The 144,179-nt window shown below is 38.3% G+C and overlaps 1 protein-coding gene across 1 annotated transcript; it reads right to left on the reverse strand.

The window, feature by feature from the left end:
* Positions 1–14,431: 14,431 nt before the first annotated feature.
* HUNK (hormonally up-regulated Neu-associated kinase) lies at positions 14,432–71,360 on the reverse strand. Its single transcript, XM_053705974.1, has 10 exons — positions 70,800–71,360; positions 47,351–47,643; positions 31,801–31,856; positions 31,154–31,289; positions 28,469–28,596; positions 27,463–27,598; positions 23,572–23,740; positions 22,821–22,904; positions 21,211–21,376; positions 14,432–18,738 (listed from the first exon to the last, which is right to left on the reverse strand). Exons 1-10 carry the CDS (start codon positions 71,037–71,039, stop codon positions 18,056–18,058), a joined length of 2,091 nt encoding a protein of 696 aa, XP_053561949.1. The 5' UTR covers positions 71,040–71,360; the 3' UTR covers positions 14,432–18,055.
* Positions 71,361–144,179: the final 72,819 nt, after the last annotated feature.

Genomic DNA, 144,179 nt, shown 5'->3' on the forward strand with positions numbered 1-144,179 from the left:
AAACGGACCTTGAGACAGAAGGTCCGGCCTTAATGGAAGTGGCCAAGGTTGGCAACTGGACATCCGAACAAGATCCACATAACAAAACCTGTGAGGCCATGCTGGAGCTACCAGCAACACAAACGATTGTTCCATGATGATTTTGGAGATCACTCTTGGAAGAAGAACTAGAGGCGGGAAAATATAAGCAGGTTTGTAACACCAAGGAAGTGTCAACGCATCCACTGCTTCCGCCTGAAGATCCCTGGACCTGGACAGGTACCTGGGAAGTTTCTTGTTTAGATGAGAAGCCAACAGATCTATTTCTGGAAGACCCCACATCTGAACAATCTGAAAAAACACATCTGGATGGAGGGACCACTCCCCCGGATGTAAAGTCTGACGGCTGAGATAATCCGCTTCCCAATTGTCTACACCTGGGATATGTACCACAGAAATTAGACAAGAGCTGGATTCCGCCCAAGAAAGTATCCGAGATACTTCTTTCATAGCTGATGATTGACATATGCCACAGTTGTGATATTGTCTGTCTGAAAACAAATCTGAAGAGCCCTGAAAATCGCACGGAGTTCCAAAATATTGATTGGTAATCTCGCCTCTTGAGATTTCCAAACTCCTTGTGCTGTCAGAGATCCCCAAACAGCTCCCCAACCTGAAAGACTTGCATCTGTTGTGACCACAGTCCAGGTTGGACGAACAAAAGAGGCCCCTAGAACTATACAATGGTGATCTAACCCCCAAGTCAGAGATAGTCGAACATTGGGATTTAAGGATATTAATTGTGATATCCTTGTATAATGCCTGCTCCATTGGTTCAGCATACAAAGCTAGAGAGGTCTCATATGAAAACGAGCAAAGGGGATCACGTCCGATGCTGCAGTCATGAGACCTTAAACTTCCATGCACATAGCTACTGAAGGGAATGATTGAGACTGAAGGTTCCGACAAGCTGAAACCAATTTTAATCGTCTCTTGTCTGTTAGAGACAGAGTCATGGACACTGAATATATCTGAAAACCTAAAAAGGTGACCCTTGTCTGAGGAATCAAGGAACTTTTTGGTAAATTGATCCTCCAACCATGTCTTTGAAAAAACAACACTAGTTGATATGTGTGAGATTCTGCAGAATGTAAAGACTGAGCTAGTACCAAGATATTGTCCAAATAAGGAAACACCGCAATACCCCGTTCTCTGATTACAGAGAGTAGGGCACCGAGAACCTTTGAAAAGATTCTGTGAGCTGTCGCTAGGCCAAAAGGAAGAGTGACAAATTGGTAATGCTTGTCTAGAAAAGAGAATCTCAGAAACTGATAATGATCTGGATGAATCATAATATGAATATATGCATCCTGTAAGTCTATTGTGGACATATAATGCCCTTGCTGACCAAAAGGCAGAATAGTCCTTATAGTCACCATTTTGAAAGTTGGTACTCTCACATAACTATTCAAAATTTTCAGATCCAGAACTGGTCTGAATGAATTTTCTTTCTTTGGGACAATAAAAAGATTTGAATTAAACCCCAGACCCTGTTCCTGAAATGGAACTGGCATGATTACCCCTGAAAGCTCGAGGTCTGAAACACACTTCAGGAAAGCCTGAGCCTTTACTGGATTTGCTGGGATGCGTGAGAGAAAATAACTTCTCACAGGAGGTCTTACTCTGAATCCTATTCGATACCCCTGAGATACAATACTCAGAAACCATTGATTTTGAACAGAATTTGTCCAAACATCCTTGAAAAATCTTAATCTGCCCCCTACCAGCTGAGCTGGAATCAGGGCCACACCTTCATGCGGATTTGGGGGCTGACTGGTTTCTTAAAGGCTTGGATTTATTCCGATTTAATTTGTCGAAAGGAACGAAAACGGTTAGAAGCTTTAGATTTGCCCTTGGGTCTTTTTATCCTGAGGCAAAAAAACTCCCTTCCCCCCAGTGACAGTTGAAATAATCGAATCCAACTGAGAACCAAATAACTTATTACCTTGGAAAGAAAGAGATAGCAATCTAGACTTAGAAGTCATGTCAGCATTCCAAGATTTAAGCCACAAAGCTCTTCTAGCTAAAATAGCTAAAGACATAGATTTAACATCAATTTTGATGATATCAAAAATGGCATCACAAATAAAATGATTACCATGTTGAAGCAAGCTAACAATGCTAGACAAATCAGAATCCATTTCTTGTTGCGCTAAATTTTCCAACCAAAATGTTGATGCAGCTGCAACATCAGCCAAAGAAATTGCAGGCCTGAGAAGATGACCATAATATAAATAGGCTTTCCTTAGATAAGATTCAAGTTTCCTATCTAAAGGATCTTTAAAGGAAGTACTGTCTTCCATAGGAATAGTAGTATGTTTAGCAAGAGTAGAGATAGCCCCATCAACTTTGCAATCTTTTCCCAAAACTCCAATGTAACTGCTGGCAAAGGATACAATTTTTTAAACCTTGAAGAAGGAATAAAAGAAGTACCAGGCCTATTCCATTCCTTAGAAATCATATCAGAAATAGCATCAGAAACTGGAAAAACCTCTGGAGTAACCACAGGAGGTTTATAAACAGAATTTAAATGTTTACTAGTTTTAATAACAAGAGGACTAGTTTCCTCAATATCCAATTTAATCAACACTTCTTTTAACAAAGAACGAATATACTCCATTTTAAATAAATAAGTAGATTTGTCAGTGTCAATATCTGAGGAAGGATCTTCTGAATCAGATAGATCCTCATCAGGGGAGGATAATTCAGTATGTTGTCGGTCATTTGAAATTTCATCAACTTTATGATAAGTTTTAAAAGACCTTTTACGTTTATTAGAAGGCGGGATGGCAGACAAAGCCTTCTGAATAGAATCGGCAATAAAATCTTTTAAATTCACAGGTATATCTTGTACATTAGATGTTGAAGGATCAGCAACAGGCAATGTACTATTACTGATGGACACATTCTCTGCATGTAAAAGCTTATCATGACAACTATTACAAACCACAGCTGGAGAGAAAATCTCCACAAGTTTACAACAAATGCACTTAGCTTTGGTAGAACTGTTATCTGGCAGCAGGGTTCCAACAGTGAATTCTGAGACAAGATTAGATTGAGAAATCTTGCAAAATGTAAGAGAAAAAACGAAGACGCCGGAAATGACGAATTTGCGTCATCAAATGTAACTTTGCGTCAAAAATTATGCAATATACTTTGGCATTTCATGCTCTCGCAAGCCTAATTCTGCCCGCGAATTAAAAAGATCAATTGAAAAAAAACTATACCCCAGGTAAGATTTTTTTTTCCCTAAAATGCATTTCCCAGATATGAAACTGACAGTCTGCAAAAGGAAATATACTTAAACCGGACTCATGGCAAATATAAGTACAATACATATATTTAGAACTTTATATAAATACATAAAGTGCCAAACCATAGCTGAGAGTGTCTTAAGTAATGAAAACATACTTACCAAAAGACACCCATCCACATATAGCAGATAGCCAAACCAGTATTGAAACGGTTATCAGTAGAGGTAATGGAATATGAGAGCATATCGTCGATCTGAAGGGAGGTAGGAGATGAATCTCTACGACCGATAACAGAGAACCTATAAAATAGATCTCCCGTGAGGAAAACCATTGCATTCAATAGGTGATACTCCCTTCACATCCCTCTGACATTCACTGTATTCTGAGAGGAATTGGGCTTTAAAATGCTGAGAAGCGCATTTCAACGGAGAAATTTTTAGCACAAACATACTTCACCACCTCCATAGGAGGCAAAGTTTGTAAAACTGAATTGTGGGTGTGGTGAGGGGTGTATTTATAGGCATTTTGAGGTTTGGGAAACTTTGCCCCTCCTGGTGGGATTGTATATCCCATACGTCACTAGCTGGTGGACTCTTGTCAATTACATGAAAGAAATCTAAACAGCACCTTACACCCCCAATGGCTGGGGCACTCACAACCTCCAGAGAACCAGACACCAGCGGACTAGCATTTCTCTGTCGCAACGCGGTCAGGAATGCGGAAATGGAGTCACAAGGTAAACCGTGCAGTCCATGCAAAAGCGCGGCCGACCGTAAAGGCTGCGTCACTAGACATAGGCCGTTATGTTCCAAAATAGCCATGAGCCGAAGCAACACTACACAGAAGCAGACAATCACATAACAAACATGATTATAAACCCCCCTGTTCAATAACCCCCCTCAGGAGATATTAAGCCTTGATTCCTAGATACAAAAAGGAGCCTCACTGAGACCCTATGTTAACGTTATCCCCGAAAGGTTGTAGCCCCTCTCGGATAAACAGTTGTAATTACAATACATCCATGATTAAAGTAAAATGAAACGATCTTACCGGAATCTACGCCGTGTGAAAGATAGCGTCGCTTCTGCCATGGACTTGAGAGAAAAAAGCAGGCAACAAAACTCGTCAACGCCGATTGCTTGTGGAGCTGTTAATATGAGTCGGGATGGTTTTGCAGAAAGACTCTCCCTGCATCTCTGGACTCTAACTTTCACCCATGCTCTAACTGAGAGGCTGACAGGATTTCTTAAAACTCCAGTCCCATGCCGAAGAGTACTACCCTCCATAAGAGACTATCGAAAACTTTTGACACTTCTCGGCCAACCTCCTGGGACGGAAGGCAAAGAATGACTGGGGGATAAGGGAAGTGGGGGAGGTATTTAAGCCTTTTGGCTGGGGTGTCTTGGCCTCCTCCTGATGTCCAGGTTCTGAATTCACAAAAGTAATGAATGCAGTTGTGGACTCTTTCCATTTATGAAGAAAAACCTGGCCTGTTTGGGGTACTTGAGGACCTCGTCTGTGAAACACTGCTCTAAGCAGATGGTGCGCTAAGCTGATGGTGCACAAGTAGAGGTTTTCATGTACTTATGTACAATACGATTAAGTCACATTCATTTGTGAACTTCAGGAGGAAACTAATGTAGAATACGGTGGTCACAAGCCACATTCAGCAATTTTCGGAGTCGGGATTATTCATGTGAAAGTGCACCACACTAAGGTCTGTGCAAAGCCTATGAATACACATGATTAATAATAATGGTTTACACAACACGTAATTCACCACCACAAGTGCAATGAATGTTATAATAGTGCTCCACGCAATATCAATCAAACGTATGGAGTGGGCTAAAAAAAGTTTTGGCCATAATAAGATGTTTGTGTTAACATATTTACCTATTAACTTATAGTAACATAGTAGATGAGGTTGAAAAAAGACCGAAGGCCATCGAGTTCAAACTATACAAATCTAATATACTTACAAAAAAGCTCCAGTTGAACTTAAATTAATCCCACTAAAAGGTGACACAAGCAATCATATCCATGAATTTTGTTTCTAGCCAGAAATGTATCCAACCCATTTTTAAATGTATCTAGGGTATTGTCATTCACTACCTCCTTTGGTAATGAGTTACACAATTTTATTGCTCTTACAGTGAAAAAATGTTTCCGTTGCTGGAGATTAAAGGGACAGTCTAGTCCGAAAAAAACTTTAATATTTCAAATAGAGCATGTAATTTTAAACAACTTTCCAATTTACTTTTATTATCACCAATTTTGCTTTATTCTCTTGGTATTCTTAGTTGAAAGCTAAACCTAGGAAGGCTCATATGGTAATTTCGAAGCCCTTGAAGGCCGTCTCTTATCACATGCATTTTATTTGCTTTTCACAACAGGGGAGAGCTAGTTCATGTGAGCCATATAGATACCATGTGATCACGCCAGTGGCTTGTGGCAGACAATGCACTAATTGGCTAAAATGAAAGTCAAAAGATAATAAATAAAATGTCATGTGATCAGGGGGTTGTCAGAAGATGCTTAGATACAAGTAAATCACAGAGGTAAAAAGTATATTAATATAACAGAGTTGGTTATGCAAACCTGGGAAAAGGGTAATAAAGGGATTATCTATCTTTTTAAACAACAAAAATTCTGGGATTGACTGTCCCTTTAAATCTCCTTTCCTCCAACCTTAAATTCTGACCTCTTGTCACAAATTATTTTCTTGGAATAAACAGAGCTTCTGTCATATCTGTATATGAGCCTTGAATATATTTATATAAAGTAATCATGTCACCTCTGAAGCACCTTTTTTCTAGAGAAAACAGAACCAGTTTGGCTAGCCTCTCCTCGTATCTTAAATTCTCCATTCCCCTTATTAGCTTTGTGGCCCTTCTCTGAACTTTTTCTAATTCTGCAATGTCTTTTTTTTTTTTTAGATCTGTCCCCAGAACTGCACTCCATACTCAAGGTAAGGTCAGACTCGCCAGAAACAGCAGTTATGAAGCAGCGGTCACAAAGACCGCTGCTCCATAACCCTGTCCACCTGTTCTGAGCAGGCGCACAGGAATCGCCAGAAATTAACCCGATCAAGTACGATCGGGTTGATTGACACCCCCCTGCTGGCGGCCAATTGGCCGCAAGTCTGCAGGGGGCGGCGTTGCACCAGCAGCTCTTTTGAGCTGCTGGTGCAATGCGGAATACGGAGAGCGTATTGCTCTCCGCATTCAGCAAGGTCTTGCGGTGTCGGATCAGGTCCGCAAGACCTTTCTTAAATAGGGGCCAAAGCCTCTTTTAATACCTTAGAATCTTATTAGCCTCTGAAGTCGCTGTCCTGCATTGTGCACCCATCTTTAGCTTGTTCTCTATTACTACTCCCAAATCCCTTTCCTCCTCTGTTTGGCTAAGTCTTGTCCCATTTAAATAATACATTGCCTGCTTGTTTTTACTTCCAAAATATAGAACCTTGCATTTTACCGTAATAAATATTTTCCATTTTCCTGCCCATACTTTTAATTTATGTAGATCCCTTTGTAACAAAAGATTATCATGCTCTGACCTAATGACCTTACTTAACTTAATATCATCTGCAAAGATAGAGATGTCGCTATTTAATCCTTGCTTCAAGTCATTAATAAAAATATTAAAACGAACAGGGCCCAGTACTGATCCCTGGGGGACTCCATTGATTACCTTTGTCCAATCTGAGTATGATCCATTTACTACTACTCGTTGCTCCCTATCTTTTATCCAGTTATTTATCCATGAGCTAACATTTTCAACTATACCCAGTCCCTTAATTTTGTGCATTAATCTCTCATGTGGCACTGTATCAAATGCCTTTGAAAAATCTAAGTATATAACATCAAATGATTTCCCCTTTATCTATATTTTTTTTTTTACTTACTTCCTCGTAGAATCTAATTAGATTAGTTTGACATGATCTATTTCTCATAAAACCATGCCGATTTGAACTTGTTTATACGAATATGCTCATCAATATAATCCTTTATAATCCCTTCAAATATCTTCCCCACTATTGATGTCAGACTAACTGGTCTATAGCTTCCTGCATCCCTGCTTCCCTTTTAGAAAAGTGGCACCACATCAGTTTTACGCCAATCCTGGGGTACTATGCCTGAGGATAATGAGTCTTAAAAAATTAGGAATAGAAGTTTGTCTATAACATTGCTAAGTTCCCGTAAAACCCTTGGGTGTATTCCATCTGGGCCTCGAGTTGCATTTACCTTAATATTATCCAGTTTTTTTTCCTGATATTCTCTAGATCTAACTAAGTTAATGGTATGGGCTGGCATGTTCTAGTGTGTTCCAAAGTATCCTCCATTGGTTCCTCTCGTGTATACTGAAGAAAAAAAAAAACTGGTTTAGTTATCAGCCATCTCCCGGTCACTGATGCTACCCTCCACACATTTAATGTACCTATATTGTCCTTAGATTATTTGCTATTTATGTACTTAAATAACCTTTTAGGGTTAGTCTTAGAACCCTTTGAAATAAACCAGTCATTTTCTATTTTGGCTAATTTGATTGCTTTGTTACATTCCTTATAAATATGGTATGTTGAGTCTGTACTATTATCTTTGAATAATTTAAATGCCCTACGTTTTTTCCTAATTTCTCTTAACACATTTTTATTTAGCCACATTGGCTTGAATTTTTTATTTTTATAACAATATGGTATTTGTATATATATATTTAACAAAGTTTTAAATGTTATCCATTTATCCGGTGTATTTTTATTAGAGAATACTTTGTTCCAGATTATGTTATTTAATGATTTAGTTAAATCATTGAATTTTGTTTTGTTAAAATTAAAAGTTTTAGTTAAACCTTTAAGACACTGCTTATAAAAAGAGATTTCAAATGTGACCATGTTATGATCACTGTTACCCAAATGTTCTTTGACTTCTAGGTTTGATAATATAATACTAGATAGCACGTTATTCTTTGCTTTAGGTCATGTAAAAGATAATGCACCATGGGCTATTGATTGAGCTTCACTTGTAATCTAGCCCATAATCTGTTTACTTCTACCAATAAATGGTTATAGCTGTACTGGTAAAACCATGTGTACGTTTTAGCAGCTATGAAAGTTTGCCAACTTTTTATTTTAAAAAACAAAATTTATGCTTACCTGATAAATTTCTTTCTTTTGCGATGTACCGAGTCCACGGTTTCATCCTTACTTGTGGGATATTATCCTTCCTAACAGGAAGTGGCAAAGAGAGCGCCCACAGCAGAGCTGTCTATATAGCTCCCCCCTTAACTCCACCCCCCATTCATTCGACTGAAGGCTTAGGAAGAAAAAGGAGAAACTATAAAGGTGCAGAGGTGACTGAAGTTTTCAAAAAAAAAAAATACTATCTGTCTTGAATAGACAGGGCGGGCCGTGGACTCGGTACATCGCAAAAGAAAGAAATTTATCAGGTAAGCATAAATTTTGTTTTCTTTTGCAAGATGTACGAGTCCACGGTTTCATCCTTACTTGTGGGATACCAATACCAAAGCTTTAGGACACGGATGAAGGGAGGGACAAGACAGGAACCTAAACGGAAGGCACCACTGCTTGCAGAACCTTTCTCCCAAAAATAGCCTCCGAAGAAGCAAAAGTATCAAATTTGGAAAATTTGGAAAAGGTATGAAGCGAAGACCAAGTCGCAGCCTTACAAATTTGTTCAACAGAAGCATCAATTTTAAAAGCCCATGTGGAAGCCACCGCTCTAGTAGAATGAGCTGTAATTCTTTCAGGAGGCTGCTATCCAGCAGTCTCATAAGCCAAACGAATGATGCTTTTCAGCCAAAAGGAAAGAGAGGAAGCCGTAGCCTTTAGACCTCTACACCTTCCAGGATAGACAACAAACAAAGAAGATGTTTGACGAAAATCTTTGATTGCTTGCAAATAAAACTTCAAAGCACGAACCACGTCCAAGTTGTGCAACAGACGTTCCTTCTTAGAAGAAGGATTAGGACACAGAGAAGGAACAACAATTTCCTGATTCATATTCCTGTTAGTAACAACCTTAGGTTGGAATCCAGGTTTGGTATGCAAAACAAGATAAGGCGAGTCACATTGTAATGCAGATAGTTCAGAAACTCTTCGAGCTGAAGAGATAGAAACTAGAAACCGAACTTTCCAAGATAGAAGCTTAATATCTAAGGAATGCATGGGTTCAAATGGAACCCCTTGAAGAACTTTAAGAACTAAATTCAAACTCAATGGCAGAGCAACAGGTTTAAACACAGGCTTGATTCTAACTAAAGCCTGACAGAAAGCCTGAACGTCTGTGACATCTGCCAGACGCTTGTGCAATAGAATAGGCAAAGCAGAAATCTGCCCCTTTAAGGAACTAGCTGACAATCCCTTCTCCAATCCCTCTTGGAGAAAGGACAAAATCCTAGGAATCCTGATCTTACTCCATGAGTAACCTTTGGATTCGCACCAAAAAAGATATTTACGCCATATCTTATGATAGATTTTCCTGGTGACAGGCTTTCGAGCCTGAATCAAGTTATCTATGACCGACTCAGAGAAACCCCGCTTTGATAAAATCAAGCGTTCAATCTCCAAGCAGTCAGTTGCATAGAAATTAGATTTGGATGCTTGAACGGACCTTGATTCAAAAGGTCTTGTCTCAGAGGCAGAGACCATGGTGGCAGAGATGACATGTCCACCAGGTCTGCATACCAAGTCCTGCATGGCCACGCAGGTGCTATCAAAATCACTGAAGCTCTCTCCTGTTTGATTCTGGCAATCAGACGTGGAAGGAGAGGGAATGGTGGAAACACATAAGCCATCTATCAGTACTGCCTGAGGATCCCTTGACCTGGACCCGTAACAAGGAAGTTTGGCGTTCTGACGAGACGCCATCAGATCCAATTCTGGTGTGCCCCATAGCTGAACCAGTTGAGCAAACACCTCCGGATGGAGTTCCCACTCCCCCGGATGAAAAGTCTGACGACTTAGAAAATCCGCCTCCCAGTTCTCTACCCCTGGGATATAGATTGCTGATAGATGGCAAGAGTGAGTCTCTGCCCATCGGATTATTCTGGAAACTTCTATCATCGCTAAGGAACTCCTTGTTCCCCCCTGATGATTGATATAAGCCACAGTTGTGATGTTGTCCGACTGAAATCTGATGAATCTAGCCGAAGCCAGCTGAGGCCACGCCTGAAGAGCATTTAATATCGCTCTTAATTCTAGAATGTTTATCGGTAGGAGGGCCTCCTCCTGAGTCCACAAACCCTGTGCTTTCAGGGAATTCCAGACTGCACCCCAGCCCAGTAGGCTGGCGTCCGTCGTCACTATAACCCACGCTGGCCTGCGGAAACACATTCCCTGGGACAGGTGATCCTGTGACAACCACCAAAGAAGAGAATCTCTGGTCTCCTGATCCAGATTTATCTGAGGAGATAAATCTGCATAATCCCCATTCCACTGTCTGAGCATGCATAGTTGCAGAGGTCTGAGATGTAAGCGAGCAAACGGAACTATGCCCATTGCCGCTACCATTAGTCCGATTACCTCCATACACTGAGCCACTAATGGCCGAGGAAAGGAATGAAGAGCTCGGCAGGTGGCTAAAATCTTTGATTTCCTGACCTCCGTCAGAAATATTTTCATGTCTACCGAGTCTATCAGAGTCCCTAGGAATGAAACTCTTGTGAGAGGGGAAAGAGAACTCTTTTTTTACGTTCACCTTCCACCCATGAGATCTTAGAAAGGCCAACACGATGTCCGTGTGAGACTTGGCTAGTTGGGAAGTTGACGCTTGAATTATGATGTCGTCTAGATAAGGCGCCACTGCTATGCCCCACAGCCTTAGAACCACCAGAAGGGACCCTAGCACCTTTGTGAAAATTCTGGGAGCCATGGCCAACCCGAAGGGAAGAGCCAAAAACTGGAAATGCTTGTCCAGAAAGGCAAACCTGAGGAACTGGTGATGATCTTTGTGGATAGGAATGTGTAGATACGCATCCTTTAAGTCCACGGTGGTCATATATTGACCCTCCTAGATCATTGGTAAAATAGTCCGAATGGTCTCCATCTTGAAGGCTGGGACTCTGAGGAATTGGTTTAGGATCTTGAGATCTAGGATTGGTCTGAAGGTTCCCTCTTTTTTGGAAACCACAGATTGGAGTAGAACCCCTGTCCCTGTTCTGTTTTCGGAACTCGGCAGATCACTCCCATGGTAAATAGGTCTTCTACACAGCGTAAGAACGCCTCTCTTTTTGTCTGGTTTACAGACAATTGAGAAAGATGGAATCTCCCCCTTGGAGGAGAATCTTTGAAGTCTAGAAGATACCCCTGGGTTACGATTTCTAAAGCCCAGGAGTCCTGAACGTCTCTTGCCCAAGCCTGAGCAAAGAGAGAAAGTCTGCCCCCTACTAGATCCGCTCCCAGATCGGGGGCTACCCCTTCATGCTGTCTTAGTGGCAGCAGCAGGCTTCTTGGCCTGTTTACCTTTGTTCCAAGCCTGGTTAGGTCTCCAGGCTGACTTGGATTGAGCAACGTTGCCCTTTTGCCTTGCAGCAGGGGAAGAGGAAGCGGGACCACCTTTGAAGTTTTGAAAGGAACGAAAATTATTTTGTTTGGTCCTCATCTTATTTGACTTATCCTGAGGGAGGGAATGACCTTTCCCTCCAGTGATATCTGAAATGATCTCTTTCAGTTCAGGCCCGAATAGGGTCTTACCCTTGAAAGGGATGGTCAAAAGCTTAGATTTTGATGACACAGCCGACCAGGACTTAAGCCATAACGCTCTGCGCGCTAAAATGGCAAAACCTGAATTCTTTGCCGCTAATTTAGCCAGTTGAAAAGCGGTATCTGTAATGAAAGAATTAGCTATCTTAAGAGCCCTAATTCTATCCAGAATATCATCTAATGGGGTCTCCACCTGAAGAGCCTCTTCCAGAGCCTCGAACCAAAAGGCAGCTGCAGTGGTTACAGGAACAATGCACGCTATAGGTTGGAGAAGAAAACCCTGATGAACAAAAATTTTCTTTAGGAGACCCTCTAATTTTTTACCCATAGGATCTTTGAAAGCACAACTGTCCTCAATAGGTATAGTTGTACGCTTAGCTAGAGTAGAAATAGCTCCCTCCACCTTAGGGACCGTCTGCCACGAGTCCCGCATGGTGTCGGATATGGGAAACATCTTCTTAAAAGTAGGAGGGGGAGCAAACGGAATACCTGGTCTATCCCACTCCTTAGTAACAATGTCCGAAATCCTCTTAGGGACCGAAAAAACATCAGTGTAGACAGGAACCTCTAAATATTTGTCCATTTTACACAATTTCACTGGAACTACAATAGGGTCACAATCATCCAGAGTCGCTAAAACCTCCCTGAGCAATAAGCGGAGGTGTTCTAGCTTAAATTTAAAGGCCGTCATATCTGAGTCTGAGGGAACATCTTTCCTGAATCAGAAATCTCTCCCTCAGACAGCAAATCCCTCACCCCTACTTCTGGACATTGTGAGGGTACATCGGATACAGCTACTAAAGCGTCAGAAGGCTCAGCATCTGTTCTTAACCCAGAGCTACTGCGCTTCCCTTGCAACCCAGGCAGTTTAGATAAAACCTCTGTGAGGGTAGAATTCATAACTGTGGCCATATCTTGCAAGGTGAAAGGATTAGACGCACTAGAGGTACTTGGCGTCACTTGTGCGGGTGTTACTGGTTGTGACACTTGGGGAGAACTAGATGGCATAACCTGATTTTCTTCTGTCTGAGAATCATCCAGCGCCAAACTCATATAAGTCAAAATATGCTGTTTGCAATTTATAGACATATCAGTACATGTGGGACACATTCTAAGAGGGGGTACCACAATGGCTTCTAAACATATTGAGCAAGGAGTTTCCTCAATGTCAGACATGTTGAACAGGCTAGTAATGAGACAAGCAAGCTTGGAAAACACTTTATTCAGTGAAAAAACAACAACATTTAAAAAACGGTACTGCGCCTTTAAGAGAAAAAAAAGGCATATACAATCTGCAAAACTGCTTACAAATGCATCAAACTTTTCAAATGTTTTACAGCAGATTCAATAAGCTTTAGTAAGATTGCACCACAAGCAAATGAAACATTTAACCCCTAAATATGGAAACCGGATTGACAAAGTGCCAAAAACCGGAAAACAAAACCTGTCAGCACCTTGCCACAGCTCTGCTGTGGCGCCTACCTGCCCTTAGGGATTGGAAATGTGGGGATAAAGCTTCGTTTTGGCCCCAAAAGTTCACCAGGACCCTCCGGTGTTGTAGCTTGCTGCTTGTCAGGAGAAAACAACTGCGCAACTGAGGCGCAAAATTAGGCCCCGCCCATCTCACTTGATGTGTCTAAGGCCTCCCAAAAACACACCAAGCGTTTTTTCCAGCCATGTGGGTTCTAAAACACCAAAAAGCTAAGTGTACCCTCAATACAGTTGTCCCTCAAAAGTTTATAAACAGCACTCCCAGTACACGCCACCGTTTGTTAATATTCAAACTGAGTGTCAACCATAATTTCAATTAGCCCTTTATGCAAGCCCAGTAATGCCACTATAAGTCTAGGATTACTGCTTACCCTTACCCTCATGGGGATACTGTCAGCCTTTCTGAAATATCACAGTCTCTCCAGAAAAAATGACTGAACATACCTCATTGCTGTATAGCATGAAACCGTTCCTCACACTGAAGTTTCCTGTACTCCTCAGCCTCTGTGGGAACAGCAGTGGATCTTAGTTACAAATACTAAGATCATCCTCTAGGCAGAAATCTTTATCCATCTCCTGCCGGAGAGTAAATAGTACACACCGGTACCATTTTAAAATAAACTCTTGCTTGAAGAAAAATAAAAACTAACCGTTTATCACCTCTTTCACTTTACCTTTCCTGCTTAGAGCCGGCAAAGAGAATGACTGGGGGGTGGAGTTAAGGGGAGAGCTATATAGACAGCTCTGCTGTGGGTGCTCTCTTTGCCACTTCCTGTTAGGAAGGATAATATCCCACAAGTAAGGATGAAATCGTGGACTCGGTACATCTTGCAAAAGAAAGGATTGTTTTATAAAAAAAATCCTCAATGTGGAACAGTCTTGGACCCCCTTATTGGCATATAAGATTTTAAAGCAGAACACACACAAGTTTTTGTAAAGAAAATGTGATTTTATGAAAACAGCTCAATTACAGTCAAAAAACCTCTTGTGAATTAAATAATCAGAGGGTCAAACAGCTTAAATGCTGTATAAACATACATATTACAGAAGGAAACAGGCAATGTAAGGATAGCAAATTTATCAAAGAAATTGTATTTTTGCTACATCCTCAGCAAAAGTTTGAAAATGTTATACAATAAGAAATAAGTTTAGATTTACGTAACAGGTTCACATTCTAAGTTACTGACAATTTTCTACAACATTCTTTGGTTCAGAGTAAGAAATAAGGTTCCTCATTTCACAAAAACAGCTGACAGTTCTGTCCTAAAAGAGTAAGAATGCCTTACTGATTGCGCATGTAAGAGATGCATAACAGAGTATTATTAGTATCCCAAACACTCAGCATAATATATTCCAGCTGCTTTCCCTGCAATGTGCTAAAAGGTGTGTGTTCTGAATGCTTGAATGATAAGACTTTTGTTTATAAGATTTACATATTGACTAGGTACTCCCTACTTTAACTTCATTGCCAGAGTGAAGCAAAGCGCCATAATGCTCAAATAATGACGCATCTCATGTTGCAAAATGTGCTACAATCTTTTTAATTGCATATTGCTTATATGCATTTCTTTACAGCTTATATGCAGATTGAATGTTAGGGTAAAAAGAGTACCTTTCAATATAGATTAGTCTGGGTGCCTGTGTATTATCTCACATTAAACAGCAGTTAGATATTGAAATACATACAATTTATGTCCATGCAAACAGAAAATGATGAGTTCAGACCAAACCTAGGGTTAGCAGTCCCATGACATATCTGGAGAGGAGATTCAGAGAGCTGTGCATATGGATAATAACACAAGTGACACACAGTATTATTTAAAATAAAAAAAGCAAACCTTTCACAAAGCCATAATTCTTGTTGAACTACAGCAATATATAAAAAAGAAAATGTAGTAATTCTCACTGACCTGTGTAACATAAAATGTGAACAAACATTAATGAGGTCTTTTTCTGTGTCACAGAGCCTCCCCTCCATTTCATTGAAAAAAAAAAAAAAAAAAAAAGAAAGAAAAAAAAAAAAACATGCTCACAAGACAGGAAAAAAAAACCTAGCACTAACACGGTATAAAAAATATACACTGTAAGCTGCCTTGAAATGCTACAATTTTAATCAAAACCTTGTTTAAAACTGTAAGCAAATAATTTCAAATATATACAGCTTAAAAAAAAAAGGAAACGTAAAAAATATAAAAAGCATGAATAATAAAAAAAAAAATCAATTTCTTCAATTATATTTGTGTGTGGGGGGGTTTATTTAGTTTAATTTAGTTCAAAAACATTGTTTAAAGGGACATTAAGATTTTTAAAAAATTTTGTTGAATCTGAAGGAGCACTTTAAAAAAAAAATGTAAAAAAAATATATGCAGCTCTCCTGCAGAAACAAAGTGTTTACATGCATGTGGAGGTTCGTCTCTGTTCACCATCAGAGGTTTGGGAGTTGTCCTGATCTCCCGGTGAACAATGTGCCCCCTAAGGACAGATTCAACACAAACATAAATTTCCTGTTAAGTTCAAAATCAGTTTAAACAGCTTCAACATAACTTTTTTTTGTGTAATAATATTTTACCTTTTGAAGCAGTGCTCATTTTGAAGCATGAGTTTATCTTAGGTTAATATCTCTAACGTTTACCACATATTTTTATTTCAGCTCTTTATGGGTGCAATTACATCTCTCAATTAATAGCAGCAATATATAAGATTTGTTTGTTTGCTGCCTTTAACTGGTCTGCAAAACAAAGATTTGTTTAAAAAATAAATAAATAAAAACTGGTATGATCGATTCTATAAGCTTCAAGTTGTAACTCTTAAAGGGACATAATACTCATATGCTAAATCACTTGAAACTGATGCAGTATAACTCCGATAGGAAAATATCACCTGAGCATCTCTATGTAAAAAAGGAAGATATTTTACCTCACGATTTCCTCAGCTCACCAGAGTAAGATCTGTGTAAAAAGTTATACTCAGCTGCAGCCCAGCTGCAGGTAGAAAAAAAAATAAAAATGAAAAAATGAACAGCAGTCAATCAGCATCAACAGTGCTGAGGTCATGAACTCTTATACTGTGATCTCATGAGATTTAACTTAAAGGGACAGTCTACACCAGAATTTGTATTGTTTTAAAAGATAGATAATCCCTTTATTACCCATTTCCCAGTTTTGCATAACCAACACAGTTATAATAATATACTTTTAACCTCTGTGATTATCTTGTATCTAAGCCTCTGCAAACTGCCCCTTTTTTCAGTTCTTTTGACAGACTTGCAGTCTAGCCAATCAGTGTCTGCTCCCAGATAACTTCTCGTGCACAAGCACAGGGTTATCTATATGAAATACGTGAACTAACACCCTCTAGTGGTGAAAAACTGTTAAAATGCAATCTGAAAGAGGAGGGCTTCAAGGTCTAAGAAATTAGCATATGAACCTCCTAGGTTAACTTTCAACTAAGAATACCAAGAGAACAAAGCAAAATTGGTGATAAAAGTAAATTGGAAAATTGTTTAAAATTACATGCTCTATCTGAATCATGAAAGTTTATTTTGGCCTAGACTGTCCCTTTAACTCTCATGAGATTTCATTGTAAACTTCCTTAAGCTGAATAGGGAAATAAGATGAGAGTGCACAAAAGCTCGCTCCTTCCGCTGTCCCAAGACAGACATACAGATTTGTTGCTTAGAAGCCCTTTACAATGGGATGTGGATACTGAGGAACTTTTGAGGTAAAATATCTTTCTTTTTTTTACATAGAGATGTTCAGGTGATAGTTTCTAGTCAGCTTTTTACAGCTATACTGCATCACTTACAAGTGTTTAAACATTTGGGTATTATGGCCCTTTAAAGAGAGTTATATAAACTAATGAGTTATTTAACAAATAAAAATATTGGTAGTTTACCCCTAGAACTGTATATGTGACACAGGCATTAAAGAGTGTATTTTGCAATTCAACACTCAGACATAGCTTTATGTGAGCCTAACATAAGATGTTCGTAAACATCATTTAAAACAAGACCTTTGCCCCCAAAACCACGTGGTCAAGTGTGACGATTTACTGGTCTTGTCGCATAGCAGCTTTTAAAATAACAGTTTTCAACATGTAAAAGTACAGTACTTAATAAAAAAAAAAAATAATATTACTGCTTATTTTCATTTTGCAATGACACACATAACATTTACACACTGTTCCCAGGGCATTCCTAGTTCCTTTTTCTAAATATTCGTTGAGATCAGTGAAGCAAGACTGCAAAGTCTTAGGGTCCTCAGGTTATGATTCCTTATATTCTCATTGTTTACTTAAATTTCTTCAAAAAGTTCACAGTCTACAATATCCCTACTGTAACTTAATAAGAATACCAGAAAGTCATGTGATTTTCTCCAGTCAATTAGTGGAGAATAAGTGCAATTCTGCTGCAGTGTTGCAAGAGGATTTTACATACTGCTGGCTTATCACGTCTCCCATAACCAAAAACTCATTATAGTAACACTGCAGCCCTTTTTTAGTTAGCCCTCAGAAAAATGCCACTGTTAAAAAGCATAGTTTCAAGATCATCAAGTTAACAAAACCCATTAATCTCAGTAGAGTTAAAGCTGGCATATCCCGGGCTCATTTGGTGCAACTGGGGCATTCGAGCTTCTAATAATTTCTCCATTTTGGGTGATACTACTTGGCTTCTTTTCCGCAACATCTGTCCGATTCCCATCATGGGGAATCTACCTCGGCTTCTAACACAGTTGGGGCTACCTAAATTCTCTGAAGTATTATTGTTACAAGATGGGGAATGAGGAGATGTGGGTGACATAGATTCAGAACTAGATGGGCTGCTTTTGTCTTCGTATGTGAAGGATGCTTGTGTGGAATGACTAAGACCCTTCACAGGATTTGCGTTGTCAAACTGAAATATTGGTGACAGAATTCTTTCACTTGAATGTCTGGGAGAGAAAGATATGGGAGATCCCAAAACTCTGTACTGATGAGAGGGGGATAAAGATTCAATTTGGTCTTCTCGGTTGACAGAATCAAAGGAACGAACAACATTGTGGTGTGTGTCCCTTAAGCGGCTTCCAGCATTCATGTTTACATTCACAGTTTCTTGAGAGTGGGAATCTTGTCGTCGCATAATCTTTGGGGTCCTTGGATCTGGGCTCTGCATTTCCAGATACTCCAGTGAACAAGAAGTTACACATCCTGTTTTGGCTAGCCTGGGTTCATGGAAAGGGCTTAACCCTCCAACTGATTCTGTAAATATAAAATTATATCCATATGTAAAACTTTATAGTAACAAAAGACAAAAACAAAAGTTTTTGGGTTTTTTTTTACCGTAAATCTAAATGAAGCAGTACTATGGGGAAAAAAATGCACTTTAATACTTAACTCATCTATGGGTGATAAAATTAGGAAGAAAAAAAAAATCTTGAAAGAACAGAACTACAGTTCCAACATGTATATGTATATGTATATATATATATATATATATATATATATATATATATATATATATATATATATATATATATATATATATATCACATGGAACATAAGGAGGTTTATACCTTAAATGGTCAAAATCTATACTTTTCCCACAAAAATGGTTACCATATTTTATACTCTGAATTTACTTTGAAAATGTAATTGTTTCTCAGAACAGCTTTGTGAAAAATATACTGAAATTTTGTCACACCCCTACTTTAGTTCTATATTTGTTCAGCCATGAATTATTAATTTTTTCATAGTTTAAGATTATTAATCTAATAGATTTAAAAAAATGTTAATTGTTATAACTACTGTAATTATATTAGCTAATAGTAACTAAGACAATCATTTTCTGTATGTCACATAAAAAGATGGTTACACCCAAGATAGTGTGGCACTTAAGTGTCCTCTGGAAACCATACAAAGAAAAACGTACCAGCCCATTCAGTAATATTTTTATTAGCCACAGACACACAAGGAGAAATACTCTGAAAACGTAGATAATGGAAGTTTCATTTGAAGGGACATAATACACTCATTTTTTCTTTGCATAAATGTTTTGTAGATGATCTATTTATATAGCCCATAAAGTTTTTTTTGTTAAATGTATAGTTTTGCTTATTTTTAAATAACATTGCTCTGATTTTCAGACTCCTAACCAAGCCCCAAAGCTTTAGGAAAATACTGACATATACCTACTCCAGCTTGCTCCTGTTTATGTAAAGGGTCTTTTCATATGCAAAAAAAAAAGGGGGGGGAGTGTCTTATTTCCCACTTGCAGTGGGCTTTCCAGCTACCTTTTCAACAGAGCTAAACTGAGAGCTTCGAAATAAGTTTTTAAACAGTTTTATACTGGATTTTTATATCCGTATCTGTGCATATTATTCTTTATAGTAGTGTCTATTAAATGCAGTTATATGAAAAGTGGTGTATACTGTCCCTTTAAGAGCTATTTTATTATTTCATCCAGTAAAAGTTTCATTTAAAAGGGAAATTAAACAATATGCGATTGAAATATAAAATGATTAATTATAAGTTGTTAAAAACTTTGACATATACTTTTATTTTGTCCCATTTACCTGTAATTTAACTAAAAATTGTTGGTTTTCTAAATTCCACTGAGTGTCTATAAAGTAATTGATGGCACCATGTATTAACTTAACATTCCTCTTATCTATCCTTCCTGCTGAGGGCAATTAGGCTATGTGGAACATAGAATTATCCGAAAGGGTAGACTTGTCTGCACAAACAGAGATAAATATAAAACTAGTTCATACATGGTAGCACTCTTTGCTTTATAGAAGCTAAACATTTACAATTATACTTTCAATATTTAAACAACTAATAACTGTAAAAAAAATACATCAACATATTCTTCTAAGGCTAATCTTTTCTTTGAGATACATCAATATGTCAAGCATGTATTTACTATTAAATCAGCTGCATTTTAAAGTTTTAACGCATTTATTAATTTGAAATATAATGTCACTGGGACAAATTCAATAAAGCTTGTTTGGTCTGTGAAATCCGTGAGGGCTAAGATGTCCTGAGGTAACAAATTATGCTGTACACAGCCATGTAGTTTTTTTAAGTGTCATTCACTACAGTTGTTCAAATAAAAGAATAATGTACTACATTGTTCGCAGAATGTGAGATTTATTCATTTTGCATTTTAGCCACGATTCTTCAGTAAACATTCAACTTTTTTGAAAAATTAAGATTTTTTTCACTTTATTGAATATAAATTGTTTCTATCCCAGCATGCCTTATTGTTTTTAATACTGTACCCTCTTGTATGCACTGCAGAATCCTTAGGCGCATAATAACAACAACAACAACAACATTTGACTGTAGACTTCAAAGTAAGTCTAGGAAATATATATTTTAATGTAATATTAAAATGTTAACATTTAATATTGAATGCTACCATTCAAATAGCCTAATGCATTTAAAGGGTGACATTCATTGTGCAATTTGAAAGTCACAACATCAATATTTTACCAGCCATACAATTCAGCTATAGGGTAGCGGGCAGACTGACGGCATAACTATATCGCCTATGTATTTATTGTACAAACTGAGTCTTTTATATATGTTCTGCAGCTTGTGTCCACAATAAAGGTTGGCCATTATGTGCTAGTAAAATAAAAAAGAATATTAAAAACTATTCTTACCATTAAACTAGATTGTAAAGTATATTAAAGCACTCTATTTGATATAACTGGTTTTGATATTTACCCCGCTCAGACTTTGATGATCTTCTTTCTTTAGAAGGAAGTTTAGAGTTGTGGACTTGTGTCATGGGGCAGACAACCTGCCGGTGAGAAGGTGAGCACTTGTCCGTCTTTTTCTGAGATGCGCGCTGGTGAAACGCTCTCTTTTCGGGATCTTTAGCTCTTCTTTCCTGATAGAATGCAAAAACAAATATGTATTAAAGAAAATGCCACGTGAACTAGTGGAAACATTACATAAAAAAACCCAAAAACAAACAAGTGTGGTAATTACACTTAAAACATATTATAATATATATAATTTCTCCCCATGATCTATTTAGTGGGTGCACCACTAGGCTGGTTTTACGGACCACCCAGCTAAAATGTAAGCCAATAGTAAGCTTAAGTTGGGTACTTTTTTTAAAAAAAGGTTTGCATAATTTATTAAATTATCAATAAATCATTTTTTATTTTTTTTAAATACAGGAACAAAAAACACAAGGGAAAACACTGCATTTCATAATGCCCCATATTCTATTCAACAAAGAAAGAAATATCCTTTTAGCCAACAGTGGACAAACTCAACAGTTTCCCTATCATTAGAGAGATGAGGGAGTGGTGGTAAGGAAAACACTTCCTTGTATCTCCTGAAGCAGGCACTTCCTCGACTTTCATTCATTTAGAAAGTGCCATTCATGTCTTCCCCTCTCTTCTTCACTTTTCAATGGGCAGGAAGTTACCTCCCTTGACCGGACATTGACAAACGATTTATCCAGCTTGCTCTAGCAGCCTTTCATCACTTCACTATTGTATTACATCCTGAGCGAGTTAAACTAATGAACCACGTCTTGTTATAGGCTTGTATTATGTAAATAATAAGCTGTATTGCTGAGAACACACTTATTTATAGAACAAAATAAAAAAACATTTTATCTATATCAAGGTTAACAAATTAAATGATTATATTTATACATAAATGTGGTATGGAAAATAATAAGAGAATTCACAGCAGATGTATAAAGCTATCCTGAGGATTAATTAAGTAAACAATTCATATATTAAAAGGGACAAAAACACCTCTTGTTTTTGTGGGGAAAAAATGTTCTCACACCCCCTTAAAAAAAAAAAAAAAAAAAAAAAAAAATCTGTAACCAAGGTTTTGAAATGCTGCAAATTGCCTACACCACTTATTTGATTAGAGCTTATGCAGGTTACAGAGTTTACTTTCTGGCCTTTCTAGAGAGTACACAATCTTTATTTAAATGTAAGATGTGTTTAATGTTATTATAATATGGTTGTACTATGTTTTTATTGTGTCAATTGTCATCTTCCACTGGAGGAGGAACTTATTATGCTTAGGCAACGTTTGTGATATTTAGTACAGAAAAATCCATAGTCTGGCTTTGCTTGGGATTGTTCAAATTCATTGTTGTTATCTTGATACTCAGATATAGACAGATATTTCTTCAATGTGGAGAGGCAGTTTACGTATTTATTTGCACTTTGTTACAGAACCTCTTTATTTAAGAATAGTCTGTATATAAAGGGCCACACACGTTTTAGTTGTTGCTATAATCAGACATTGCATTTCACTAATCTGAACAGAAACCACATACTAGCAGACAGGTGTCTTACCTCATACGAGTTCTTGTTCATCTTGTATTTTTCCATTTGGTGCAGCTGGTTCTTGTGGCAAACATTATCATTTATGTCAGGTTTCTGGCATGAAATTAAACAGGTGTTAAATACAGTCCAAGGCAAATTTGCAACTACCATATTAACTCTTTTATTGTCATAATAATTACTTTCAACTAATCACTGTTTTGCAAAATACACTTAAACCCCTTAAAGTGCCATAAAACATGTTGAGATCTGTGCATCTCCTAATAAGGGCTAATTAAGTAAAAAAACACTTTGCATAAAAAAATGTTTAAAGTATTTTAAAATAATTTTCAAAAATAAGCAAAATTAGTTAAATAGCCATGCTGTCTGGAGTAGTCTGATCCCCCCCCCCACCTTATCAGTGTTTAGCATCCGAAACACAGGCATTGTATTTAAACTGAGTTCACAGCTGCTTATTTGCTTCTAGGCATGCTCCAGCAGATAATGAGTGTTAAAGTCTTGCATTCTACCTTATCAAAGGTGGCTATAGATATAGCTATAGAAGGAATTGTGTGGTGGGGGGGTTAGAGATGTACAATTTGGAAACTTAAAAGAAAGGGTTAAAGGCGAGGCACTGCAGTATAAAATTTGCAGGTAAAGTAATTAAAGTAAATTTTTTTTTGCCTCTATCCCAACTTGTTTTATGTCCCTTTAAATAGTATATACCAAACTTTTAATACATGAATAAATAAATAAAAAGATCTGGACAAGAAAGTAAACCTACTCGCATTGTGATTAAATATCTCTCCAGTTTTCTGTTAAACAGGAAGTAGACAGCCAGTGTGTGACAAGCTCGATTGGAGAGAATTACATTAAGTACATCGCTGTGTTTATATCCCAGTTTTTCTGACATGTGGAGAACCACACTTTGACTAAGATCTTCAAGATGAATCCTTTTAAAAAAAAAATAAAAAAAAATTAAGGTACAAATAAAAACAACAACAACATTTCCTGCAACATTAGAAATCACTGTTAAAAACGGGACACAGACAGTACTGGTTTTATTTCTATTCAATCTTTTAAATGTATGTTCACAAACTGAATAAACCAACTTTTTCTTGCAAGGCTTGTCAATGTCAACCAATACCCAGTGTAGACGTTAATCCCATCAGCTAGTGAGCAATGGATATCATTTGTTTCTCTTTAACCCCTTAAGGACCAGCGACGTACCCTGTATGTCACTGGCCTTTTTTTGGGACTTGATTGTTTTATAGCGCGGTCTTGCCACCAGCGTTGAGACTGCTCTATTTCACAAAGCCTGCTGGAGGGAGGGTATTAATAGCGTCTTCTTGCTAGACTTGTGCTATTATGTCCTGAAAAAACCCTTAACGACCAGTGACATACAGGGTACATTGTGGTCATTAAGGGGTTAATATGAATTTTTGCCACAATGCCCTCTTTAAAGCAAAGTAGAACATATGCATGGGAGTTATTTATTGGCTGACAAATGATCTCTAAGGATACTGAAAAAAAAAAAGATCAATTTATTCTGTAAAAGGGTGACTATTTTCACTAAAAGTAATTCCAATATGAAATATATGTAAAAATATAGATTAAAACAACTATATTACAATTTTAAAAAGTACAGCATACATCAATATTATAAGACATTTTATTAAAAAAAAACATAATTTATGTAAGAACTTACCTGATAAATTCATTTCTTTCATATTAGCAAGAGTCCATGAGCTAGTGACGTATGGGATATACATTCCTACCAGGAGGGGCAAAGTTTCCCAAACCTCAAAATGCCTATAAATACACCCCTCACCACACCCACAATTCAGTTTAACGAATAGCCAAGAAGTGGGGTGATAAAGTGCGAAAGCATATAAAATAAGGAATTGGAATAATTGTGCTTTATACAAAATCATAACCACCACAAAAAAAGGGCGGGCCTCATGGACTCTTGCTAATATGAAAGAAATGAATTTATCAGGTAAGTTCTTACATAAATTATGTTTTCTTTCATGTAATTAGCAAGAGTCCATGAGCTAGTGACGTATGGGATAATGATTACCCAAGATGTGGATCTTTCCACACAAGAGTCACTAGAGAGGGAGGGATAAAATAAAGACAGCCAATTCCTGCTGAAAATAATCCACACCCAAAATAAAGTTTAATGAAAAACATAAGCAGAAGATTCAAACTGAAACCGCTACCTGAAGTACTTTTCTACCAAAAACTGCTTCAGAAGAAGAAAATACATCAAAATGGTAGAATTTAGTAAAAGTATGCAAAGAGGACCAAGTTGCTGCTTTGCAAATCTGATCAACCGAAGCTTCATTCCTAAACGCCCAGGAAGTAGAAACTGACCTAGTAGAATGAGCTGTAATCCTCTGAGGCGGAGTTTTACCCGACTCAACATAGGCAAGATGAATTAAAGATTTCAACCAAGATGCCAAAGAAATGGCAGAAGCTTTCTGGCCTTTTCTAGAACCGGAAAAGATAATAGACTAGAAGTCTTTCGGAAAGATTTAGTAGCTTCAACATAATATTTCAAAGCTCTAACAACATCCAAAGAATGCAACGATTTCTCCTTAGAATTCTTAGGATTAGGACATAATGAAGGAACCACAATTTCTCTACTAATGTTGTTGGAATTCACAACTTTAGGTAAAAATTCAAAAGAAGTTCGCAACACCGCCTTATCCCGATTAAAAATCAGAAAAGGAGACTCACAAGAAAGAGCAGATAATTCAGAAACTCTTCTGGCAGAAGAGAAGGCCAAAAGGAACAAAACTTTCCAAGAAAGTAATTTAATGTCCAATGAATGCATAGGTTCAAATGGAGGAGCTTGAAGAGCCCCCAGAACCAAATTCAAACTCCAAGGAGGAGAAATTGACTTAATGACAGGCTTTATACGAACCAAAGCTTGTACAAAACAATGAATATCAGGAAGAATAGCAATCTTTCTGTGAAAAAGAACAGAAAGAGCAGAGATTTGTCCTTTCAAGGAACTTGCGGACAAACCCTTATCTAAACCATCCTGAAGAAACTGTAATATTCTCGGTATTCTAAAAGAATGCCAAGAAAAATGATGAGAAAGACACCAAGAAATATAAGTCTTCCAGACTCTATAATATATCTCTCTAGATACAGATTTACGAGCCTGTAACATAGTATTAATCACAGAGTCAGAGAAACCTCTTTGACCAAGAATCAAGCGTTCAATCTCCATACCTTTAAATTTAAGGATTTCAGATCCTGCTGGAAAAAAGGACCTTGAGACAGAAGGTCTGGTCTTAACGGAAGAGTCCACGGTTGGCAAGAGGCCATCCGGACAAGATCCGCATACCAAAACCTGTGAGGCCATGCCGGAGCTACCAGCAGAACAAACGAGCATTCCTTCAGAATCTTGGAGATTACTCTTGGAAGAAGAACTAGAGGCGGAAAGATATAGGCAGGATTATACTTCCAAGGAAGTGATAATGCATCCACTGCCTCCGCCTGAGGATCCCGGGATCTGGAAGTTTCTTGTTTAGATGAGACGCCATCAGATCTATTTCTGGAAGTTCCCACATTTGAACAATCTGAAGAAATACCTCTGGGTGAAGAGACCATTCGCCCGGATGCAACGTTTGGCGAATAAATGTTTGAATACATATATTTAGAACTTTATAAACAAAGTGCCCAACCATAGCTTAGAGTGTCACAGAAAATAAGATTTACTTACCCCAGGACACTCATCTACATGTTTGTAGAAAGCCAAACCAGTACTGAAACGAGAATCAGCAGAGGTAATGGTATATATAAGAGTATATCGTCGATCTGAAAAGGGAGGTAAGAGATGAATCTCTACGACCGATAACAGAGAACCTATGAAATAGACCCCGTAGAAGGAGATCACTGCATTCAAATAGGCAATACTCTCCTCACATCCCTCTGACATTCACTGCACGCTGAGAGGAAAACCGGGCTCCAACTTGCTGCGGAGCGCATATCAACGTAGAATCTAGCACAAACTTACTTCACCACCTCCATCGGAGGCAAAGTTTGTAAAAACTGAATTGTGGGTGTGGTGAGGGGTGTATTTATAGGCATTTTGAGGTTTGGGAAACTTTGCCCCTCCTGGTAGGAATGTATATCCCATACGTCACTAGCTCATGGACTCTTGCTAATTACATGAAAGAAATAAAGTTATGGCCAACCCCTATCCAAAATATAATATTACGAACTATAAAATTAGTTTTTTTCTCATCCACAACAAAAGTTTTAAGTACCCAGAAAAAGAAAACAAAAAGTGTGTATTTTTTTTAAAGGGCAAATAAAAGAAAAAGAATAAGAAATGTTTGGATAGCAGCAAACAGTAACAAGCGTTTCTTCCTGTGAAAGATAGATAATGTATCTTGAGCAATATCTCAAGACAAATAAAATCTAGATCCTAAATAAACTTAGGTTCAGCCCAAAGTCCAAAAAACATAAAACGAGAAACAATGGTAAAGAGAGAATTTTCCAAAAGTGTTAAAAAATACTCCTACATGTATATATTGTAGAGCAGGTTTACTTGTCCATCTTTGCAACTAATAACATTTGTGATCAGCATAAAATACAGATTGCAAATAGTAAGACTGAAATTGGTGTTAATGCCTGTGGAGCCTAGTTATTAATTTACCTGTTGGGGTATGTGAAAGTGTGAAGTCCTTTTCCATGATAATTATCATTAAGCCAACGATTTGCTAGAGCTTGCTGAATGTTTGGCCGCTTTAAGGGATCTGGCTCCAGTAGACATCGGAGAAAATTTATGGCAGCTAAAAATATAAATATGTATGTGAGAAAACCTTGTTGTTTGGTACTAAAATCAATTTGTTCATGACAACAAGTTGAAAATATAAAAAGAAAAAAGTAACAGGAAATCTTGATGCATGTATGATTTGTTTAAAGGGATGGAGCATGGTTAAATAGAAGAATTACACTATTTACTCAGAATTCAATGGTGCAAAGCACAGTGGCAGTTATATTGGGGTGCTGGGTTTATGGCCAGAAATGTGTAAGGTTGGACCTTTACCCTAACCAGGGAGAGCAGAGATGTAAATAAGGGGAAAGAAGTCTTTAAATGTAAATCATAAACATCTGGTACAAAATGATCACTGCACCCCACATCAGGACTCCAGATTAGATATGCAACTATGTGGCAACCTTTGGTAGCACCCATAATGTAATGTCTGGAATGACCCCCCCCCCAGGTAACCTCTCAATTGTTGGTGAGAATCCTCTTGTAATATTGTTTTAAAATAAATCTATCACCTTGCTGTATATATCTGGAGACTACGTGACATGCCTACTTTAGGATTTAGTTTTAGTAATACAGTGAAAATTACACAGAAAAAACACAATCATCCTAACAGCATTATTTAATCCTTTCCTTAAAAAGCAGTGATCAAAGAAACCCTGTTTTGCAAACACAAAACAATGCTGGTACTTCACACAAAACAGACTATGCGGGAGGCTTAATTCTCCTTTAAAATCCAAACTTGAAGAGAAATACTGACATTAAGAAAGGTTTGTTCAGCTAGCTTGTGTAACATGCGCGCTTTATAGCCATTCAGAAACATGTCGTTCCATGTGATTCTTCCAGCTGCTAGCATATGAATGGGTTCAGAGGTGTGACGCCCACTTACCAGGTGATAGGTGGGAGGGTAGAGGGTTCATGTCTTTGTCTACCATCTTCTGGTACAAAGCTCGCAGGCTGAATGGCTCCACGGTGAACGGCAGTGTGCCAGTCAACATAGCGTACATATTAACACCACTTGAAAAAAAAGAGCAAATACATTGTTAGGACTTTGCAGAAAAGAGAGATAGAGCAAGTCATTCATATAAAGATAGATTATTTCCCTCTCCTCAGCAGCTCTTTTGAATCGGGGCATTTGTAAAGAAAGCGGACACATTTCCTGAAATGCAGAGAAAGGGCGAATGCAGCAGACCGTTGCCATACAATTGTACAAGGGCAATCATGAGCTGCAGAGTCAGTTCTTTATACTTTGTATCCTTAAAATAATAGTACATTTCTACAGGTGACGTAAATAGTGGAAGTTAAAATGTCATTTCTATTATATAATTTGCTCAACAGAAGCAGTCATTTTACAAAGGCCAGCTTGCTTTATCCTTATATAAAATGTAATAACAGGAAGGCACAATATGGTAGCTTTCATATCACTACCATATAGGATATATTGTATCTGAATGTATCTGGGAGTATAGTTATGCAGTGCCGCTAACCCACAAGATGTGCTTAGTAACAATACAGAACCATCCAGACCATCTACTCCAGGGATCAGCATAATCCAATTTAAATAGGTCAAATAAATGTACCTATTTAACATAATTTATTTTTACATAAAATGCCAAATTAAAATATATTTTAGTTCTAAAATAAATCATTCCACAGCAAGCGTAACCCTATATTTAAACTCTTAAACTGGTACTGTCCTTGTGTTCCCAGCGCTGATTTCAAAGCATATAGAGAAACTGACAGCACACCACAGACCTCATCCGATTGGCTGCCTCTCATTTTTTAAATTAAAGGGACAGTCCACTCAATAAAAATTCTGGTTTAAAAAGATAGATAATCTTTTTATTATCCATTCCCAAGTTTTGCACAACCAACACAGTTCTATTAATATACTTTTTACCTCAGACTCCGATTACCTTGTATTTAAGTTTCTGCAGACCGCCCCCTTATTTCAGTTCTTTTGACAGATTTGCATTTCTGACTCCACAGGAGTGAGCACAATGTTATCTATGTGGCACACATGAACTAGCACTGTGTAGCTGTGAAAAACTGTCAAAATGCTGAGATAAGAGGCGGCCTTCAAGGGCTTAGAAATTAGTATGAGCCTACCTAGGTTTACCTTTTTAACAAAGAATACCAAGAAAACAAAGCAAATTTAAAGGATATAAAAGATCCTTACATTCTCCCCTCCCCCTGTATTATATGACAGCCACCAGCCATCACAAAATCCATAAATGTATATACTATGAACTCTTACACAGAAAGTGTGCATATAAAAAGATTGTGTACATTTTGATACTGGGAGTAAATTGGAAAGATTTTCGTTTTTTTAAATGAAATGCTTTATCTCAATTTTGAAATCTTAATTTTGATTTTAGTGCCCCTTTAAAGCAGAAGTTACTTATTCAGTTATATACAGACTAATTGAAAACATTAGGAGCTAGGTGTAAAATGAAAGGCTCTGGGGTTTGCTTGCTCGCAAAATTAGCAAACCACAAATCAACGCATTGTAAGTATTCTACTTCTTTGCATGGTTTAGGGCGGATTTTGCAACATGTCACAACAATAGGGCAATACACAAATTTAGGTTATCTTTTTCAAGACATGACCATCCCATGGGAGTATGAGATAGCAGGCTGACATGGTAAACATGTAGTCATCAGCACAAGCACCAGAGCCCTTGCTGAGCGCTAAGTGAAGGACATCTGTGCATGGAAAAGGTCAAAGGGTGGGTAGATCACTTTATCTACATTCCATTCTGTGTACTGAGTGTGTAGTGCTTTAGTAGAGTAAAATCTAAACACCTAAATGCACTCTTATCTGGCCCAAGCTAGAGCAGAACATAACTAAAACAATTCCTCAAGCTTACATTATGAATAAAATACAGCAGGAGGCCGCTTACTCCACCTGTCATTTTTTCAGCACTCTATTTTTTTAACTCTGATAATTGTGTTTCTTTCTTGAATTTCTATAGAGGCTGGGTGCCTCCTGCAGAGTAAAACATTCTATACAGTGACTACTTGATCAGCACAGGAGCTCATGTATATCCGTCTGTAATTGGCCCCAGTAGAAGATATGATACACATAATGATACCCTTCAAATGTGTATGTATGTACACACACATACTATACATTTAATTGTGTGTATATATATATATATATACACACACACACATATACACACACACACATACTATACATTTAATTGTGTATATATATATATATATATATATATATATATATATATATATATATACACACACACATATGCACACACACACACACACACACACATACTATACATTTAATTGTGTGTGTGTGTATACACATATACATATACACACACACACACACACAACACATATATTTAATAAAAATTGACATCCTAGAGTAGTGTAAACATTCTTGTGCTGGAGGGCTATTACATGCACATTCTTTAAAATATTCTGTTTTTGAAATTACTCCTTAACCTGCTACTCTCTAACTTAATATGCCAGCCCCTTTTTCTGTTTATAGCAGTGTAACAGTCTTGCGCACTAGCCATCCATTTAAACCGACGCTGGTTGGTACTTACATAGACCAAACATCCACTTTAGGGCCATATTTCTTTCTTGCGAGAAGCTCGGGTGCTGCATACGCAGGACTCCCACACTGTGTGCTGAATGGATCAGTATAACCCAGGATACTGGCACAGTTGCTTAATCCAAAATCTACAAACCAAATCAGTTGGAGCAAGTTTAGAAAGAAAGAAAGAAAGAAAGAAAGAAAGAAAGAAAGAAAGAAAGAAAGAAAGAAAGAAAGAAAGAAAGAAAGACAGACAACCTGTTCTGGTGTTGAGTGTATTGAATAAGTTGTAATAATATGTATAATACATGAAGGACTAATGTGGCAGCTAAGGGGATACGACAATAATAGCCTTAAAAGTGCTTGAAGAAATATTAAAATAAAAACTATTTTTCTTACATTTTGAGAATGACAATGTTAGTAAATAAGTTTGGATTTGGGAATTTGTACCGGTATATAAATGTGTAATGCATTTGGAGGTGTTTAACCTAAATCCAAACATCAATGTCAGATGCACAGTAAGCAGCAAGAGAAAACAAAAGACACTAATTCTATTTAAGCCGAACAATAATGTTAAATGTTATAGCTGCTTGGCCGTATCATGTGTGCAGCGAGGGCTACAATGCTAATGAGAGAGCCATTAAATCATTTGCATACCGATGAGCTTGATGTTGTTGTTCTCATCCAGTAACAGATTTTCAATCTTCAAATCTCTGCGGGAAAGACAACAATTAATGGTTGTACACAAGTGTGGGAAGCAATGTGGTTAGATTAGTTAATGAGAGGGGAAAGACAAAAGCATTACTAAAGCAGCATTTCCACTCAGCAATAATGTAACTGGATTTCACTTTTAGATCACAAAACTATTACAATAAACAACATTTAAGAACTAGGGTTAGTTACACCAATAGATGGTGAGCTCTTCCATAAAAAGATAATCTATTTCCAAGAATAGAATGATGCTGGCATCAAACCAATTTATCATCTTCAAATCTCTACAACATATAAACATCTTTATAGACATTTCTCTTAAAATGTAGAGTTTTCAGATGTGTTTAACCCTTTCATGACTGTACTTATTTGTCTACATTGGAACAAAGCTCCGATGTAAACCAATAAGTATAAAATAAAAACATGCGATCGTGTGATTTAAATGATGGGATTGTGTCGGGGGGAGCGGCTATGACGCTAGGCACCCCCTCTAGCCTGTGATCCCATTCAGGAAGCGCCTATGGCTTCAGTACAGCCAAATGGCTAGGATGTTCCATGCCGTCCTAATGGCACTAATGCCCAGCGCAGTTAGGACAGCATGGAACGTCCTAACGGCAGGAAGGGGTTAATACAAAACACGTATTGTGCTAAAGGTGCATTTCAAAATGAAATTGTCATAGTTGAGCTAGAGCATGCAATTTTAAGATACTTTTCAATTTACTTCTATGCTCAGAAGTAGCAATGCTCTACTGGGAGCTAGCTGCAGATTATGATGCTGTCATTGGCTCACCAGATATGTTCAGTTAGATCCCATCAGTGCCTTGCAACCCTATAGTTTAACACATGAATTACAAAAGGATGTTTAAATGACTCATAGTAAATAATAAGAAACAATACAAGAGCCTTTTCAATGGTTTGTCCCTGGACTACAAAAACACGACAACATGCATTTATAAAAAAAACTTTATTGTTCCATTAAAATAATTCACACTCTGACAATGCACATACAACATAGCATCCAATGCCCTTTATGCATTTGGCACAGTGAATTGTATGGTACATGGCTTTACCACATTAACTGTAAATATCTAAAGAAGAGCACATAAGCTAGGGAATACAGAGAACATTTGCCTTTAATAAAATGTTAAACCGTTTTCAGTACAGTAAATGAGCCATGTAATCACCTCTGTAGCGCACATGACAAATCTAATGATTAAATTATACTGTAATAAAACCGAAGAGCTTTCTTACTAATGGGACTCAAGCGGCTTCACAATTAAAATATAAAGAAGCCTTTTTAGTCTACAAAAGAAATATATACAGTTTAATTTATAGATTATACGATGTAAACCACAGTAGCAAATATCTATAAATATATTAATGAGATTTAGCATGGGAAAATCTGTAAAGTATTTAGCTGGTATGCAATTGCTTACATGAGAGGATTATTAAAGTCACAACATACTATTCAGAAAATACAAAAAGTGACAAAAACGAAGCTGTATATTGTTGCAAGAAACCACAGGCACTTCCATTGAGTGAGGTTACCATTTAAAAAAACAGTGAGATTAGTAAAGCATGCTTGCTGCTAATACCCCATTAAAAAAAAAATCACGACAGTGGGGCACACATGGAAAGAACAAAAAAATGGCACCAATTCTTCATCTGAACCACTCTTCAACAATTCCACATAACTGAAGCATAAATAGGTGCAATCTCATGTGATTTATGAACAAATATACAATTAAATGTTATGGTTTTATAGCAAACATTTTAGAGATTGCTTAATTTTTGCGTGTAGCGCCAAGTTTTCTGTTGGCGCAATATGCATCCATTTATGTTAATTATGGGACCCATATTCTATTGGATATATTGTTTTAAATAAGCATGAAACCATGGGAGTGGCTAGTACAAGTGTATGTAAGCTTGTAAATGTGTCATTTTTAATCTAAACTATAGCATAGGATCAATGGATGATGTCAAAGTGAAAGAAAAGTATGCAGAAAATCCCAAGAGACTAAACGCCCTAGAATATTTATCTTATCTTTTTAAAAAGCATTCCCTGCTAAGCTCTAATTATATTAAGCTTATGCACAAATTTAGCCGCCTACTTAAAGTGAATGTAAACTTTCATGAATCAGTGCCCGGTTTTTAAAAATACAATTAAAAACAGGGGCACTTTCATTCATAAAACTTTACATTGCAGTGTTTGTTTGTTTTTAGATAGATACTTAACTTTTTCTGCAGCCAAGCCAGACCAGCGATCCCCCGCCTGCTTCTCATGCTGTACTTAGCACAGCAATGATGAAACCGGTTTCCTCCAATCATGGCGTGGCCTCTGGAGTGCATGCCATGATTGGAGGAAGCCGGTTTCGTCATTGCTGACGTAAGTACAGAGGAGCTGAGGGCGGGGGATCGCTGGTCCGGCTTGGCTGAAGAAAAAAGGTATTTTTAAAAAAACGCTGCAATGTAAAGTTTCATGAATGAAAGTGCCCCTGTTTTTAATAGTATTTTTAAAAACTGGGCACTCATTCATAAAAGTTTACATTCACTTTAAGGTTAAATATCTTTAGCCCACCCTATGCTTAAAAGGGACATTGAAAGGGGCATGAAAATTAAAAGTTTTTCTTTCATGATAAAGATAGAACTAGCAAAATTAAAATATCTTTCCAATTTACTTCTTTTAGCAAATATGCTTCATTCTCTTTGGTGAAACAGCAATGCACTACCGGGAGCTGGCTGAACACAGCAGACGAGTCAATGACAAGAGGCATGTGTGCAGCCACCAATCAGCAATGCACTGCTGCGCCTACCTAGGAATGCTTTTCAACAAAGGATACCAAGCAACTTACATAATAGATGTCAAATGGAAAGTTGTTTAAAATTCTATGCTCTGACACGTTTAACTCTTACTGTCCTTTTAAAATATTTTATATATATATATATATATATATATATATATATATATATATATATATATATATATATATAAACATATATAAGCAGTTAAGCACTGTGGTCTGGCTATTTTCAAAAATGCAGCAAATTGATGCTTAGACTTGGCTGATATGTTATTCTATAGCAAGACAACATAATGGTATTGCACTTGCAACGTGTTTACTTTCCCTTTAAAGGCCACTCTAGAGCAGCAATGCCTAACAATGACCTAGTGGTGAGAAAATGACAAAAGGCGTTTGTGTAGCCACCAATCACCAGCTAACTCCCAGAAGTGCACTGCTGCTCCTTAGACTACCTAGGTATGCTTTTCAACAAAGAATACCAAGATAATGTAGCAAATTTGCTAACAGAAGTAAATTGGATATTTATTTATAATTGCATGCAGAATCTAAATCATGAACGTTTGTTTACTTTTGTGTACCTTTAAAAAGGGACATGAAACCCAAATGTTTTCTTTCCCGATTTAGACAAAGCATGCGATTTTAAGCATTTGTCCCTTTAAAAAGGGACATTGTATGCTAGATTTTTCTTTGCATAAATGTTTTGTAGATGATCCATTTATATAGCCCATCTGGTAGTGTTTTTATAAAAATGAATAGTTTTTTTTTTTTTTTTTTATGAACATTGTGCTGATTTTTAGACTCCTAACCAAGCCCCACAGTGTCAGATGTATACACGCGTTTACAGACTCCTGCTGGCTCCTGTTTATGGTATCTGTCTTTTCATATGCAGGGGGGGGGGGGGGGGGGGGGGGGGAGTGTCTGCTCTTTTTGTTTACCCAGCCCATTTAGTGGATGTCTCAGAGTTAGAAACTGTGACCTTCTAAGTAAGGTTTTATACTGGATTTTTAGATCAGTATCTGTGCATATTCTTCTTTATAGTAGTACAAATTGGTGTATACTGTCCCTTTAAATAATATAATTGCATGCAGTATATAAAACATGGATGTTTATTTTGTACTTTTTTGTACCTTTAAGTAATACGCGTCTTTTTGGTATTTAGCACCTTTACAATAAAAGATGTACAACAGATAAAGGCTTGTGAAATTGTACTTTTTTACAGCAGCCAACCGGAATCATTGATGTCACTTATAGAAGATAACATTCTACATGTTCAAAAATAAACCTCTTCAAATCTCAATACTCCTATTATTGAAGCCTTTATAGAAGTAATTTCAATTCACTGGGTTTGAAGGATCTGTTTAATGGAGAGATAGGCAGAACAGTGAAACATAGATATGTGAATGTAACATTGGTGCACGATTCAGCTGCCTGAAATCATGACAGTAATTGCATTGAAAAGGATGCAACTGTCAACTTCTATCAAGCTGAAGGTTTCCCGTGGGCTGTTGCAGATCACATGGGTTTGAACACCGAGAATATTAGCTTTTTCTTTTAAAAATGTACAAAGGGTAGGAAAAAGAATCTAATGGAATCAAACGCTACAATGAAAGCAAAACATCCATTTGAATTTTTGTTTTTCAGAGTATAAAGTAGCTTAAAAATATATTTTTAAACAGAATTATATAAGCTTTTGTTGTCATTTTTTATAAATACTTGTACTCTCAACACAATTGAAAAAAAAAAAATCAAATTAAAAATCGCTGGATATTATACAGCCATGTTCACATTTTATGGCTGATCTAGTGAAATGTGAGCGACTCTCACAAAACGAATAAGACTTTTGGGTAGTAGTTGAGTGAGAAAATCTTCTGAATATATTAAAGGGACATGAAAATCGATTTTTTTTTTTTCCTTTCATGATTTAGACAGAGCAAACGTATTTGAAAAAAGTTTTCCAATATTTTTCTATTATCAAACTTGCTTCATTCTCATGTTATTCTTTGTTGAAGAGATATTTAGAAAGGTAGCGTGCACATGTCTGGAGCACATGACAGGAAATAGTGCTGCCATCTAGTGTTCTTGCTGATGTATAACATTAGAAAGTTGTTTAAAATGGTATGTTCCATCTGAATCATGGGTTATGTCCCTTTAACACCTTGATTATTGCAATTGGTTTTCAATAACCAAACCTTGCCCACCACTTGCCTTATCTGGATGTGCCAGTCCAGACTGAAATAACAAGGCTTGGCACTGTCATTTTGTTACAACAACTTGCATTATTTTGCAGTCTCTTATCTTATTGCCTCCAAAGCTAATGGAGGACGGGGGTTTGGCAGGGTTAGGTATGTTAAGATCTTTGCAGTACATTGTTGCTCCGTTTTTTTTTAAACTATTTGTTAACCCTGTTGCATGGTACTAAACACAACGTTGTCTGCCATTACGTCTCTTTAACATCTATATTTAGGATCACATTCCCTTATCGAATAAAAATTTACCTTAGAGCAAGTTCAAACCATGACTGACACATTTGTCTAATACTTTAATTTCTTAGTAGAACAGGCAAAGTTTCTTTTTAAGATTGCAAGAAATCATTTCTGGGAGCGAACTCAATATGTAACCAGTGCACAAAAATGAATTTAATTAATGAAAAGAAAAACATTTTATATAAAGATTTATTTTGCTTGGTTTTCTTGCGCTGAAAATGCTTGTTCCCTGCATCCTAAAGAGTCGAAAGCTAAAATTCAGTAATCTAAATATGCTGCAACTTTCCTGACATGGCTACATATTATATAGCGATTGCTTATGGCAGTGCGCAAACGTATGTATAGCCAGACCTAACTAGCCGCAGGTGATACCATAAACATGCTCAAAGTCAAAATTAAACGGTCATGATTAAGATAGAGCATGCAGTTTTAAGATACTTAACAATTTACTACTACTAGTATCAAATTGTGCAGTCTTTATACGTACACGTTCTCAGGCATGTAAACTATTCTGTGATTGGTTGATGGCTGTCACATGGGGTACAAATTGTAAGCAAGTTTTATTGGCTTGTCTTTTAATTGTGCACTTGTTAATTATGCTATTCTACTGTATTTCGTAGTCCTTTAAGGGGTTTATTACGGATATAAATTCTTCTTCATTAGAGGAATTACCCTGCAGGATTCGAAAGTGATTGCTAGAATTCATTTTTATGTCTATTTTTGTGCCAAAATAAAGAGAAAGGGTGTTTCGCTGGTTTGCAAAAACATAATTTATGCTTACCTGATAAATTCCTTTCTCCTGTAGTGTGTTCAGTCCACGGGTCATCCATTACTTATGGGATTATATCTCCTCCCTAACAGGAAGTGCAAGAGGATCACCCAAGCAGAGCTGCTATATAGCTCCTCCCCTCTACGTCATATCCAGTCATTCGACCGAAACCAAACGAGAAAGGAGAAACTATAGGGTGCAGTGGTGACTGGAGTTTAATTTAAAATTTTGACCTGCCGTAAACAACAGGGCGGGGGGGCGTGGCTAAGAAGAGGCCATGATCGGTCGCTTTTCATGAAGCTCCTGGGTTACTTTACACAATTTTCAAGTTGTATAAGACTTATAGCTCCTGATTTATTTGGAAACTACAACAACCTACTACTACTTCTCTTGAGATACTGAGCTGAGCCGAGATGGGCTTATAGCAATTCCCAGGAACTGAACTAGCCAGCATTAATTTTCGGCCGTCACCCGCACTTGACTCTGCACGATCTCTATCAGATTCTTCAAGTTTAGCAGATCCCTTATTAGTATTCCATGTATAGGAGAGGCTGATGCCCTCTATCTGAGACATATATTTGATCAGCTCCCACAACTTGGACTCCTACTCTCCGCACCGAGTCGAGTGGGGAGACGGCCTGCAATTTTCCTATCTAACCCCCCCCCCGGTTTCCCGGGTATCACGGGCCAATCTAAACACTGTTGTACAGGATGGAGGATTTCCGACTAGACATAGAAGCATTGTTCCTTGATCTGGGTCGGCAGATGGATGCACAATTTGCTGAGCTCAAAGATTGCATCCTAGAGGCCTGTATAAAAGATGGCGCCCGTCACCCACGCGGGGTGTCTGCTAATACTGACTCAGATGAACCTCACCTCTTAGCAGCGCAGACCTTAATTGACCGATCAGAAGTGAATTTATTGACACCGGATGACAACACGGCAGTAAACAGGGTGCACAGCTCAGAGACACCTACTCCAGCTTACCTATGGCGCTCCTCTATCACCTCACAGGAATCCCGAAGATCGAGTGTCACTTTACCTCCAGATACAGCGCAACCGAATCACTCCCAACAGTCCCTCTTCACTTCAGCCCTAATCGGGAAAATAACACCCTCCCTCTCATCTCCGTTGTTCTGGTCGGGGGATGCGGCCGGCTCCCGGACGGGGCATCCGGAACTGTTTCAGTTATACATTGCCCTAGAGTTGCCATACGAGAGGGAAGGAACCCTAACAGCTGTCTCTCTGGTCCGGTTCACGGCTGAGTTGCCCCGGGCACTTCTAGTGTATATTAGCACTGTTACTTGCAAAGAGCAGGACTGGTATCGCAGTGACTCAATTCAGACTCGTGCTGGAGTAGGTTAAACTCGGAGAAATTTTAACAAAGTACAATAAGACTAGATGTGACTATCTAGACGCTGATATCTCCGCTTGTTTATATAATAATATGTGTTATCTGTTGACTGACTGTAGAATTAGCATTTATCAGTTGTGTGGGGGGCTAATAGTTTGATACCTTAAATGTATATGTCATTTGTCACTAGAGATCTGTATGTGGGAAAGTCTTTTGCACAGATTATTTGCAGAGTTAATCGTTTTACTTGTAGGCATATTTATACTTTGATTAAGCCCATAAACAGTCTGCTTAGATCCCATCACACTTATACTATATTTCTATATTATGCCACTTCATCAGGTATAATATATAGAGGTACCCTTGGATACTTGGATTCTACGGGAGCTGCTGTGGTTTGTTATCACATGGTTTACACTACAAGTTAAGGTATTTCATGCATTGGCCATAGGACATTAGAGATACTAGAAACAGGTTCCATATACATACATATACATATTTATGCCCTACGCTCCTTATCTTTCTTATGTCCCTTATAGCTAATATTAGCTAGGATTAAGGTTTGCACTTGCTTTAGAGTTATGATATGTAAGTTTAATATGTTACCCATATAGAGTTCTGTAAGTTTGAATTATGGTTTGGGCAAGGTTGCTCCCTAAGAGTTGCTATACTTATGCTCCTATATGAAATCCCTCTTGCTTAGAACTATGTCTGACCTCATATATTCTCCCATAATTGTCAGACCCCACTACCTGATTGAGAAATACTATAGCCCAATACTTAATCTGATGTATCTTGAGTGGATACCTACCTGTTCTGATCTAACTCCCAATAGTAACTTCCAGTAGCCTATACACCATGTCATTTTTCACATTTCATAAACCTAGAGTACCCCTCCTTGCTGGTCAATTTATGTCAACTTTGTTAATACACACTGCCAGAATTATTCTCCCATCGCACCTCATTTCTTACTAAAATTGCCATACCTTTAGTATTATCCTTTCGTAGTGTAAATAGTATATGAGCAACCTAGAGGTTCAAGACGCCTATTTATTGCAACACGTTGTGATATTGTTATTTTTAAGGATTCTAAGATTTGTTACTTATGCCTTAATCCTGTTCTATATAATGCAGAATTCCACAGACAGGTCCTACCTCTCTGAGAGATATGCTAGTCTATCTACTTTCCTCTTCCATTGCCTTCCCTTTTAAGCTTGCCTACTGACAACCTAACTAGCCATGGACATCAATGCACATGTATCCTCTATTATGGATCCCCCCTGGAAAGTACTCCATCCTATTTCTGAAGCATAAATTTATAAAGGCCCAGTTCCCCTCCTTATTGTCTTACTGAGCAGCTCTTGCCTGCTGATTTCCCCCCCCCCCTCCCACCCACAAATATTCAGGTCCATGAGTGGCCATTCCAAAAGCCAACTTCCTCATTATAGTTTGAATCAGTTTTCACAGGTCCAAAAGTGACCTCTAATGCTAAAGAGGAATCATCAGTAGATATAATATAAAATAGAGGTTTCAATTGCTAACTCATGATAATCTGAGATGCTTTGGGTTTGCTAGTAACTAATTGTAAGTTTTATTATCTCTTGTATTTCTATGATTTATGATGTTCCATCTGACTATGTATAATGCACATAACCTCAATAAAAAATTATTAAATAAAAAAAAAAAAACAACAGGGCGGGCCGTGGACTGACTACACTACAGGAGAAATGAATTTATCAGGTAAGCATAAATTATATTTTCTCCTGTTAAGTGTAGTCAGTCCACGGGTCATCCATTACTTATGGGATACCAATACCAAAGCTAAAAGTACACGGATGACGGGAGGGAAAGGCAGGATCTTTACACGGAAGGAACCACTGCCTGTAGAACCTCTCTCCCAAAAACAGCCTCCGAAGAAGCAAAAGTGTCAAATTTGTAAAATTTTGAAAAAGTATGAAGTGAAGACCAAGTTGCAGCCTTGCAAATCTGTTCAACAGAAGCCTCATTCTTAAAGGCCCAAGTGGAAGCCACAGCTCTAGTAGAATGAGCTGTAATCCTTTCAGGAGGCTGCTGTCCAGCAGTCTCATATGCTAAACGTATTATGCTACGAAGCCAAAAAGAGAGAGAGGTAGCCGAAGCTTTTTGACCTCTCCTCTGTCCAGAATAAACGACAAACAGGGAAGAAGTTTGACGAAAATCCTTAGTTGCCTGCAAATAAAATTTCAGGGCATGGACGACGTCCAGATTGTGCAGAAGTCGTTCCTTCTTTGAAGAAGGGTTAGGGCACAATGATGGAACAACAATCTCTTGATTGATATTCCTGTTAGTGACTACCTTAGGTAAGAACCCAGGTTTAGTACGCAGAACTACCTTGTCTGAATGAAAAATCAGATAAGGAGAATCACAATGTAAGGCAGATAACTCAGAGACTCTTCGAGCCGAGGAAATAGCCATTAAAAACAGAACTTTCCAAGATAACAGCTTGATATCAATGGAATGAAGGGGTTCAAACGGAACACCTTGCAGAACGTTAAGAACTAAGTTTAAGCTCCACGGCGGAGCAACAGTCTTAAACACAGGCTTAATCCTAGCCAAAGCCTGACAAAAAGCCTGAACGTCTGGAACTTCTGACAGACGTTTGTGTAAAAGGATAGACAGAGCTGAGATCTGTCCCTTTAACGAACTAGCAGATAAACCCTTTTCTAAACCTTCTTGTAGAAAAGACAATATCCTAGGAATCCTAACCTTACTCCATGAGTAACTCTTGGATTCGCACCAATATAAGTATTTACGCCATATTTTATGGTAAATTTTCCTGGTAACAGGTTTCCTAGCCTGTATTAAGGTATCAATCACTGACTCCGAGAATCCCCGCTTTGATAGAATCAAGCGTTCAATCTCCATGCAGTCAGCCTCAGAGAAATTAGATTTGGATGTTTGAAAGGACCCTGAATCAGAAGGTCCTGTCTCAGAGGCAGAGACCAAGGTGGACAGGACGACATGTCCACTAGATCTGCATACCAGGCGCTATTAGAATCATCGATGCTCTCTCCTGTTTGATCCTGGCAATCAATCGAGGAAGCATCGGGAAGGGTGGAAACACATAAGCCATGTTGAAAACCCAAGGTGCTGTCAGAGCATCTATCAGTACCGCTCCCGGGTCCCTGGACCTGGATCCGTAACAAGGAAGCTTGGCGTTCTGGCGAGACGCCATGAGATCCAGATCTGGTTTGCCCCAATGCTGAAGCAGTTGGGCAAACACCTCCGGATGAAGTTCCCACTCCCCCGGATGAAAAGTCTGGCGACTTAGGAAATCCGCCTCCCAGTTCTCCACGCCTGGGATGTGGATCGCTGACAGGTGGCAAGAGTGAGACTCTGCCCAGCGAATTATCTTTGAGACTTCCATCATCGCTAGGGAACTCCTTGTCCCTCCCTGATGGTTGATGTAAGCCACAGTCGTGATGTTGTCCGACTGAAACCTGATGAACCTCAGAGTTGCTAACTGAGGCCAAGCCAGAAGGGCATTGAAAACTGCTCTTAATTCCAGAATGTTTATTGGAAGGAGTCTCTCCTCCTGAGTCCATGATCCCTGAGCCTTCAGGGAATTCCAGACAGCGCCCCAACCTAGCAGGCTGGCGTCTGTTACAATCGTCCAATCTGGCCTGCTGAAGGGCATCCCCCTGGACAGATGTGGCCAAGAAAGCCACCATAGAAGAGAATCTCTGGTCTCTTGATCCAGATTTATCATAGGGGACAAATCTGAGTAATCCCCATTTCACTGACTTAGCATGCACAATTGCAGCGATCTGAGATGCAGGCGTGCAAAAGGTACTATGTCCATTGCCGCTACCATTAAGCCGATTACCTCCATGCATTGAGCCACTGACGGGTGTTGAATGGAATGAAGGACACGGCAAGCATTTAGAAGTTTTGATAACCTGTCCTCTGTCAGGTAAATTTTCATTTCTACAGAATCTATAAGAGTCCCCAGGAAGGGAACTCTTGTGAGTGGCAATAGAGAACTCTTTTCTACGTTCACCTTCCACCCATGCAACCTTAAAAATGCCAGAACTAACTCTGTATGAGACTTGGCAGTTTGGAAATTTGACGCTTGTATCAGAATGTCGTCTAGGTACGGAGCTACCGCTATTCCTCGCGGTCTTAGTACCGCCAGCAGAGAGCCCAGAACCTTTGTAAAGATTCTTGGAGCTGTAGCTAACCCGAAGGGAAGAGCTACAAACTGGTAATGCCTGTTTAGGAAGGCAAACCTTAGATACCGGTAATGATCTCCTCTCACACGTCCTATCTATTAGTTAGGTGCAAGAGAATGACTGGGTATGACGTAGAGGGGAGGAGCTATATAGCAGCTCTGCTTGGGTGATCCTCTTGCACTTCCTGTTAGGGAGGAGATATAATCCCATAAGTAATGGATGACCCGTGGACTGACTACACTTAACAGGAGAAACAATACTTATTTTGATAACAATACTATACTTATGTATGGTTACTACTTATTAAGACGTTTATACTGTTTGCCAATCTTTGTAGTGCTTAAAGGGCCATTATAGTCTAAAAATGACATGCTCATTTTTTAAAGCACGTAATTTTAAAACTAGTGACCCTGTGATGCAACAGCTCTCAGTAGCTCCTGGGCCACATTTTAGCTATGTATTTAAACCCTTCGCATTACAGTGTCCCTAGTTTTAAATTTACATGTGCTATAGAATAAGAACATGTTATTTTTCAACTTTAATGTCCCTTTAACATACCTCTCAATATTTCTATACCACTATGAAGCTACTTTCAAACAGATGAAAAACTATTGCACAGAATTGTTTAATATAACTCAATTACTCAAATGATAATTTCCAAAATTATTCTCAACAGAAAAAGAAAAAAAAAAAAAAAGCTCCAAGCACATTTATATTGAAAAAGCTAAAGTTTTTTGTGTCACCAATATATCGTTTACATATAGTGCCATTAATTATTTTATTTTTAGATAGGACCCCAGAGAATCATTGTCTGTCGTGACTTATCTTGCTTTGTATTTATAGAGGCTCTTTCATGGCATAGAGAATCATTCTGGAATAGAAATTCATTTCACACAAGTTTTGATCTTTCTCCTTACGAGGATGACTCATTCATTGACAGAATTCTTCTATGCTAAGAAACAGCGGTAGGAAAAGAAATTTAGAAACCTTAAATGACTAGTTTTATTTAGAATTGTTTAAACACAAATGTCACAGATCAGTCTGCTTTTTTTAGGACCTGCATTATTTCTTCAAAGAAAGCAGAATACAGAACCTGATGATTCAGAATTCTATTTTTCTTTTAGCAGAAGAGAAGAATTATATGGATCAGTGAAAATTAACTTTACTTCGGTCTTAAACGTACAAATTACACCGATTATGGACGTTTACAAATTAAAGGGACAGTTTAATCAAAAAATGCCCCCCCCCTTTAATTTGTTTCCAATTATCCACTTTACCTGCTGGAGTGTATTAAATTGTTTACTAGTGTTTTCATTACCCTTATATTGGCATTTGAAATAGTTTATTTAGCCTGTGGTTTCCCCACCCATCCTGAAAGTTTTGGGCCTCAAGGCCAAGCTGTGTTAACACAGCCAATAGAAGAAATTACACTCCCAGTGGGGTATAGAGAGAACAATGGAAAATTAACATTACTTTATCACTAAATATTGTTGATTGGTTTATGGAAAGATACAAGATAAAGAAGCGGGTATATGTACACAATGTGATAAAGTAATGAGATCTTAATGTATCTACAAGCTCAGCCCATTTTATTAGGTTGTGGCTTCAAAACACAAAATCAGATCATTCATATACACAAATAAACCTTAAAAAATAAAATTCTCGTACATTTTACACAGCTGGTAAAAAAAAGTAATTGGAAACACAAGGGAAAAACGATTTTATAGTATACTGTCCCTTTAATGTGGTTACAAAGGACTTGTTATATCAGCTGCAGAGTTAAAAAACTATAAGAAATTTCGCCTAAAGGTCGATTTTTTATATATGAAATGGCGATCTCTGCTAATGGAAACCACAGCCCAATCAAATGGGTTGTTTGCAGGGAGTGCTTCTTTAGGTTCTCTCTATATATTTACACAAAATCCTTGTTAGCTTTTCTCATACTGTATACACAGTAACACCAATAGAAAAATGAACATTTTTATTTTCTCTTTGTCCCACAGCCAACTGGGAGCGCGATTTCTTATAAACTTTCTTGTTTTACACAGCTTTTCTAAAACCAATACTTAAAGGGACAGTATACCGTAAAAATGTTTTTCCCTTAATGTGTTTCCAATTACTTTTTTTTACCAGCTGCAGAGTATAAAATGTATGAGATTTGCTTTTTAAGACTTATTTGTGTATATGAATTAGCTGATTTTGTGTTTTGAAGCCACAACCTAAAAAAAATGGGTTGAGCTTGTAGGTATAATCAGATCTCATTACTGTATCACATTGTGTAAATATACATGTGTCTTTATTTTATATCTGTCCATAAACCAATCACCAATACTTGGAGAGAACAATGGAAAATTAACATTTTATTACCTTATCTCTTCTATAACCCACTGGGAGTGTCATTTCTTCTACTGGCTGTGTTTACACAGCTTGGCCTTGAGGCCAAAAACTTTCAGGATGGGTGGGGATACCACAGGCTAAATCAACTATTTCAAATGCCAATATAAGGGTAATGGAAACAATTTAATACACTCCAGCAGGTAAAGTAGATCATTGGGAACAAATTAAAGGGGAGACAATTTTTTAGTAAACTGTCCCTTTAAGGATATAAATTTACCATATAGGTGGGATACAACAGGCAAAATAAACTATTCCTAATCACAATAGTAAATGAGCAACGTTGGGAACACGTTAAAAGAGATATAAAAAAAAAAAAAAAAAAAAAAAAAACCACAGTACACTGTTTCTTTAATTTTTAAAGGGATGGTTAACACTGTGATTGTAATAAATGCATCCTATGCATAGTAAAACAATATTTATATTGCCCCCTTTTCCTGTAATTAAAATCTGAAAGTTGTGGTTTTCCCAATACTCAAAACTGAAAGAGCCCATGGCAGACTTTACAAACCTAACCTTGCCACATCTATTTGCTCCTCCAAATAAAGAAAGTGATGGTGTGGTGTTTGACCGTTGAAAAACAATTACAGTAAGCAAGATGTTGATCTGCTCTTATAACGCCCAATCTATTGGAAGTGTAATGAGGTGTTTATAGTTCCTTTAAAAAGGGACAGTATACACCAATTGTAATATAACTGCATGTAACAGACACTAGTAATAAAGAATAAATACTGATCTAAAAATCCAGTATAAAACCTTTTAAAAACTTACTTAGAAGCTCCCAGTTTAGCACTGTTGATGAGTAGTCTGGGACACACAGTAAAAGGGGCTGGGAAAGCAGAAAGAGCAGACACCCCCTCCCCCTGCATATGGAAAGACCCAATACACAAACAGGAGCAAGCAGGAATCTATAGACCTGGGTCTACATCTGATACGTTGGGGCTTGGTTAGGAGTCTAAAAATCAGCAGAATGTTATTAAAAAAGCAAAACTTTACATTGTTACAATAACAAAAAAACTCCCAGATGGGCTACATAAAAGGATAATCTACAAAACATTTATACAAAGAAAAGTGTACAATGTCCCTTCACCCAGAAAGTGAAATGGAATCCATAATATCAAATAATAATTTTTAAATTTACTGATTTTCTTAATATCTTTATCAACCGAAATGTGTTTTCTATTGAAAAGAAAAATGAAAACTAGAGCAGTTGATATGCAGCAAGATGAAGACTATTATTGTCGCCACAGCTCTACCTATCCCTAACCTAAAAAGGAAAATATTTTAAATGTCATCAACATGACGTCATCTTTTCAAACCTCACAACATTAAACTACAGGAACCTCTTTGTATGTTTGTTGGTGTACGTGCTTCGCTTTAGGAACATCAGAAAAACAATAAAATAGCTTTAAACAGTCTTCCATAGTGATATGTTTTTTGAGAATCAGAGACTTTATAAAGTACAATATAATTCTGCTACTCACCGGTGCACAACTCCAGCTCGATGAAGGTGTTCCACTGCCAAAATTAGCTGCCTGATGTATTTCCGGGCCTCGTGCTCCTCTAGTCGTTTCTGCTCATATATTTTGTGCATGAGATTACCACCAGAGCAAAGCTCCATTACTAAGTAGTAGCTGTTCTCAGTTTCCAGAATATCCAGAAGTTGGGTAATGTTGGGGTGCCTAATCATTTGCTGGATCTGGCCCTCTCTACGAAGGTTCTTTGTCACATACGTATCCTTTTTAGCTTTCTTTTTATCAATAACTTTAACAGCCACCTGTCAAAAGACACAATATTTTGAGTTATGGATGTATTTTTTTAAACAATGTTAAAAGAATTAATTTAAAAAAATACTGATAATAGTTAAAATTGTGTTCTGGCAAAATGATAGTCTTTCTTTATAAGCCATGGAAAGGCAGTGTTCTTCCCAGTACCTATTTAATGGGCACATCATGCAGCTTATTTGACAGATCATCCAGGTAAAATTTAAGACAATTTAAAGCTACAATTAGCTAATATTTAATTCCCCAATGTTTGTTGCACAGGATGTAATTAAATCAATTTATGTTAACTTATGCACTTAATTGGTGCTTTAGATAACTGAAGTAACATTTTTAAATAACAGAAAATGCTGCTATATAATCCCACCAAGTTGCCAAAAGAACACTGATATGTAGTGATCTGTACACACAAATCTAACACTAGAAGCTTGCAAAATTATATTCTCATTTACTAATGGAATGTGCTTGCTAGTACTATTTCTAAAATCACTTAAGTATTGTGTTCATGTAGTTCTATATCAATGACCGTGGCTTTGGGTATGAACATTTGTGTAAGTGTAAAGCTACCATATCCCTCACTGAGCATGTGCCCAAATAGGATTTGTATTGGGTCACTCGTGTATTCTAAGGAAAAGAGTCACTATGCAGTGCAGAAAAACAAACAGCAGGTGCCAGGTCACAACACCAAAACATGTGGCATTAGTTAAAGGGAAGTAGAAGTGGAAAAAAAGAAAATGCTCAAATGGTGAGGAGTCTAATTATTGCACTATTCCTTGTACATAACTATGTGTTTATCTCTGCTGCAAAAGAGAACAGAAGTATATTGAAATGATTTTTTTAAATGGCATACTATTTCTGAACCATCAAAAAAAATAACTAATAAATCTTCAGGAATGAAAGTGGTTAATCATCTAGCCTTAGAAAAACTGGGCACAAAAAAAGTGACATTTTTCACATTTGTCAGCCTTCTAGTAAGAGTGAGCCCTCCCAAAGGCTATAATCTTAAGTAGCAAGTCAAGGCTGATCTCGAACAAGATGGGTGAAAACATAACCGGAGCCAAACACAACCTGTTTGAGAGCCCCAGGCTTCAAAGTGAGAATTAGGTCTTCATGAAAAGCAAACATCAAGTCACGAATAGAATGAACCCTACAGGGGGTAACTGCTCCTTAGGCAACATCTAGCACTGTCACACTCAGCAACAAAGAGTAAAAGGCCTTATGCACACGTCGTCGATCAGCTGTCACTGTGTATTGCCCAAACTAGTCAAATTCTCAACATAAGTAGTTTTTCATGCTTCAAAAGCATTTTGGACCCTGCTATCATCAAGGAGAAAAGATAGATATATATATATATATATATATATATATATATATATATATATATATATATATATATATATATATATATATATATATATATATATATATATATATATATATATATATATATATATATATATATATATATATATATATATATACACATACACATACATACATACATATATACACACACACACACCCTCTAGCACATAATTTTCAGTTTGTTCATCTCATTTTTTGCTAGTTATGGGCATTCTGCTAATAGTTACTGGGTTGTGATAACTACATACAAGACAATGTTTTATTATCTATTATTCACATCTGGATCCCTTATTTTAAACTCTTTGTATTATTATGGGATGTATTGGATTACTATGAGATGTATAGCACTGACACGGTATACACTGCTGGGTCACACACGTTCTTTTATTAGGCATTAAACAGACTACAGTTCTACTCACACATTTGGATACTTTGTATTTAAAGGGACACTGAACCCAAATTTTTTATTTCGTGTTTCAGATAGAGTATGCAATTTTAAGCAACTTTCTAATTTACTCCTATTATCAAATGTTCATCATTCTCTTGGTATCTTTATTTGAAAAGCAAGAATGTAAGTTTAGATGCTGGCCCATTTTTGGTGAACCTGGGTTGTTCTTGCTGATTTGTGGATAAATTCACCCACCAATAAACAAGTGCTGTGCTGTCTGGCTCCTCTAACACAATGGAATTGAATTCTTAGATGTAAAATTTAGAAAATCCTTAATTATCAAAAAATGGTTAAAATACAGAAGCCATAAAAGCAATGTAAATCCAAATTCACCCACCAATCAACAAGTGCTGTCCAGGGTCCTGAACCAAAAAATGGCTGGCTCCTTAGCTTAGATGCCTTCTTTTTCAAATAAAGATAGCAAGAAAACAAAGAAAACGTCATAATAGGAGTAGAGTTTCGCTCTCTCTCTGATGTAAAATGTAGAAAATCCTTTGTCGAAATATGGTTAAAGGGACAATGAACCCACATTTTTTTTTCTTTCATAATTCAGATAGAGCATGAAATTTTTAGCAACTTTCTAATTTACTCCTATTATCAAAATTTTCTTCATTATCTTGGTATCTTTATTTGAAATGCAAGAATGCAAGTTTAGATGCCGGCCCATTTTTGGTGAACAACCCGAGTTGTTCTTGCTGATTGGTAGATAAATTCATACATCAATAAAAAAGTGCTTTCCAGAGTTCTCAACAACAACAAAAAAGCTTAGATGCCTTCTTTTTCAAATAAAGATAGCAAGAGAACAAAGAAAAATTAATAGGAGTAAATTAGAAGGTTGCTTAAAATGTCATGCTCTATCTGAATCACGAAAGAAAACATTTGGGTTCAGTGTCCCTTTAAAATACAGAAGCCATAAAAGCAATGCAATTCCAAACATCTGGAAAAAGTTCAAGTGATATAGAGATGGATAGATATATAGATATATAAAAAAAAAAAATCAGAGATGAGTGTTGTAGTTTGAAATGACTCCAATGTTTTAATCAATCTATAGTCAAAAGATTGAAATAGCTGGCATATTAGTAAGTAAATATTTATAAAATGTTCATTCAAACAGAAAAGATGAGTCATTGGCAACAAGATAATATGGCTTACTACATATACAGTTGTTCTATGATAAAATAACAGCTATGTTATAGTGATGTACATACCAACTGGAAAATAGTGTAATACACATTAGCTTCCACTGACAAAGATGGAAATGTAAACGTCATGCACAACTGTACATAGTTTTAGGTTTATACATCGGAATATGAAGCATTAGGGTTTTATTAATAATTTACCAGATTTGTTAAGTGGATCATGTTGTTCAATGTTATGAATACTGGAGAGGTTTTAACTCCAACATAACATTATTTTGAATAATTTAACAGTATCTGCTGCTAACTGCTAAGTGACCTGAACCAAAACATTCAACAAATTGCAGAACACAAGGAAAGCATAAATATATTTTCTTTTTCAGCATATTGAAGAAGAAAAACGGCCACATTGTCCCTTGTGACACAAGTGGCAGCATCAGTGTCACCTGTGCCTCAATCTTAGTGATGTCATTTACATTTAACCCACTTGAAGCCAGTGAGGAGATACTGCTCCCCCCCCCCCCCACACAACAATGTCACATGTCATCAAGATGGGTGATCAGTGACATTTTTGAAGACAGATGTCATGGTCATTGAGATTTTAGTATGGACAAGATTTTTGCCCATGAAGCTGACACTTTGGTCAGGATATGATAGTGATCAGTATTCAGCCTTAAACAATAGCAAATGAAACCCACATAAGTCACAATGCACACACATCCATCCTTCTTTCCCAAAGAAAAAGCAAAAGGGGAAAGAGAAAGGAAACTGTATACAGCTTTATGCCTTTTGCTATTTCCTACACAGACAAAGCCAGCACGTTCACAGAAAACAAACCTTATGCACACTCTATTCAGTCTTCACTCTTACATTCTACTTCCTAATGATTACAAAAATAAATAGCACTTATTTCCCAGGATAAGGGGACAATATAGATAGGTAGGTGACTGGAGAAATACATGGCAGGAAATAGTGCTGCCCTTGCAAATGCATTTGTGCAAAACTGCTGCCATATAATAATCCAGGCACGTGCACGCTCCTGAGCTTATGTCCCTGTTTTTACCACAACATATCAAAAAAAAAAAAAAAAAGAGGCAAATTGATATTAGAAGTTAGAATGCTGTTTAAAATTGCATGCTCTATCTAAACAGTGAAAGAAAGATTTTGGGTTTCATGTCCCTTTAAGGGAGGAGGCTAACATTACTTTTTATAGATATAACCCACTGAACAGAAAAGCATTACTTTCAGTGAACAGAGACAGCAATACACAAAAGGTTGTTAGATTTATGGTTTATATGGACTATTGTACGGCATGTCTTAAACAATGCGCATGCTAAATTAGCTTAATGAATCACTTTCCTTTTTTATTCTAACACAACTAATTGCACACTATAAATAAATATGGTACTCTTATTTATTTTATCTGATTTCTCTGCAATTTAACTCTGAACACTGAGAGGCTGGAGTGTATCCTGCAGGATTCCAAAGTCTCACCCGGAACATTATGCGCAGTGATTGTTTAACACACACACACACACACATATACATATATACACACATACATACATATACATACACACAGTATGTGTGTGTCCTCAACTGACTCCTGCAAAGGGTAATTAAACATTGCTAACAAAAATGACTGTTTAATGCCTTTAAGTGCAATATACAATGAAATTGCTTATGACAGGGCTCGTCAAACCCATGAGCCAGGGAGCCACTGGCTCCTTAAAATTAGGTCTTGGAGACCTGGTTTAGAGTGCACAAAACACCCATGGGTGCCCACCACCTTCCCAGTCAGCCACACCTAAAATGTAGCTACACAGTCAGGCTGGATTGGCTCCCCCAAACAAGGCAAGTAGTAGGGTGGAGTTTGGCCATTGAAATCCCAATTTGAGCAAACAAGGTTTTAAATTTGTTTTAAAAATGTTAACACTTGGCTGATATATTATTCTATACCAAGATAACAAACGCCCCCTTGTTTAAAAAAGTGGAGAGAAAACACAACCTTTAAAAAAAAAAAAAAAGTAGATCTTTAAAGCTTTGAAATATCTATGCTATAGCAAAACAATGCTTATTATGCTGATACTAAGCATTCACATTCACACAGACAAATAACATGTATTGACTTCAACCTGTCTGCAAATAATCAGCTTATAAGGCTGATACAGCTAACGGAATAAATTTTTATCTTGAAAAGAAGTATTCAGTCCATGTTGAGACCTCTAAAACAGAATCTGAGGAACAGCTTGTTACAGGAGCTGATAAACAGTAGCTGTGGCTGCGTGTCACAGGCAATATTACAATTCGGTCATCTAGGAAGAGGCAAAGCTAAGGCTCTTGTTCATTTCCATCATATCTCATTATCAGGTGAGAAGCAAGAAGTAGGTTAGTTGTCTAAAAGCGTTACTTCTTGCTATGCCTGCAGGTGCTGTACACTTCATATATACAGGAACAGACAAAGGCAGATTTGATTAAAAAGGAAAGTCACAAGTTTTAATGTAGGACATTTAAAAGACAGATTTTAAAAACGGAGGAATGTGTTTTTGTGAGTTCACAATAGGCTACTGCATAACGCAAAGAAATGTGCAAAATTCTTTGGACATTTTGGATGTTTCATGCCAAGTAGACTCACGTTATTATAAATTGTGTCACAAACAAGAAATATCCAATAAGTCATTTAGCTGGATAACATTTCAACAATCATTAAATGGACATTCTAATGCAAAAATGGCATGCTCTAATTCATTTAAAAACACAATGTTTGTATTAGAGACTCAAACTAGCTATGTGGTTAAAGGGATCAAAAGGTCAAAAATGAAATGTTCATGGGTGCATTTCAATTTGAAATAGAAGCATTTGTGCAATATATTTTCATTAGCAAAAATGCTTCTAATAAAAGTTATTACTGGTTTTTGTAGCATACGCAGATATCCTGTGAGGGCCTGTGAACTAGTATTCAAACACCACACCTATTCAAAGAGTCAGCAGTGGCTTGTAAGACACAAATTACGTCTTCAGAAGCAATACACATCATCGCCAGCTCTCTGAGCAGTAATGGTGCACGGGCTCTCGTAGGATATGTGCGTATGCTGCTGAAAAACAGTAATAACTTATTAAAAGCATTTTTGCTAATGGAAGTATATTGTAAAAATGCTTATATTTCAAATTGAAATGCACATTTCATTTTGACCTTTCTACCCCTTTAACTCCTGTAAATGGGTTAAACACAGAGGTAAAGCCCTGAAGTTCTTAAAGGGACAGTCAACACCAGAATTTTTGTATTTTAAAAAGAAAGATAATCCCTTTATTACCCATCCCAGTTTTGCACAACCAACGCTGTTATAGAAATACACTTTTTACCTCTGTGATTACCTTGTATCTAAGCCTCTGCAAACTGCCAACTTGTTTCAGTTGTTTTGACAAACTTGCATTTTAGCCAATCAGTGCTCACTTCTCGGTAACTTCACGTGCATGAACTAAATGTTATCTATATGAAACACATGAACTAATGCCCTCTAGTGGTCAAAATGCATTCAGATTAGAGGCAGTCTTAAAGGTCTAAGAAATTAGCATATGAACTTCCTAGGTTTAGCTTTCAACTAAGGATACCAAGAGAATAAAGCAAATTAGGTGATAAAAGTAAATTGGAAAGTTGTTTCATGATTTAAATAGGGAATGTAATTTTAAAGTTTGTTTGGGACTTGACTGTCCCTTTAAACACAACATAGCAATTGGCAGTGTTGTGGTTGGCTAACTAGCTACATCCTCCTCTGGAGTTGTAAAGGCTTCTCCTCCTCTTTAGTAACCAATATCATATCCTTTGCAGGAATTAAATGAATTATAAAGAATGTACCAATGCGCGTTTGTCATTTTTTTCTCTCTGATGACATATGCTTTGAATCACTTTTCTAAGATTTGCCTCAATTAAAAAATATATAATAATATTAACAATTTTGAAAACTCAAGAAAAATATTTAGTTTTAATGCTCCTCCTATAAGCTTAAAACAGTAATGAACGGTGTCGCAGTTCTTCAGTCCCTTGACCAAATGGCTTGAAGGCTTCACCTCTAGATTCTGCAACTAATATATATGAAATACTATAATGGCTTTTCTAGGCTACATTTCATAATTCAGAGATAAACAGAAAAGCAGTTACACTTTACAAGTGTAACTTCCTCTGTAGTAGAACAGTATTTCCCTGCTGCATAGCACTAGCGCACACACACACATAAAACACACACCACACACACACATATATATACATATAAAACGCACCACACACACACATATAAAACGCATCACACACACACACACATATAAAACGCACCACACACACACACATATATATAAAACGCACCACACACACACACATATATATATATAAAACGCACCACACACACACACACACATATATATATAAAACGCACCACACACACATATATATATAAAACGCATCACACACACACATATAAAACGCATCACACACACACATATATAAAACGCATCACACACACACATATATAAAACGCACCACACACACACACATATAAAACGCACCACACACATATATATAAAACGCACCACACACACATATATATATAAAACGCACCACACACACATATATATATATAAAACGCACCACACACACACATATATATAAAACGCACCACACACACACATATAAAACGCACCACACACACACAAAACGCACCACACACACACAAAACGCACCAGACACACACATAAAACGCACCAGACACACACATAAAACGCACCACACACACACACATAAAACGCACCGCACCACACACACATATAACGCACCACACACACATATAACGCACCACACACACATATAACGCACCACACACACATATAACGCACCACACACACATATAACGCACCACACACACATATAACGCACCACACACACACACACACATATAAAACGCACCACACACATATAAAACGCACCACACACATATAAAACGCACCACACACATATAAAACGCACCACACACATATAAAACGCACCACACACACACACATATAAAACGCACCACACACACACACATATAAAACGCACCACACACACACACATATAAAACGCACCACACACACACACATATAAAACGCACCACACACACACACATATAAAACGCACCACACACACACATATAAAACGCACCACACACACATATAAAACGCACCACACACACACAGAATATTTTTTTATTTTATTTTTTTAAATAAAAACTGATAAGAAAAATGACTGGTGTAAGCAATATACCCTGAAGGGAATTCAGACCATAAAAATACCATAAAGACCATAAAATAAATCTCTCTCACCTCCCACCAGTTATGTCTGGTTATGGGTTACATATTAAAATGGTCCCCGTTTTACATTTGGGGTACAAACTGCTTAAGCAGGCAAAGCTCCTGCAGGGATGGTTCCAATAACAGTGAGGACAAATGCTGAGCTACCCATTACACATATGGGACTGGATTATTACTGTGGCTTGGATGACAGAGCCCTGAAACTAGATCTATACTGTATGTGCCTCCTTACCATGAATATGAAAACGTTTGCACTATGGTTATCTGCTGCTTATGTCTGCATAATAGAACCATGGTACAACTTTTGTCTTGATGAATTATATAAAACCATGTTGCATTACTTTTAATGTTAAGTGTTCCTCATTAAAATTGTATGAATGTAATGCCCCTAAAGAAAATAGAAAACTCTTTAAAAAAAATGTCTAGAATCTATTAACATAAAATATTTTCCATATAGGTCACTGCAGAAGATAAAGACTATTACAACATCAATGCTTAAAAAAAAAAAAAAAATATTTTGTGGTGAAATAAGCAGCAATTTGATAGCTCCCTGCAATAAGGGGTCTTCTGCTACGTGAGAAACTCAATCCTCAAGGAAAACAAACCACAGTGAGCTTTCACAGTTATTTCCTTCTGTTAGCAATTTGGTAAAAAAATGGCCTCTCCACACACTGAAATATATTTCCACAGCAAATCAGCAGATGGCTTGTTATTTTAATCCATAGGGCCAAATTATTTTATAATGCAAAGTATAAGCCTCAGCTGGATGTAAAAAATGATGCTCATTGCTAAACTCAATTCCTATTACAAGAGAGTTCAACAATGGTACACAATAGCTTTGGAAAGTTTAAGAGTTTTTAAAGGCTTATTGCCAAGTCACATTTCTAATTTAAATGTTACGATTTCACTATTATGAGTATTATAAAACTCATCAAGTTCTATGATGTCATTTTCAGCCTAATTAACGTACAATTAACACACTTGTTTTAGGGAGGATAACATAATTCTGAAAATGAGCGATACATCAAAAAATAAATTACGTCAATCTGCATCATTATAATTTGTTGCTTTATGTTGTTATCATTCCAAAGCTTTGATTCTGGGTGTTATCTACAGTACTGCACACACTTGCAAACAGAAGTGTTCCTAAGAGTAGTAATGTGAAATTCTTGGCATGAACAGCTACATAGATGGTCACCATGGAGGGGAGAAAAATATATTTGCTATAAGGGTTGAGTTCAAATACCACCGCAAAAGTCCACCCCTATTTGTGCGTTTAATAATTCCAGTCGGCAAGGAATTTCCCCATAATAAAGAGGAGGATTCTGTGGATATTTATCTCATGAAATCTTCAATAGTAATTATTTCATTGCCATTTACGGTTATATAATAATACAGAGCTTAGGATATGTTTTTGCTCACAGAATTCTAACCGAAAGCTCAATATGGGGGTCATAACATTAGTTGGATGAAAATACAATCACAGTAGAACAATGTTTATTGAGCAAATCAGTAATTATGCTTTAGATATGAAACTGGAGTGTGGGTCCATTGGCTTTGTGATGATGTAGGAGTTAAGAGCTGTTTATTTTCTTGCCATGCAATTCTCGTTTCAGTGTATTCTTTAAAGAACAGATCAATTTGCCCTAGAGATCTACTCATAATCAGGGTAATTATGTCATTTTATGAACTAGTTCATAAGGTGCTTTTCCTCAGCATCTCAGATGCACTCAACTTTCAGCAGACATGAGGGATGAAAACAATAAACTACTATTTACCAAGCAATGTGCACAGCAGATGACCGTGTAATAATAAATATATATATATATATATAATTATTATGCATGAAGAGAATTAGCAATGATGCAGTAATCACTACTCCCAGGAATTGTTGAGCATGAGCACTAGAACAAAACTCTAAAGTGGGCTGCATCAAGCGGTGTATTACTATACTATGGAGAGCTGGGAGTTAAAGATGGGTATTTGTTTGGACAAACTTTCTAAACTAGATCACTACAAATGTTCATTACAATATCCTAATATCCTGATAAGTTAAAGGGACATTGTACACTAGGCTTTTATTTGCATAAATGTTTTGTAGACCCATTTATATAGACCATCTGGGGGTGTTTTTTTCAGACTCCTAACCAAGCCCTAAAGTTTCAGATGTCTACAGACTCCTGGTTGTGTAATGGGTCTTTTCATATGCAGGGTTGGGGAAGTGTCTTCTCTTCCCGCTTTCTCAGCCCCTTTCACTGGGTGTACCAGCCTACCCTCATCAAGATTGCTAAACTGGGAGCTTCAAAGTACGTTTTTAAAATTTTTATACTGGATGTTTAGATCAGTATCTGAGCATATTCTTCTTTATAGAAGTGTCTATTACATGCAGTTATATGAAAATTAGTGTATACTGTCCCTTTAAATGGATATCGATTTCTCTTTTGTGTAACAATTGTGCTTTGTCTCACTCTCCCTAAAGACCAAAAAGCAAAAATAAGTAACCTACATATTTGAAAATGCTGTAAATTGCCTGAACCTACTATTAATTTGCAGGTTACAAAATTAGCTTTTTTAGGCCTCTCTAGTGAGAGCTGGACAAGCACTATGTTTGCACAAAGGCAACAAAAAGGTAAAAATATGGAAAGGAAACCAAAAATTTTAGACAAATTTTTAAACTGTCGATTTTCTTGCCCATCAGAAAACTAGGCTTGAAGGTCAGGGAATTTTGCTATGCTAACAATATGAATGAACTGTTTTAGATACTGCATGTCATAGTCTTTACATGTTGTGAAACCATATCTGAATCTACTGCAGGAAGTGTATTACAAACGTAGGCTTCAGCCAAAGTCATTAAAATACTTAATGCTATTGAGAATTTATAATTAGTCAACAGAGTGAGAATTAATTGTCATTATAACTTATTTTTAAACTCATTAGGAAGAAAAGAGCTACAAATTATAATTGGAGAATGTCAATGTTATCCTTAATTAACCTTAACACAAAAAAGGGATCATTGTTCTAGCTAAGCAAAATCAGAGTCAGAAAGCAACTAAAATAATAGAAGAGAATAATAGACAAGTCAAATTTATATAAAGCCTTTTAAAAATATATTTACAAGTTTTTTATTTTTATGTGCAACAAGTCCAGAGATGTTTTCACCCCTGTGAGCAAGGCTATGAAATGGGGAAAGGCCGTTTTAGACTCACTCAATTAGGTCCCCATCTGTGTTTTTGTAACAGAAAGTAAATAAACACATAGCATATGTATGAGCCTAACCCTTCTGGTGCTAAGTTTTTCCAATAAACCACACACCATACTGACAGTAAATTGATCAGTTTGGTTCTATCTATTTTGAGTTTTAACTTCATTGTAAAGGCCTTATTTCAAAACTCCTAATGAATGACATAGGAGGTTATTTCATAGACAAAAAGATAAATGTAAGAGTTAATTACATTATCTGTTCTGTGAAAAAAACTCAAAATTAATACAATGTTATTGCTTAGTCCACAGATTGGTATTTGAATTATGTGGTCAAATACAGGTTTCATATGTTACTAGGAAAAAAAGAAAAACTGCCAAAATGTGGCTATAAATTTATAGTGTGAGCCAGGATAAATGTTTGTTGGCCAACAACTTGAAATGACGGAATTAATCAGGTTCAGCATGATGAGGAAGAGATTCATCAAGCCGCTTATAAACTAAAAGCTGCTCGTATCCGAACACCTATCTAAAGTTACATAACAGGATTATTTTACTTAGGCTTCCAGGTACATGTGTCAGCTAAACAGACATCTGGGCTAAACAAACACTGTAGAGCCTTTATGTTACATAATGAGGATATCTGATATTGAGTAAGAGGCAGTCTCAAAGACAGTCAAATTCAACAAACTACATGGTCAAATTTCAATCTCATGTGTGTCCTTAAATATTATTTGGTACTCTCTCATTGGAATAAGGGGGAATAATATACAAGTGTGTGGCTTCTTAAACCCTATTTTTTCCAAGTCTATCGTTCATATCATTTAACCTTTTAACGCCGTTATGCCGTTCTATTCCGTCATAATTACACTGGGCTTTAAAGCCGTTATGACGGAATAGAACGTGATAGCCAACGGCTGTCCTGAAGCCTACTGTGCTTCTCAGATTTGATTGCGGTCTGGAGGGCGTTCCTAGGGTTATAGGGACGCCCCCCAGACCCGATCCAATAATTGATTTAAATTTGTCTACATCGGAACAGTTGTTCCGATGTAGACACTTTAACCCTGTCAGGAAAGGGTTAAAACTGTTTGCAAATTAAGGTCACCATGCTTATTTGTCTTAAATATGTATAACGCAAACTTTTTTAGTTTGTGATCTCTTAAAAATAACATTTTAAATGGACACTCAAGTTAAAATCAAACTTCCATGATTTAGATAGAGCATGGAATTTTAAACAACTTTCCTATTTACTTTAATTAACAAAATGTGAAGTCTTTTTAAATTACACTTTTTTGAGTCACCAGGTCCTACTGAGCATGTGCAAGAATTCATAAAATATAGGTATATGCATTTGTGATTGGCTGATGGCTGTTACATGATAAAGGAGTGGAAGTAGATATAACTGCAATGTGTCAGAAAAAAAAAAAAAAATCTACAACTCATTTGAAGTTCAGACTAAGGGGTCGATTTATGAAAGCCTTCAGCAGGCTTCGCACCCCTTACGACTGCAGGTTCTCACAAGAGAACCTGCAGCCCGTATTTAACAAGCAGCGGTCATTATACTTTCATAATCTTTCGCCACCTCTTAGTTGACGAATTTCAATCTCCCCGGTCTCGTCCGACCGGGGAGATTGATAACTCCTGACCGCGCGTGATTTAATGTGCGGGGCAGGGGGCGGATTGCACCCGAGCGCAAAATAGCCCTTGTGTGCAATGCTGAACTCTGGCAGTGGAATTCAGCCCGCCAGAGGCAAGCTGCGTAAGACAGGGGTGCGTATGTGCTCCCCTGTCCGCCGCAGCTTGATAAAATCGACCCCTAAGTGCTATTGCATTGTCATTTTATCATACATTTGTTAATTATGCAAATCTACTTTAATTCTATTGTCCTTTAATATTAAAAGCAAATGCCAGTTTAGACTGCTGATATTGAATATTGGGTGTGTCTAAGGAAGGGCCGAAACTTTAAAAATAAATGTAACGGTTAGCATGTGCAATGTTGAGTGACACTCACTTGACTAAAGTTTTTTTTTTTTCTTTTTATTCCATGAAAAGACCAATAAAACTCTGAACATTATAGCATTTCAACCATCAACTCTGGTTCAAATATATGTTTAACAAAACAAAATCTTAGATAACAGCATTGCAAGTGAATATATTTAACAAATGAAAATTAGGATACTTGGAGAGCGGTTGTACAAAAGGAGGTACATTAAATAAAAATAAAAAAAACAGATGTTCTGTATACTGAAAAGCAAATCAAGGCATATTATCTCTATGATAATATTTGAAGCAGTGAAGATATACCCCCACATATGATTTATGAAAAATAAAAACTATCAAAGTTTAAAGTGCCTTTCTTTAAATGAATAAAAACAGGCATTCTGTTTTAGTGAGGAAATCACATCATCATTTCCAGCCAAGCACAAACAGTTAATCAAATACATGCAACCGGAAAAAAGAATGTTCTTTACAAAAGACAGAGTCTATTATTAGTCATTCCATTAAACTCAAGTGGCTCAAGTCTATTTTCAGAATCAATTTAAAGAAGGTAGCCACATGAGTACAAAGAAGATGCGTTTTTATCACACTGAAAAGAAAATAAAATAAAAGATCTGGGCAGAATGATTTTTCTGGCAGGCGGTAATAAAAATTGATGGTGCTTGCACATGAATATACCCAATTCATTTTAATATATATATATTTTTAGCCTGTTATTTTCGGTAAAATTATTGTGTAGCATGTTTCAAATTTGATGCTAGCCTAGAGCTGCTGTTAAAGTTTATTACTGCATATAATGAGTTTTCTAGGACTATACTTTATTTGGATAATTATTTAAAAAAAAAACTGTTAAATATGATTCTGTTACATAGAACTAAATGAAGAATAATACAGTATATTGATATTTATAATTGTTTTAAGTAGGGATGCACCAAAATTTTGGTCGCAGGAACATTTTGGCCGAAAATGGCATTATTGTTTGCCTGTTTTTTTTTTTTCTTGGTAAAATTATTGTGTAGCATATTATTGTTTTAAGATATTTTTGTCCAATTTTAGTGTGTTACTTTTATTAAAAGTGTGGGATTTTTTTTTATTGGCTCTAATTATGCAAAAAAAAAAAAAAAAAAAACTTAAAAAAATTAATTTGAAAAAATACATTTTCGGTATCAGTTTCGGTTTTCGGCCAAGTGCATCCCGGATTTTCGGATTCGGTCCAGAATTTCCATTTCGGTGCATCACATATACATTATATATATATATATATATATATATATATATATATATATATATATATATATATATATATATATATATATATATATATATATATATATATATATATATATATATATATATATATATATATACACACACACACACACTATCAACACTCAATGGGTGTCTGTGAGGTCCACAAAAGATATAAGGGACAAAAGTAAGGTCAGCAGCTATCACTGAGGCATGTGCCTTAATAAATAGGTTTTCAACTACATTTATAGTCCAGGGGAGAGCTGAACCACACAATTGCTTTAAATATTTATATACATATGGGATTCCATTTATTGCACTTGGATTCTATTTATATAATCACACACATATATTTTTATACATGTGTAATTTATACAAAATTTGTTCCAGATGAATAAGGCTGGGTTTGCCCAATACACATGAGGACAGAGCTTTTACGGATTGCCGTAAGGAAATATTTCCTTTAAGAAACAATTTTATAGGGGTAAGTCTCACCCATTGGATTACTTACAAATGACCTTGCCATATAGTTTCTGGTGTATTGTGCATTTTTTTAGATCTATAATGAACGTTGAGTCAAAAAAAAAAAAAAAGAGAACATGTAGCTGGTTCTTATTACAGACTGCACGAATAACAACTTTCAAGAAAAACCATAGTTCATGCATCAGGTTACTTTTAAAGTGGTCATACAAGAAAGCTTTTTTTTTTTTTTGGAAAGCTTTGAAAGAGACTATGAATAGACCTTGAAACAATATTCACTGTACATCAATGCAGAGATGAACAATTATAATTTAAATAAATGCACTGTAAGGAGAGTTCTTAACAAAAGTGACAAGAGACAAACCCATTTTAATGTGTTGCATCTAAAGGAGGTTATTTTGTCATTTATTTTTTATTTAATGGATATTTGTACTTATTAGCCAGTTTGTAACTGATCCCTGGATTATTATTTTATGCATTACTAATTAGTTATGCATAAAAACAGCTTGGGGGGGGGTTAGCAGTGGTTGTCTATAAAAACTCCAATGGCATCCAGCTGCAAAAACTTAGGGTGTTCCTCTCTGGTCTCTCCATTCCAACTTACCTAAATATCCTCTGACTAAATACTATGTGGGTGTGGTAGCCAGACACAGTTTTCTGCCAGTTGGTCCCTGTACCTAGTGCTCTTGGTTCCAACAGACAGTACTAAGCAGATGGATATACATCAGTGGAAGGTGGATGTGATAAGTTGTAAGTATGATGCAGAAAATATGTAGATCAAAAGGTTCAATTTCATAGTTACATTGTTGACCACTTAAGATGATGGTACAATGCAGGGGTTTAAAAATCTTAATAATTTACAAGCCAGTTACCCATGAGATGACCCACACATAGAATACTATAATTGATTAACTGAACTATAGAATGTAATTGTGTCCTGTGAATCTACAAAAAGCTGACTACAGCAATACCTTTCTCTTCCAGGCTAACTTGTGTGGTACTGAGTGTATTATACCAACAAGTTAAAAGGAGATGTTAATATGGAGTGGATCTGTTTATCATAAAAAATGTCCTTTTAGTGGTTGTTAATAAAAACCACAAAACGCAAAGCATAGTTAAAATGTTGATTCTGCAGCAGTAGATGAACTGGTTATCTTGTAGGGGGAATGAGAAGATACCTGTAGCTGTCTATCATTTGTAGACAGAACACACATAAGGAAAACTAAGGGGAGATCAGACAGACCACTGAAGCAAGTAACTGCTAAATATGAATCAGATGGGTCTGGGTACAAGCTTATAGATTTATTTTTATCTTAGAGTCTTTACAAGCTTTTAACAAATCATAGAAGCCACAGCTCCCAGACATATATCTATCTTTCTACCAGGTCTGTGATTAATTTGCCCTCCCCATTACAATGTTCTTGTATGTAGATCACAAAATGTTGGAGTGGAAATTCCTTATTCGACAAATAACAATAGCTGCTTACAATAGTTTGTTACGGCTAGTCTTAGCACCTCATCACACAGGTTTCTATATAAAGCATGACAAACAGTACACTTTGAATTTACAATATGTTTCTAGTGTTTTGCAGTTAACTATCAATAAATTAATATAAGAGGTGAGTGTGAAGAATTTGTAGACAATGCCATGTGCACTTCCAGTCCTCATTAATGAAAAGTTCTTACTTTACTTTCAAAGTTAAATTACAGGACCGGGGAGCAAAATACAGCATATTGCAAAGTTGTTTCACTAAGCATAATTAGGCAATTATAGGTACAGTCTACTTAGACGCATCGTTTGTTCCCCGACAATCCTCCTGCATTCATTAGCACTAACTGCAGTGTGAAGGTTATACTTTATATTTATAGTTTATTTTATTTCGCCAATTTGAAGTGGCTGCCAAACTCCACTCTCCTCCTTGAAGTGCCTTTATGTATGCCCTTACACTTGTGCACATTTGCAATGTACAGAGAACTTGATAAGCTGATACACTAGTCTATTCTCATTGCGCGTGCACGATTTCACTTGTGCAAGTCTCATACCTTATGCGTGAGTTGATTGTCATTGGCTGCAGCTACCGACCAGACTAAGCAAACTGTGGTAGGAGTTTGGAGGTCATTTCCCAATGGCAAAATAAGTGAAACTTTTTTTTTTAATCAAAGATAACTTTCACACTGAAGTTTAGAGGTTTAAAGTAGGGCTGCAACTAACGATTATTTTCATAATCGATTAATCGGCCGATTATTTTTTCGATTAATCGACTAATCGGATAAAAAAAAAATCAATAATTGTTTCCTATATTTTAAATAAAATCTACATACTGAGTGTGTTACAAATACAAACTTCAGACTAAAACTTTACATTAACACAACTGTTTGTCCAATTTTTAAGCAGCACAGAACAGTTTTATAATTAAACAAAACCAAACCACAAACTGTTTGAAAAGAGGTAGAACTAGAAAGAATTAGACTATCACTGTTAATAACATTCTGTTATTCACTCTTTCAGAAACTTTGCATTGAATTGCAAAAATCTCAACATGTCCACATGCTTCTGGCTAAGGCTGGTTCTCTGTTTGCAGCTATATTTCCTGCAGCAGAGAATAAGGCACTAAGATGGTGTTGAGGTGCTTGAGATGTATAAGTAGGGTTTTGCCAATTTCACCAAAGTGGGATATTTATCTATGTTAGCTCTTCACCAATGCAAAGGGGTTTTCACCTTGGCAAGGGGCCTCTCAATAAAGTAACCCTTGACTTCATTCTTACATAAAAAATATCTTGAATATATATATGCAATGGTAAATAACCAGCTATAATGTTAGGGGGAAATATCTAGTCCGCTCTAAAAATAACAGATATATACATATAGGTTGAATCTGGTACATATTATCACAATATATTACAAATATAAAAAAAACAATAAAAAAACAAATCAAAAGTGCTAAGGACTGTATATCAATAACAGGACAAAGCCTTACACATTTATTTATACAGTACATATAATCAGCAATAGCAAGCGATCTGCTAATAAATGTGCAAACAGATAATAGTGCACATCAATTTAAATAGCTCCCATCAATCTAGGGCTAGGTGTAAACAACAAGCTCAGCACTATATCATGAAAAGCATAGTTCCAAATCACCAGATTTAATATAAACAATTCAAATGATGACTATTATATCTGGGTTGCACATAAGCCAGCGGTAGTTGTAAACGTATACTGTCCTGAAAAAGTGAAAAGTAGACGTCTGTAGATGTCCTTTAGGCTAAGGACATAACCATAAAACACAATACCATGTGCAGGAGCTCAGTGTTATAAAGCAGCTGGAGTTGTGCACAGACCAACTAATCGATTAATCGATTATGAGATTCGTTGACAACTATTTTCATAATCGATTATTATCGATTATGACGATTAGTTGTTGCAGCTCTAGTTTAAAGCATATTAATAACAATGTTTGCTGTGCAAAGCTGGGGAATGGGAAGTAAAAAGGTGCTGTCTATCTGTTTCAACAATACAAATTTTGGAGTAGCCTGACCCTTTAAAATAAGTCTTGGCACCCTGGTTTAGAGTCCCCAAAAAAATGTCCATATCTATAAATTTGAATTCAAGGATCATATGAATGGTTAAAAGTTTATGGTTTCTAGATTTTGAACAAATTTGTCAAGCCCGGTTTTAAATGGACATGAAACTCAATTTTTATCTTTTGTGATTCAGATAATACATATAATTACAAACAACTTTCCAATTTAACTCTATTATCTTGATATCCTTTATTGAATGCAATAACTGGGAGCTAGGTGAACACTGCAGGTGAGCCAATGACAACAGGCGTATGTGCACAGCAACCAATCAGCAGCTAGCTCCCAGTAGTGTATTGCTGCTCCTGAGCTTACCCTAGTATGCTCTTCAAAGGATACTAAGAGAATAAAGCAAATTTTATAATAGAAGTAAATTGGAAACTTGTATAAAATTGCATGATCTATCTGAATTATGGAAATTTAAAGGGATACTGAACCCAAATTTTGTCCTTCGTGATTCAGATAGAGCATGCAATTTTAAGCAACTTTCTAATTTACTCCTATTATCAATTTTCTTTGTTCTCTTGCTATCTTTATTTGAAAAAGAAAGTCCAAGACCCTGTACAGCACTTGTTTATATATAATTGTACATCACATATAAATCCCTTCTTTAAGCCTATGGGGCCTATTTATCAAAGGTCTTGCGGACCTGATCCGACAGACCTCGCTGAATGCGGAGAGCAATACGCTCTCCGTATTCAGCATTGCACCAGCAGCTCACAAGAGCTGCTGGTGCAACGCCGCCCCCTGCGGACTCGCGGCCAATGGGCCGCCAGCAGGGGGTGTCAATCAACCCAATCGTACTCGATCGGGTTGATTTCCAGCGATTCCTGTCCGCCTCATCAAAGCAGGCGGAGAGGGTTATGGAGCAGCGGTCTTTAGACCGCTGCTTCATAACTGCTGTTTCTGGCGAGTCTGAAGACTCGCCAGAAGCACGGGCCCACAAGCTCCATTCGGAGCTTGATAAATGGGCCCCATTGCCTCAACCTACACAACATTTTAACTTAAAAATATGTTTTTAAAATAAAAATTAAAGACCAATATGATACATTAGTTTAACAGTTAAAGGGACAGTAAACAGATAATAGTAATTATGACAGTGCAAACAAATTGTTTATCCAAAGGGCTTGTAACATTAGCTAAAAAAGGGACAGCAAAGTAAAAATGAAACGTTCATGATTTGGATAGAGCCTGCAATTTTATACAACTTTCCGATTTACTTCTGTTATCAAATTAGCTTCATTCTCTTGGCATCTTTTATTGAAGAGCAAAACTAGGTAGGCTTATAAGAGCTCAGGAGTGTGCACGTGTCTTTAGTATTCTATGGCAGCGGTGTTTTGCAACATTATTTGTAGCTTTGTTATACTGCTGCCATAGAGTACTAACGACTCGTGCACACTCCTGAGCTCTTTTGAGTCTACCTAGTTTTACTCTTCAGTAAAAGATACCAAGAGAACAAAGCAAACTTGATAACAAAATGAAATTGGAAAGTTGTTTAAAATATCATGCTCTGAATCATAAAAGTTTCATTTTGACTTTACTGTCCCCCTTTAACGTTTTGTTTAACCCTCCACCCATGCAGATATTTAACTCCGAATTGGCCCCCCAGAACACCCATTTTGTCTTTATTTTAGTTTGAGATTGCGGTCAGACACTGTACCATCCGAAAGTAAAATGACACTAGCCAGTTTGCACAGACCAAAGCTACAGCAGCTAGAGCATAGTGGGTGTGCTCTGCCTACATTCATAGAGACACTGCATCTATAGGGGGAGGGGGTTACAGAGTCTGACTGGCTGTACCGCCTGCCATATCAAAGCTGTAAAAATATCCTAGATGCAGTGAGTGGATGGGTAAAATTGAAAATATGCACACTGGGGTTTTAAGTATGTAAGCGCATGAATGATATGATATTATGCAATGCTTAAGACATAAAAACTACATTTACTGTCCCTTTAATTCTCTACAGGTGTAGAATACTGAGGTCAGCTAAACTAACAGCATATAACAAGGATAGAGAAAGATTTAAACCACTTGTAGTTTTCCTGTTGAGTCCTTGGACTTAATTCATCAAGAAATGTACTATCAAATTAGACTTTTATAAAGTGGTGTATTTCCTAATTGTTCAAGTGACCACAGGAAAAGAAGAAAAAAAATATTCTCTGTGAACTAGAACAGGGTTGCTAACTTTCTCCTCTATACAATTAATATAAACCCATCATCCGAATAATAAAATTAGAATATTAATATAAAAAAATAATGTTTAATACTTTATAGACAACAACCTATTAAACCCTTTTGTAAAAATACCTAATAAATGTTACAGCCAAATGTAAAGAAAACTTTTGTGAACTAGAGTGCTGAAATCTGAAGAATTTTGGCACAAGAGAAATATCTTTTGAGGAATTATTTCAGCCTTCAGTGCTGTACTAAAAACACTTATGACATGTTTCGCACAGGATTTTAAAGGGACAGTCTAGTATAAATTAAACTTTCATTATTCAGATAGGACTTTTAATTTTAATCGACTTTCCAATTTACTTATATCATCAAATTTGCTTTTTTCTCTTGGTATTCTTAGTTTAAACTAAACCTAGGTAGGCTCATATGCTAATTTCTAAGCCTTTGAGGGCTGCCTCTTATCACATGCTTTTTAAATCTCTTTTCAACACAAAGAGACAGAAAGTACACGTGGGCCATATAGATAACACTGTGTTCAGGCACAGAAAGTTATTTAAGATCTAGCACAATACAATGCTAAATTTAAGACAATAGATAATAAACAGTCACAGTCATGTGATCAGGGGGCTGGAAGAAGGTTCCTAGATACAAGGTAATCACAAAGGTAAAAAGTACATTAATATTACTGTGTTGGTTATGCAAAACTGGGGAATGGGTAATAAAGGGATTATCTATCTTTTAAAACAATAACATTTCTATGGTAGACTGTCCCTTTAATGTGAAATTAAAACATTTACACTGCCAATACCAGAAGATATTAAATGTAATGAAATATAAATGTCTGCATAAAAAAAACAACTGGTTTTCTACTGTTACTGTAGATTTTCAACTGTATATCCAATAAACCGTTTTCAAACATTATTTGAGTGGTATTTCAGTAAGTTTGCCCAAAGTTCAAACAGTGTGACAGATATTGTATTCATTTTTATTATTATATTTATTTTTTACATTATTTGGTTTCATTGCTGCCTGCAAGAACTGTGATGCATTGTGGGTCATCGCTGGTTGCTTAGTGGTTAAATTATACAACTCTGATCCTTGCTAACTTGTTTCTACTGTAAAATATTAAATATTGTTTAAATGAGAATTGCAGCTAAGTATGAGCTGTGTGTTGTAGAGGTTTGTTATGCATCATAATGCCCCCTAGGCAGCTGCTGACCAGGGTTTCTGTAAAAAATAACAGCAACTTTCCATTCCTCTACATTGTAATCAAGTGTTTTTTTTCTCCCCATTTCCTTATCTGCAGATGATATAAATATTTACATTGGCAAAAGATTGAAAACAGCCAATGCAAACAATATCAATTATTTTTTTTAACAATGTCATATGAAGTTACTATTATGTTTTATAGGAAACATTGCTTTTAAAATGATTATCCTCAGTAACTGGATGTCACTAATAAGGAACCAACTGGATGTCAAGGAATCTTCATTAAACTGTGATTAACTGGAAACAGATTATTCTAATTGGTTATCAGTAAAGCAAGTGATAGTTTGCTGCCTGCACCTATAGCTGATCATGTTTGTAAAGAACACACAGTATTATTTGTAAAAGCTATGTTTTTTAATACACATGTGCCATTGGCTCTCTCTGGAATCAGTCCCAGAACTGCATGTAAATAATGAAAAGCTGAGTGAATCTGAGGTAATGTTACAGTTCTCTCTTATCTTTTAAATGATGATAATGAATGAATAATGTAGTGGGCCACTTGCTTGACAGGTTTCTTTCAAATGGTCTCCCATAGTGAGTTATTGTCTTTCTACCTTTGTTAATCCAGTTGTGCACTACACGCTGAGTGATCTGCATCAGGTTTACAATATCCCTGAAATTGAGCCTTGCATAATGCAAATCAACATTATTTAGAAACTAAACTTTTTTTCCCACCATCTACAACATATTTATATCTTAATCAATTAAAAATGCATTATAAAGTAAACAAAAAAAAAGTCAATTATTTTACATTACTGCTCTATCAGCAGTATGGGTTTGAATGCTGTAAAATAATGTTATTTACAAAAACACTAGTGGTTGAATTACTTTAATGAAACTAGTTGACAAGAGAGCAAGGTGTTTTCCTACAGTTAAATAGAACTAAATATATGTAAAAGTGCAATTTACCTTTTCGCCAGACACTACGTGCAATCCCTCCCGGACTTTAGCAAAAGAGCCCTCTCCCAGCTTCCTGCCTATGAGGTAGTTTCCGACCCGCTTGGTGTGCTGGAAGGTGCGCAGGGTCTCCCGGGACACGGTGCTCACACAGGCCGGGAGGAAAGTCTCTTCCAGCTGAATAGGAGGTTTCTCTCCAGCCAGGAACCTGGAGGGGGAATCGCCCAGTCCGTCCCCAGCTGCAGCCGGCATCCTGAACAGAGAGATAGGATCCAACAAGGGTGAACACTAGAAGCCACTTTACAAATCAACTCCAAAAAAAGCTGTTCAAAATCATGTAATACAATCCCAACTCTCCACAATTATTTGCAAACTGCAATTCCAGTCTGTGTCCAGTTATTCCCAATCAGATTTAAAATATATAATAGTACATAAAGTTTGTTTTAATGTCACAGGTTTTGCACCACCATAAATGAGGAATGTGCAGCAGCCGCAGCGAGTGCTTCTGTCCCTCACTTCCCCCCAGAAGAGGACAGAGGTGCTGTTTGCTGCGAGGCTCCCTCTGTAAAAGCCTCATTCAGTTTAAATGTGCAGTAATTTAATCCGATCACAGGCGGCGGGAACAGATGTGATCTAAGCTCAGCAACAACTCACAGAAAACCTTCAAATCCTGAGTTTCCCCTGGCCCCACCTCCTGCCACTGCACGCTGCCAAACCAGTAGGGCTATATTTAGTGATTTGGTCATTTTTGTGTGTGTGCTGCCTAGTATGACTACTAACATGTACTTGGTTTATAGTGGTCAGAAAGGATTCAAGACAGATCTGTGCTATTAAATATACACATAAAACCACACAAACAGATTTTTAGGGGGGAAATTATTTTGGAATGTGGTGTGGACTGGAAGAAACAGATTTTCCTCAATAAAAATAGATTCTCAAAGAACTCTATGTAACTATAAATAAATAAAAAAAGGATATAAAAGTACAGTTAGTAGAACCATGCTAGGAAATGGCTAATTGTCTCTGATTATGCTGTTTCAAGAAAGTTTTATTTTTACTGCTGCCAGTAAACAATATAGAACATCAGTTAATTGTACACATGTTCTGCAAATTGTATGTTGCATATAAACATCATGGCTTTATAAATGGCTTTATCCACCCCTTTCTCTCTTGCTCTCTTTTAGAATGTGCATTATGACAATGGAACCTATTCTCTAAAGTTCTCCCCTCAGATGATATTATCTAAAATGATCTGCCAGCACTCTGAGATATCAGGAGATTCTACAAAGGTAATCTTTGCTATATCTCTCTAAGGAATGATCCCTGAATATCTTGATATGAAGGGGAGACAGGCAGAGTACAATACACTACATAAAACTAGTGGTTTGTTAATTTTACACTTTGTTCTGTTGAGTCCCTGTACTAGAGCAGGGTTTTTCAAACTATGGGTCAGGACGCATTACTGGGTTGCAGGTTGCAACACCATGTTTACTGGGTCACAACTTGTGCGTGTGTTGTAGGAGAGTTTGTGTATTTTAGGAGATTGTGTGTGGTGTGTGCATGTGTAATATGTGAGTGTGTATGTTGAAGGAGAGTGTGTGCATGTGTAATATGTGAGTGTGTATGTTGAAGGAGAGTGTGTGTATGTGTAATATGAGAATGTGTGTCTGTTGTAGGAGAGTGTATGGTGTGTCTATGTGTAATATGAGAGTGTGTATGTGTAATATGAGAGTGTGTGCGTGTTGTAGGAGGGTGTGTGTGTTATGTGAGTGTGTATATGTAATATGAGAGTGTGTGTGTGTTATGAGTGTGGCGTGTGGTGTATTAGTGTGTGTGTTGTAGGAGAGTGTGTGTATTTTAGGAGATTGTGTGTGGTGTGTGCATGTGTAATATGTGAGTGTGTGTATGTTGAAGGAGAGTGTGTATGTGTAATATGAGAGTGTATCAGTTGTAGGAGAGTGTGTGTATGTGTAATATATGAGAGTGTGTATCTGTTGTAGGAGAGTGTGTGGTGTGTTTATGTGTAATATGAGAGTGTGTGTCTGTTGGAGAGTGTGTATGTGTAATATGAGAGTGTGTGCGTGTTGTAGGAGGGTGTGTGTGTGTGTTATGTGAGTGTGTATATGTAATATGAGAGTGTGTGTGTGTGTTATATGAGTGTGGCGTGTGTTGTATTAGTGTGTGTGTTGTAGGAGAGTGTGTGTATTTTAGGAGATTGTGTGTGGTGTGTGCATGTGTAATATGTGAGTGTGTGTATGTTGAAGGAGAGTGTGTGTATGTGTAATATGAGAGTGTATCAGTTGTAGGAGAGTGTGTGTATGTGTAATATATGAGAGTGTGTATCTGTTGTAGGAGAGTGTATGGTGTGTCTATGTGTAATATGAGAGTGTGTATGTGTAATATGAGAGTGTGTGCGTGTTGTAGGAGGGTGTGTGTGTGTTATGTGAGTGTGGTGTATATATCTAATATGAGAGAGTGTTTGTGTTATGAGTGTGGCGTGTGTTGTATTAGTGTGTGTGTTGTAGGAGAGTGTGTATTTTAGGAGATTGTGTATGGTGTGTGCATGTGTAATATGTGACTGTGTGTATGTTGAAGGAGAGTGTGTGTATGTGTAATATAAGAGTGTATCAGTTGTAGGAGAGTGTGTGTATGTGTAATATATGAGAGTGTGTATCTGTTGTCGGAGAGTGTGTGGTGTGTTTATGTGTAATATGAGAGTGTGTGTGTTTGTTGTGTGTGTGTGGTGTATAAAGAACACACACATTTTACTCACTTTGACAAAAATTGCAGCTATCTTGTATATAACTTCAGAAATTTTCAGACCAAGCATAAAAATAGTGTTGCGAAGGTATGTGGTATTATAACACTGGGTCTTAGGGAAAAAAAGTTTAAGGAACTCTGTCCTAGAGAACTTTATTACTTATTAAAGGCAATTGATTAATGTCTGGGATTTCCAGTTCTATCTCTTTACTTAGAGAATTACATGAGTTTTAGCCCTGTGAGGTCTTCACAAGAATTTAATTTACAATATAGAGATTGAGGGGGTGGGGGGGGCAAGAAATTAGGTGACTGTGTATTTTTTATATATATATTTTTGCAAATTGTGTTGATCTGGAGTTTATATTGATTTTGAACTGTATGCTCATGTCATATATCTAGTTTGATTCTAGAATACTTGATGTGTATTTTTTTAGGTACTACTAGCCCAAACCCTATCTATTGAGCATGCAAGGTTAAAAATGAGCTAAGAAACACTATGTACACCAAGTGGGTTTATTTACACTAAAATAGCTTTTACTCCTTAATGACCAGAGCATTTTTCAATTTGCTTACCCTTAAAGGGACAGTCAAGTAAAAAAAAAAACTTTCATGTTTCAAATAGTGCATGTAATTTTAAACAACTTTCCAATTTACTTTTATCACCAATTTTGCTTTGTTCTCTTGGTATTCTTAGTCGAAAGCTAAGCCTAGGAGGTTCATATGCTAATTTCTTAGACCTTGAAGGCCACCTCTAATCTAAATGCATTTTGATAGGTTTTCACCACTAGAGGGCATTAGTTCACGTGTTTTATATAGATAACATTGAGCTCATGCATGTGAATTTACCATGGAGACAGCTCTGATTGGCTAAAATGCAAGTCTGTCAAAAGAACTGAAATAAGGGGGCAGTCTGCTGAGGCTTAGCTACAAGGTAATTACAGAGGTAAAATGTGTATAATGATAACTGTGTTGGTTATGCAAAACTTTGGAATTGGTAATTAAGGGATTATCTATCTTTTAAAACAACAAAAATTCTGGTGTTGACTGTCCCTTTAAGGACAATGGCTATTTTTACATTTCTGTAGTGTTTTTGTTTAGCTGTATTATTCCTCTTACTCCTTTACTGTACCCACACACATTATATACAGTTTTTCTCGCCATTAAATGGACTTTCTAAAGATACCATTATTTTCATCATATCTTATAATTTGCTATAAAAAAATATAAAATATCAGGAAAAAATTGAAAAAAACACAATTTTTTCTAACTTTGATCCCCAAAATCTGTTACACATCTACAACCACCAAAAAACACCCATGCTAAATAGTTTCTAAATTTTGTCCTGAGTTTAGAAATACCCAATGTTTACATGTTCTATGCTTTTTTTGCAAGTTATAGGGCAATAAATACAAGTAGCACTTTGCTATTTCCAAACCACTTTTTTTCAAAATTAGCGCTAGTTACATTGGAACACTGAAATCTGTCAGGAATCACTGAATATCCCTTGACATGTATATATTTTTTTTTAGAAGACAACCCAAAGTATTGATCTAGGCCCGTTTTGGTATATTTCATGCCACCATTTCACCGCCAAATGAGGTCAAACAATTTTAGGTTTCTCACTGAAATTATTTACAAACAGCTTGTGCAATTATGGCACAAATTGTTGTAAATGCTTCTCTCGGATCCCCTTTGTTCAGAAATAGCAGACTTATATGGCTTTGGCATTGCTTTTTGGTAATTAGAAGGCCCGCTAAATGCGCTGCGCACCACACGTGTATTCTGCCCAGCAGTGAAGGGGTTAATTAGGGAGCTTGTAGGGTTAATTTTACTGGAGTGTAGTAGACAACCCAAAGTATTGATCTAGGCCCATTTTAGTATATATCATGCCACCATTTCACCGCCAATAGCGATCAAATAAAAAAAAAATTTTTACTTTTTTAATAATTTTTTCACAAACTTTAGGTTTCTTACTGAAATTATTTACAAACAGCTTGTGCAATTATGGCACAAATGGTTGTAAATGCTTCTCTGGGATCCCCTTTGTTCAGAAATAGCAGACATAAATATGGCTTTGGCGTTGCTTTTTGGCAATTAGAAAGCCGCTAAATGTCGCTGTGCACCACACTTGCATTATGCCCAGCAGTGAAGGGGTTAATTAGGTAGCTTGTAGCACATTCTCTCCCAAAACTCAGAGAAAATAACACATTCTCTCCCAATGCAGGGTTAGTTTTAGCTTTAGTGTAGAGATTAGCCTCCCATCTGACACATCCCACCCCCTGATCCCTCCCAAACAGCTCTCTTACCTCCCCCACCCCACAATTGTCACCGCCATCTTAAGTACTGGCAGAAAGTCTGCCAGTACTAAAATAAGTTGTTTTTTTTTTTGTTTGTTTTTTATGACTTGTTTTTTTATTATTTATTCAGCTGTGATGGACCCCCCTTAGCCCCCAACCTCCCTGATCCCCCTCAAACAGCTCTCTAACCCTCCCCCCACTACCTATTTGCTGCCATCTTGGGTACTGGCAGCTGTCTGCCAGTACCCAGTTTGCCCCCAAAAACAAAGTTTTTAAAAAAAAATTTTTTTATAAAATATAGCTTTTTATGTAGTGTCTCTCTCTGCATAATGGATGCTTGAAAAAGGGTATTGCAGGATGCCTCAATATCGAGGCATCACTGCAATACCCTGAGAGCTGCTGGAAGCGATCGCAATCGCTCCCAGCACTCAATTAGACCAAGGACTTACCAGGTACGTCAATTGTCACTAACTGACAGTTTTTGCAGGGGTTAAAGGGACACTCAAGTCAAAAATTAAACTTTTATTATTCAGATAGAGCATGTAATTTAAACAACTTTCCAATTTACTTCCATTGAAAAAAAGTACAGTCTTAAACTTTTTGAGTCACCAGCTCCTACTGAGCATGTGCAAGAATTTACAGAATAAGCGTATATGCATTTGTGATTGGCTGATGGCTGTCACATGGTACAGGGGGAATGGAAATAGACATAACTTCTAAAACTGTCAGAAAAAAAAAAATCTACTATTCTTTTGAAGTTCAGACTAAGTGCTATTGTATTGTCTTGTTATCTTGCATTTGTTGATTATGCAAATCTACTGTGTTGACTGGTCCTTTAAGGGAAAGTGAAGTTCTTGTAATTACAATACATTTTTGTTATTTTGCAATAAAATAACACTCAGCAAAGTCTAAAATAACACTTTATTTACTGCAAATTTTTCAGTAGCCAAACTCCAACCATCATTTGCCTTATTTGGAGCAGCCAATCTGTTCTTTTGTGTGCAGAAAAGGATAGTCACTGTCATTTTAAGTAAAATCAAATTAGGGATAGATATGTAGCATGGATAGCCTTGAAAAGTAAACAGAGTAAGAATTAGAACATTTACAGTTTTCAGATCTAATGGTTTAGGCATAAATACATCTTTAAGATACTTAGGGGGCGATTTATCAAAGGCTTTCACCAGCCTTTGAGCCCCGTCGTATTTAAGGCCGTATTTAACAAGCATCGGTCATCAGACCGCTGCTTTCCTAACCTTTCGCCACCTCAAAGATGGCGAAATTCAATCTCCGCCTTCTAGTCCGACCGGGGAGATTGACATCTCCTGCCTGCTCGTGATTGGCTGTGTGGGGGCAGGGGGCGGGATTGCACACAAGCGCAAAATAGCACTCGTGTGCAATGGTAAATTCCTCCAGGGAAATTAGCCCAGCCAGAGGCGAGCTGCGGCGGTCAGGGGTGCGTATATGCGCCCCTGTCCGCATCAGTTTGAGAAATCTATCCCTTAGCATAAAGTTCTTTTTTATTACCAAGGGCTCCATTTATCATTTTGTGGTGAACAGAGGCATACATATTAACCCCTGTCTGCCAGTCTTCTCCTCTGGGGGGGGCAGCAATCCGCTGCCTGCATTTAACACTGCACATGAGTGCTCCTGTGCAATTGCATGCAACACCACCCCCCAGGGGCGGACTGAGACCAATCAGGGCCCCGGGCAAAAATTAGGGAAGGGCCTCCACTGTCTCACACTGACCCATGAACATGGTAGCCCCCCTTCCCCCACCTGCCCCCCCAACCTCCAGGGCCAGGACCCCCAATGTCAAGGGCCGGAGACAGGGCCCCCAACCTCCAGCACCCACCCCACAATCTAGGGCCCCCAAGCAACAAATCCCACAATCCAGGCACAAGGCCCCCACTCTGGGGCCACCAAGCAAGAAAACCCCACATCCAGGCCTAAGACCCCACTAAACCCACACTTAACTGCTTAGTTGCTGATAGGGCAGCTGTCAACTCCAGGTTAATAAGCACACCAGACACATGGAGATGGCATTTGTGGGCCCCCCTACATGCTGGGCCCTCTGTCCAGGCCCTATTTGCCCGGCTGATCAGTCCGCCCCTGCCACCCCTGCCTGCGCACAGCCAATCACGTGCAGCCAGGAGCTGTCAATCTTACTGGTCGGACGAGACTGGGGAGATTGAAATTCAAGAGTTGGAGAACAGGGTAGGAAAGCAGTGGTCTGATGAATACCTACTGACTGCAGGTTTGTACAGGAGAACCTGCAGTAAGTATTTATCAAGCAGCAGCAGAGAAGGGCTTTATAAATCTAGCCCCAAATATTACCTGCGTGTAGGATTCACCAGAAGTTTTATTCTCTATGTTGTTAAAACATGGAAAACTACAAAAATATTTATTGAGTATCGATATAGCCCAAGGGATAGAGCACCTTGCTACTAAACATCAAAGGTACAAGTCTCTAACAAAACAGTTTTTTTGTTTTTTTAATTTTATCATTTTTATAGTAATATAACAAAACTCAGACTGAAATCTCCAAAATGTATAGAGATTCACTGCTCATTTTGAGTTTGGTTTAAAGGGACATAAAGCACCTTATGATCACAAAACATCTCTGGTGCCTTGCCATACCTTAAAAGGATATGAAATCCAAAAATGTTCTTTCGTGATTCAGATAGAGCAAGCGGTTTGAAACTTATGATATAAAATTGAACCGGCCCATTTCTGGAGCACTATATGGCAGCAGTGGCGTAGCGTGGGTTGTCAGCGCCCAGGGCAAGGCAAGTATTGCGCCCCCTAACCCATTAGCACTGACTGAGTCTCTTCCACCAGTACAGTAGGGATTGGCAAATTTGCTTTGAATCTATCAGCCAGCTAAACAACTTAGGAGACAGTTTTTTTTTTTAAACAAACAAAGCTTTATTTTTAACGACAAAAATAACAGATCTTAAATTTACAAATAAAGAAGACTAGAACCAAACGTCATGAGCATGAAGTTGTTTCCTGTGTATTTTGAACAACTTTACTGCAGTACAATTTCAAAGTCATTTCAAAGTACAAAGTCAAATTTAAGTAAAATTTTGACTGTCACTTACCAAACACATATATTTTTTATTACAGGCAGCAGTAGCACTAATCTTCTTCTCGAGCAAGGCAGCCAGCACACCTTGTCGCCTCACTGCCTGAGTTTCAACCTCACAAAACTACAGTCAGGCTACAGCCATTGGCTGAAGCTAAACTGTGCCATTGGTTGCAATTTAAACTGTACAGCACAGCCATTGACTGGCAGCAACTAGCAGCTGATTGGCTGCATGGAAAGGGGGGCATGTTTCAAATTTGGCTTAACGTTGTATGGAAACATCTTACATGCAGCGTTAATAACCATCAATCATCGCAGAGTAGAGGTTTCCAGCCGGCAATTGGCTGTCAGCTGATGCTTGCTAGAAGCAATGAGCTGATGCTGATCGCCGGCCCTGTATGTGAGACAGTGAGAGCGGAGGAGCGCACCTCATGATAAGGAGATGGCTCTTTCTGCTTACCAGCAGCTAGCCTCAGCCTGCACAGATCCCCCCCACGCCCCCCATACTCCTGTGATGCATTTGTGAGTGTGCACGGTAGCACACCTTATGAATTGGCAGGCGACTTCCTCTTTTGAAATTTTGCGCCCCTAAGAATTATGCGCCCAGGGCAACCGCCCCTGTGCCCCCCCCCCACGCTACGCCACTGTATGGCAGCAGTTTTACAAGAATGCTATCAACTTGCACTATTTCCTGTCATGTAGTGCACCAGATGCATACCTAGGTATCTCTTCAACACAGAATATCATGGGAACCAAGCAAATTTGAAAATAGAAGTCAATTGAAAAGTTTTTTTAAAATAGTGTTCTATGTCTGAATCACAAAATACATTTTTGGGGGTTTCATATCCCTTTAATATATCAGCCAAGTGTGAAAGCTTTATGAACACATTAACATCTTGTTTGTTGCCATTTTTAAATGGACAAACCCCCTCCCATCACTTATTGGAGAAGTAACACTGGATTTGTTACTGGATCAAAGGTTTGCCACTGTCATTTTAATAGCATTTTTTTACATTTTATATTGTGCAGCCCAGTAAAGACAAACAGATGCTTTCTGAAAATCATTTACAATGTTAAATACATTTAATGTAATCTAATGGTAAAGAAATATATCTGATTCATATTCCCAGGTTCAAAATACACTCCAGAAAATATTTTTCTTCACTTATAGCTTGTAGAGTAAATTGTGTTTGGCTGTTTATCTTTTAGTTAATGCGTACTTGCGCAGAAGAATTCACCTATCAGTGAGCAGCTAGGTAAACTATGAGATCAGTACCTGACACGTGCACTTCAGAGAGATCTTGGCACTGAAAAAAAGTCTAAAGCAGTCTTTTTCTGTATCTTAAGAAAATATACCAGGGCTGTATTTGTGTGAGAAATTAAACTCTGACATGAGTGTAAGGTTTTTTGTGCAGCTTTTGCCTTTTACGTATTCTTTGACTGATATATGTTTATTTGAAGTAAGAAGTGTATGGGTTATATACTAAGTAGCACCCACAATACATCTGTCTGGCTACAGTCTGCTTGTAATGTGGCATAGATTGAACACTACTGTAATTCCAATGATTACCATTGTAAGAGAACTGAATGAGACAGATTCTGTGCCATTTGGTTCTTGCTTTCACAATGTGTCAGGTCTATGCTGCCAAGACTCCGTGATAAAAAAGACTAAGATTGTGTTTTGCTCAAACAAGATTGGATGTAAACCCATATAAGGGGAATTATTTCCATGCATATTTTTTCTGTTCCTATTATCCCCAATACTGTTGGGTCAGCCTTCCCAATATTTTAACCAAACTGGACTCATAATTAACAAAATTAGCAGACAGACTTTGTGACATCATGTACATTTATGTGAGAGTCTCAGACAGGAAGTTGAGTCAGATTAAATGATCCATTCCTAAAAACTAACCTATCACACATTCTCCAGAGTAAAACCCATCCCAGCTACCACAACATTATATTTATTAACTGGAAAACATGTTAAACAAACTAAGCAATTTATTTGTGGTGCACCTATATATTATTCCCATCACTGGCTTTAGAATGGTAATGTAGGTATAATCTACTAGAAACGCATATAATTCCCTTTTATGTATGTCAGGTGTGTCCAAAAATTACTCTCTAGATATTAAATGACAATATCATATGCTTAATTGCAGGATCGTCACTGTGAATGACATCATCAGGCCGCATCATTTGGTAACTGATTAATCTTGATAAGTGGCTGTTTTTGGGTAGACTAGATTAAAGGGACGTAGAAACTATGTAGGGTATATTAAGCAATGGATAGTTAACAATAACGCAAAAGTATTTAAAACTATCAATTTGTAAAAGAAAAAAAAAAGCTTTGATTATGCTAATTCAGGGATACGCCCTTGTGAAAAGTGTGAAAGTATTTATGTTCCTTAGTCTCCTTTACTGAGTGCAATCTGATGTCTAATGTGACATTTGAGGCCCCTGCTGCATTGTACAATACACAGACAATTTTAGGATGACTGCAGTGTGTACTCTTGGTCTCCAATTCCTCGGGTGGGGGGGGGGGGTAATGCAGTTTTCAGTGGTAAATGAAATCAGTTGCAGACAAAATAAATAAAATATGAGGAGTATTGCAATATTTTATACAATACTTTTTTGTGTCATCTAATAATTGTTATAAATGAACAGAATTTAACTTTATTTAAATGAAAAGTCTCTACCAGAAGTGGGGTTCATACCCACACGGACATGGATCTTAAGTCCAACGCCTTAACCACTCGGCCATCCTGGTGCCACTTTTGTCTAATAATTGTTAAAACAACAACTTACTCATGATATGAATCTCCATGGGGATAAGGGATATTTTTATAGACATTTCCTAAATAATAAAAAAATAATAATAATGCCAAAGCTGCATTTATAAATTTTATATATTTTACTGTTTAATAAAACATTAAAGGGCCATAATAGTCGGAAAATGATATGAGCTAACTTGTTAGAGAATGTAATTGTAAGACTATTGACCCTACACTACTATGTGTTTATATCCTGCAAATGGGTTAAACACATAGTAGAAGTAGCGCTTGGGACCCACAAGCACTGTTGGCACCTAGCGGAAAGCCACCTCTGAACAAATCAGCAGCACTAGTTGCACGTCTGAGTAGTGAGAGTGGAGCTGCTTATTGGATCAGCAGCGCTTTCTGCTCAGGACCAGAAGTGATCCACAGGTCCCAAGCGGCACTTCTACTGTGTGTTTAACCCCTTTACAGTGTTCGATAGTCTTTAAATTGCATGCTCTAACAAATTAAAGTACGTCATTTCTATTATGGCCCTTTAATGAAAGGGACATTAAACACATACAAATTTAAAATATGTAAGCAATTAAACTATACATTTCTGTAAAAAATACATCTATTTTACTTTTATTTTGGAACAAACAGGAAATGTGTATGTACAACTGATCCCTAGGGAAAAAAAGAAGAATCGCTATTGAATACAATATCCATAGCTCAGTTTCTTGGACACAAGCACACCTCTTACTGCGTGAAGACACAAACAAATGATTCTGAGAGCGGTTGGGATCACCGGAGTGATTGTAATGCGCATGTGCAAGTGCTCATTATTAAATATACAGGTAGCCCTCAGTTTACGCCGGGGTTAGGTTCAAGAAGGAATGGTTGTAAATCGAAACCGTTGTAACTTGAAACTCAGTTTATAATGTAAGTCAAGGGGAAGTGAGGGAGATAGGTTCCAGGCCCCTCTCAAAATTGTCATAAGTAACACCTAATACATTATTTTTAAAGCTTTGAAATGAAGACTTTAAATGCTAAACAGCATTATAAACCTAATAAAATAATCACACAACACAGAATATATAATTAAACTAAGTTAAATTAACAAAAACATTTGCTAAACAGCATTGTAAACCTAATAAAATAATCACACAACACAGACTTCACTTGCATTTTTCTGCAAAAAGTTCTTTCTATGCATTCCAATCTGGACTGATTTATAGACAGGAAGATCTTGTTCCTTTGAAATCTGCTCGATAGCTCAGGTCTGGTTAAACTGATTAATTTCAGCTTGCTTGGCTTTGCTGCAACACAAGCGGACAGCTCCCAGTACTGGCTATTTTAATAAATGCACTGCTTCTCAATGCTTTTCAATAGCAGTCACATGACTGGAAAAAAAGGTTGTTATTCAATTAAACCGTTGTAAAACGAGGGCCACCTGTACTTTGCTATTTTACTGCTCAAAATTGTGGGGGGTTTTTAAAAAAAAAGTACATATAAAATATTATCTGACATAATAATCTACTTTTACTGTGTTCCGTTATGATTTCATGCAATGCTGCAGACTTTACTGACGTAATTGGGATTCCCCTTAGTAAGTTATTGTGCATGCGCATTTCAGATCTTTTTTTTTTTTTTAAAGTGTTGCATGGCTAGGCCAATGATTGGCTAACGTCACATGCATAAAAAAAGTACTTTTAATTGGGGGCAGACAGAGGGCGGGGTATTAGAAGAAGATAATTAAAGATAAAGCAACAGTTATATGACATCTTGAGGCCCATTGAGGCAGCAGTTAAGAAGCAGCAGTCTAAAGACCGCTGCTCCATAACCCACAGACATCGCCACAATTCAACCCGATCAAGTACGATCGGGTTGATTGACACCTCCCTGCTGGCGGCCAATTGGCCGCGAGTCTGCAGGGGCGGTGTTGCACCAGCAGCTCTTGTGAGCTGCTGGTGCAATGCTGAATACGGCGAGCGTATTGCTCTCCACATTCAGCGATGTCTGTCGGACCTGATCCGCACTGTCGGATCAGGTCCGACAGACATTTGGTAAATCGGCCTCCTTATCTAAATGAAACTATATATACATTTTCACAAAGGTTTAAAATCTTATTGCAAAATATAAAACTATAATACATCTTAAATGCAACAACGACAAATAATCTACTGTCCTTATAAAGGGACACTGAACCCAAATTTTTTCTTTCGTGATTCAGATAGAGCATGCAATTTTAAGCAACTTTCTAATTTACTCCTATTATCAAATTTTCTTCATTCACTTGGTATCTCTATTTGAAAAGCAAGAATGTAAATTTAGATGCCGGCCATTTTTGGTGAACATCCTGGGTTGTTCTTGCTGATTGGTGGATAAATTCACCCACCAATAAACAAGTGCTGTCCAGTGTCTGAACCAAAAATCCGCTTATATGCCTTCTTTTTCAAATAAAGATAGCAAGAGAACAAAGAAAAAATAATAATAAGAGTAAATTAGAAAGTTGCTTAAAATTGAATGCTTTATCTGAATCACAAAAGAAAAAAAGAAAACATTTAGGTACAGTGTCCCTTTAACTGAGACTGTAATATCAAATTTTTAATTATCTAGAATTGATTTAGTGTTTAATGACCCTTTAATTAACAGTTTTATTTTTTCATCTCAGTATTAGCAAATAAACTGTGTTTAGAAAGAAGCAGTTGCTGACAATTTGTTGGGCAGGGCTATCTTTATCCTTTGTTTCACTTATCTTATCTGTCATCCTGTGTTTGTAATGCTGTGATCTCATTATGTGTTGCTTTGTCAGAAAAAAAAAGATAAAAGAAATAGCTGCACAAAAAAGGTGCTTTTAAAAGCCATTATCCTGCTTTGGGGTATTCTCCTTTTTACACACCTTGAGTTTAGGGATCTGACAACAGTGACAGATGGAACAAAACCACTGGAGAATAAAGCTTGAAAAGCACGACACTGCGTCTCTATAATTAGTGACCCAACGTAGATGTGATAGACTTTATCTATTAATCTTTAACTGAACATTCACGTTCTTAAAGGGATATTAAACAGTGACGTAATGCTAAATATAATGATGTAATCAATGCAAAGATTAAACTAAGAATAATATGCCTATTATTTTAAAATATGTTAGTAGTTTAAATATTAAAGAAATTAGCGTAAACTTTTAGTTTTTACAAAGTACTTTAGAGTATTTAAAATGATGGGCACAACTTTGTTGAAAGCTAGGTTTCTTTTTATCTCTCTCCTTTGCTGAGCACATTAAGGGCTCGATTTATTAAAGCTGAGGCGCACAGGGGCACATATACGTGCCCCTTTACACCTCAGCTCGCCTGTGTAGGGGCGAATTTACCCGCAGGAATTCTCTGTTGCACACGAGCGCAATTTTGCGCTCACGTGCAATCCCGCCCCCTGCCCGCGCACAACCAATCACGCGCGGGCAGGAGCTGTCAATCTTCTTGGTTGGACTAGACCGCAGAGATTGAATTTCGCCACCTTAGAGGTGGCGAAGAGGTTAGGGAAGCAGCGGTCTGGTGACCGCTGCTTGTTAAATATGGCGAGCAAGTTCTTGTGAGAACTTGCAGCCGTAGAGCTTTTATAAATCGAGCCCTAAGGGACAGATGTTAAACAGGCAATAAAGTGTCCAAACTGTTTAAACAATGACTGTTTGAAATATAACAATGATAAAATATCTAACAGAGTTTCCGCTCACCAACTGTTTGCACAATGCAGTGTTTAACATTGTCTGTTCTATATCTGTCCCTAATTGTCCTCAGAAAAAGAGAGAGATAAGGGGAAAGCTAGGTTTCAGTATGGCTGCACCCATATAATAACTCAGTGGAATTGGAAACTTTTCAGAGTTAATTAAAGGAAACAAGGCTATAATAAATAAGTATGTTTAAAACTTCTTTTTAAATATACTAGAATAATTAAACATTTTATATTACTCTCTCATTCTGTTTAATGTTCCTTTAAATGGACATTATCAAAATTGTACTCCCCATAACATGTTTAATTATGGGTATTTAAAAAAAAAAATGAATGCACTTCCTGTAATTTAACTCAAATTGTGGATCATGCAGGTTTCAGACTAGCTGAACAAATAAGATAAAACACACAATACTAATATGGATGCAAAACAATGCAGATTTTAGTAAAACATTTATTTGTACTAAAATGGTTTTGTAAGGCAGATAATCAATGTATATTCTAATGTGAAAATAACGTTTAGAGCATGTCACTTCCTATTACTAACCCTAGATAATTATGTGTTTAAACCTCACAAAGAGGTTAGACATATGAGAAACTCACACTTCTGATTGGTTAACTGTCTGAGTCCTGCCCAGGAACGTGACTTATGTGTTTAAACACTTTGCAGGGGTTGTAATCTAAGGCCAAGAATGTAAGAATTACATGCTCTAACAATTTAGACCATGCAGTTTTTCCATTAGAACGTTCCTTTAATTGCTGATATTTCTGATATATATAAATAAACTCATATCAGTCAGGCCTGGTCTTCATTATTATTTCAGGAATGCAGGAGATATTCTCTCTACATACCACAACATCTGAAATGTAGACAAAAGTATATTTTATTATATTTTTGTTTTTGTTTTTTATATCTAACATTCTGTTTTGTCTGTGCTCTCAAAATGTTACATTTTAATATAAAAATGTTTGCTAATATCTGGTAAAAAAAAACACATTATACCTTCATTATTTATCCTGAACCCCTTTCTTGTAAGGACACAAGTTCCAAATGTCATTCCCCATAAAATGTATTTAAGCATAATAGTGTTTCTTCTGTTATGTGTGATCAGTCCACGGGTCATCATTACTTCTGGGATATAACTCCTCCCCAACAGGAAATGCAAGAGGATTCACCCAGCAGAGCTGCATATAGCTCCTCCCCTCTACGTCAGTCCCAGTCATTCTCTTGCACCCAACGACTAGATAGGATGTGTGAGAGGACTATGGTGATTATACTTAGTTTTTATGACTTCAATCAAAAGTTTGTTATTTTAAAATAGCACCGGAGCGTGTTATTACTTCTCTGGCAGAGTTTGAGGAAGAATCTGTCAGAGTTTTTTACTATGATTTTAACCGGAGTAGTTAAGATCATATTGCTGTTCTCGGCCATCTGAGGGAGGTAAAGGCTTCAGATCAGGGGACAGCGGGCAGAGGAATCTGCATTGAGGTATGTAGCAGTTTTTATTTTCTGAATGGAATTGATGAGAAAATCCTGCCATACCGTTAAAATGACATGTATGTATACACTTCAGTATTCTGGGGATGGTATTTCACCGGAACTACTCTGTTAAAGGTCACTAATCCTTTTAATAACTATTTATCATGTTAAACGTTTTTGCTGGAATGTAGAATCGTTTACATTGCTGAGGTACTGTGTGAATAAATATTTGGGCATTATTTTCCACTTGGCAGTTTTTTTTTTTTTTTGCTTTATTTGTGACAGTTTCGTTTCTCTTCACTGCTGTGTGGGAGAGGGAGGGGCCGTTTTGGCGCTCTTTGCTACGCATCAAAAAATACTAGTCAGTTACTTTTATTTTTCCTGCATGATCCGGTTCATCTCTGATAGATCTCAGGGGTCTTCAAACTTCTTTGAAGGGAGGTAAATTCTCTCAGCAGAGCTGTGAGAATTCTTATAGTGACTGTGAATAAAAACGTTGCTTTGTATTTTTTATGTCAAATTTAATTATTGTTATTTTACTAATGGGAACAAACCTTTGCTAAAAGTTTTGTTGTTTTAAAGTTTGAAGCTATAACTGTTTTTCAGTTCACTATTTCAACTGTCATTTAATCGTTAGTACCTCTTTGAGGCACAGTACGTTTTTTGCTAAAAAAGATTATAACCAAGTTGTAAGTTTTTTGCTAGTGTGTTAAACATGTCTGACTCAGAGGAAGATATCTGTGTCATTTGTTCCAATGCCAAGGTGGAGCCCAATAGAAATTTATGTACTAACTGTATTGATGCTACTTTAAATAAAAGTCAATCTGTACAATGTGAACAAATTTCACCAAACAGCGAGGGGAGAGTTATGCCGACTAACTCGCCTCACGCGGCAGTACCTGCATCTCCCGCCCGGGAGGTGCGTGATATTTTGGCGCCTAGTACATCTGGGCGGCCATTACAGATAACATTACAAGATATGGCTACTGTTATGACTGAAGTTTTGTCTAAATTACCAGAACTAAGAGGCAAGCGTGATCACTCTGGGGTGAGAACAGAGTGCGCTGACAATGCTAGGGCCATGTCTGATACTGCGTCACAGCTCGCAGAGCATGAGGACGGAGAGCTTCATTCTGTGGGTGACGGTTCTGATCCAAACAGATTGGACTCAGATATTTCAAATTTTAAATTTAAATTGGAGAACCTCCGTGTATTACTAGGGGAGGTCTTAGCAGCTCTCAACGATTGTAACACCGTTGCAATACCAGAGAAACTGTGTAGGTTGGATAAATACTTTGCGGTACCGGCGAGTACTGACGTTTTTCCTATACCTAAGAGACTAACTGAAATTGTTACTAAGGAGTGGGATAGACCCGGTGTGCCGTTCTCACCCCCTCCAATATTTAGAAAGATGTTTCCAATAGACGCCACCACTCGGGACTTATGGCAAACGGTCCCCAAGGTGGAGGGAGCAGTTTCTACTTTAGCTAAGCGTACCACTATCCCGGTGGAGGATAGCTGTGCTTTCTCAGATCCAATGGATAAAAAATTAGAGGGTTACCTTAAGAAAATGTTTGTTCAACAAGGTTTTATATTACAACCCCTTGCATGTATCGCGCCGATTACGGCTGCGGCAGCATTTTGGATTGAGTCGCTTGAAGAGAACCTTAGTTCATCTACGCTAGACGACATTACGGACAGGCTTAGAGTCCTTAAACTAGCTAATTCCTTCATTTCGGAGGCCGTAGTACATTTAACCAAACTTACGGCTAAGAACTCAGGATTCGCCATACAGGCACGTAGGGCGCTGTGGCTAAAATCCTGGTCAGCTGATGTTACTTCTAAGTCCAAATTACTTAATATACCTTTCAAGGGGCAGTCTTTATTTGGGCCCGGTTTGAAAGAGATTATCGCTGACATTACAGGAGGTAAGGGCCACGCCCTACCTCAAGACAAAGCCAAAGCTAAGGCTAGACAGTCTAATTTTCGTCCCTTTCGGAACTTTAAAACAGGAGCAGCATCAACCTCCACTGCACCAAAACAGGAAGGAGCTGTTGCTCGTTACAGGCAAGGCTGGAAGCCTAACCAGTCCTGGAACAAGAGCAAGCAGGCCAGGAAACCTGCTGCTGCCCCAAAGACAGCATGAACCGAGAGCCCCCGATCCGGGACCGGATCTAGTGGGGGGCAGACTCTCTCTCTTCGCCCAGGCCTGGGCAAGAGATGTTCAGGATCCCTGGGCTCTAGAGATCATATCGCAGGGATACCTTCTAGACTTCAAATTATCTCCCCCAAGAGGGAGATTTCATCTGTCAAGGTTGTCAACAAACCAGATAAAGAAAGAAGCGTTTCTACGCTGCGTACAAGATCTGTTATTAATGGGAGTGATCCATCCGGTTCCGCGGTCGGAACAAGGACAAGGGTTCTTCTCAAACCTGTTTGTGGTTCCCAAAAAAGAGGGAACTTTCAGGCCAATCTTAGATTTAAAGACTCTAAACAAATTCCTAAGAGTTCCATCGTTCAAAATGGAAACTATTCGGACAATCTTACCCATGATCCAAGAGGGTCAGTACATGACCACAGTGGATTTAAAGGATGCTTACCTTCACATACCGATCCACAAAGATCATCACCGGTATCTAAGGTTTGCCTTCTTAGACAGGCACTACCAGTTTGTAGCTCTTCCATTCGGATTGGCTACGGCTCCAAGAATCTTCACAAAGGTTCTGGGTGCCCTTCTAGCGGTACTAAGACCGCGAGGGATTTCGGTAGCTCCGTACCTAGACGACATTCTAATTCAAGCTTCAAGCTTTCAAACTGCCAAGTCTCATACAGAGTTAGTTCTGGCATTTCTAAGGTCGCATGGATGGAAAGTGAACGAAAAGAAGAGTTCTCTCTTTCCTCTCACAAGAGTTCCATTCTTGGGGACTCTTATAGATTCTGTAGAAATGAAGATTTACCTGACAGAAGACAGGTTAACAAAGCTTCAAAATGCATGCCGCGTCCTTCATTCCATTCAACACCCGTCAGTAGCTCAATGCATGGAGGTGATCGGCTTAATGGTAGCGGCAATGGACATAGTACCTTTTGCACGCCTACACCTCAGACCGCTGCAATTATGCATGCTAAGTCAGTGGAATGGGGATTACTCAGATTTGTCCCCTACTCTGAATCTGAATCAAGAGACCAGAAATTCTCTTCTATGGTGGCTTTATCGGCCACACCTGTCCAGGGGGATGCCATTCAGCAGGCCAGACTGGACAATTGTAACAACAGACGCCAGCCTACTAGGTTGGGGCGCTGTCTGGAATTCTCTGAAGGCTCAGGGACTATGGAATCAGGAGGAGAGTCTCCTTCCAATAAACATTCTGGAATTGAGAGCAGTTCTCAATGCCCTTCTGGCTTGGCCCCAGTTAACAACTCGGGGGTTCATCAGGTTTCAGTCGGACAACATCACGACTGTAGCTTACATCAACCATCAGGGAGGGACAAGAAGCTCCCTAGCAATGATGGAAGTATCAAAGATAATTCGCTGGGCAGAGTCTCACTCTTGCCACCTGTCAGCAATCCACATCCCGGGAGTGGAGAACTGGGAGGCGGATTTCTTGAGTCGCCAGACTTTTCATCCGGGGGAGTGGGAACTTCATCCGGAGGTCTTTGCCCAAATACTTCGACGTTGGGGCAAACCAGAGATAGATCTCATGGCGTCTCGCCAGAACGCCAAACTTCCTCGCTACGGGTCCAGATCCAGGGATCCGGGAGCAGTTCTGATAGATGCTTTGACAGCACCTTGGAACTTCAGGATGGCTTATGTGTTTCCACCCTTCCCCCTGCTTCCTCGATTGATTGCCAAAATCAAACAGGAGAGAGCATCAGTAATTCTAATAGCACCTGCATGGCCACGCAGGACTTGGTATGCAGATCTAGTGGACATGTCATCCTGTCCGCCTTGGTCTCTACCTCTAAGACAGGACCTTCTGATACAGGGTCCATTCAAACATCAAAATCTAACTTCTCTGAAGCTGACTGCTTGGAAATTGAACGCTTGATTTTATCAAAACGTGGTTTTTCTGAGTCGGTTATTGATACCCTAATTCAGGCTAGGAAGCCTGTTACCAGAAGGATTTACCATAAAATATGGCGGAAATACCTATACTGGTGCGAATCCAAAGGTTACTCCTGGAGTAAGGTTAGGATCGCTAGGATACTGTCTTTTCTACAAGAAGGTTTAGAAAAGGGTTTATCAGCTAGTTCATTAAAGGGACAGATTTCAGCTCTGTCCATCTTGTTACACAGACGTCTGTCAGAAAATCCAGACGTCCAGTCCTTTTGTCAGGCTTTAGCTAGGATCAAGCCTGTGTTTAAAGCTGTTGCTCCACCATGGAGTTTAAACTTAGTTCTTAACGTTTTACAGGGTGTTCCGTTTGAACCCCTTCATTCCATTGATATAAAAATGTTATCTTGGAAAGTTCTGTTTTTAATGGCTATTTCCTCGGCTCGAAGAGTCTCTGAGTTATCAGCCTTACATTGTGATTCCCCTTATCTGATTTTTCACTCAGACAAGGTAGTTCTGCGTACTAAACCTGGGTTCTTACCTAAGGTAGTCACTAACAGGAACATCAATCAAGAGATTGTTGTCCCATCCTTGTGTCCAAATCCTTCTTCAAAGAAGGAACGTCTTTTACACAATCTGGATGTAGTTCGTGCCCTCAAGTTCTACTTGCAGGCAACTAAAGATTTTCGCCAAACTTCTTCCTTGTTTGTCGTTTACTCTGGACAGAGGAGAGGTCAAAAAGCTTCTGCTACCTCTCTCTCTTTTTGGCTTCGTGGCATAATACGTTTAGCCTATGAGACTGCTGGACAGCAGCCTCCTGAAAGAATTACAGCTCACTCCACTAGAGCTGTGGCTTCCACTTGGGCCTTTAAGAATGAGGCCTCTGTTGAACAGATTTGCAAGGCTGCAACTTGGTCTTCACTTCATACTTTTTCCAAATTTTACAAATTTGACACTTTTGCTTCTTCGGAGGCTATTTTTGGGAGAAAGGTTCTTCAGGCAGTGGTTGCTTCTGTATAATGAGCCTGCCTTTCCCTCCCGTCATCCGTGTACTTTTGCTTTGGTATTGGTATCCCAGAAGTAATGATGACCCGTGGACTGATCACACATAACAGAAGAAAACATAATTTATGCTTACCTGATAAATTCCTTTCTTCTGTTGTGTGATCAGTCCACGGCCCGCCCTGTTTTAAGGCAGGTAAATATCTTTTAAATTATACTCCAGTCACCACTTCACCCTTGGTTACTCCTTTCTCGTTGATTCTTGGTCGAATGACTGGGACTGACGTAGAGGGGAGGAGCTATATGCAGCTCTGCTGGGTGAATCCTCTTGCATTTCCTGTTGGGGAGGAGTTATATCCCAGAAGTAATGATGACCCGTGGACTGATCACACAACAGAAGAAAGGAATTTATCAGGTAAGCATAAATTATGTTTTTTACTCCCACCAGTAGGATTGCCAGATGTCCAGTATTTCAGCAGGCTGCTCTGTAAAATCTATACAAAAATACTGGACACTTATGTTCATTTTTTTAAATTCCTTTGAGTAGCAGCAACATTTTAAAGGCATCTTTTGCCTCTATACAAGAAATGAAATCAGAAAGAAGTGGCACTGTTAGATTTGCTAGCTGTCCTTCACAAAAATACTGGACAAAGTGTCCGTAACTTGGCACAGTGGTAGGTGAGGTGACACAATGCCCCCTCCCCCCCAAATACTCTATCTTAGCCCCCAATCTTGCACCCACCATGTATATTGTTCACAGCTGGGCAGTCATTTTTGCCCCTTGGTTACCAGTAACATATAAATAAATAATTGTATGTATTGGGTACTTGTAAAGCACGGCTAATCACCCGTAAGGGTCTCAAGGTGCTGCTCATTTTATCAACCTCGGAAGGATGAAAGGCTGAGTGGACCTTGCCGGGGATCGAACTTGCAACCCTCTGGTTGCTACAGAGCTCGGCCACAGTGCATTAGCATGCTGACTGAGCTATATTGTACCTCTTTGGCTGACAGTAATATACTTAAACAGTGATTTTGACCCCTTTACAGCCCCTCACATATTTCTGCTCCATATTTGTAATGCATCGAGGCATAGGAGGCCTTTTAAGTTTAACACTTATGTTTTCAACTATAGGGTGTGAATATTTTGCTCCATGTGTGTTACTGGCTGTCAAGGTGTGTGTGTGGAGGGGGGTCCCTGCTATGCATGCTTTACTGGCATCCAAGGGGTTACAATCACTGCTCAATTGTGAAAAAAAATCTATGTCATAGTCAAGGGCAAGGTCTAAGGTAAAACTCTGGGAACATTGTGTGACCCCCTCCAACCACCTGTACCCAGTCAGCTTGTACAGTATTTTTATGGTGTAAAACTGGCAAACCTACTCAACAGAGAGGCTGGAGTGTATTCCATGGAATGCAGAGCACTGTCACAGTTACATGCTGCATAACTATTGGTTGATACGCACAGGAGCTTGCTTATATTTGTCTCTAATTGGCTACAGCAAAGGAAATAAACAAAAATCAAGAGGTTTCTCAAGGGGTGTGTCTCAGGCCTGCAAATGCATGTTTTTCTAGCGCATTTCATCAAGGCTGCTCTGCTCCTGACCAGGCGTTGGGGCCTGTGGCGGCATAACAGTGGCTCTAGGCAAGGTAGGGGGTGAAAACGGGCCGGTTGCTGGGGTTGGGGCTGGAGGCGTGGCTGGGGCCGGTCTTCCAAAATTTCCAGGGTCGGTCTAATTTCCCAGTGCAGCCATAATTGCTATATTACACACAGCCATTATCTGCACAGTGACTATTATATGTGTACTTAACTGTCCTCAGCAGAAGAGATTAGATAAGGGAAACCTAGAATTCAACATGGTGGCACTCTTTACTTTATAGAAACAAAAGCTTTACACTTATTTCTTCAATATTGAAACAAGTACTATATTTTTTTTATAAAATCACATCTACATACTATTCTCAGACTAATCTTTGCTTTGAATGTAAAATTATATTTAGCATTTAATGTCCCTTTAATGTTATGGGACTGAAACTGACCTGTACTGAGTGACCTGTTACTTTGATGTTTCACAGCACACCCAGTAAACAATATCAGTCTTGTTTTACAACTGATAACCGATAGCTGATCTCCACTGATACACATTTACTGGAATAGAGGAGGGACGTGAGGCAGTTCGTTTGGTTTTACCCTGGGGGTTACAGACTTGAGGGTGTTGCACAGAATTTGAGATAATGTTTGAAAAAGCTACACCCTGTATTATGTAATATTGCCTATATAGGCTACTTAAAGGGACAGTAAAGTCAAAATTAAGCTTTCATGATTCAGATAGAATATGCAATTTTAAACAACTTTCCAATTTACTTCTATTATCAAAATTGCTTTGTTTTCTTTGGGATTTTTATTTAAGAGTAAATCTATGTAGGCACACACAAGTTCAGGAGTGTGCACATTTCTTTGGTACGCTATGGCAGCAGTGTTTTGCAACATTATTTGTAGCATTGTTAACGGGACACTAAACCCATTTTTTTTTTTCTTTAATGATTCGGATAAAAGATGCATTTTAAGCTACTTTCTAATTTACTCCTATTATCAATTTTTCTTTGTTCTCTTGCTATCTTTATTTAAAAAGCAGGAATTTAAAGCTTTGGAGACGGACCATTTTAGGTTCAGCACCCTGGATAGCGCTTGCTTATTGGTGGCTACATTTAGCAAACCAATAAGCAAGCATAACCCAGGTGCTGAACCAAAAATGGGCCGGCCCTTAAGCTTTACATTTCTGCTTTTTAAATAAAGAAAGCAAGTGAACGAAGAACATTTGACAGTAGGAGTAAATTAGAAAGATGCGTAAAATTGCTGCTCTATCTGAATCATGAAAGAAAAAAATTGGGTTTAGTGTCCCAATGTTGCAAAATACTGCTGCCATAGAGTAACTAGTATCTCTTGTGAGCCTACCTAGATTTACTCTTCAATAAAAGATATCAAGAGAACAAAGCTAATTTGATAATAGAAGTAAATTGGAAAGTTGTTTGCTCTATCTGAATCATGAAACTTTATTTTTGACTTTACTGTATATTTAATGTACATATTTTTTTTTTTATATCATTGTACATTAATTGAGTCCTTCGGGTGGCACAGAAATATAAAAATAAGTTATCTGGAATTTAACAAAATACACCAAGGTGCCCAAAGGCAATTTAAAAAAAAAATCTTAAACAGACCCACATATGTTTTGAATATAAATAAAAGGTACACGGTGCCAGTCACAGAGTTTACCGGGGCAGGGGCTGGCAGATATACGCCGTGCATTGCAAATGTATGACAAGACTCTAAAGCCTCGGAATATATATATTTTTACTTTCTTGTCTACCTTTGACACAATAATAAATATGTTCCTTCCTTGCTATAAAGAAGGCAAATGGATTTCTATTTGTATGTGCTAGTTATTAGACTGAGCATGTTAGGATTTATATTTCTTTATGTGCGAGCTATTAGACTGAGCATGATATATTAGTCACAAATGTATTCAGTATTAAACCGTTGTGGCAATATGCAGATGTAGCAATATAGTAACTGCCATTACTAAAATAAGCCCATTTATTTTACAGATCTTTTCTGTAGCCTTAGGGAGTGTAATTTGGTCACTTGAATTCTTTGACTAAGAAGTTTTTGGGAACTTCCTATAGTGAGTCTGGTAACTGGAACAATACAGTCGTTGCTTTACTTGGGATCTATTCATTTAGCATCAAAAGGTTCAGATTTTTCATTCAAAAGATTGTAGAGGGAGCTCATAAAGTACTATTGTTTTTTTAAATATATGCAGAGTATATATTAGCAATTAAAGGGATATTAAACAGTGCTTCTTTGGCAAAAACAAATATGTTAAATCAGAGTGGATATAAAAAGAAACAGATTGTGTAAAAAACCAGCAAACAACTTACTTGCAAAATTAGCACTTAGAAAATTTTCAGTGTGGCCCTGCATTGCAAAACATCTGCATAACAATAAGTGTTTATAAGAAATCCAGTCTATAGATAGACCCTTTCGACAGTGTCTTGTTTACTTGTTCTCCTTTGTTGTGGTCAGTTAGAGTCAGATGTAAATGTCTTGCACTGATCAAAAAAATAACCAGGTAGTATGTTGCAGGGTACATAACTACAGAATACTTAAGTATGCCAAAAGCAATTGAGCAATTCTGGTATGAGTGGAGAATTTACATCTTATGAAATGCAGATTAAATAAATAATGAATTTGCATTCTATGTTGCTAAATATGCTTTAAATTTAACCTTTATTGTAGGGGCATGCTTTATAAATTTACTTAAAAGCCAGGAATTTGCTTGTGTGTTTACAATGAGCGAGACTTTTAAATAGGCATTTTAGGGAAAAAGGACTTGCTCTTATTTGTTATAGGATGTCATTTTATCATTAGCGATCCAGCAAATGCATGTGTTCAACCCCCACAAAGGGTTTAAACACATAAGTAAAGTACTGAACAGGCGACACATAGAACTACTGGACCTGAGTGAAAATGACAGCTTAGCCAATCAGGAGCGCTAGTTCTCAAATACTATTCACTACTCATCTTTCAAGGACAAAAACTTTTGAGAAAAGGAAGTTTTGTTCCTGAAACATTATATACTTTTACATATAGCTCAGTTCAGTTGAAATCTGTTCAATGCTTATTTACACTTCTCTCACTGCATAAAAAGCCAGTGGCTACAAATTCCATGCCTGAAGCCATATTCAAATTACCTGCAATTAACTGTAATTAGCAGTAAACAAAGTGGGATTTAGTGTTTGTGGGTCTAGACAAGCAGAGATGTGGCATTTGTATACTAAACCATTTTCTCATGTGTGCAAATGTATTGCTTAATGGATCAACTATGGTTTCTAAGAATATATTTTGGAACTTTCCATAGTATTGTTAGATGATTTTTACAGCATGTGAAAGACTTTGGGTGAGGTGTCCATACAGCTTGTTTTCAGACTGTGCAACCAAATAAAAGTAATTTGGGGTTTGAAATTTGATGTGAATACAGATTTGAACAATAATGCAAAACATGAGTGAACAAATTTTCCGTAAATACATGTCTGAGAACTCTCAAACAAGTCCTGCTTGGAGTCATTTAATTTATTTTGTTTTACTTCAGAAGGGTACAAGTAACTGCAGAAGCATTTTTTATGCCATGAAGCAGTTAAAGGGACATGTGAGAAATTAAGATTGTAATATTAAATTTCTAATTATGTGTAGTAAGATAAATTCCCTTGAAAATATACTTTATTTGCCAACCTTTTCCTGTAATTTTAAGGGAAGTCAAAATCAAACTTTCTTGATTCAGACAGAATGTGGAATTTTAAACAACATTCTGATTTATCTCTATAATCTAATTTGTTTTGTTCTCTTGACACCCTTTGTTGAAAATCACACCTAGGTAGACTCAGGAGCAGCACTAAACTACTGGAAGGTAGCTATCGATTGTTGGTTCTTGTCTTGGATCACCAGAGGTGTTCAGCATACTCCCATTAGTGCACTGGTAACAAAGGATATCAAAAGAACAAAGATAATTTGATAAAATAATTAACTTGGGTTTCATGTCCCTTTAAATGTGTAAATGGTTAATTTTCCAGTCCTGGGAATTATGAGTTATCACTTTGCTACATATCGCTCTGTAACTGGCCTCAACAATGGTGGTAAAATAAATAACTGCAACAATGTACGTTTTGCTAATAAAATGACAGTGGCAAGCCTTGTCAATTCCATTTACAAGTCCTGATTGGCTCCTCCAAATAAGATAAGTGGTGGGAGGGGTTTGGAGTTTTCAGCAAACAAGGTGTTAATGTATCCTGAATGTGTTTACAAACCCTGATATACTGTATTAACATACTGCAAGACTACAGAAACCACCTGTAATTACAAGTCATTTTTCTTTTTTCCTTTAAAATGAAGGTCAATTTTAATCAATGAGTGCCCGGTTTTTATAAATACTTTTAAAAACAGGGGCACTTTCATTGATGGAAATTAACATTGCACTGGATTTGAAGAAATACTTACCTTTTACTCCTGCAAAGCCGGATCGACGATCCCCCTCCTTCTTCTTCCTGCTGTAGACCACAGCAATGACGAAAATGGCTTCCTCCAATCACAGCCGGGCTTCACGAGCTGGACGCTCTGGGGTGCAAGCCATGATTGGAGGAAGCCGGTTTTGTCATTTCTGACGTCAGTACAGAGGAACTGAGGCTGAGATCGGCGATCCAGTTTTGCAGAAGTAAAAGGTAAGTATTTCTGCAAATCCAGTGCAATGTAAATTTTCATCAATGAAAGTGCCTCTGTTTTTAAAAATATTTTTAACAACCGGGCACTCATTGATGAAATTTGACCTTCACTTTTTTTGCTCCATTTTATAAAATATGATATTTATTTTTACTTTTAAAAGCAGCATCTGGCACACATATGATTTCTGTATTTTAGCAGAATGTCCCATGTAGCCAAATTAAGACTATGCTTTTTGCATTATAATCTGATTTTAATGTAGGAGAAACAGGAAAAAAACAAAGTCACAAAAGCAGAAAATGGAAACAGTTTACTGTCTTTGTTATAACCTTGCTGAATTTCCTTTTGTTGTTACACTGGAAGAATCTGATCACACTTATAGCAGAAAGCTCGCACTGATGTGATACTTCTGATAACCTGCTATGTGTTACCTACCTCAAAGCATTCCATCATGTTCTCCGCCTGCCCACAGCAGTGATATTACTGAGCCACTGTTGCAGCAGCCAGTCTAATGCTTTGTAATGGCACACAGTCATTTATATGGGACACATGGAAAGGGTACATCAGTAGTTTAAACACACTAGTAACAAGAAGCTTTAGTATGCATGTCAAATAAGTACCCCTCTTAAAGGGGAGGTGAACATGGGTGTCTGCTACGGTTGCCACCTCGGCCATGTTTTCCTGGACACTTATGAGTTACACATGCTGCAGGGTGTGCAGGGAGGAACATGCACTGTGCACCTAGACAGCACAAAAATAGTGACCCTGGACAGCACTTTTCATGTTCCTACCTGCACACCCTACAGCATGTGTAACTCATAAATAGCCGAGGTGGTAACCCTAGTGTCTGCAGAGATTATTCCAGGAAGGTCAAAAAATTAGTAAATATTGCGTTACAGTGGAACTTGTTCAAGTTTTGTAATATCATTTTAAACAATTGATCATTTCAAATGGCCCCTAGCAGTTTTAGTTTCTGAGTTATGCTGTTTAAGTAGTTATGCAAATGAGTGTTAATCAGGTAGTAATCTTTCCAAGAAAGGTAGAAAGCATACACACAGACACACATTCACATATACATACACATATGTATTCACATATATACACTCCATTTACACACATATACACACACTCAAATTCATTCACATATACACACACACTCACACATATACTCACATTCATTCACACATATACTCATACACACAGTCACATATATACACTCCATTTACAAACACATACACACACACATACACACACACAATCACATTCATTCACACACTCACACATATACTCACATTCATTCACACATACACGTACTCACACATATACTCATACACACAGTCACATATATATTCTCCATTTACACACACAATCACATTCAGTCACACACTCACACATATACTCACATTCATTCACACATACACGTACTCACACATATACTCATACACACAGTCACATATATATATATACACTCCATTTACACACACACATAATCACACAATCACATTCATTCACACACTCACACATATACTCACATACACACAAACACACACTCGCATTCATTTACACATACACACACTGACGCATATACTCACATATAAACACACCTTCACAATCACAATTTACATACACAGTCACATATATACACTCCATTTACACACACTCACATTCATTCACATATACATGTACTAACACATATAATTACATACATACTCACACAAACTCACATTCATTCACATATACACATGCTGCAGGGAGGAACATGTATTGTGTTTCTGGACACCACTATTCATATTCCTTAAACAAATGATGATAGGCGATCCTTTTGCTGTAAAATAATCCTCTTTATTGGCTTGAATAAAATATAACAAAAATATATGTGCAAGACAATAGCGGTCTTACGCGTTTCGGCTAAACGGTTGTGCCGTAATCATAGACCATGCCTTCTGTCCTAACACCTGTAGTTTATATAACTCAGGTAGTTATTAGCACACTCCCACTTAACTCCTTACTCTCTACAATGCTGTATACTTGACAACATGGACATTCCGTTACTAATAGCTTTACATTTAAGAAAAATAAATAAACACTGAATCAAAATATGACATTTCATAGATAGCTAACTATTTTGAACAATACCCCTCTGGACATGCAATTTTAGAGATGTAAAGAGAACAGCTAAACCTTTTGTTTCAAACTAAATGATCACAGTGTTTCATATATAGCCATCAATGCGTATATGTAGTAAGGTTATTGAACAGTATAAATTTCTTATATAGTTCATAGTGATAAAACACGTTTAGATTTTTACAAAATTAAAACTTGGGCTATTATTTATAATATCCGATTAAGCCTTACCCCATTTACAAATACTCTATAAATATAAATTATATATACTATATAAATTTGTATTTAAAATTTACAATAGTAGTGTATCATGTAGACTTTAATTTGTGGTAAATACTTGCCCGATTTACTTTGTTTAAACATCCAATCGTGCCTTTAAGCACTTAAAGAGCATTATCACAATACACACGTTTGCTGAACATATTAAATTATAATGTAATAGTCATGTGTTTCGTTTAATCACTTACATCACATTGTATCACAAAACAATCTCCGTTAAAAAGCTTATTATCCATTTAGGATGGACTTTGTCATGTTAGATATCTTTATCTTAGTCTATTCATTAGTATTTAAACACACTTGGATATATTCAAAATTAATCTTGGGCTTATATAAAAATATTCAACCAAAAATTACAGATTGCAAATTCAAGCATATAAAATATAATAAACTTTTTGTTGATTTACTAATGCCCAATTCATTTTGTATAAATATCCAACTTTTTCAGTTAGCATTTTAGGTTCATATCCGCTTAGCATATGGATAATAACTAATATATATTATAACCGTGCTATATTATTATATAACTATATATAGTAACTTGTATAGTTACAAAGTCCTTTGCTTAACTTGTTTTCATTTTAACTCTTAAATTGCATGAAATCCTAGGTATATTTTTTGTAGAAGAGGTCCTATCCATTAGTCGGAAACTTTACTTTATTATTTTTTAAGTTCTTCTTTTAATGTAAACAAGAGTCTCTGATGTTTCTTAAACTTGTCTATACGGAACGTATTACGTTTGGATCTACACATATACTTATTACGGGTTATTGCTTTCTTATATCGTGAAGCTATGTAGCAACCTTTCTTTAACCTTCTTATGTAGAGCACACTACTTATGTAAATACACCTTTACTTAATACAGGTTTTAGCTATCATATATTGTAAGGTTACCATATCCAAAAGATTATTCAATCTCTTGGAATTAAGTTTAGTCTAGAACCAACAATTTATAATGTCATGTTCTGAATTAATCCTAGGGGTATTTGTGTTTTTAGCTTAAAAATCCAGTATGCCTCTTGCCTTTTGAGTTGATTAAGCCTATCTCCTCCTCTCTGTGGTTTTTTTATCTCTTCTATAGCGTTCCATTTAATTTTCCTTACATCTTGGTTATGATCTTCAATTAAGTGTTTTGCTAATGCAGAGCAAGACACCTCATTTTTGATATTAGAAAGATGTTCCCTGATTCTTGTCCTTACATCTCGGGTAGTCATCCCTATGTATTGTTTTTTATGTTCTTCACATTTAATTAAATAAATCACATAATTTGTGCTGCTGTTGATACATCCTATAACTTCAAATTCCTCATTGGTCACATACGACTTACATTTCTTTGTTTTAATAATATAGTTGCAAGCTCTGCATCTATTCTTGCCACATCTATAAGTTCCAGTGGTTTGTAACCAAGCACTAGGGGATAGGATATTTCCCAGGGTTTTGCCCTTTTTATAGACAAATCTACACCCCTTCTCAATCGTTTCTTTTAAAGTTATATCCCCATAAAGCATGGGGAGATATTTTTTAATAGTATCACATATGGCGTGGTATTGTTTAGAGTACTGTGTGCAAAATACAACTTTTTTTGTCTTTTACTTCCATTTCCTTCTCTTTCAAGAGTGTCTCTCTATCCATATTGTCTACTTGTTTACTTATCATCATTCATATTCCTCCCTGCACACCCTGCAGCATGTGTAACTTATAAGTGTTCTGTATTTTAAGGGATGGGTGGCAACCCTAGTATAATATACACGCACTCACATACACACTCATTCACACATACACATACTCACATACACAATTAAATATACATACAGTCACATATATACCTTCCATTTACACACACATACACACTCATGTTCATTCACATATACACACACTCACACATATACTCAGATACACTCACATTCATTCACACATACACATACTCACATACACAGAAACACATTCACATATACATACACAGTCACCTATATACCCTCAATTTACACACACATACACACACTCACACAGAAACACATTCACACATACACACAGTCACCTATATACCCTCAATTTACACACACATACACACACTCACACATATACTCAGATACACTCACATTCATTCACACATACATGCACTCACACATATACTCACATGCACACTCACATTTATTCACACATACACGCACTCACATTTTTTCATTTTCCAAGATGACTGGTATATCCAGATAAAGGGAACAGCCATGGGGTCTAATGTTGGCCCATCATATGCCAACCTATTCATGAATATGGTAGAAGAAAAGATCATCTGTGAGAATGATTTTTTTAAATTATATGGGGGCGCTTGGTGGCGCTAAATAGATGATGTGTTTGGCGTATGATGGGGTAACATAAACACCCTAACTAAGTATGTTGCTGAACTAAATGTGGCTGTCAGGGGCTTGGAATTTACATTAAATTTTAGTGAAGAAAGTATAGTGTTCCTGGACACCAGAATTTATAAAAGAGGTACTAAATTAGAGTTTGATTTATTCACAAAAGAGACTGACAGGAATACACTTTTACAATATATAGCTTCCATCCTTGGAATTTGGTAGAATCACTCCCAAAAAGTCAACTGATGAGGGTACAGAGGATAGTCACTGAACCACATAATTTAATTAAAAGATCTCAGGAAATGCAGAAGAAATTTCCAAATAGAGGGTTACCCACAAGCTGTACTAGACAAATGTAATCAAAACCTTGAAAAATTAACTCCAAAGGTAGACAACAAAAATAGAATGGTATTTTCATCACCATATAGCATTCATGGTAACTCAATTGCTAAAATTATAAATACGCATTGGCCCATTCTTCAAAAGTGCAATAGTCAAGTTAAGGAGTTTCAAGAAAAAACAATTATTGCATATAAAAGGGTTAGGAATTTGAGGGATCATTTTGTTAGGTCTGACATAGGCTTATCAAAACAGAAAGAGCAGAGGTATTTAGGCAAAAGGAACTTGGGTTGTTACCCTTGTTTGGGATGTATGAGGTGCAGCTCAATCATCAAAGGGAAAGATTTATTTCATCCAAGAAGTGGTCAAAAATTAACTATAAGAAATTTCTTTACATGTGAGACAACATTTGCTGTCTATTTAATTAAGTGTCCCTGTTCCCTTGTCTATATTGGTGAGACAGTGAGAAAAGTCAGAGAAAGAATGAGCCAGCACCGCTCCAATATTATATGTGGGGACAGGGAAGCACCAGTATCCAACCATTTTTTGGAAAAAGGACATAGTATTAGTCAGTTGAGATGGCAAATAATTGACCATGTGGGCCCACAGAGGAAAGGAGGTGACCGTGAAAAGCTACTTAAAAAGAAAGAAATGTATTGGATAAATAGACTAGGAACTTTGGTACCATATGGAATGAATAGGGACTTTGACTGGTAAGTATTCTGGTAATTTGTGAATATCTTTCTTTAAAAAAATAATCAGAATTTTTTGATGAAACAATAATGTAGGTTAGTAATGATAGTAAATTGTAAATAAATAGCTTGGTTATTTATTTAGATAGTTTTTAATTGTTAAAATAAAATTTTAGATTTTTTTTTTTTTTAAAAGGGCAACAATATAAATGAAATGATTGCCTTTAAAAAAAATGGCACCAAATATATTAGCTTTAAAAAGAGGCATTTCAGTGTGCAACATGTATAGCATAAGTAAGCGATATCTATCACGAAACGTTGCTGCTTTTTTTGTCAAATAAAGATTTTTTTATATATATCTGGTGCTGTGGACACATTGTTTTGAGGATACACGCACTCATACATATACTCAGATACACTCACATTCATTCACACATACATGCACTCACACATATACTCACTTGCACACTCACATTTATTCACACATACACGCACTCACACATGTACTCACATACACCGTCACACGTACACACACACAATGTATATATGAAGAAATTTATATTATAATACTACAGGTTAATTAATTAGTGGTTATGAGATCAAACTAACCTTTACCATGATGTTAATAAGAAAGGAAATTATGTATTGTGCTGACTTCATCATCTTTAGTATTACAATACTATTAAACTGAAAATAAATAAATATTATATAGTGGCCCCAGTCTTGCTAAATTTGATAGAAATGTTTCCCTTTACAAATAGCTCCCTTGTAACAGCTGCTAGCAGTTCACTAATGATCCTGCCATTGGGGAGAAAATCAAATTATGCCTTATTTAGTGCAGGTTATTATGGTTTGCTTTCTGAAATTACATTTTAAACATAATTAAGATAGGTTTTGTTTCTACTTTTAGAAATATACTAAAATTAAGAACTTGTCCATATTCATTAGTCTTCCTAAATGCCCGACAAGGATCAATTATATTATTTAATTTTACATTATTACCTAGCATTAGCAATATGTGTAGCTTGTTACAGAGCAATAGTTCCCTTTCTTATGGATCATGATTATTTTCTAGTCTTAAAGTTCTGATAAACACATATATATAACTTATTGTTGTTTTATTTATTTGTTTATATATATATTTATTTATATATATATATATATATATATATATATATATATCCATCCTTTCTGGTAAAATATGTTTATATATAAATACTAGTTATTATTATAAATAAAATACATGTGTGTATATATATATATATATATATATATATATATATACACACACACATACAAGTCTAGGATATTTCATAGTTGTAAGTCATTTCCTCTACTCAACTGTTTTAATCCATCTGTTTCTCTGTATATTTTGGACACTGAGCACACTTGTTTGCTAGTCAAAATAAATGTGTGTGTATATATATATATATATATATATATATATATATATATATATATATATATATACATATATATATATATATATATATATATACATATATATACATATATATATATATATATACATATATATATATATATATATATATATATATATATATATATATATATATATACATATATACAGTTGTATGCAAAAGTTTAGGCACCCCTAACAATTTCCATGATTTTCATTTATAAATAATTGGGTGTTTGGATCAGCAATTTCATTTTGATCTATCAACTAACTAAAGGACACAGTAATGTTTCAATAGTGAAATGAGGTTTATTGGATTAATAGAAAATGTGCAATATGCATCCAAACGAAATTAGACAGGTGCATACATTTGGGCACAGTTGTCATTTTGTTGATTTGAATACCTGTAACTACCTAGCACTGATTAATTAGAACACACAATTGGTTTGGTGAGCCCATTAAGCCTTGAACTTCATAGACAGGTGCATCCAATCATGAGAAAAGGTATTTAAGGTGGCCAATTGCAAGTTGTTGTTCTCTTTGACTCTCCTCTGAAGAGTGGCAACATGGGGGCCTCAAAACAACTCTCAAATGATCTGAAAACAAAGATTGTTCAACATTATGGTTTAGGGGAAGGCTACAAAAAGCTATTGCAGAGATTTAAGCTGTCAGTGTCCACTGTGAGAAACATAGTGAGGAAATGGAAAACCACAAGCACAGTTCTTGTTAAGGCCAGAAGTGGCAGGCCAAGTAAAATATCGGAGAGGCAAAGCATGGTGAGAATGGTCAAAAACAGCCCACAGACCACCTCCAAAGACCTACAACATCATCTTGCTGCAGATGGTGTCACTGTGCATTGTTCAACAATTGAGCGCACTTTGCACAAGGAGAAGCTGTATGGGAGAGTGATGAGGAAGAAGCCTTTTCTGCACACACGCCACAAACAGAGTCACTTGAGGTATGCAAACACACATTTGGACAAGCCAGCTACATTTTGGAAGAAGGTGCTGTGGACTGATGAAACAAAGATTGAGTTATTTGGTCATAACAAGAAGCATTATGCATGGCGGCAAAAGAACACAGCGTTCCAAGACAAACACTTGCTACCCACAGCAAAATTTGGTGGATGTTCCATCATGCTGTGGGGCTGTGTGGTCAGTGCCAGTACTGGAAACTTGTTAAAGTTGAGGGTCACATGGATTCCACTCAATATCAGCAGATACTTGAGAATAATTTTGAGGAATCAGTCACAAAGTTGAAGTTATGCTGGGGCTGGATATTTCAACAAGACCCAAAACACTGCTCAAAATCTACTCTGGCATTTATGCAGAGGAACAAGTATAATGCTCTGGAATGGCCATCCTAGTCCCCAGATCTGAATATCATTGAAAATCTGTGGGGTGATTTGAAGTGGGCTGTCCATGCTCAGCAACCATCAAACGTACCTGAACTGGAGATGTTTTGCAAGGAGGAATGGTCCAAAATACCTTCATCCAGAATCCAGACACTCATTACAGGCTATAGGAAGCATCTAGACTAGATGCTGTTATTTCTGCTAAAGGAGGCTCTACTAAATATTGATGCAATATTTCTGTTGGGGTGCCCAAATTTATGCACCTGTCTAATTTCGTTTGTATGCATATTGCACATTTTCTGTTAATCCAATAAACTCATTTCACTACTGAAATATAACTGTGTCCTTCAGGTATTTGATAGATCAAAATTAAATTGCTGATCCAAACACCCAATTATTTATAAATGAAAATCATGGAAATTGTCAGGGGTGCCTAAACTTTTGCATACAACTGTGTGTGTGTATATATATATATATATATATATATATATATATACACCCCTGCTAGTCTATTGACTGTTAAAAGTCAGTTTATTTACTCATCACTGCAATTTCTTACTTGTTCATACTTATATATATATATATATATATATATATATATATATATATATATACACGCACGTTTTGATCACCTGTAAATGAAATGAGTCTCTGTACAGCCTGATCTAGCACAGACTAGTCATGTTCCTTCGTATCCCAGCCTCATCATTGACTATATATAAAAATGTTTTCTGTCACAATGTTTTTGGAATTCTTCTATTTATAGATCAGTGTACGCTGCCTACAATAAAGCATGAGGGACAGTTTAAAGTAGCTTCTTTAATCAGGTACTGTTTGTTCTCTATAGTTTCACACAGGCTATTTAATGTAAAAATGAAATGCCACACAAAGGGATGAGTCATTGCAAATAACAATGAAATACCTGCGCTGCTATTAGATTTATGAGTCTCTCAACAGGGTGAAAAATATCATTTGTTGTAGTGACTTGCAAAGGTCATAACCTATTAAATCCAGCTACGCCGTGATCCCCTAAATAGTATCCTACACATGGGCAATCTGGAGGGGAAGCAAATGGAATTTTGCTCCATATATTTAAAGGGACTATTTTGTGATTCAGACAGAACGTACAATTTCAAAAATGTTTCCAATTTACTTCTATTATCAAATTTACTTTGTTCTCATAGTATTTTTTTATTGAAGAAATACCTAGATATGCAGTGTACACATTTCTGAAGCAGTACATGACAGGAAACGCTGCTGCCACCTAGTGCTCTTGCAAATGTATAACATACTGTAGTTATACAGCAGATTTCTTACATTGCTCAAGTCATGTGCACCTACACCAGTGTTTATCAACTGCAGTCCTCAAGTAGCTCCAACTAGCCAGGTTTTCATTATAGCTGAACTAAATAATCAGCTGATCAGTAACCATGGTTACTTACCTTCTCTTAACCCATCAGCTGATTATTTCAGTTGTGAACTGGTTCAGCTATAATGAAAACCCAACCTGTTGGAGCTACTTGAGGACCGCGGTTGAGAAACAATGACCTAAACCTTCCTATCTCCTTTTCAACAAAGGATACCAAGAGTTCAAAGTCAATTTGATAGTAGAAGTAAATATGAAAGTTGTTTATAACGGCATGTTCTATCTGAAACATGAAAGAAAATTTTTGAGTTTTATGTCCCTTTAAGCATAAGCACCCACCTGAGTCACTTTTTTTATTCCAATGAACCACTATGTTTGAAATGATGTTCTGTTATCTTTTCATTCTTTTGTGTCTTTTCTAAAGAAACATGGCTCAGGCCAAAGTCTACAGAGGAGTGACCAAATTCCAGACCAGATATACCAGAACTAATATATATTTCCCTGGATCAGCTGGACATCGTTTCTTTACACCCAGTCAGGATTATGACATCCAAGCAGTGGTGAGTATGCTGAGAGATGTGGCCAGTTTTCTACCAGTCACGGTCAGCTCCCCTTGTTGAGAATAATTGCTGTCTATAGTAATTTGCATGACTTTATAATGTTTTTTTTTTAAATAAATGATTAACAATAATTCTTATTAAAAATTAAATTATCAAACTATTTAAAAATACTACCACTTAACAGGATATTCAAACGCAAATGTTACATGTTCTAATTCATTTCGGTATATCACTAACCCTAGATCACTATGTGTTTAACTCAGCGATACTGCGGGACTGTCACAGCTTAGTTGCTCTGAAACTGTACCTCCTGCAGTACCTAATTAAAACTAGGGACCAACCAGGTTCCTCCCATGGCATTTCCTGATTCCTTCCCCCCAGAGACCACCCAAGGAACACCTGCAGCTTCAACCCCATCAGTGATGGGTCATCTACAGAACACCCATTGTTCTGTCCAGTCATGGAATTCATCTGGGAATTTTTCAGAAGTATGATTTAACCCCTGCAAATGTAGTTAAACACATGGATAAAGTCACATTTCGGAGCTGTTAGCCTTGGAGCTCTTGAGCTGGACACAGTTGGTGATTGGAATGTGGAAATGACTGCAGCTCTTGATTGGCTGCCCGGCCATGTTCAGCTTGGCAGCTGAAAGGCTTGCAACTTTCAAATGGGACTTATGTGTTTAACCACTTTGCCAGAGTCAAACACATAATTATCAAAATAACAAACTAGAATGTGTCCTTATTGCATGAGAATGTCCTTTGAATCTTCTTATTTGTGTATATGGTTCAACAGGTTCAAAAAGGTATTAGGAAATACATTAATTTTAGGAAAAAGTCAAAAATGTATTCATATTATTATAAGGGACAATGTTGTCACCATTTCTCTTATAATCACACTGAAGTGAATGGCAAATGTTTTACAGGTCATAAATAACCGTCCCACATTGTTATTACACTTGTTTAATTGATATATACTGACATCTAGTGGATACAATTGTGCAATACATTTTCAACTATAAAATTATGGTTTGGAAAAAAAGTGTTGCATTACTTCATCACAGAATATATTAATAACTGGTGCAAAAAATATAGTTAAAACACTGTCATGTCTCACCTTGACAGTTGCAAGTACCCATTTCATTGACATTCCATTTTCTTAACTTAATCCTCTGATCCGTTATTTAAATACCTCACCTATCATTCGACGCTAGATAACCCCAAGGGAAGGTGGGAGTGGCTATTAAGAAATGTACCAAACTGCAGAAGAAGGTTGCACTACTTTTGGTGCTGGCAAACGCTTGTAAAACTGCAAACTGCTATTTCCTAACCTCTCCACTACCTCAGAGCTGGTGAAGTTAAAACATCACAGACTGATCCCTCATTAATAATTTTCAGCTCTAGTAAATACTCACAAACTGTTCCCTTCACTAAGCTAATGAATTCATCCTCTCTTCTTACTCAGCCATCTCCACCTACGGTCAGACATTTTTTTTTCTTTTTACAATTTGTTACCTAAGCCTGTGTGTACGGTAGCAGGTTTAAAGGGTCTTAATATGTTTCATGCACCTCTCTCTAATCATGGGTGCTGCCATATTGGAACCTAGTTACATTGCAGGTATCTGAAGTAGACTTACTGCACATGTGCAAACAGGTCAGCACTGGAATGTAGTGAAAGATAGATTTCAACATGGCCACGCCCATGACTAGAGGAAAGCTGGGAATAACCTCAATACTATACTTACAAATTGTATTTAGCATTTAATGTCCCTTTTAAGAGAGGCAACATATTTTAAGGAGAATCTTTATTGCACAAATCCACTGCACTCCAATGGCTTATGTATTTATAAAATAGCAAATCAATAATCCCGCCTTCACTAGTTAGTGGGGCATGACCCTCCATGCATCACTGACCTTTGGCTCTGAGAAAAATATGAGCTAACGTTGTCAGAAAAAGTTACCATTTTCTCCCCAAAACTCTGACAAGAAGTTTTCCACATGAGACACATTTTCTGCCTATGTATGTCTCTCATATCTCTCTGTACCACCTTGCACCAAGAAACAGAATTTATGCTTACCTGATAAATTACTTTCTCCAACGGTGTGTCCGGTCCACGGCGTCATCCATTACTTGTGGGAAATGTTCTCCCCCACAGGGAAAGGCAAGGAGAGCACACAGCAAGAGCTGTCCATATAGCTCCGCCCCCCAGTCATTCGACCGACGGTTAGGAGAAAAAGGAGAAACTATAGGGTGCCGTGGTGACTAGTGTATAAAGAAAATTTTTTTCAACCTGATTAAAAAAACCAGGGCGGGCCGTGGACCGGACACACCGTTGGAGAAAGTAATTTATCAGGTAAGCATAAATTCTGTTTTCTCCAACATTGGTGTGTCCGGTCCACGGCGTCATCCATTACTTGTGGGAACCAATACCAAAGCTTTAGGACACGGATGAAGGGAGGGAGCAAATCAGGTTACCTAAACAGAAGGCACCACGGCTTGCAAAACCTTTCTCCCAAAAACAGCCTCCGAAGAAGCAAAAATATCAAATTTGTAGAATTTGGCAAAAGTGTGCAGAGAAGACCAAGTCGCTGCCTTACATATCTGGTCAACAGAAGCCTCGTTCTTATAGGCCCATGTGGAAGCCACAGCCCTAGTAGAGTGAGCTGTGATACGGTCAGGAGGCTGCCGTCCGGCAGTCTCATAAGCCAAGCGAATAATGCTTTTCAGCCAGAAAGAGAGAGAGGTAGCAGTAGCTTTTTGACCTCTCCTCTTACCAGAGTAAACGACAAACAAGGATGAGGTTTGTCTAAAATCTTTTGTTGCTTCTAAATAGAACTTTAAAGCACGAACAACATCTAAATTGTGTAATAAACGTTCCTTCTTTAAAACTGGATTCAGACACAAAGAAGGAACAACTATTTCCTGGTTGATGTTCTCGTTGGAAACAACTTTTGGAAGAAAACCAGGCTTAGTACGCAAAACAACCTTATCTGAATGGAACACCAGATAGGGTGGATCACACTGCAAAGCAGATAATTCAGAAACTTCTAGCAGAAGAAATAGCAACCAAAAACAGAACTTTCCAAGATAGTAACTTAATATCTATGGAATGTAAAGGTTCAAACGGAACCCCTTGAAGAACTGAAAGAACTAAATTTAGACTCCAAGGAGGAGTCATGGGTCTGTAAATAGGCTTGATTCTAACCAAAGCCTGAACAAAAGCTTGTACATCTGGCAAAGCTGCCAGTCGTTTGTGCAACAAGACGGATAATGCAGAAATCTGTCCTTTTAGAGAACTAGCTGACCTTCCTTTATCCAAACCTTCTTGGAGAAAGGAGAGAATCTTTGGAATTTTAATCTTACTCCAGGAGAATCCTTTGGATTCACACCAACAGATATATTTTTTCCATATTTTATGGTAAATCCTTCTAGTCACAGGTTTTCTGGCTTGGACCAGAGTATCAATCACAGAATTTGAAAACCCACGCTTGGATAAAATCAAGCATTCAATTTCCAAGCAGTCAGCTGCAGAGAAACTAGATTGGGATGTTCGAATGGACCTTGTACTAGAAGGTCCTGTCTCAAAGGTAGCTTCCATGGTGGAGCCGATGACATATTCACCAGGTCTGCATACCAAGTCCTGCGTGGCCACGCAGGAGCTATCAGAATCACAGAGGCCTTCTCCTGTTTGATCCTGGCTATGAGCCTGGGGAGGAGAGGAAACGGTGGAAACACATATGCTAGGTTGAACGACCAAGGCGCCACTAATGCATCCACTAGAGTCGCCTTGGGATCCCTGGATCTGGACCCGTAGCAAGGAATCTTGAAGTTCTGACGGGACGCCATTAGATCCATGTCTGGAATGCCCCATAATTGGGTTAACTGAGCAAAGACCTCCGGATGGAGTTCCCACTCCCCCGGATGGAAAGTCTGACGACTCAAATAGTCCACCTCCCAGTTGTCTACTCCTGGGATGTGAATAGCAGATAGATGGCAGGAGTGATTCTCTGCCCATTGGATTATCTTGGTTACTTCCTTCATCGCTAGGGAACTCTTTGTTCCCCCCTGATGATTGATGTACGCAACAGTCGTAATGTTGTCCGACTGAAATCTTATGAACCTGGCTTCCGCTAGCTGAGGCCAAGCCAGGAGCGCATTGAATATAGCTCTTAGTTCCAAAATGTTTATCGGGAGAAGCGACTCTTCCCGCGACCATAGGCCCTGAGCTTTCAGAGAGTCCCAGACCGCGCCCCACCCCAAGAGGCTGGCGTCGGTCGTGACGATGACCCACTCCGGTCTGCGGAAACTCATTCCCTGAGACAGGTGATCCTGGGTCAACCACCAGAGAAGTGAGTCCCTGGTTACCTGGTCTACTTGAATTTGGGGAGACAAGTCTGTATAGTCCCCATTCCACTGATTGAGCATGCACAGCTGTAATGGTCTTAGATGAATTCGAGCAAAAGGAACCACATCCATTGCTGCGACCATTAGTCCTATTACTTCCATGCATTGAGCTATGGAGGGTTGAGGAATAGAGTGAAGAACTCGACAAGCTTTTAGAAGCTTTGTCTTTCTGACGTCTGTGAGAAAGATCTTCATTTCCACAGAATCTATTATTGTTCCCAGAAAAGGAACCCTTGTGGACGGTGACAGTGAACTTTTTTCTATGTTCACTTTCCACCCGTGAGATCTGAGAAAAGCCAACACAATGTCTGTATGAGCCCTCGCTTTGGAAAGAGACGACGCTTGGATTAGGATGTCGTCTAGATAAGGTGCTACAGCGATGCCCCTCGGTCTTAGGACCGCTAGAAGGGACCCTAGCACCTTTGTGAAAATTCTGGGAGCGGTGGCTAAACCGAATGGAAGAGCCACAAACTGGTAATGTTTGTCCAGAAAGGCGAACCTCAGGAACTGATGATGAGATTTGTGGATTGGGATATGCAGATACGCATCCTTCAGATCCATGGTAGTCAAAAATTGACCCTGCTGGATTGTTGGTAAGATTGTCCGAATGGTTTCCATCTTGAAGGATGGAACTCTGAGGAACTTGTTTAATATCTTTAAATCCAGAATTGGCCTGAAAGTTCCTTCTTTTTTGGGAACCACAAACAGGTTTGAGTAAAACCCTAGACCTTGTTCCCCGGAGGGGACTGGGTTTATCACTCCCATCTTTGATAGGTCTCTTACACAATGTAAGAATGCCTGTTTCTTTATCTGGTCTGAAGATAAGCGAGACAGGTGGAACCTTCCCTTTGGAGGAAGTCCCTTGAATTCTAACAGGTATCCCTTGGAAACTATCTCTAGTGCCCAGGGATCCAGAACATCTCTTGCCCAAGCCTGAGCGAAGAGAGATAGTCTGCTCCCTACCAGATCCGGTCCCGGATCGGGGGCTACCCCTTCATGCTGTCTTGGTAGCAGCAGCAGGTTTCTTGGTTTGTTTACCCTTGTTCCAGCCTTGCATGGGCTTCCAAGCGGGTTTGGGCTGGGCCGCGTTACCTTCTCTTGCGAAAGGAACGAAAATTAGACTTGTTCTTAGCCTTAAAAGGCCTATCCTGTGGGAGGGCATGGCCCTTACCCCCAGTGATGTCTGAAATAATTTCCTTCAATTCCGGCCCAAAAAAGGTCTTACCCTTGAAAGGAATATTCAGTAACTTAGTCTTGGACGACACGTCTGCCGACCAGGATTTTAGCCAAAGCGCCCTCCGCGCTACTATAGCAAAACCTGAGTTTTTCGCCGCCAATTTCGTTATTTGAAAGGCGGCATCCAATATAAAGGAATTAGCTAACTTTAATGCGTGAATTCTGTCCATGACTTCTTCATAGGAAGTTTCTTTCTGGAGCGACCTTTCTAGTTCTTCGAACCAAAAGGACGCCGCTGAAGTGACAGTAATAACACACGTAGCTGGTTGAAGGATGAACCCTTGCTGAACAAAAATCTTTTTAAGCAATCCTTCCAATTTTTTATCCATAGGATCTTTGAAAGCGCAGCTGTCCTCTATAGGAATAGTTGTGCGCTTCGCTAGTGTTGAAACAGCTCCCTCAACCTTCGGGACCGTTTGCCATGCGTCCCTTCTAGGGTCTACTATGGGAAACATTTTCTTAAATATAGGAGGTGGGGCAAAGGGTACACCTGGCTTCTCCCACTCCTTTACTAACACCACAAACTCCTCGCCATCCCCGTGGTAGATGCTACTTGTTCAGAGCGGCAAGGAGAATGACTGGGGGGCGGAGCTATATGGACAGCTCTTGCTGTGTGCTCTCCTTGCCTTTCCCTGTGGGGGAGAACATTTCCCACAAGTAATGGATGATGCCGTGGACCGGACACACCAATGTTGGAGAAAAGCAGCTTCCTCTCCTTTAATGTCTATACTTAATCACCTAGTTAATTCTAACCTACAATAGGAGTCAGGCCATTACCCACAAAGCTACAATATTTGCTTACGTCAATTTTTTGTCTTGTTTCATGAAATACATTTTTTAAAAAGCAAAATCTATGTTGAGGCAGAGAATATAATATCCAAATTTAATGTATTTTTTCCCCTCAGGATCTGAATTTCTTGGCCATAAGATTTTGTGTTACTACTGAACATATTGCTGTATCCAGGGACCTGGAACAGTTTGTAACGTGTAGTATGAGTCACGTAAGATGAGGCTGGACAGCTTAAAGGGACATTTTCCCTTAATCTGTTTCCAATTACTTTTTTTACCAGCTGCAGAGTATAAAATGTATGAGATTTGCTTTTTAAGGCTTATTTGTGTATATAAATTAGCTGATTTTGTGTTTTGAAGCCACGACCTAATAAAATGGGTTGAGCTTGCAGGTATAATCAGATCTCATTACTTTATCACATTGTGTACATATACATGCTTCTTTATCTTATATCTGTAGGTATAATCAGATCTCATTACTTTATCACATTGTGTACATATACCTGCTTCTTTATCTTATATCTGTAGGTATAATCAGATCTCATTACTTTATCACATTGTGTACATATAGATGCTTCTTTATCTTATATCTGTAGGTATAATCAGATCTCATTACTTTATCACATTGTGTACATATACATGCTTCTTTATCTTATATCTGTAGGTATAATCAGATCTCATTACTTTATCACATTGTGTACATATACATGCTTCTTTATCTTATATCTGTAGGTATAATCAGATCTCATTACTTTATCACATTGTGTACATATAACTGCTTCTTTATCTTATATCTGTAGGTATAATCAGATCTCATTACTTTATCACATTGTGTACATATACATGCTTCTTTATCTTATATCTGTAGGTATAATCAGATCTCATTACTTTATCACATTGTATTCATATACATGCTTCTTTATCTTATATCTGTAGGTATAATCAGATCTCATTACTTTATCACATTGTGTACATATACATGCTTCTTTATCTTATATCTGTAGGTATAATCAGATCTCATTACTTTATCACATTGTGTACATATAACTGCTTCTTTATCTTATATCTGTAGGTATAATCAGATCTCATTACTTTATCACCTTGTGTACATATACTTGCTGCTTTATCTTATATCTGTGCATAACTTAATCTCCAATACTTGGAGAGAACAATGGAAAATTAACTTTTTATTACCTTATCTCTTCTATAACCCACTGGGAGTGTCATTTCTTCTACTGGCTGTGATAACACAGCTTGGCCTTGAGGCCAAAAACTTTCAGGATGGATGGGGATACCACAGGCTAAATCAACTATTTCAAATGCCAGTATAAGGGTAATGAAAATACTTGTAAACAATTTAATACATTCCAGCAGGTAAAGTGGATAATTGGGAACAAATTAAAGGGGAGACAATTTTTGACTAAACTGTCTCTTTTATTAAAAAAAAATCTAGTGATAAGACACAAAACTAGCAGCTAGCATTGGGGACAACGTACAATTTTGCTAAATTGCATCATTTTATCCAGCTGGTCACATGGCATAAACAGGGCACAATATTACTACATCATACAAAACTTTATATAACATTATAAGACAGTGAGTGTTGTATAAGGCTGTTATTGAACTTTTGGGATATTTATCACTTAAAGGGACATAAAAAAAAAATTCATGAATCAAATAGAACATACAATTTTAAACAACTTTCCAATTTACTTCTATTATCTATTTCTCTTTGTTTTCTTATTATCCTTTGTTGAAAGGCAAGGGTGTAAGCTCAGGCGTGTGCACGTGTCTGCAGCATTATATATTTCAGCTGTTTTGCAACAATGTTATACATTAGCACTAGATGGCAGCACTTTTTTTTCTATCATGTAGTGCTTCAGGCATGTGCACGCTACCTACCTAGGTATCTCTTCAACAAATAATTACATGAGAATAAAGAAAATTTCAAAATAGAAGTAAATTGGAAACTTTTTTTTAAATTGTATTTTGTATCGGAATAATGAAATAATTTTTTGGGATTTCATGTCAACAAGCATAACAAGACAATGAAGCAAGTTCAGTAATAGAAAAAAATTGGGTTTCATGTCCCTTTAAGACGAGGGGCTTACCGAGGGATGACCAGCGTCTGAGATCTGATTAACGGGGCTAACACAGGGGCCTGATCTGATTTTTGTTCTTTATGCTCTATAGTAATATTATTATTGAATACATATTTTTAATCAATTAGCAAATCTATTTTATACTTTAAATCATTTTATAGTATTACTTTGGAACAGTGCAAATAATAAAATCCCAGCCCCTGTAATAGAATAAAGCAATGATCTATTATTTATGTATTTGTTTCTAACTCTGCAGATATATCAGAAATCTGTAACAGATTTAAAGTGACAAATAGAAATTTCTAATAAAAATGTAGTTATTTATGCAAAAAAAAACACTTTGTAATGCACTTTCATTATTTATTTTGCCCACATTTTCCTGTAATTTATCTTTAACAGCAGAGGTGATAAACATACTATTTAAGAGGTATGTTCCTGAAATGTAAAACATGTGTTTTAATGGCTAAAAAAATGATTAGGGTTTTAAAATGTTTGTCATGAAATGCAATTCTTACTTTGTGATAAATACCATGCAACTATAAAGGGGTTTAAATGTGCCTTTAATAGATGAACAATGTATTTGGCCTACTCTTGCATGTGCACAGTGTTAGTGATAGGAACATGCACAAGTGTAAATGAAGCAGATCTCTGTAATGGTGAATTTTAACAGCTGTCACTGAAACAGCGAGTTCTTTTAAAGGAAGCAATTTATACAACTATATTGCAAAAATGATTCTACATTTCTGATAGATTTAAATGGTCAGCATTTGAAATCCCTTGCAAAACACTTTTCACTGCATTTCTAACAAGATTGGAATAAATCCAACCATTTACACAAACTACAAAACTGCAGCATTCACACTGCACTATAGAACCATTTGATAATATTCGCTCTATTCAAACAGCAAGATAATGAGGCTGAAGATAAAATTGTAAGCCTTAAAATCATTTACTAGTGTTTGTTATTTTACAGAATTTAAACAAAGTTTATTATCTTTCAAGTTTGTGGAAATGTGTCTTTGTCCATTAATACATCTTAGACCCTATGCATGTATTATTATTATTGGTTATTTGTAGAGCGCCAACAGATTCCGCAGCGCTATATGTATTGTATTGTGCAATAACAGCTGTGAACAAACTTACATTTCCTGCTACTTTCAAAATAAATTTGCAACACAATTTTGAAAATTAAATTTTAACATTGCTGCTCTTTTATATGCATGATAAGCGATAAATGCATATCATATCCCTTTAAATGGGTGAGTTCCTATCACCTGTATCTCCCCACTTTAGTTTTCATATTTGTTTTATACTTAGCACTTAAAGGGACAGCCATGTCCAAAAAAAACTTTCATGAGTTAAATAGGGAATACAATTTTAAACAACTTTCCAATTTACTTTTATCACCAATTTTGCTTTGTTCTTTTGGTATTCTTAGTTGAAAGCTAATTCTAGGAGGTTTATATGCTAATTTATTATACCTTGAAGACTGCCTCTAATCTGAATGCATTTTGACCACCAGCAGGCATTAGTTCATGTGTTTCATATAGACAACAATTGAGCTCATGCATGTGAAGTTACCCTGGAGTGAGCACTGATTGGCTAAAATGCAAGTCTGTCAAAAGAACTGAAATAAGGGGGCAGTCTGCAGAGGCTTAGATACAAAGTAATCACAGAGGTAAAAAAGTGTATTTCTATAACTGTGTTGGTTATGCAAAACTGGGGAGTGGGTAATAAAGGATTATCTATCTTTTTAAACAACAAAAATTCTGGTGTTGACTGTCCCTTTAAATTGCTAGTTTGCATTTTAAAAATATAGTTTTAAAATTGGGAGATTAGATTAATTCAATGAAAAGTTTGATGTAGCCAGAAAACATACAACAAAAAATGACCATTATTATTATCGGTTATTTGTAGAGCGCCAACAGATTCCACAGTGCCCATGACAATATATAAGAATATACAATATGGTAAATTGTCTGATGCAAAACCTTAAATGGGGATAGTGACTATTGTCCAATGTTAGTGTACTTGCAATTACTATCTATCTATCTATCTATCTATCTATCAGCATTCATTTCACAAGCTAACGTCTCACATATATCTGTAGAACAAATCAAGAATCTTTTCTTTAAAACAAAACAAAAAAAAAACCCAGCATTGTTTATTGTATCAAGAAAAAACAAAAACTTTTCATCTATAAAACAAATGACAAAGAAATTAGAAGCCCATGCAATTGCATTGCACCCTGGAAATCTCATGCTCTCCAAAATGTCAAATCTGTACTTCTACAACTCACAGCATATTGTACATCTTATTGCAACATAACAACATTATTTTAGATAACAAATTAGGAAAGCTGTGCTCTTTAATGAGAACAGAAAAAAATACCTTTAATATACTGCCATTTATACCAATATAATGTTTTAAAATAAAATAAAACTATATATATATTTACCTGATATCCAAAGTCTCTTCCTCCACACTCCATTGTAATGGCTGGAGTTCTTTAGCATTTTCAGTAATAGAAGGTGATCTGAGAGTTGTTAGGACAACCATTTTTTATAATCTTACTTGTTCAGCAGCATCAGTGGATCTGCAACCGCGGTTCTTTGCTTCTTGGAATATAATAATCATAGGCAGCAAACAATAAAAGCTGGGAGGTTTTTGGTTGGTTAGGAGCAGTCACATTATCAACTTACAGTGCACGATTTCCTGCATATTAAAAGAGGCCATGCTATAGATCATGGAAACACATTAGTATTTTGTTGCTTAGCAACTGCTGAATGGGAATTTAGGATTCAGACAACAAAATAGTGGGGAGATGAACATCGTGATCTGCAGAGATTGCATAGCGAGCGAGAAGAAAGAGAACACAAAGCAAGTCACGAAAAAAAACTAAAAAACGCCACAACCTATTATTATGGGTGGTTAAAACTGCTGGAAAACATTAGTGTGGATTTCAAGCTGCATACAGTAAATATGAGTTTAAGATCACTTTATTATAATACTCAGGGTATGAACACAGCAACCCTTTGAGCATCTACTGGAAAGTCAGGATTACCCTAAATATTGATATAACCAAATAACATCCCCAATTTAAGTAAATGTACAGAATTATATATATATATATATATATATATACCACACACAGAGAACGTCTGGCACTCACTTGCAAGTACACAGCTAAGATAAAAAGCAAGAATGGAAGAGTTAGTTACCACATCTGGCCAAAAGGGTCAAGCCCAGGAACCACGTCAAGCCCAGGAACCACGTCAAGGTCTCTTCCCACCTGGGTACCTATCCAGAGCCAAACCATGCATGCTCTTAATCACACAAACTGGAAATCACACAAGCGTGCACAGGCCCTATGTAATCTCCCTTGACACATACAAAACACAGAAATGGACTGCACTCTCAAACTGAACCGGGTACACATCCCATGACCCTGCAAAATGTACAGCCCTGGTTGCTCAATAGCACTCACAGTCAGCTGCACAGCTTTCAGAGACCCATGCAGTTAACCCGAGACAAGTCTGGGTGCAAATCCATAGGGAAATTTACAAAACAAATTAATCAACACCACACACAGAGAAAGTCTGGCACTCTCTTGCAAGTACGCAGCTAAGAATAAAAGCAAACATGGAAGAGTTAGTGACCAAATCTGGCCAAAAGAGCTAACGTCAGAAAAAGTTACCATTTTCTCCCCAAAACTCTGACAAGAAGTCTTCCACATGAGACACATTTTCTGCCTATGTATGTCTCTCATATCTCTCTGTACCACCTTGCACTAAGAAAGCAACTTCCTCTCCTTTAATGTCTATACTTAAAGGGATGGTAAACTCCATATTAACTGATTATAGGAATAGTCTCGTTCTATTTAATTAAATTTACACACCAAATTTCATGTAATACAATATATCACGATTAACTCACAAATCTTGTAATTATAAGTCCGTCTTATGTGTAATCTCGCCAGCCCCCTGTGACGTCATATCCATTGTTTATATATTTTGATCAATCAGCAAGCCTGTCACCAGACAGGCTTACTTCTATGCAATCCGCTTTGCGCATGCACAGTATCGCATTGTTCTCCCAATAAGCCCATACAATCAGGAGCGTTTTAATCCGGTGACGATTTTGCGCATGCATGTTTTGTTGAACACATGCGTAGATTGTCACTTTCCATGCGGCACGCAAAAGTAAACATTGAATTTCGTGACTTAATGTTTACTTGGTATACGTCATTCTCACCAATGCGCATGCGTTAAAAATATCCGTGTCGGGAGCGAGCACAGGCCCTATGTTATCTCCCTTGACACATACAAAACACAGAAACAGACTGCACTCTCAAACTGGACCGGGTACACATCCCATGACCCTGCAAAATTCACAGCCTTGGGTGCTCAATAGCACTCACAGCCAGCTGCACAGCCTCCAGAGACACAGGTAGTTAACCCCAGACAAGTCTGGGTGCAAATCCATAGGGAAAATTACAAAACAAATTAATCAACCCCACACACAGAGAAAGTCTGGCACTCTCTTGCAAGTACGCAGCTAAGAATAAAAGCAAACATGGAAGAGTTAGTGAATGCTTCTTGCCAAAAGGGTCAAGCCCAGGAACCACATCAAGGTCTCTTCCCTCCTGGGTCCTTATCCACAGCCAAACAATGCACACTTGTGTGTTTTCCATTTTGTGTGATTGAAAGCATGCATTGCTTGGCCTTTTTTTTTTGCTTTTAATCCTAGCTGTGTTCTTGCAAGATATATATATATATATACACACACACTTTATTACATCTGAAAATTGCCTAAATATGCTTTTATATGTTTTCATCTAACTGCAAAGGGCTCCAATTCACTTCTATATATGTGTACACATGTAATTATGTGTATATATGTCTGTAAATACATATGTACACGTATAAATACATAAATAAATATGTACACACATAAACATGTATATATACATATGTACACGTATAAATACCTACACATATAAACATGTATATATACATATGTACACGTATAAATACGTAAATAAATATGTACACACATAAACATGTATATGTATGTCTATGTTAAAGCCCTTTGGCTGCCTTTATTTTCTAACACCTAAGACCTCATATCTTTGAGCCCTTGTAACTTTTTTGTGCAATTTTGTTTTTGTTTTGTGTCACTTTTTTTGTTTTGCAAAACAGTTAACAAGATCTCTGAGTATGCTGTAATCATTCTAGCATAAATCACTATTGCGCCCAAGCAATCGCATTTAGTTTCAACTTGTAATACGAACAGAAAACCTGACACGTGCAAACAGCCGCGATAAACCCCTTATCATTTGGGCAAAACTGTTAACGTTGCCACTCGTAATCTAGTCCTAAATGAAAGGTATGGATGTCCTTATACAGTAGGATGCTGTGTAATTTTATTATGTTTTTCCAAATGACTGTTTTTGACTTTCCAATTCTTATTCAAAATTTCAGCCTTTCTAGCAAAAGTCATCAATTAAAGCGTTAAACTGTTTTCTTTATCTAAGCAGCATAATGTGCTTGATAGCAGATGGTGTCTTTCCCTATTTTAGAGGAACAGAAATGCTGGGGTTTTTTTTATAAATACTTGCCATCCATCTGCTAAAAGCAAAAGAACTTAACACTACTAGCTTCAGTAAATCAATAATTACATTTAATTATCCAATGTTTTAGTCCCTTTTTTTGTGTGAGGGCTGATCAAATGTCATCTCAATACAACAAGGAACGCTGAAGTATGCAGACTATGATACTTGGCCAGAGGCTGTTCCATGGTTGACCCTGTAAAGGAATTTGATTGAGCAACCTGCTTTACTATTACACATTGCATTTAAATACTTACTCCATTTTTTATTACAACATATTAAAAATCCTTGTTCCTGTTGCACTATACATTTAGCATGCGACAGCAGCAAATACTAAGTAGTAAATACTTTTGAGTATTATATTTGGCAGATGAGATATTTCTTCATGGGAATTTGAATAATGTTTGTGTCAGGCTCCTAAGAACTTACCTGTTCACCGTTTAACACATACTAAGAAGACGGTGGCTGTTATCATGGCTTAAGTTCTGTGGTGAGCTGTGTGTGGTCAGAGGAGGAGTGTTTAGCACTAGTTATAGCATGTCTGTTAATGAGGAGTGCACTAAAGTAGCACGATAGAGGCTAATTCTGACATTAATAATGGCCCTGTCTGTGTGTGTAAGGGACTTACCAGCTCCTACGGTCTTGGCAAATGCCAGGAATAGTTGTGTTTCATCTTTGCGTCTTCCTACCTCTGCTGCGGCTTCTCTAGGCACGCGCAGCCGCAATCTGCTTAGATGTAAAGGGGCCGTGTCCTAATTACAGGAACTCCCACCTGGAGGTCTCAGATGTGGGAGTTCCTATAAAAGCTCACCCAGCCCATCACTAGTGCCTTAACTGCCTGACCAAAGCATACTTACCTTGCACCTCTGTATGCCCACCTTGCGCCAGAAACCATGCATACTTACCTGATACGTGTGTAAGCCCACCTTGCTCCAGAGACCACGCATACTTACCTTGCACCTGTGTATGCTCACCTTGCTCCAGAGACCAAGCATGCTTATCATGTACCTGTGTATGCTCATCTTGCTCCAGAGACCACACATACTTACCTTGTACCTGTTTATGCTCACCTTGCTCCAGACACCATGCATACTTACCTGATACCTATGTATGTTCACCTTGCTCCAGTGACTAAGCATACATACCTTGCACCTGTGTATGCTCACCTTGCTCCAGATACCACACATACTTACCTGATACCTATGTATGCTCACCTTGCTCCAGAGAACAACCATACTTACCTTGTACCTGTGTATTCTCACCTGGTTCCTAAAAGCCAAGCAGACTAACCTGATACTGGTTGTATATGTATGTATCTCTATTTTAACCTCTTAATGACCGCAACGTACCCTGTACATTGCTGGTCATTAAGGGTTTTACAGGTTATGATGGGTCATTGAAAAGTACGATCTTACGAAACGCATTGACCTACTTGATGTCTTAATTATATTTTTACTTGAGCATTTAATAAAAGCCTTATTTTTTGGTGTCCTGATTTATACATAGACTGACCAAATTGTGCGAGGAACTGGATTTTTTGTTGTTCAAGTGTTGGGAGTTTGGTGGAGTCTCCTTTTGTTCCTGAGCACTGGACCAATGTGCTAATGTTTCTGTGGGGAACTCTGAGGCTGTAACACCAGTTCAGCATGTGTGAGCAGGACGTGCTTTGGGGCAGCAGAGCAGGTTTCGGAGCACTTACCTTGGCTTTCTGTTTTACAGGTTATAGTAGCGAGACCCACACTATTATGACCTCCCTTCCGGTGGCGGTCATCATAGAATAGCTATTAAAATCGCAAGTTAAAGCCCTTTGCCTACCTTTTTATTTTTCTGACACCTGAGACCTCATATCTTTGAGCCCTTATAACTTTTTGTGCAATATTTTTTTGTAATTTTTTTTACTTGTGTTATAATGAGTGTAACTCTACTTTGTAATTTATTTTTTATGTGTTTTGTGACACTTTTTTCTTTTTCAAAACAGTTAACCAGAGCTCTGAGGTTGTAGTTATTATTCTAGCATAAATCGTGATGGCGCTCAAGCATTCACATTTACTTTCAACTCATAATACAAGCGCAATTTGACTTGGCGCAAACATGAAAACCCAATACAATCAGATGCCTTTGTAGTTTGATGCAAACTAGTAAACTATCGGCTTTACTCCCGTGATCTGCCATGCAGCGGCTTTCAGGAAACCAAACTAAGTCTATTGTTGTAAAACTGAAGATAAAACAAAGTGACAAAAGTACAGTGACACCCACAGAGCAGAAGTGTGAGAAGCAACAGTTGTACTGAATGACGCTGTTACATGTACTGCAGCAGCAGCGTCCAACAACAGACAGTGACTCTTCTTGAGAAGCTTCTGGAATCTTAGAACTCCCTCTCTCTTTGCTCTGCCAAAGCAGCAATCTGTGCCCATGTTTAAAGGGATACTAAACACTATACTAAACACTATTATTATTATTATTATTATCATCAGGTATTTGTAGAGTGCCAACAGATTCCGCAGCGCTGTAAACATATTCTGTGTACAGGATAGCTTTTGTAGGGGTCAAGTGGGTAGAGGGCCCTGCCGAGAGTTTCACTGTTGTAGTCGGCTCTTATGAAGCGATCTGTAAACAGCTGGGCCCATAGGCTTACATTCTAAGGGGTTCAAGGGGAAAGCAATGGAGTTAGGAAAGGTTAGTGTGGGTTGTATGCATCCCTGAATAGTAGAGTTTTTAGGGAGTGCTTGAAGCTGTTAAAACTAGGGGAGAGTCTTATGGAGCGAGGCAGGGAATTCCACAAGATGGGGACCAGTCTGGAGAAGTCCTGTAAACGGGAATGTGAGGAAGTAACAAGAGAGGAGGAGAGGAGAAGATCCTGAGCTGATCGAAGGGGACGGGAGGGAGAGTATCTAGAGACAAGTTCTGAGATGTAGGGGGGAGCAGTGCAGTTAAGAGCTTTAAATGTCAGGGTGAGGATTTTATGTTTAATCCTAGAGGCAAGAGGAAGCCAGTGAAGGGATTGGCAGAGAGGTGCAGCAGATGAAGAGCGACGAGTAAGGAAGATGAGCCTGGCAGAGGCATTTATAATGGATTGTAAAGGAGCTATGCGGCAGCTAGGTATACCAGAGAGGACGGAGTTGCAGTAGTCAAGGCGGGAAAGGATGAGAGAGTGGATTAAAATCTTGGTTGTATCTTGTGTAAGGAAATGTCTAATTTTAGCAATGTTTTTAAGGTGGAAGCGGCAGGCTTTAGCCAAGGACTGAATGTGAGGAGTGAAGAAACGATCTGAGTCAAGTGTGACTCCAAGACATAGGGCGTGCGGGGTAGGGGTAATGATGGAATTATCAACAGTTATAGAAAATTTGGGGGTGGAGACAATGGAAGAAGGGGGAGAAATAAGGAGTTCCGTTTTGGATAGATTTAGCTTAAGGTAGAGAGAGGACATCCAAGATGAGGTGAGAAAGACAGTTAGTGACACGGGTTAGTAAGGAAGGAGGTAGGTCTGGTGCAGAGAGGTAGATTTGGGTGTCATCGGCATACAAATGATATTAAAACCCATGGGACTTTATTAAGGAACCTAGTGACGACGTGTAGATTGAAAAGAGAAGGGGACCAAGGACAGAAAGTGGTAACGGGGCAGAGGATGCTCCAGAGAAGGCTACACTAAATGTACGGTTAGTCAGATAGGAAGAGAACCACGAGAGAGCTGTGTCACAGATGCCGAAGGATTGGAGGGTTTGGAGCAGAAGAGGGTGGTCAACAGTGTCAAAGGCTGCAGACAGGTCAAGGAGGATAAGCAGAGAGAAGTGGCCTTTGGATTTTGCTGTAAGTAGATCATTGGTAACCTTGACAATTGCTGTCTCTGTAGAGTGATGGGAACGAAATCCAGATTGCAGTGAGTCAAGAAGAGAGTTTAGTGTAAGGAAAAGGAATAGACGTGTGTAAACTAGCTTTTAGAGGAGCTTTGAGGCAAGAGGGAGTAGGGAAATAGGGTGGTAGTTAGAAGGGGAGGTTGGATCGAGAGAAGGTTTTTTGAGGATAGGTGTGACCAGTGCATGTTTTAGAGATGAGGGAAATATACCAGTGCTGAAGGAGAGGTTGAAAATGTGTGTGAGTATGGGGGTGAGGGTAGAAGAGAGGGAGGGGAGTAGCTGTGAGGGGATGGGGTCGAGGGGACAGGTAGTGAGGTGGGAGGTCAATATAGGGGCAGAAACGTCATCCTCATTAACACGGACAAAAGAGCTGCATTTTTGGATATTTGGGTTTTGGGTGATCGTGAGCTTTTGAGGGGGTGGGAGATTGGAAGTATGTTGAGAGCTGATTTCACTTCTGATGGAGTCAATTTTGTTGTTGAAGTGGCTTGGAAAATCTTGAGCTGAGAGAGAGGTTGTGTTAGGAGGTGGGGTGGGCGGAGAAGAGTGTTGAACGTGGAGAACAGACATTTAGGGTTAAAGGAAAGAGTAGAGATGAGATTAGAAAAACATTGTTGCTTATAAAGATTAAGGGCAGAATAGTAGGAGTTCAATATGAACTTGTAGTGAAGAAAGTCAGCTGAACTCAGAGATTTCCTCCAATGTCGCTCAGCAGTACGGGAGCATCTGCGTAGGTATCGTGTCAGAGGAGTATGCCAGGGCTGAGGATGAGAGAGTGGTTTCTGAGCTAAGGTTGGAGGGGCCAGAGTGTCAATGACCGATGTAAGGGTGGAATTATACTGGCAGATAGATTGGTAAGGGCAGGAAAAGGAGGTGATGGATGAGAGGAGAGGTTTGAGAGAGCTAGCGAGCTGATGCAGATCTAGTGACTTTGTGCTTCTGTGAAGTTTGGTGTGAGGGGTAGAGGGAGGGGGAGTTGTAGGTAGGGAAGTGATGTTGCAAGTTAGGAGATGACACATATTTTTTCTTCAATGATTCAGATAGAGCATGCAATTATAAGCAACTTTCTAATTTAATCCTATTCTCAATTTTTATTGGTTCTCTTGCTACCTTTTTTTTTTAAAGCAGGAATGTAAAAGCTTAGCAGCCGGTCAATTTTTGGTTCAGAACCTGGGTTGCACTTGCTTATTGGTAAGCCAAATGTAGCCACCAATAAGCAAGCACTATCCAGGCTACTGAACCTAAAATGGGCCAGCTCCTAAGCTTTATATTCTTGCTTTTTAAATAAAGATAGGGAAAGAACAAAGAAAAATGTATAATATGATTAAATTAGAAAGTTGCTTAAAATTACAGCAGTATTAGATGTGGCTTTTAAAAATCTAGGAGTCTAGGAGGAGGAGCATCAGTCATCAGCAGTCCTGAAGAAGACATATAAATTGTAGAAAAAACAAACCCCAACAACACACATCTAAGCAAGGTGATCAAATACATGTGCCAAAATGCCCTTAGACCCAGCAGCTAGCTGTTCCCTAAGGATCTGGTATTGGTATTGACTGACAACCACAGAGAAGGATCATAAGCAGCAGCAGTGGTGGTACTGAAGGAGACTTATACATATACTGCAGCAGCAGTGGTACTGAAGGAGACTTATACATATACTGCAGCAGCAGTGGTACCGAAGGAGACTTATACATATACTGCAGCAGCAGTGGTACTGAAGGAGACTTATACATATACTGCAGCAGCAGTGGTACCAAAGGAGACTTACACATATACTGAAGCAGCAGTGGTACTGAAGGAGACTTATACATATACTGCAGCAGCAGTCGTACTGAAGGAGACTTATACATATACTGCAGCAGTGGTGGTGGTACTGAAGGAGACTTATATATATCTACTGCAGCAACAGTGGTGGTACTGAAGGAGACTTATACATATACTGCAGCAGCATCAGCAGTGGTACTGAAGGAGACTAATACATATTCTGCTGCAGTTGTGGTACTGAAGGAGACTTATAAATATACTGCATCAGCAGTGGTGGTACTGAAGGAGACATACATATACTGCAGCAGCAGCAGTGATACTGAAGGAGACATACATACAGGGAGTGCAGAATTATTAGGCAAATGAGTATTTTGACCACATCATCCTCTTTATGCATGTTGTCTTACTCCAAGCTGTATAGGCTCGAAAGCCTACTACCAATTAAGCATATTAGGTGATGTGCATCTCTGTAATGAGAAGGGGTGTGGTCTAATGACATCAACACCCTATATCAGGTGTGCATAATTATTAGGCAACTTCCTTTCCTTTGGCAAAATGGGTCAAAAGAAGGACTTGACAGGCTCAGAAAAGTCAAAAATAGTGAGATATCTTGCAGAGGGATGCAGCACTCTTAAAATTGCAAAGCTTCTGAAGCGTGATCATCGAACAATCAAGCATTTCATTCAAAATAGTCAACAGGATCGCAAGAAGCGTGTGGAAAAACCAAGGCGCAAAATAACTGCCCATGAACTGAGAAAAGTCAAGCGTGCAGCTGCCAAGATGCCACTTGCCACCAGTTTGGCCATATTTCAGAGCTGCAACATCACTGGAGTGCCCAAAAGCACAAGGTGTGCAATACTCAGAGACATGGCCAAGGTAAGAAAGGCTGAAAGACGAGCACCACTGAACAAGACACACAAGCTGAAACGTCAAGACTGGGCCAAGAAATATCTCAAGACTGATTTTTCTAAGGTTTTATGGACTGATGAAATGAGAGTGAGTCTTGATGGGCCAGATGGATGGGCCCGTGGCTGGATTGGTAAAGGGCAGAGAGCTCCAGTCCGACTCAGACGCCAGCAAGGTGGAGGTGGAGTACTGGTTTGGGCTGGTATCATCAAAGATGAGCTTGTGGGGCCTTTTCGGGTTGAGGATGGAGTCAAGCTCAACTCCCAGTCCTACTGCCAGTTTCTGGAAGACACCTTCTTCAAGAAGTGGTACAGGAAGAAGTCTGCATCCTTCAAGAAAAACATGATTTTCATGCAGGACAATGCTCCATCACACGCGTCCAAGTACTCCAAAGCGTGGCTGGCAAGAAAGGGTATAAAAGAAGAAAATCTAATGACATGGCCTCCTTGTTCACCTGATCTGAACCCCATTGAGAACCTGTGGTCCATCATCAAATGTGAGATTTACAAGGAGGGAAAACAGTACATCTCTCTGAACAGTGTCTGGGAGGCTGTGGTTGCTGCTGCACGCAATGTTGATGGTGAACAGATCAAAACACTGACAGAATCCATGGATGGCAGGCTTTTGAGTGTCCTTGCAAAGAAAGGTGGCTATATTGGTCACTGATTTGTTTTTGTTTTGTTTTTGAATGTCAGAAATGTATATTTGTGAATGTTGAGATGTTATATTGGTTTCACTGGTAAAAATAAATAATTGCAATGGGTATATATTTGTTTTTTGTTAAGTTGCCTAATAATTATGCACAGTAATAGTCACCTGCACACACAGATATCCCCCTAAAATAGCTATAACTAAAAACAAACTAAAAACTACTTCCAAAACTATTCAGCTTTGCTATTAATGAGTTTTTTTGGGTTCATTGAGAACATGGTTGTTGTTCAATAATAAAATTAATCCTCAAAAATACAACTTGCCTAATAATTCTGCACTCCCTGTATACTGCAGCAGCAGCAGTGGTGGTACTGAAGGAGATTTATACATATACTGCAGCAGCAGCAGTAGTACTGAAGGAGACATACATATACTGCAGCAGCAGCAGCAGTAGTACTGAAGGAGACTTATACATATACTGCAGCAGCAGCAGTGGTGGTACTGAAGGAGATTTATACATATACTGCAGCAGCAGCAGTAGTACTGAAGGAGACTTATACATATACTGCAGCAGCAGCGGTGGTACTGAAGGAGACTTAAACATATACTGCAGCAGTGGTGGTACTGAAGGAGACTTATACATATACAGCAGCAGCAGCGGTGGTACTGAAGGAGACTAATACATATTCTGCTTCAGTGGTGGTACTGAAGGAGACTTATAAATATACTGCAGCAGCAGTGGTGGTATTGAAGGAGACTTATACATATACTGCAACAGTGGTGGTACTGAAGGAGACTTATACATATACTGCAGCAGCAGCAGTAGTACTGAAGGAGACTTATACATATACTGCAGCAGCAGCAGCAGCGGTGGTACTGAAGGAGACTTATACATATACTGCAGAAGCAGTGGTGGTACTGAAGGAGACAAACATATACTGCAGCAGCAGCAATAGTGGTACTGTAGGAGACTTATACATATACTGCAGCAGCAGTGGTGGTACTGAAGGAGATTTATACATATACTGCAGCAGCAGCAGTGGTGGTACTGAAGGAGACATACATATACTGCAGCAGCAGTGGTACTGAAGGAGACTTATACATATACTGCAGCAGCAGTGGTGGTACTGAAGGAGACTTATACATATACTGCAGCAGCAGCAGCAACAGTGGTACTGTAGGAGACTTATACATATACTGCAGCAGCAGTGGTGGTACTGAAGGAGACTTAAACATATACTGCAGCAGCAGCAATAGTGGTACTGTAGGAGACTTATACATATACTGCAGCAGCAGTGGTGGTACTGAAGGAGATTTATACATATACTGCAGCAGCAGCAGTGGTGGTACTGAAGGAGACATACATATACTGCAGCAGCAGTGGTACTGAAGGAGACTTATACATATACTGTAGCAGCGGCCGTGATACTGAAGGAGACTTATACATATACTGCAGCAGTGGTGGTACTGAAGGAGACTTATACATATACTGCAGCAGCAGCAGTGGTGGTACTGACAGAGACTTAAACATATACTGCAGCAGCAGCAATAGTGGTACTGTAGGAGACTTATACATATACTGCAGCAGCAGTGGTGGTACTGAAGGAGACTTATACATATACTGCAGCAGCAATAGTGGTGCTGAAGGAGACTTATACATATACTGCAGCAGCAGCAGTGGTACTGAAGGAGACTTATACATATACTGCAGCAGCAGTGGTGGTACTGAAGGAGACTTATACATATACTGCAGCAGCAGTGGTGGTACTGAAGGAGACTTATACATATACTGCAGCAGCAGCAGCAGCGGTGGTACTGAAGGAGACTTATACATATACTGCAGCAGCAGTGGTGGTACTGAAGGAGACTTAAACATATACTGCAGCAGCAGCAATAGTGGTACTGTAGGAGACTTATACATATACTGCAGCAGCAGTGGTGGTACTGAAGGAGACTTAAACATATACTGCAGCAGCAGCAGCAATAGTGGTACTGTAGGAGACTTATACATATACTGCAGCAGCAGTGGTGGTACTGAAGGAGATTTATACATATACTGCAGCAGCAGCAGTGGTGGTACTGAAGGAGACATACATATACTGCAGCAGCAGTGGTACTGAAGGAGACTTATACATATACTGCAGCAGCAGCAGCAGTGGTACTGAAGGACACTTATACATATACTGTAGCAGCGGCCGTGATACTGAAGGAGACTTATACATATACTGCAGCAGTGGTGGTACTGAAGGAGACTTATACATATACTGCAGCAGCAGCAGTGGTGGTACTGACGGAGACTTATACATATAATGCAGCAACAGTGATGGTACTCAAGGAGACCTATACATATACTGCAGCAGCAGCAGTGGTACTGAAGGAGACTTATACATATACTGCAGCAGCAGTGGTGGTACTGAAGGAGACTTATACATATACTGCAGCAGCAGTGGTACTGAAGGAGACTTATACATATAATGCAGCAACAGTGATGGTACTGAAGGAGACCTATACATATACTGCAGCAGCAGCAGTGGTACTGAAGGAGACTTATACATATACTGCAGCAGCAGTGGTGGTACTGAAGGAGACTTATACATATACTGCAGCAGCAGTGGTACTGAAGGAGACTTATACATATACTGCAGCAGCAGTGGTACTGAAGGAGACATACATATACTGCAGCAGCAGCAGCAGTGGTACTGAAGGAGACATACATATACTGCAGCAGTGGTGGTACTTAAGGAGACTTATACATATACTGCGGCAGTGGCGGTACTGAAGGAGACTTATACATATACTGCAGCAGCAGTGGTGGTACTGAAGGAGACTTATACATATACTGCAGCAGCAGTGGTGGTGGTATTGACGTAGACTTATACATATACTGCAGCAGTGGTGGTACTGAAGGAGACTTATACATATACTGCAGCAGCAGCAGTGGTGGTACTGAAGGAGACTTATACATATACTGCAGCAGCAGCAGTGGTGGTACTGAAGGAGATTTATACATATACAGCAGCAGTAGTACTGAAGGAGACTTATACATATACTGCAGCAGCAGCAGCCGTGGTACTGAAGGGGACTTATACATATACTGCAGCAGTGGTGGTACTGAAGGAGAATTATACATATACTGCAGCAGCAGCAGTGGTGGTACTGAAGGAGACTTATACATATACTGCAGCAGCAGTGGTGGTACTGAAGGAGACATACATATACTGCAGCAGCAGTGATGGTACTGAAGGAGACATACATATAATGCAGCAGCAGCAGCGGTGGTACTGAAGAAGACTTATACATATACTGCAGCAGTGGCAGTACTGAAGGAGACTTATACATATACTGCAGCAGCAGTAGTGGTACTGAAGGAGACTTATACATATACTGCAGCAACAGCAGTGGTGGTACTGAAGGAGACTTATACATATACTGCAGCAGTGGTGGTACTGAAGGAGACATGCATATACTGCAGCAGTGGTGGTACTGAAGGAGATTTATACATATACTGCAGCAGCAGCAGTGGTGGTACTGAAGGAGACTTATACATATACTGCAGCAGCAGTGGTGGTACTGAAGGAAACTTATACATATACTGCAGCAGCAGTGGTACTGAAGGAGACTTATACACATACTGCAGCAGCAGTGGTACTGAAGGAGACATACATATACTGCAGCAGTGGTGGTACTGAAGGAGACTTATACATATACTGCGGTAGTGGCGGTACTGAAGGAGACTTATACATATACTGCAGCAGCAGTGGTGGTACTGAAGGAGACTTATACATATACTGCAGCAGCAGCAATGGTGGTATTGACGGAGACTTATACATATACTGAAGCAGCAGCAGTGGTACTGAAGGAGACTAATACATATACTGCAGCAGTGGTGGTACTGAAGGAGACTTATACATATACTGCAGCAGCAGTGGTGGTACTGAAGGAGACTTATACATATACTGCAGCAGTGGCGGTACTGAAGGAGACTTATACATATACTGCAGCAGTGGTGGTACTGAAGGAGACTTATACATATACTGTAGCAGCGGTGGTACTGAAGGAGACTTATACATATACTGCAGCAGCAGTGGTGGTACTGAAGGAGACTTAAACATATACTGCAGCAGCAGCAATAGTGGTACTGTAGGAGACTTATACATATACTGCAGCAGCAGTGGTGGTACTGAAGGAGACTTATACATATACTGCAGCAGCAATAGTGGTGCTGAAGGAGACTTATACATATACTGCAGCAGCAGCAGTGGTACTGAAGGAGACTTATACATATACTGCAGCAGCAGTGGTGGTACTGAAGGAGACTTATACATATACTGCAGCAGCAGTGGTGGTACTGAAGGAGACTTATACATATACTGCAGCAGCAGCAGCAGCAGCGGTGGTACTGAAGGAGACTTACACATATACTGCAGCAGCAGTGGTGGTACTGAAGGAGACTTAAACATATACTGCAGCAGCAGCAATAGTGGTACTGTAGGAGACTTATACATATACTGCAGCAGCAGTGGTGGTACTGAAGGAGACTTAAACATATACTGCAGCAGCAGCAATAGTGGTACTGTAGGAGACTTATACATATACTGCAGCAGCAGTGGTGGTACTGAAGGAGATTTATACATATACTGCAGCAGCAGCAGTGGTGGTACTGAAGGAGACATACATATACTGCAGCAGCAGTGGTACTGAAGGAGACTTATACATATACTGCAGCAGCAGCAGCAGTGGTACTGAAGGACACTTATACATATACTGTAGCAGCGGCCGTGATACTGAAGGAGACTTATACATATACTGCAGCAGTGGTGGTACTGAAGGAGACTTATACATATACTGCAGCAGCAGCAGTGGTGGTACTGACGGAGACTTATACATATAATGCAGCAACAGTGATGGTGCTGAAGGAGACCTATACATATACTGCAGCAGCAGCAGTGGTACTGAAGGAGACTTATACATATACTGCAGCAGCAGTGGTATTGAAGGAGACTTATACATATAATGCAGCAACAGTGATGGTACTGAAGGAGACCTATACATATACTGCAGCAGTGGCACTGAAGGAGACTTATACATATACTGCAGCAGCAGTGGTGGTACTGAAGGAGACTTATACATATACTGCAGCAGCAGTGGTACTGAAGGAGACTTATACATATACTGCAGCAGCAGTGGTACTGAAGGAGACATACATATACTGCAGCAGCAGCAGCAGCAGCAGTGGTACTGAAGGAGACATACATATACTGCAGCAGTGGTGGTACTTAAGGAGACTTATACATATACTGCGGCAGTGGCGGTACTGAAGGAGACTTATACATATACTGCAGCAGCAGTGGTGGTACTGAAGGAGACTTATACATATACTGCAGCAGCAGCAGTGGTGGTATTGACGTAGACTTATACATATACTGAAGCAGCAGCAGTGGTACTGAAGGAGACATACATATACTGCAGCAGTGGCGGTACTGAAGGAGACTTATACATATACTGCAGAAGCAGTGGTGGTACTGAAGGAGACTTATACATATACTGCAGAAGCAGTGGTGGTACTGAAGGAGACTTAAACATATACTGCAGCAGCAGCAATAGTGGTACTGTAGGAGACTTATACATATACTGCAGCAGCAGTGGTGGTACTGAAGGAGACTTATACATATACTGCAGCAGCAATAGTGGTGCTGAAGGAGACTTATACATATACTGCAGCAGCAGCAGTGGTACTGAAGGAGACTTATACATATACTGCAGCAGCAGTGGTGGTACTGAAGGAGACTTATACATATACTGCAGCAGCAGTGGTGGTACTGAAGGAGACTTATACATATACTGCAGCAGCAGTGATGGTACTGAAGGATACTTATACATATACTGCAGCAGCAGCAGTGGTACTGAAGGAGACTTATACATATACTGCAGCAGTGGTGGTACTGAAGGAGACTTATGCATATACTGCAGCAGCAACAGTGGTGGTACTGAAGGAGACTTATTCATATACTGCAGCAGCAACAGTGGTGGTACTGAAGGAGACTTATTCATATACTGCAGCAGCAGTGGTACTGAAGGAGACTTATACATATACTGCAGCAGCAGCAGTGGTACTGAAGGAGACTTATACATATACTGCAGCAGCAGTGGTGGTACTGAAGGAGACTTATACATATACTGCAGCAGTGGTGGTACTGAAGGAGACTTATATATACTGCAGCAGCAGCAGTGGTGGTACTGAAGGAGACTTATACATATACTGCAGCAGCAGCAGCCGTGATACTGAAGGAGACTTATACATATACTGCAGCAGCAGCAGTGGTACTGAAGGAGACTTATACATATACTGCAGCAGCAGCAGTGGTGGTACTGAAGGAGACTTATACATATACTGCAGCAGCAGCAGTGGTACTGAAGGAGACTTATACATATACTGCAGCAGCAGCAGCAGTGGTACTGAAAGAGACTTATACATATACTGCAGCAGCAGCAGCAGTGGTACTGAAGGAGACTTATACATATACTGCAGCAGCAGCAGTGGTACTGAAGGAGACTTATACATATACTGCAGCAGCAGCAGTGGTACTGAAGGAGACTTATACATATACTGCAGCAGCAGCCGTGGTACTGACAGAGACTTATACATATACTGCAGCAGCAGTGATACTGAAGGAGACATACATATACTGCAGCAGCTGTGATACTGAAGGAGACTTACACATATACTGCAGCAGCAGTGGTACTGAAGGAGACTTATATATATACTGCAGCAACAGTGGTTGTGCTGAGAGAGACTTATACATACACTGCAGCAGTGGTGGTACTGAAGGAGACTTATACATATACTGCAGCAGCAGCACTGGTACTGAAGGAGACTTATACATATACTGCAGCAGCAGTGGTACTGAAGGAGACATACATATACTGCAGCAGCAGCAGTGCTGGTACTGAAGGAGACTTATACATATACTGCAGCAGCAGCAGTGGTACTGAAGGAGACTTATAAATATACTGCAACAGCAACAGTGGTACTGAAGGAGACTTATACATATACTGCAGCAGCAGCAGTGGTGCTGAAGGAGACTTATACATATCCTCAGCAGCAGCAGTAGTGGTACTGAAGGAGTCTTATACATATACTGCAGCAGCAGTGGTGGTACTGAAGGAGACTTATACATATACTGCAGCAGCAGTGGTACTGAAGGAGACTTTTAAATATACTGCAGCAGCAGCAGTAGTACTGAAGGAGACTTATACATATACTGCAGCAGCAGCAGTAGTACTGAATGAGACTTATACATATACTGCAGAAGCAGTGGTGGTACTGAAGGAGACTTATACATAAACTGCAGCAGCAGCAGTGGTACTGACAGAGATTACACATATACTGCAGCAGCAGCAGTAGTACTGAATGAGACTTATACATATACTGTAGCAGCAGCAGTGGTAATGAAGGAGACTTGTACATATACTGCAGCAGCAGCAGTAGTACTGAAGGAGACTTATACATATACTGCAGCAGCAGCAGTAGTGCTGAAGGAGACTTATACATATACTGCAGCAGCAGTGGTGGTACTGAAGGAGATTACACATCTACTGCAGCAGCAGTGGTGTTTCTGAAGGGTACTTATTCATATACTGCAGCAGCAGTAGTGGTACTTAAGGATACTTATACATATACTGCAGCAGCAGCAGCGGTGGAGCTGAAGGAGACTAATACATATACTGCAGCAGCAGCAGCAGAGGTGGTACTGAAGGAGACTTATACATATACTGCAGCAGCAGCAGTGGTACTGACGGAGACATACATATACTGCAGCAGTGGTGGTACTGAAGGAGACTTATACATATACTGCAGCAGCAGCAGTGGTACTGAAGGAGACATACATATACTGCAGCAGCAGTAGTACTGAAGGAGACTTATACATATACTGCAGCAGCAGCAGCAGTAGTACTGAAGGAGACTTATACATATACTGCGGCAGCAGCAGTGGTGGTACTGAAGGAGACTTATACATATACTGCAGCAGTGGTACTGACGGAGATTACACATATACTGCAGCAGCAGCAGTGGTAATGAAGGAGACTTATACATATAGTGCAGCAGTAGTACTGAAGGAGACTTATACATATACTGTAGCAGCAGCAGTGGTGGTACTGAAGGAGACTTATACATATACTGCAGCAGCAGCAGTGGTACTGACAGAGATTACACATATACTGCAGCAGCAGCAGTGGAGCTACTGAAGGGTACTTATTCATATACTGCAGCAGCAGTAGTGGTACTGAAGGAGACTTATACATATACTGCAGCAGCAGCAGCAGCGGTGGAACTGAAGGAGACTTATACATATACTGCAGCAGCGGTGGTACTGAAGGAGACTTATACATATACTGCAGCAGCAGCAGTGGTACTGAAGGAGACATACATATACTGCAGCAGCAGTGGTGGTACTGAAGGAGACTTATACATATACTGCAGCAGCAGTGGTACTGAAGGATACTTATACATATACTGCAGAAGCAGCAGTGGTGCTACTGAAGGAGACTTATACATATACTGCAGCATCAGCAGTGGTAGTACTGAAGGGGACTTATACATATACTGCAGTAGCAGCAGTGGTACTGACAGAGATTACACATATACTGCAGCAGCAGCAGTAGTACTGAATGCGACTTATACATATACTGCAGCAGCAGCAGTGGTAATGAAGGAGACTTATACATATACTGCAGCAGCAGCAGTAGTACTGAAGGAGACTTATACATATACTGCAGCAGCAGCAGTAGTACTGAAGGAGACTTATACATATACTGCAGCAGCAGCAGCAGCAGTGGTGGTACCGAAGGAGACTTATACATATACTGCAGCAGCAGCAGTGGTACTGACGGAGACATACATATACTGCAGCAGTGATGGTACTGAAGGAGACTTATACATATACTACAGCAGCAGCAGTGGTACTGAAGGAGACATACATATACTGCAACAGCAGTAGTACTGAAGGAGACTTATACATATACTGCAGCAGCAGCAGTAGTACTGAAGGAGACTTATACATATACTGCGGCAGCAGCAGTGGTGGTACTGAAGGAGACTTATACATATACTGCAGCAGCAGCAGTGGTACTGACGGAGATTACACATATACTGCAGCAGCAGCAGTGGTAATGAAGGATACTTATACATATACTGCAGCAGTAGTACTGAAGGAGACTTATACATATACTGCAGCAGCAGCAGTGGTGGTACTGAAGGAGACTTATACATATACTGCAGCAGCAGCAGTGGTACTGACGGAGATTACACATATACTGCAGCAGCAGCAGTGGAGCTACTGAAGGGTACTTATTCATATACTGCAGCAGCAGCAGCAGCGGTGGTACTGAAGGAGACTTATACATATACTGCAGCAGCAGCAGCGGTGGTACTGAAGGAGACTTATACATATACTGCAGTAGCAGCAGTGGTACTAAAGGAGACATACATATACTGCAGCAGCAGCAGTGGTGGTACTGAAGGAGACTTATACATATACTGCAGCAGCAGTGGTACTGAAGGATACTTATACATATACTGCAGAAGCAGCAGTGGTGCTACTGAAGGAGACTTATACATATACTGCAGCATCAGCAGTGGTGGTACTGAAGGGGACTTATACATATACTGCAGAAGCAGCGGTGGTACTGAAAGAGACTTATACATATACTGCAGCAGCTGTGGTACTGAAGGAGACTTATACATATACTGCAGCAGCAGTGGTACTGACGGAGACTTATACATATACTGCAGCAGCAGCAGTAGTACTGAAGGAGACTTATACATATACTGCAGCAGCAGCAGTGGTGATACTGAAGGAGACTTAAACATATACTGCAGCAGCAGCAATAGTGGTACTGTAGGAGACTTATACATATACTGCAGCAGCAGTGGTGGTACTGAAGGAGATTTATACATATACTGCAGCAGCAGCAGTGGTGGTACTGAAGGAGACATACATATACTGCAGCAGCAGTGGTACTGAAGGAGACTTATACATATACTGCAGCAGCAGCAGCAGTGGTACTGAAGGACACTTATACATATACTGTAGCAGCGGCCGTGATACTGAAGGAGACTTATACATATACTGCAGCAGTGGTGGTACTGAAGGAGACTTATACATATACTGCAGCAGCAGCAGTGGTGGTACTGACGGAGACTTATACATATAATGCAGCAACAGTGATGGTGCTGAAGGAGACCTATACATATACTGCAGCAGCAGCAGTGGTACTGAAGGAGACTTATACATATACTGCAGCAGCAGTGGTATTGAAGGAGACTTATACATATAATGCAGCAACAGTGATGGTACTGAAGGAGACCTATACATATACTGCAGCAGCAGCAGTGGCACTGAAGGAGACTTATACATATACTGCAGCAGCAGTGGTGGTACTGAAGGAGACTTATACATATACTGCAGCAGCAGTGGTACTGAAGGAGACTTATACATATACTGCAGCAGCAGTGGTACTGAAGGAGACATACATATACTGCAGCAGCAGCAGCAGCAGCAGTGGTACTGAAGGAGACATACATATACTGCAGCAGTGGTGGTACTTAAGGAGACTTATACATATACTGCGGCAGTGGCGGTACTGAAGGAGACTTATACATATACTGCAGCAGCAGTGGTGGTACTGAAGGAGACTTATACATATACTGCAGCAGCAGCAGTGGTGGTATTGACGTAGACTTATACATATACTGAAGCAGCAGCAGTGGTACTGAAGGAGACATACATATACTGCAGCAGTGGCGGTACTGAAGGAGACTTATACATATACTGCAGAAGCAGTGGTGGTACTGAAGGAGACTTATACATATACTGCAGAAGCAGTGGTGGTACTGAAGGAGACTTAAACATATACTGCAGCAGCAGCAATAGTGGTACTGTAGGAGACTTATACATATACTGCAGTAGCAGTGGTGGTACTGAAGGAGACTTATACATATACTGCAGCAGCAATAGTGGTGCTGAAGGAGACTTATACATATACTGCAGCAGCAGCAGTGGTACTGAAGGAGACTTATACATATACTGCAGCAGCAGTGGTGGTACTGAAGGAGACTTATACATATACTGCAGCAGCAGTGGTGGTACTGAAGGAGACTTATACATATACTGCAGCAGCAGTGATGGTACTGAAGGATACTTATACATATACTGCAGCAGCAGCAGTGGTACTGAAGGAGACTTATACATATACTGCAGCAGTGGTGGTACTGAAGGAGACTTATGCATATACTGCAGCAGCAACAGTGGTGGTACTGAAGGAGACTTATTCATATACTGCAGCAGCAACAGTGGTGGTACTGAAGGAGACTTATTCATATACTGCAGCAGCAGTGGTACTGAAGGAGACTTATACATATACTGCAGCAGCAGCAGTGGTACTGAAGGAGACTTATACATATACTGCAGCAGCAGTGGTGGTACTGAAGGAGACTTATACATATACTGCAGCAGTGGTGGTACTGAAGGAGACTTATATATACTGCAGCAGCAGCAGTGGTGGTACTGAAGGAGACTTATACATATACTGCAGCAGCAGCAGCCGTGATACTGAAGGAGACTTATACATATACTGCAGCAGCAGCAGTGGTACTGAAGGAGACTTATACATATACTGCAGCAGCAGCAGTGGTGGTACTGAAGGAGACTTATACATATACTGCAGCAGCAGCAGTGGTACTGAAGGAGACTTATACATATACTGCAGCAGCAGCAGCAGTGGTACTGAAAGAGACTTATACATATACTGCAGCAGCAGCAGCAGTGGTACTGAAGGAGACTTATACATATACTGCAGCAGCAGCAGTGGTACTGAAGGAGACTTATACATATACTGCAGCAGCAGCAGTGGTACTGAAGGAGACTTATACATATACTGCAGCAGCAGCCGTGGTACTGACAGAGACTTATACATATACTGCAGCAGCAGTGATACTGAAGGAGACATACATATACTGCAGCAGCTGTGATACTGAAGGAGACTTACACATATACTGCAGCAGCAGTGGTACTGAAGGAGACTTATATATATACTGCAGCAACAGTGGTTGTGCTGACAGAGACTTATACATACACTGCAGCAGTGGTGGTACTGAAGGAGACTTATACATATACTGCAGCAGCAGCACTGGTACTGAAGGAGACTTATACATATACTGCAGCAGCAGTGGTACTGAAGGAGACATACATATACTGCAGCAGCAGCAGTGCTGGTACTGAAGGAGACTTATACATATACTGCAGCAGCAGCAGTGGTACTGAAGGAGACTTATAAATATACTGCAACAGCAACAGTGGTACTGAAGGAGACTTATACATATACTGCAGCAGCAGCAGTGGTGCTGAAGGAGACATACATATCCTCAGCAGCAGCAGTAGTGGTACTGAAGGAGTCTTATACATATACTGCAGCAGCAGTGGTGGTACTGAAGGAGACTTATACATATACTGCAGCAGCAGTGGTACTGAAGGAGACTTTTAAATATACTGCAGCAGCAGCAGCAGTAGTACTGAAGGAGACTTATACATATACTGCAGCAGCAGCAGTAGTACTGAATGAGACTTATACATATACTGCAGAAGCAGTGGTGGTACTGAAGGAGACTTATACATAAACTGCAGCAGCAGCAGTGGTACTGACAGAGATTACACATATACTGCAGCAGCAGCAGTAGTACTGAATGAGACTTATACATATACTGTAGCAGCAGCAGTGGTAATGAAGGAGACTTGTACATATACTGCAGCAGCAGCAGTAGTACTGAAGGAGACTTATACATATACTGCAGCAGCAGCAGTAGTGCTGAAGGAGACTTATACATATACTGCAGCAGCAGTGGTGGTACTGAAGGAGATTACACATCTACTGCAGCAGCAGTGGTGTTTCTGAAGGGTACTTATTCATATACTGCAGCAGCAGTAGTGGTACTTAAGGATACTTATACATATACTGCAGCAGCAGCAGCGGTGGAACTGAAGGAGACTAATACATATACTGCAGCAGCAGCAGTGGTACTGACGGAGACATACATATACTGCAGCAGTGGTGGTACTGAAGGAGACTTATACATATACTGCAGCAGCAGCAGTGGTACTGACGGAGACATACATATACTGCAGCAGTGGTGGTACTGAAGGAGACTTATACATATACTGCAGCAGCAGCAGTGGTACTGAAGGAGACATACATATACTGCAGCAGCAGTAGTACTGAAGGAGACTTATACATATACTGCAGCAGCAGCAGCAGTAGTACTGAAGGAGACTTATACATATACTGCGGCAGCAGCAGTGGTGGTACTGAAGGAGACTTATACATATACTGCAGCAGCAGCAGTGGTACTGACGGAGATTACACATATACTGCAGCAGCAGCAGTGGTAATGAAGGAGACTTATACATATACTGCAGCAGTAGTACTGAAGGAGACTTATACATATACTGTAGCAGCAGCAGTGGTGGTACTGAAGGAGACTTATACATATACTGCAGCAGTGGTACTGACAGAGATTACACATATACTGCAGCAGCAGCAGTGGAGCTACTGAAGGGTACTTATTCATATACTGCAGCAGCAGTAGTGGTACTGAAGGAGACTTATACATATACTGCAGCAGCAGCAGCAGCGGTGGAACTGAAGGAGACTTATACATATACTGCAGCAGCGGTGGTACTGAAGGAGACTTATACATATACTGCAGCAGCAGCAGTGGTACTGAAGGAGACATACATATACTGCAGCAGCAGTGGTGGTACTGAAGGAGACTTATACATATACTGCAGCAGCAGTGGTACTGAAGGATACTTATACATATACTGCAGAAGCAGCAGTGGTGCTACTGAAGGAGACTTATACATATACTGCAGCATCAGCAGTGGTAGTACTGAAGGGGACTTATACATATACTGCAGTAGCAGCAGTGGTACTGACAGAGATTACACATATACTGCAGCAGCAGTAGTACTGAATGCGACTTATACATATACTGCAGCAGCAGCAGTGGTAATGAAGGAGACTTATACATATACTGCAGCAGCAGCAGTAGTACTGAAGGAGACTTATACATATACTGCAGCAGCAGCAGTAGTACT

The sequence above is a fragment of the Bombina bombina genome, chromosome 3, assembly GCF_027579735.1.
Source record: "Bombina bombina isolate aBomBom1 chromosome 3, aBomBom1.pri, whole genome shotgun sequence".
Taxonomy (NCBI): domain Eukaryota; kingdom Metazoa; phylum Chordata; class Amphibia; order Anura; family Bombinatoridae; genus Bombina; species Bombina bombina.

What these genes read in the sequence shown, in the direction of transcription:
- HUNK (XM_053705974.1), bottom strand. Translation starts at nt 71,039, where the DNA reads ATGCCGGCTGCAGCTGGGGACGGACTGGGCGATTCCCCCTCCAGGTTC. An exon ending in ACTTTCACATACCCCAACAG is followed by an intron (nt 23,741 to 27,462) that starts GTAAATTAATAA and finishes TTTTTTTAAAAG; the next exon opens with GATTCATCTTGAAGATCTTA. An exon ending in ATCATCAAAGTCTGAGCGGG is followed by an intron (nt 18,739 to 21,210) that starts GTAAATATCAAA and finishes TTATATTTACAG; the next exon opens with AATCAGTTGGAGGGTTAAGC.